This window comes from Aptenodytes patagonicus, chromosome 11, assembly GCF_965638725.1.
Source record: "Aptenodytes patagonicus chromosome 11, bAptPat1.pri.cur, whole genome shotgun sequence".
Classification (NCBI taxonomy): Eukaryota; Metazoa; Chordata; class Aves; order Sphenisciformes; family Spheniscidae; genus Aptenodytes; species Aptenodytes patagonicus.
This window is the reverse complement of record NC_134959.1, coordinates 3,679,920-3,801,815: the sequence shown is the minus strand read 5'-3', so window position 1 is coordinate 3,801,815 and position 121,896 is coordinate 3,679,920. Positions and strand designations below refer to the sequence as shown.

At 42.9% G+C, this 121,896-nt stretch overlaps 3 protein-coding genes across 5 annotated transcripts; 2 read left to right on the top strand and 1 right to left on the bottom strand.

Annotated features, from left to right (window-relative positions):
• Positions 1-596: 596 nt before the first annotated feature.
• On the top strand, positions 597-26,435 carry LOC143165522 (hepatocyte nuclear factor 4-beta-like). Of its 2 annotated transcripts, XR_012996267.1 has the most exons (11): positions 597-750; positions 7,265-7,436; positions 9,341-9,435; positions 17,096-17,202; positions 18,349-18,504; positions 19,513-19,600; positions 20,419-20,571; positions 22,336-22,572; positions 23,248-23,361; positions 24,393-24,680; positions 25,155-26,435. XR_012996267.1 is itself a non-coding variant. In XM_076349011.1 (10 exons), exons 1-10 carry the CDS (start codon positions 636-638, stop codon positions 24,527-24,529), a joined length of 1,374 nt encoding a protein of 457 aa, XP_076205126.1. In that variant the 5' UTR covers positions 597-635; the 3' UTR covers positions 24,530-26,435. The 2 variants fall into 2 exon arrangements, 1 of the variants encoding a protein (XP_076205126.1); XM_076349011.1 differs by having other exon boundaries at positions 24,393-26,435.
• Positions 26,436-28,545: 2,110 nt separating this feature from the next.
• On the bottom strand, positions 28,546-52,204 carry ZDHHC7 (zDHHC palmitoyltransferase 7). 2 transcript variants are annotated; one of them, XM_076349010.1, is made up of 9 exons: positions 52,111-52,204; positions 45,518-45,603; positions 45,310-45,335; positions 42,342-42,664; positions 39,391-39,515; positions 33,667-33,763; positions 33,115-33,196; positions 31,747-31,877; positions 28,546-30,694 (listed from the first exon to the last, which is right to left on the bottom strand). In XM_076349010.1, the coding sequence occupies exons 4-9, from the start codon at positions 42,645-42,647 to the stop codon at positions 30,518-30,520; spliced, it is 918 nt and encodes a 305-aa protein (XP_076205125.1). In that variant the 5' UTR covers positions 42,648-42,664; positions 45,310-45,335; positions 45,518-45,603; positions 52,111-52,204; the 3' UTR covers positions 28,546-30,517. The 2 variants fall into 2 exon arrangements, with proteins under 2 accessions (XP_076205125.1, XP_076205124.1); XM_076349009.1 differs by lacking the exon at positions 45,310-45,335 and having other exon boundaries at positions 52,111-52,203.
• A 5,416-nt stretch (positions 52,205-57,620) lies between these two features.
• On the top strand, positions 57,621-69,009 carry LOC143165379 (uncharacterized). Its single transcript, XM_076348787.1, has 11 exons — positions 57,621-57,679; positions 59,882-60,016; positions 61,353-61,477; positions 61,797-61,865; positions 62,378-62,491; positions 63,327-63,442; positions 64,337-64,392; positions 65,886-65,938; positions 66,591-66,718; positions 67,255-67,411; positions 68,493-69,009. The coding sequence occupies exons 2-11, from the start codon at positions 59,975-59,977 to the stop codon at positions 68,593-68,595; spliced, it is 963 nt and encodes a 320-aa protein (XP_076204902.1). The 5' UTR covers positions 57,621-57,679; positions 59,882-59,974; the 3' UTR covers positions 68,596-69,009.
• Positions 69,010-121,896: the final 52,887 nt, after the last annotated feature.

Here is a 121,896-nt window from a genome sequence, read left to right as displayed (position 1 = left end):
TGAAACCAAGCAGACGGCTGTAACGAAGCCTCATTTTCCCTTCCAGTAGTAACTCGAGGTGTGATCCGGTGTGCAGCACTGTTGGTGTCTCATGGCAATGCCTCAGGTTCTCAATGCTGACCTATCTTGAAGGTCTTCAGCCAGTGGTGACACTGACTTATTGTCTCCACCAGCTTCAAGTGACATTATTTGGTCTTTTTCCAAGGGCTGGTAGCCGAGCAAGGTGACATCGGCATGGGTGTCATTTGACGTGACCACTGCTTTGCGCTGGAAGAGCGGCATATGTGCGTGAATGCCTCTCCGCAGCTCTTTACAAAATGTTTGCACAGGAGCAGCCATAAAACGGGCTGTATTGACCCGAAGATGCAATCCAAGTCGTTTGAGTCTAGGCCTTATCTACATCATATTATCATGACCGAGAGAGCACAGATGCACCCCGGGAAGGGAGGGGACTGCATGCGCGAGAGGGAACAGCTTCGGCCCTTCTCTCCTGGCACGGGGAGGGGACTGCGGGCAGAGCTGGGTAATGATTTGTCATTTCAAGGGCTGGGGTGTCTCTCTTTGCAGAGGAAACCTTGGCCGTGATTGACAGCAGAGCTGTTTTATGCCGCTTCCCTTGCTGTTGACAAGTAATAATGAAGCTTTGTCAGTCCATCATGGACATGGATATGCCAGATTACGTCGACTCCTTGGACTCCTCTTATACCATGCTGGAATTTGACAACCTTCGGGTGCTCCCCAATAACACCGGTGAGATTTCTGTTTGCTTCTTCTTGAATAACCTCCACTACCTTTGTTATAAAGCTGAACACCTAGGAAAGGCAGGTAGGAGGTGTGGGGCAAAGGGTGGAAGGAGTAATATTTAAGCAGCTGACCTGCCAACTTCTGTTGCATTTGCAGTTATGTTTGGGCTGAAATGGGACTTCTTCACCTGCCGGTCCTTTTTTGAGTTATTCTTTTCCTTGGTGGGCTGAGTGTCATGTTCTGAAGAGCCCACAAGGTATTGCAAATGTTGGTAGAGCTCTTCGTGGCACGCCATAGGTTTGTCCACCTGTATGACTTATGAGAGGAGTTATCACCGATATTTCTTCCTTAAAATGTGTGTTTCATTCCCATATATGTCTTAGGTTCATATTTAATCCTTGGAAAAAAATGCCACCTCAAACGGCACTTGTCTATTACTCAGACAATACACCATGTGCCCAATTTAACTTGTTCCTAGGAACTCAGATTGAGAAGCAATATCCAAGTCGTTACCTGCCTTGTATTTTTTTCTGGCTCCCAAGATGGTCTAAAAGCCTTTACAACACACAAAGAACTTGGCTGTGAGGCGTGAGTGTTTGTACGCAAAGACTTCCGCTTTGTTCACAGAAGTAAAGCGTATTGCATGATATTTAGGTTTTGAGTAGTCAAAAGTACTCTGACATAAAGTGAACACTATTCTGTGAAATTAACTGTTCACCGTATGAAAAATAGAGGACATTTTAGTCATATAGCATGAAACCAATCACGTAACCAAATGAGATTCCGACGTTAGCAATGCCTTTGGAGAGTTTTGGCAACATTTCATTTAATTTGTTAAGAAGCTTAGTGAAATTAAGATGGGATTTTCAGGGTCTCATGTTTGCTCATTAGCTGTCTCATCAAAAGAAATCAGAGTTTCAGTAGGGCTATCACCTACAATATAAAATGATTAGACTTATTATTGTGGGACATGGGGGGAAGTCAGGAGACAAGTAGAGTTAAAAAGCCCAAAGAAATTTGAATTTAAAGTTGACTTCAAGAAAGGCTCTGTCTGTCCCTAAACAAAAGATTTTCAATTTTTTTTTTTTTTTTTTTGCCAGCTCCAGATACACTGTATCTTATTTCTTATTTTTGCGGAAAGGTTTCCGTCTGCCATCCTACTCCAGAAACGTTATTTAACACAGATGTTTCTCTGTCACTTGCTGCTGAGCAACAAGATACTTCTAACTTTTTAAAGTGGCACAAATTTCCTTAAAATTCAATATAGTTTTGCAAATTAACTACCAAAACCTGTTTGGGGCTCTCTGTTGTTTCATGCTGTGGAACTGACAGGTTGAGTTTTTTCTGAAGTTTATCTAGATCAGTATTGTGTTATTTGTCTAGCTGTTAATGAGTAACCGGTTCTCTCAGGAACTAGCTGTTTTGAAATTAGCTTGTTTGTCTTGGGTAAGTGTCCTCTTCTACAGTTTGTAAAAATAACTTCAAAAAAGACCTGAAATGTCCATGCATGGAAATATATTGCTGACCAGCTGAGTTCAGTTCCCATAGGTAACCCAAAATAACAGTTCGCACAGATACTCTGTAGTTTCAGAAACATTTTCAAAGTTGTTCGAATCAAGAAATAATCTCATTTTAGGTATTTTTAAATAATATACTGCATTGTTTTAAACCATATCCTTCCCACTGTGCAGGATTATTCCGTATTATTTCCCCTACTAAATCTAACGGCGGTTTTGCCCTCTATATAAACACGAACAGGAAGGGGTGCAATATTTATTTTAACAGACTCAGGACTGTTTCTTACATTCTGAAAAATTTTTAAAGTCAAAATTAGAATATTTTCAAATGCGGTCATGCTTTCTTGAAACCAACTGTTTCCTTCTTTGGAATATTATTTCATCAACATTTTGGGTTGATTAATGATGTGGGGCACTTCCGGTGCTCAGCTTTCTGTTTCAGGAAGCTGCTATCGTTTTGAGATGTGCCTGGATATACATTTTGGATTTTCCACCTTTAAGTAGCCCATAATTTGCCAGATCTTTTGAGACTAATTCAAAATAAAGAATAGAATCCATTATGGGAGTGGAGGAGGGGTATAAAAAATTGTCTGGTTTAAGTAGAAAGAATGGCAAAAGGAAATGAACAAAATCAAAGCTAATCCTGTCTTTCCTTTATTAAATATGTGTTGTAACTGCAGAAATTTTCCCATTCTGTACAAACTTGTTTCCTTTACCTTGGCTGGCATTACAAGCCATATTCTCACTTGGTTTTTATGTGCTGTTAATACCCATTTCCTCACGCTCTTGTCAGAGTTGTCATTTTGCTTAAAATATGAAGCATTATTGAAATATTGCACTAATTCTTCAGTCAAGTGTTGGCGAACACTTTCTCCCACGGTGGTGCTCGTTTTCCCATCTCAGCACTCAAACACCACGCTGGTCCTTGGGACTCTGGCACAACGTTGGTGAAACACCGTTCCCAGCCCCGCTGCAGTCTGACCCAATTCAGACCGTGAAAAAGCCGTCAAAGATGTTTTGACAGCGCCTGACCATCCCTCAAGCTGCACGCGTGCTTGCGAGGAGCTCTGGCCTTTCTGGCTGGCCTCTTCGTCATTGTTACTGTAGGATTTGGGAACACTAAATCAAAGCTACGTTTTATATCTCAAAACCTCCCCCTCTATTTGCTAAAAGCTGATGTAGAAAGCGGCTGACCTGCACATGGCCAGGGCTTCAGTGCTAGCCCCTGTCCAGCCCTACGTTTGTATGCACAGGTTTCGCAATGCTGGCTTTGGCCACCAAGTTTGACTGCGTGTGCATGCCCTAAACCCGCATTTATGATCTCTTTACAGTCTAGCCCAGCACATGTAATTCGGGGATTTGTTAGCTGCAAATTATGAGCACCAAGACTGGCTTGGATTTCTGGGTAGATAAAAGCAAAAGCCATTCTGGAAAGTATTGCAAGGTAATTCTCCTATACAATCTGCATCTAGAAGAGTTGTAGCCAGTAACATAACTGAAAGGAAAAGCAGCAAAGAGGTCTGCAGTGGTCAGGTATTGTGCAGAGCTTCAGCTCTGAATGGAAGCCAGATACCATTCCCCAGCAGCATCCTCACTGAGACCATCCTAACTGTCATTTCTTATCACTGTAAAACTTGGCATCTTCGTTTCAGCCCTGGTTAGGTAATGACTTACAAACAGAGGCAGTAGGTAACAAAAATTTGTATGCATTTTGGTTGCAAGCTTGGTTGACCCCAAAGCTGGTGAAGCCACTGGGATACTCTCATCAGCATTAAGTAGGCTGTAGTTCCCAATCTGCACGCTGCTTATATATAACTCGCAAAAGATGGTTGAAACTTCAGATTTTTCTGCCAGTGAATGTCCAGGACAGTCCTAGTGAGGAGTTTGGTTACAACCACAGGTCTTCAGCTCAGCCTGGGACCCACACAAGGTCAAGATGAATTATGGTCTCTTCTTGGAGAACATCATCAGTTGCACCTCTCCAGGAGAAATTTCAGAGGCGCTGTGACACGGCTTAGGAACTGTTCTGTTATACCACGGGGATGAGTGTCTATAACAAATACGCGTCTCTGAGCATCTCTCTCCAGGGTGGTGAGGACAGTTGTGAGCTTGTTTCAGTTGTTGTGAGCCAGCTGGACTCTGACCAGATCCATCCTAGCAGCCCTCGAGCCCATCTTAGTGTGGTGCTGAGCTCCGGGTAGCAACCCCTCTAGAGAGGCACAACGTGTTAAATGAAGCTCTGAGCAGGTTATTGCCTTGTGTCAGGCGGGGCTGAAGTAAGCGGTCTACAGTTGTCAGCTGATTTCGCAGGCAGGCGACTGTGCTGGCAGGGATCCTGGCTTTCCTCTGCCTTTCCTAGCAGTGATCAGTCCAGGGAAAACCCAGACATTCCCCAGATACTGGGTAGGTTTGAAAGCTACATCGAAACAGTCTTCTGATGCATGCGATGGCTGTGGCTTTGCTCTTCTCTGAGCTAATTCTCATTTGGAACTCATCATTAGTTGGTGACAGGATTTTGTAATTAAAATTTATCATCATAATTAACATGTGCATACTGGCTTAGGGCTTTCCTTTTCTTTCTTTTTTTTTTTTTTAAATTTCTGTTCATGTTCAACCAAGCTGAAAAGGACACGTGGCTACCTAACAGGGACTGAACTTTTAGCTATGTATCTGCCCTGACATAGAGCCACCCAGCTCAGCTGTAGCTGTAACTTCCATAGGCCGTCACATGCTCAGTGCTGATGGTCCTTCCTCCAGTAATAATTGGTTTAAGGCCAGATTATTAATTTCTTCCTTATATCAGCAAGCAGCTCCTCACATGTCCTACTCACATAAGGGAAAAAAGTCTTCTCTGGTGAGTAAATTCTTTCCAACATCAGGAATATTTTGCAATCCGGACCCAGCTGAAGGATGAAGGGTCCATTGGAGACCCAAACTGTATGACCTTGGCTTGATTCCTCTGAAGTCAGTAGAGAAACCATGAGTGGAGCAAAGAGAAAATTGGCCTTCTTATCTTTATTTTTGTTGTGCAATTTTTCAAATGGAATCCAGCACACTCGGTGCATTTGTTTATGGTCACATGTTCCTTCAAAAAAATAGATGGAGCAACAGATGCACGAATGTTTAGCAGTACAGTTACCCTTGAAGGAATATTCTAGTACAGCTCATTTAATACTGAGTTATCAAGCAAAATAAAATGAAGAATCAATGTAAAAATCTAAAAATCAGTGTAAATTACCATTAAGCACCTCTGATGCAGACAGTGTTCCCAAAGGTCCCAAGTGCCACTTATGGACAAATGTCAGAGCTGGGAGCATCTTACATGGATTTTGGGAACAAGTAAATCTCAGTTCTTGTCATTATGACCTAAGAATCAATTTGATGTTGTCATTCTTTCTTGTCATGTTGCTCCCATCTTGCTACAACCTACTTCTTTATTCATCCATATGTTAGAAGGTGAAATATAGATCAAAAGGTTTTTCTGAGGGGGTGAAAGGAAGTCTGACCTTTGCATTTGTGAAGTCTTAGCTGAAAATGTCTTAGTCTTAGCCTTAGCTAAAAAACTTTCCAGTTTTTGAAAAACTAAAGCTTTATTGGCTTTTTTTTTTTTTTTGGCTTTTGATTACAATTCTCATTGCATAGCAAATATTTTCACTATAAATTTTTGATGTGTATTCAAATACAAAAATAACCATCTCTCTCTCTCTCTGTATATATACATGTTGTGTGTGGATTACCGAAAGCTATTTTTATGCATTATGCATTAGAAAACTTTCTCTAGACTGTCCAGATCAGATGCCAATTCCTCCCCTTTGAGTAATTTTCTCTAAGATTTGTCATTGCTTTGCTCATCACCGCTCGTCTCTTCTGCAAGGCAGGATGCGTCTTGTCCCAGAGACTTTGCCGAGGTCACTGTAGCACGAGATTGGCCCCCCTGGAGCAATGAACATGCTCCCAGAGGTGCAATAAATTCATAAAACTGTCCTGCAGTGAGTGCCCAGGTCAGGACAGACTCCACAAACATTCCTCCTCTCGGCGAGATGTAAACACTGTCATCTGCGTCTTCTCAAGTGTCTCTCTTTTTTTTTTTTTTTTTTTTCCTTTTTTTTTCTTCCCCAAGCTGTGCCTCAAATTAGGAGGATTAAGAGGGCAGCGAGTCTGGTGGTTAAGGCCAAGGGAGAAGTTTAAAGGGGAGTTTTCAGCAGTGTATACACAAGCCAGGCAGGGGCAGAGCTATTCCTGCCCCAAATGAGTGGGTGCAAACAGAGGACATGACAGAGGGCATTCATATGACCTAATTTTAGGTCCCTAATTTAGAAGGTCGATCTTCCTGCACCCCCCTATTGCTTTCCAGTCGAAAGCAATGAGCCTCTTCAGAGGGCAATTCAGAGCAGAAACCAGACTTAAGAGAACTAAAGTGACCCCTGTGGGAGCTGCTGTCTCTGTCTTCCAGCTGCACAGGAGCTCTCAAGAGCAGCCTTTTATCTCCAACACCTCTGTCATGTGCATGAAGTAGTTCATCCTTCCTGCCTCCGCTGTCTCTTCTCTGCTTTCTGCTTATTCAAGTTAATGGTGTTCTTTCCACTGTCTTCTGTGGGCACCAGCTTTGAACCATGTTCTCCAGGTGTCTAACTGGGGAGGTGGCTCCCCATCCCTCAGAAGCATATCTCTCACATCCAGGTAAGGTTTCTCTGCATCTGTCAAGAAAAATTGGTAATTGTTAAATTCTCATGAGCAAGTTGGGTTATGCAGCTTGAAATCTCTCTGTTCACCGAAGCAAAGGAAAACACCAATATCAGAAGCAAAGCAACTGAGTTATTCTCAGTTGAGGTTGAGAAGAGCACGACCACCAATCTGGAGGCTTTACTAGCAGCACGTACTGCATGTGCACACGTGTGTGGGGCTGGGTCAGTGCATGCTTTGCTTAAAAAAAGCAACTTGCTATCAGCTGATTCTGGTTTCCATCACAGAGGGGTCTGATGGTCCCTATTCTCTGCCCGCAGAGGCCATCGCAGCCGAATCGGCAAACACCAACCTGCTCACCAATGGCATCAGCTCCCTCTGCTCCATCTGCGGGGACCGGGCGACCGGCAAACACTATGGGGCATCCAGCTGTGATGGCTGCAAAGGCTTCTTCAGGAGGAGCGTCCGGAAGAACCATGTCTATTCCTGCAGGTACCTGCCCCTTCCGCAATAAATAAATACTATTTATTGATGCTGTTAATAATTCGGGGTGGAGGTCAGGTTGTACAACGGGGCCCCTATCCCAAATGCCGAATTACCATGCTGTGAATGCTAACAGTAATACTGCAGTTTAGTTTCTGGCTGGAAGACAGGGAGCTAAGGAGTAAGCTAAGACCTATCTCATCTTGGACCCTGAAACCTTTTGTGACACTGAGCAATCCATTTCACGAGTTCACCGCCACTACTTTCCCCACAGTGTAAATCAAAGGAAACTCATAGACCTGAGGTTTGACTGATGTCTATAATATGTAAGTACAGATTCTGGGTGTGGAGTGACACCATGACCTCGTCACAGCCCAGCAAGGGAAAGCCAAGGTGGCAAAGGACCAAAGCTCCAGAGATTTCATCTCAAATGCAGTCTTTCTTGATTTTCCCGGTAAAAAGCAACAAGCATCCAAGAACTTGTCAGCTCCAAAGCCTCCACCTCCCCCACAGCTTCTCCATTTTTGTTTTGAAATACATTAAACTATGTATGCTGACGTATCACTAATGATTTTACAATAATTCTGAGAACGTAGCGTGGACCAGCGATGATTCACATCCACTTTGGCACACAGGTATACATCTGAGAGAATTTTTTTACCAGGAGGAGGCTATAAATTATATAGCAGCTATCTTGGTTGACCTTAGAAAAATGGTATTTATTTTAGCACAGGAGGAAGGGGAAAAAAAGCCCGAATACACTCAAGCCCTTCATCTCTAGTTAAAACCTGGAAGTTTTCTTTCTGTTCCAGAGTTCTTCGTCCTTTAAGGGCGTTCTAAATTTTTCCAACGTGAGTCACCCTGTTTGTTCAAAATGCTTCTGGGGTCCTTATCACTCCAGGACACACCAGCCATGAAAGACACCTGGGGTGACGACAGTGTCCACCCGCACGGTGCCCATCCCAGGAACCATGGGATCCCTGCAGAAGGAGGGACAGCTACTACTGATTTCTTTGAAATTTCAGCTATTAGTCTCCTTGAGGCGGAGTTGTTGCCCCTCCCCAGGAATCCATGAATCTCTGTGATATTTGGCAGTTCAGGGAAGATCCACAGCATCGAAGCCAAGCGAATAGCAAATGCTCACTTGTCTGCAAATCCTTATTTGGTGAGCAGCGCTGTATTTAGCCCAGCTCGGAGCTCTGTTGTTTATCGCAGACTTGAATTCCTTGGAAAGTCTTTGGGTCTTTGTACCTTTGGCTTTTTACCAGTCTGGGAAAGTGCCTCAGCTTTCACAACCTGATGATGGTCCCAGAGCAACCCACGCCGCCTCCTTTCTGTGTGGCAGATTCCTCTTCCATCGCTTCACCCACGGTTGCAAGAGCTGCTGAGTCTACGTGGGCCACGCCTTGAACAGCACATAGGTTCCTAAATCCCCCATTGAAATGAATAAGAATTAGGAGGCCACATGCCTCAAAACTAGGCTAAGACACAAAAGAGCTTGTGGTCCACAGTGTAATTATTCTACGCAAAGCAGGACAGTGTTAACAGACGGGATCAAATGAGTCCCGACGCTGAACGCCCAATAACTGTCTGAAAGTGGGAGATGGAGTTCCTACACTGCCAGGCACCAGCACAACTTGAGTCACAGTCACGCTTTCACAGCCAAAACCATCACAGTCCTCGCAGGGTGGGTGGTCTGAAATAGCTGTGCTCCCAGCTGGCAGGAACGGCGGTGGGGAAGATGAGGAACTGGGCCAAGACAACGTTGATTCAATCCCTTTCTTGCAAACCTTTGGCTGTTCTCTGGGTTCAGGCCTCAGTGAGGTCTGGGACTGTATTTGGGGTTGCTCAAGGTGAGTGGGGTGCAGATGCCAGGCTGGTTGCTCCATGTCTTATTTCCCATCTCCTCCCAGGTTCAGCCGACAGTGTGTGATAGACAAAGACAAGAGGAACCAGTGCAGGTACTGCAGGCTGAAGAAGTGCTTCAGAGCTGGCATGAAGAAAGAAGGTAGGTGCAAAGAGACATTTCAAAACTGCCTGCTGCTGCCTCTGGCCCTACTCCCACTGCAGAGCATGGTGGAGTGCAGCGGCAGTCCTGGCCTAGAGAGATATGGTACTCACGTGTCGCAGTGAGAGATTTCTTGTTGTTGAAGCTGAAAGCCCCATTTCCTACCTTACCAGATGGGAATTTCAATTAGAGCCTTGTGACAGTATTCACCCATCCTGGGAGGCTGGTCTCTTTAGGCTATTTTTATGCTGGGAAAGAGATGGGCTTCTTCGGGGTTTATTTAGCCTCTAATGGTTTCACAACAGAAATTCCCTTGCTACGTACCTGCTAGTGTGACTCCTAATCCTAGCTGTGACAACCTCAGCGAGGACCTGCCGTCCTCAATCTCATAAATGCCAACAACCGACTACTGCAGAGTAGCATTTGGTGGTTGACTTGGCTGATGTTCATGTAGCTTGGTGCAACCCTTAGGGCAAAGTACAGCCTGAACACGACACCTTATGGTGCGAGAGAGGCTCCTCCGTGGCACAGGGCACACAGGCAGCACTCCCAGAGGCGGATGGCTCCTGTGTCCCCTGAGTTGGGACCTGAGTCAGCGTCAAACCCTTCGGTAGCGCTGTCCTCGTGGTGGGTGTAGCACGACTATAGAGCCACTGTTAGCACTAGTACTGAAGGGCCGATGCAATATTGGCTGATACCTTTTGTTGCACTTCACATTGGCTGTATTAAGAGGGAGGTGAAGCACTGGAGATCGTTTGGGTACCAGTGACCATCAGGAAGTGCCCTTCCAAAGCACTAAAGGAAATGCTAAGTGTTAGAGTGCCTAATGCTAAGCAAGAGAAAAACCACTTCTGTTAACCTATGCCTTAATTCCCTACAGCCAGCTTCCCTGGGAAAGTCTGGGACCCATCATAGCATTTCTGATCTCTGATCATTCACTTTGCATAGTGGGAGAGCACGGATGAGACTGTTTTACTCACTCCAAGCTTTCTGGGCAGAGACTGTCTTTGCACGCTGAGTGCTTCGCAAAGTGGGGGCCCAACCCACAACATCCCCCTGATGTGCGGGTAGTTGGGTGATGGTTTCGGCACTCTTCACCCTTCATTTGTGCTGTTTTCCAACCCAACGACAGCTAAAGGGTGAGGGAGCTAGAAAGGAACTTGGGAGTTTCTTTCCATGCCACCGAGTTAAACACCCCTTATCCAAGGGGTGAAATCATGGTCCCACTGAAACCAAGGGGAAATTTGTCACTGATTTCTGGTAATTCACAAGATTTCACTGATGATGAAAAAATCTTTCCAACCTTCTGACCATATGTTTTCCTGAGAACAAGGGAGTCTTGCAATTTGGCATAGGTCATGGATGTAGCAAAAATGCCTGCTGGTTTAATTTAGGAGAAACGGAGTAAATACAACAGATGGAAAAAAGATAGCCCTTAAAGTAATAAAGACCAAACTGAAGCATATCTGGTCAGCTCTAGATGGGGATGGAGCCAATTGCCGATGCAGCAAGCTCCACAGCTTGAAAAGGCTGAAATCTGGTTATCAGCTCCATTCTTTGAGCTGAAGCATGATTTTTATTGGTTTTATGGTAAAAGTTATAAAACCTTGGCTTGTGCCTTCATTATTGATTGCAGCCTGATGGAAGATGACTCATTTCAAGTTCCACATAGTCACATTCTTTGAAACTTTTTTATGAGTGCACAGTCAGGTTGTGTGCTCACAAACTGCTCATGGTTGTGGTAAGAAAGATTTTAAAGCACCTTAGGCAACTGCTTTGCAGAAATTAGCTTAGCTGACTGGAGCTATATCCAAAGCATGTGTGCAGGACTGTGAAAGAAATTTTCTTGCACAATTGTGTGCACAAAAAGAACACAGTTATTTGCTTTAGGGTGGTTCTAGATTAATATTAAACAGTATAGCGAGGCATTAGGGAAAAAGAGAACCCACGTCTTGGGACAGAGCAGTATGAGGATGATACAAATGCTTGTGCATAATTTTTTGGTGGCGTGCACCGATTCCTGTTGGGAGACCACAACTGTGACATCCACACTCGATGTGTCCCCTTGTCCCAGCACTGGCATGCAAGAGTTTGACACTCTCTTTCTCTGGCACACCACTTTTCAGCCAGCCCATATAATAGCCGTCAGACTTTCCAGGGTGTGGTAATAGGGTTGTTTATTCACAGTAGAGGGGAAGAAGCTGGAAACGATCCTTTTCCCAGTCTGTCTGTGACAATACACCTGGGGTGGGGTTAGCAGGGTTGTGTCACCCTCGCACGCTCCCCACTGCCGGCACCCCACTGACCCATGCTTGACGGGTGTGTGTGTGATAGCAGAGAACTTGCTGTTCCCCAGCAAAACTAACTGATAAACTGGAATTTTGGATCCAGAGTGATTTTTTTTCCAATCTTCCTGTGTTGTAAGACATGACATGACACATTTGGATCTTTCTCTCTTTTTTACCCTGCTGGAAACAACTCTAGTGCATGAGAGAGAGAGAGAGGGGTTATATTATCTGGCCTGGTAGAAGGGAAATTTCTACCTAAAAAAAAAGCTGTATGATGCAAATACCCGAGCTAGCTTTAAGCTGGCTGTCTATAGGGGCAGCAGTGCAGGTGCGGGGCTGAGGGCCTCAGCACGGGCTGGTCCTGGGAGCACGGTGCAGTCGGGCTACAGGTTCCCTATGGGTTTGGGGCAGCTGGGCAGAGGTTGTTGAGAAAAGCATCAGTGGGGTCCTTTAGATTGTCTTGTTTGTACACTCTGAATTTGATCCTGCTTTCGGAAAGGACCAGGACTGTCCCACACGAGCCCTATGCCTCCAGGCTTGTGCATTGAGATGGGATCCAGGTTCCATCGGCGCCAGCGAGAGCAAGAAAGGGCCAAAACTTGAGTCTTGTGGAAAGTCCAGTCCCCAGATTTCCTAGAAATTAGCTCATTCAGAAACACTCCTATCCCAATTACATATTTGGTATCAATAATTCACTTTAATAACTACAAGTAAACAATCGTTAAAGTTGGGACGAGGGGAGAGGAAAAGGCTTGCTTGAACGCAAGGCCCTTCTTGTCTCCCGAAACGCCGCTATGATCAGGATTTAAGATTTTTACAGGAGATTCACTCCTTCATTCTTGTTTTGTGGTTAAGGCTGGGACTGTACCGCAGGGTGGTCTGGGTGTTTCGGGGATTTTCTGGCTGTTCTTTCTGATTTTCTCTCTTTGCACAGGAGAAGGTTCGATTTCTATTGTTTTGCACAATGCTACCGGACAGGTTTTTGGTCACTACAGCATCAGTGAATGAGTGTACCAGATAGATACTTAAACATCCAAAGAAAACATCAGGATACTATTTTTAGCATCTTACTGAGATCATGTTTAACCTTGAATAAATTAGCAGGGTGTGATTTTTCAAGTGAGCCAGGTCACCTACTCACATGGAGTTGAGCGTCTGAAAACTTGGAAGCCTTTTGAAATGCCAGCACTGCACTGTCAGGATTCAGTTTGCTGGTGAAAAAAAGAGGGGTTAATATTTAACCTCTTATCCCCTTTAAAGTAATTTATGAATGCACATGAACTCCTTTAGTTTTACTCAGAACTAAAAAGAATTATTGTATCACTTACGGCCACAACACAGCGCGAGGATTTGAGGCTATTTTTTATTTATTTTTGTTAAACTGGACAGGTTTATAGGACAGTTTTATTAGTGTTTCACAGGACCTCTACCTTGTTTCATACCTTTTGTTTGCACATCTCTTCTGCCAGCTTTTAGAAGGCTGACACTGCAGCTTATTGCAAAGATGGATGGAAAAGTTAAAGGATCTTCCCCACTTTGTGATAGTCATGAATCAGGCCAGAAGCCCGTGAAATGATTAAATGTGCATGCACCATTGGGATTTATCTGCAAATAAAATATACCACACCTACAAAATCAGAGGTAGCTTGGGGAAAAAAAATTATTTGTGCATATAAATTAATCAGATAGCAGAAGGGGTAAATCTATTGGTGGAGACAGAAACACTGTGAGCGCTGGTGAATGCCAGCACTGTGCTGGGGCACTCGCACCTCCCTCCTCCTGCTCTCTCTTTATGCCATTTATTAACACATTTCCAACTCCATCGGCATTAAACGAGGATGTTTTTAATGGAATAATAATGGAAACGGTAAATCCCATGTAGGCAGGGCTTTAACCTCTGCAGTTGCTGTGGAAAGTTACTGGTTTGCTGCTGTCCCCTTCCAATCAATGCCTGTGCCCATATTTATTGGACTCCCCGGAGGTTCCTCATCACAGGCTCTGTACTTATGTGGCAAGGCAGCAAGGACAAAATGTTTGGGAAACACGGGTTTGTTGCAATCCCACAAACACACCGCTGTTTGCTCAAGAGCCACCGTGCGTGCTCCGCTGCCTGCCTGGCCGCCGGCATCCTTGGTGCACTCACGGCAAAAGGGCCCAGGCTTGCTCTGAATAACAAAACCCCTCCGACGGCTCCTCTACGTCAGATGGAGAATATGTTTGTTTTCCCCTCTGCTTCCCACAGTCAGGACATGCCGTAGCCGTGGACAATTCCCCAGAGGGAGATGCAGGCACCATCTTGCCCTCTCTCCCCCTTCCCCAGGGGAAAGCCCGGGTTGGGGCCACGCTGTCCCGGGCCGGCAGCATCATGGGGGTTCGCTCCCGCTGACGTCTCCTCGTGCGGGGCTGCAGTGGCCCTTCCCAGTGTTTGTTGGCTTTGGGAACTGGAGCGCTGTGCAGAGGACAGGATTAGAGGAAAAAAAAAAAGGGTGAGCAAAGCTTTTGCCAGGCATATACTAGAAATAGTAGTCCCTGGGAGACAGTGGGATCCAGCACTGGGATTTTAGTCCTTCCTGCAAGTTTGCTGAGTTTTATTGACTGCAAAGCCAAGATCACGTCTGAGCCCGAGCACCCTCAGCACCAGCACACCCCTCGAGCACTCCCGATGCCTCACCACGAGTGACCTATCCCTTCCCTTTTACAAGCACAATAAATACAGCAGTATAATTACCACACAGTAATAGATTGATTTTGTGGCAGGTAAAACATTAATCCCCTTTTGTACCTAATTCCATCACATCTTGGGTACTTTCAGCGATAACACCCAAATCACCTTGAGGAAGTCGGTCTGTACCATCCACTTACACTTGAAGATAGAGCTTATCAGAGCATGAGGGAAGCGCTGAAATATGTGCCATAAAAGGACCTGGGAGAAAAACAGGCTGAGGCTTCTTAATCGGAGACTAGGACCAGGTCTGCCTGGGTTTGTAGGACTTAAGTGAAATAAGATGTGTAGCTCGGTTGGAAAGGCAAAATTTGTACCTTTTCTTGTAAGTGGGCAAAAAGAGCCCCATCACCCCCAGCGAGCTACGTGGGGGAGCATCTGATGTGAAACCAGGCCTAGAAGGTTGGGTGAGGACTTTCCAAGGACATCAGCGATGACATGGATTCGGGTGGGCTTGTTTCTACTCAATGCCGGGCGCTGCTGCTCGTCTTTCTGGTGTACCAAAAAAAGCCGTGAAGGGTTAAACTGTTCTGAAGATTAATCATAGATTATGGTCCCTATAACCACCTTCACCTTCAGACTGGTGGGGATCCCCAGCTGAACAGCCTTTTCCATCACCCCCCCATGCATAGGGTAATGTGTGCCGCTGTCTAAGGTAGGTCAGCGGAGCCTCCGAAGGGCTGTAGTTGTTTTTCTCTAAATTGATGTCTAATTGCCTCTACATAGTATCCATAGCCTGAAAAGGCTCCAGTAATATGTGTGTGTGCTGCATCTTTTACAAATCGATGTACCCGTCCAGCCCCTTGCAGCCGTTCAGGCAAGGTTGGCTCCGAGGTGCAAAATGGCTTTGGTGGCTGGACCTCAGCAGACGCCCCCCAAGCACACCCAGCTCAGCAGCGAGCGGGTCCTGACTGACAGCAAGGCTGAGCCCCAAATCCTGGAAAATAAATACTACGCTCCTGCCGATAACGGGAGATATTGATTTTTGTCACTGTTGCTTGTTTTCTGCCCTCTCACTTTGTTGGCCTCTCATCAGAGGCTGGTTAGGAAAACAGATCAGTGGTTGGACCTGAGCTGACAAAAAACCCCCCCCCACCTTCCCACCCTGTGTGCAAAACGGTGCCCACGTCTCCTCCTTTGCATGAATTCAGAGAAATATGCCCCGTGCAGAGAGTGATGCTTGCTCTAAAGCAAGGCCCAGCAGCGAGCCCAAGTCTCGTAAGAGTGATGGCGAAATGATTTTGCTGACTCTACAAAAAAAATCGTTGCTGGAAAAATCTTCTCCAGTGGCCACTTTTGAGACAAAACCGCGCTATTTCACATCCAAGGGGTTAAAGCACAGAGTGAGTGGTGCTTTGACAGCTATTTCTGAGTCATTCCCCGTAAATAAAACCAAAAGGAGCCTGGAATTGCTGTATGAAGGAGGAAGGATGTGCTGCATCATCATCACATGCTAAATCTTCTCGCTCCCTGCTTTAAGGACCTGACAATTGCCTTTCTGAGCTTTACATAGCCAAGACATATGAGCTGTCGGGAAAATGCTGAGTCTGCATTCAGGCTCCTTGCTCCAGCCCCATGTGGGCTTGTTTGCTGTTGGACGGAGGCAATAAGGCTCAGGGGAGAAACTAACACTGAAAACAAGGGTGCTCTAAGTCTAAATTCTACTTTTTCCTCTGCTGCTGTTTTACTTGATGGCTGCAGTGGAGGCGAGTCAGTTCTTGGAGCCTGCGTTGCAAAAATAAGCTGCTGAAATGCAATAAATCCCTTATATTCAACATGCAGGGCTGACAGAGCGTGGGGCTAGATGTGGCTTGTGCTTCAGGAAAAAGGATGGTTTAAAGGGTGGAATGGACCTCAAAAAAATCAGCATTATTTTTCTAATTCCCCATGGCATGGCTGTACCTTTCTGTTCGCAAAAAGCCCAGGGCTGTTCTTCACTCTGCAGTGGTCACTCTAGCTTGTCCAAGGAGCGTCGTATCACTGCTATTAACAGTTCAGGACACTCTGAGGTGATTTGCAGCGGTGAGTTGCACAGGGTGCCAGCAGAGCTGGAGACAAACCCCGGCTTGGTTTGTTCCCTCAGCTGTGTGCCGGCATCGCCGTCGGGGTTACGGGCCCATTGAAATCAGCAGCGTGATGGGCAAGGCTGAGGGAACGGTTTTAAGGTGGGATCAGCGAATTTAAGCTTGCTTTCTTTGGAGCTTCCTTAACGAGGTGGCTCTTCCTGCTCCCCGTGAGTGGTGACGTCCCCTGGGGACCACCACCTGCGATGCCTCAGGGGCAGGGGACACTTCAAGGCTGCTTTGAGGTGGGATCAGGGGATGGTTTTTCCAGTGCTGCTGTAAGACAAGATGCGACCTCAAGGGCCATACCAGGAGCTCAGTGGGACCAGCTGATGTCCCACAGGGGTTGCTCTGACTGCCAAAAACGGCCTTATCGCTCTCTGTTGCTGCTGTGCTTGGTCTTCTCCCACACTGGTGGTCTTCTCCTGTCCCCGGTGCCTGTTTAATCTTATTCCAGCATCCAACAGGGGTGGAGGGTCTTGCAGGCACTAAAGCCCCATCCACTCCTGTTTGGGAACCACAAGTAACAGCAGCCATTGGTTGTGTGGGAAGTTTCTTGCTAACACCACTGCTCGCTCTCATTTCAGCCGTGCAGAACGAGCGTGACAGGATCAGCATTCGCAGGAGCAGCTATGAGGACAACGGCTCTCTCTCCATCAACGTGCTCACTCAGGCCGAGGCCATGGCGCAGCAGGTATGAAATGCGGGGACAGCCCTCCAAACGAGTACGTGGCCTTCAGCTATTCCATATGGGGTTATGAACTCACTAAACCAACCAGGGCTGGGTCTTTTTCTGCCCTTGGATGGGGGGGGGGCAGAATGGGGAGGGGGCAGATGGATGCCCTGGATCTTGCACAAAGTCACAGGGAGGAAAATGCGTTAGAGATAGCCAAAAGCAGACAGTAAAAATCCTTGGTGCATTATCAAGACAACATGTCCTGCGAAGAGCAGATGCAGCCTTTGGCGTGTGAGATGCAAAGCTGAAATTCCAAGGGCTGAGGGATGTTGCAGACCCCAGGTCCCCTCTGCCCCGAGCCTAAATCGTTGCTGCACCCCTAAAAACTCATTGCATTTCATGCAGAAGTTTACCTCTCCTTGCTGCACGCTCTGTCCTGCCCAGAACATAATGTTCCCGTCATGGTTGATTATATCTTTTCTGGTAACTTCTTTACCAGGGCAACAATTTTAGGGGAGAAAAATAAAGCTAATAAAATCACTCAGCTTCAACTAACGCCGATTGCTTTCTTATTTCATGTTCCACAATGAATGTCACCCTGCGCGTCCTTTAAATTCTTACGCAGATATCCTTTCTCCACGGAAACATACGGTCCAGATGTTGCATATTACATGCAGTGATGCGTCCACTTCCTTTTCAAACGTTATTATGTTTTAACCCTCTCCCCCCACGCCGAGATCCAAATGGGTGTTTCGTGTCCCAGACAGCTACTTGGGGGAGGAAGGCTGGATGCATTTCATGCATTTGCCTGGCTTAAGGGATTGGTGGGAAGCTGAGACCCAGTGCTGCTGGCTACTGCTAGGAACGGGAATATTAATCAGGTTTTGTCCCGAGCCAGCCTGGAGAGTGAGGAAGGAGGCGGAGGAGGGAGGGGTGTCTGTTGGGACCGAGCACCACCTCGTGGAGGCTTCGCCATGGGCTGTACATTGGACAGTATACACTGCTGAGCAAATACGTGTGCAACCGCAACGGCAAACGTCTTGTCAACGACCTGATGAGGTTAATGTCTGTGAAGGCTCCCATGTTATCAATGAACTGTTGCTATCGAGGATGGCAAAACAGCACAGATCTGGTCCCAATGCAACCGGGTTGTTTCTCTTCCAGTATTCATTGCTGAGTCCGGTGCACAGCCCAGACATTGCTATGAAGAAGGTTGCAACCATCAATGATGTGTGTGAATCCATGAAACAGCAGCTTCTGGTGCTGGTTGAATGGGCAAAATACATCCCAGCATTTTGTGAGCTCCCACTTGACGACCAGGTAAAATGCAAATGCCTCTTCCCTACAAACCCACCACCTTCAGTAGGAATTCCCAGCCATACTTTTCAACAGGAGAATGTGATGATGATGGTGATGATAATAATAATAATAATAATAATAATAATAATAATAATAATAATAATAATAATAATAATATTAAAGAGTATACAAAGCAAGTGATGCACAGTACAATTGCTCACCGCCCGCTGACCGATGCCCAGCCAGTCCCCGAGCAGTGGCCCCCCCCGGCCAGCTTTCCCCCAGTTTCTGTACTGAGCATGACGTCCCATGGTAGGGAATGTCCCTTTGGCCAGTTGGGGTCAGCTGTCCTGGCTGTGCCCCCTCCCAGCTCCTTGTGCACCTCCAGCCTTCTCAGTCGGCAGAGCATGGGAAGTTGCAAAGTCCTTGACTAGTGTAAGCACTGCTTAGCAACAACTAAAACATCGGTGTGTTATCAACATTATTCTCATCCTAAATCCAAACCACAGCACTGTACCAGCTACTAGGAAGAAAATTAACTCTATCCCAGCCAAAACCAGGACACATTAGCATATAGATCACCCTATGCAGAGCAATAAACTAGCAGGAGAGAAAGAATAATAAAGGACAAGTGATCTATTAAAAATAAGTCGAGTAGTCAAAGACCCCAAAATATAATAGAGTTGGTCACTCCAGCCTGCACAAGGACCTAGTCAAAAAAGACTGGTTTTCCCTTTATTGGTACCTGATAGTTGAATATAAAAGCCATTTATTTCCTAAGAACTCAAATTACTCAAGCCCCTTTGCTCTTTCAGTTGAAAACAACTTTTTATTTAGTTTGCCATGAATGAAGCACTTCTGAAAAGTGAAGATATACTAATAGTTTCTAGCTCTTAATAATACTTTATCTGTAGCTCTGACAGACCTAAACAAACACCAAATTCAGCTTAATCTAAACAGCAACAGCTCACCGTTCTGTTCTCTGCTTTTCAAACGTAATATAATTTCTTTCTTCTGTGCCACCTCCAGGTTGCCTTGCTCAGAGCCCACGCAGGGGAACACCTGCTCCTCGGGGTAGCCAAGCGGTCCATACCGTACACCGATTTTCTGTTATTAGGTAAAGTAGGGAAATTCACTCCTGCTTTTATAATTCGCGCACCCGAGTCATTGCCAAGTACCCTGCCTGCCTGAAATTCCCTCTGGACTCCCGGGCATGGTCTGCAAATCTGGCTCGAGACTAAGTGCTTGAGAAGGTCTCTGGAGAAGTGTGAAAAGGAGCAAGCAAATTGACTGGGACTTTTACAACTGTTCCTTTACTGCGTTGAAATTGTGGATGAGAAAACCCCCAATATTTAAATGGCATCTCAAACTGCGTTGCCTTGTTTTTGTAACTGAAATTGCCAGGACACAGGCAATGAGGTATTTGGGTATCGGTGCTTAAAAACTTAGTAGAAAGGTCTATCAAAAATTATAGTGCAAACAGGTATTTCCTTTTCATGTAGCTCTCTGCCACCAAAAACACAGGCAGGATTATTCTTGGTAAAATGAGAATACTGACCTTGAAAGCCACATATTAAAGAAAAGAGGGAGGGAGAACTTTGTTTAAAAAAAAACCACACCAAAAATAAAGATGCAACACCACTTGCAAACAGATGCTAGCTATAACAGAGGGTAATCCAGAGCAGAACGTGGAGCAGGCTTTGTGTACAGTGTGGGTGCACCGACATGTGCGAATGAGATAATTAAGGACCAAAGAATGAAATCCATGGCTTGCTTCTCAATTGTGAATCTGAGTATCAAGCTGCACACTGGAAATCTGTTGCACATGGGCACTGGGACTGCCTGGCAACATGCCTTGGGGTAACTTCTGGATGAGACCTTGTCCGCAGAGCCAAAGCAAAAAAATCTGATGCTGAATTTCTCTTGTCTCCCCAGGGAATGACTTCATCATCCCAATGCACTGTCCAGAACTGGAAATCGCTCGTGTGGCCACCAGAATCTTGGACGAGTTGGTGAAGCCCTTGCGGGACATCCAGATTGATGACAATGAGTACGCTTGCCTTAAAGCCATCATCTTCTTTGACCCAGGTAAGCTTCCTTCCTGATTGCCAAGCACGGGGCTTGAAAAGGAGTTGCGGGCTCTCCACTAACCAGGAAAACCCCTTGGCAGCAGCTCTGCATTTCACCCTGCCTCTGCAGTAATAAGTAATACTTAGTAGAGCAGCAAGGACACGTTAGGAGTGACCTATTCCTGAACACTTTACTATTTAGCAAGTATTAACTCCAGCCAGATCGATGTGCAAGACTCTGCAGACCCTAGAGGAGTTTTGCTGCTTCTGTAGCTTGGCTTCAGGAAAGCCCATCAGTCTGAAATGAAGGAGATGACTATTAAGGACATATATGCCTATAGTGAATTATGCATAAGGGAAGTGAGTCAACTGAGCAGCAGCGTAGAGCATCCATCAGAGTTCAGAAAGCAGCATTAAAAACCACAGAGAGCTGGACCGTTCAGAGTACCCAGAAATATCAAGGATGTCTGTTAATGGATCTTGCTGGCAGCCAGTGCCGACCGAGGGCAGGGCTGATCCGTGCAGGATGGAGAACAGGGAAACACACAGAGGCAAACAAAAGCTTGTTTTGAACCTTTTGCTGTATTCTCATTCCACAAACATGGGGGTTTCTGTCTCAGCCCAGGTTCCCCCCAAACACTCCTGTTTCTACGTGCCTACAGCACACGCACAGCCCCCCCTCGGTACCACACTGGAGTCCCTTTAGTGTGTATTGCCTTGCAGCTTGGAGAAGAGATGGGGGAACAATGCCCTTTTGCCTTTGGCATCTATTAGCATAGAGAAATCAGAGCATTTTCCATTAGTTATTTCTTGCTGCGCTCGCTGATTTGAAATCAAGATACAGGAGTTTTACAAACATCACGAACTTTGGCTCGCTAAAGAGCCTGCTGCAAATCTGAATAAGGATCGCGTTATTAAATTGAGTTTGACAAATTACCTTCTCGGCTGATCAGTATCTCAGTGCAGCTTTAGATCGTTGCAACAGTGAGGCGCTGTGATTTCATCTAAAATGAAAAAGTGTGAAGCTCTACAGCAGTGAAATTCATTCATGCTAACAAGCAGGCGTGTCCATGGAGTTACACACTAACATACAATAATTTGTTAACCACTTTAATCTCTTGGCATGATGGTCTCTAAAATGTGGTGCGTGTCCATTCTTTGTAGACAGTGAAGGAAATGGTCCAGTGAGCCAGAAATCTCGGTTTTAGATAGCAGGAGAGGCAGGAGTGGAAAGCTGTAAATCCCGGCACTTCACCCTACCCAGAGTGCACATTTACTTGATGATTAAGCGAAACTGGACCAGTGGTCCATGAAAAACGGATCGACCACAGGTCAAAGACAGGAAATCAAGACAAGAATCTGATGCTGCAGCAGATGTATTTGCAACAGATAGGCACTAAACCGGCACAGACTTAGTGGCAGTAGTCAGGACTCAAAGTTTTCAGGGGGACATTCCAGGCCGTTTCCTTGGAAGGACAAATACAGTTCAACTTCTAAACGCTTCCTCTTCACTAATGGCAGTAGCGAAACATATCCATCTGAAGCAAGCTCTTATTTTCTTACTATTTTCCCTCAGATTCCCCCTACTGTTTCCCTATTCCATACGAGATACGAAATAGAGGCAGCCCAATGCTAATCTGTCAGATAAACTTGGAGACTGTGGGAGATAATTGTCAGAGGATCACCGGCATCTCATCCTTTTCCCTCTACAGAACCCGACTGACAGGGTAACACTTTCTGGTTGCACAGGCCAGCAATTAACCTCATTTTTTTCCCCTCCCAGACTGCAAAGGCCTGAGCGAGCCCGGGAAGGTGAAGAACATGCGCTTCCAGGTCCAAGTCAACCTGGAGGACTACATCAACGATCGCCAGTATGACTCCCGAGGCCGGTTCAGCGACATCCTCCTCCTGCTGCCCCCGCTGCAGAGCATCACCTGGCAGATGATAGAGCAAGTCCAGTTCGTGAAGCTCTTTGGCGTGGCCAGGATCGACAGCTTGCTGCAGGAGATGCTGCTGGGAGGTACGGGCCCCGCTGAGAACAGACAGTAAAGTTCTTTTACTTCAAAGCCATTACAGGGCTTCATGTCTGGGTTTGTGTCCTTCTCTGGAGGACGTATGGTAGAGAGAACTTGGTCTTGGGAGGAGGGAGGTGAAGACTCAGGTTGACTTGCAGCTTGAACAGGGGTCCTTCTCACTCCAGTCCAATCCCCAAGACATTTCTTTCCAGCCTATCTCTGAAAATCTGACCCAGGGACAGTTTTATAGAAATGGGTACACTCCGTGGTGCTTCACACCAGCGGGGCACTCGAATTTTATGCATCCTACCAAACTGACGCAGTTTGCAAGAAGACGACACATTTTTTTTTGTTAGCAATATGCGAAAGTTATAACTATATGGGAAACCCTGCTAAGAGCAGTAATTGGGACACACACACACACACACACAGAGGCAGATGAACAGTGCAGTCGGTTGTTAGCTGAAACCCCAGCCACCCTGGGAGGTTGTCCCTAGACAGTGAGAAGGCTGAGAGCAAAGAGGACAGCGGAGCAGGAAGGAAGCAAAGACGAGCCAGGACATTAACCCCCACCCACAGAGGTCTCCCACATTCTCTGCAAAAAAAAGAGACTTGGCCCAGAGCATCTGGCTTCTCGGTAACTATGCGAAGAATGATGTCTTTTCCCACTTCCACTGCAGGAACCACCATTGATCTCCAGTACCAGTCAGGACCTCCCAACCTCAACCTGGAACCGCTGCCAGGACATGTCCTCCCAAGCAACATGAGCTCTGTGATTCACACCGCTCCAAACCGTACGTGTCCATTTTTATGCTATTAGTGTCAGCATAATGAAGGGACTGAATAGGAGAAGCAGTTAAGAAAAAGACTTTTAGGTTTATTTATGTGTTTAAGCATTACACTTGAATCAGAGTTCACAGCCCCCCTTGCTGAATTCTTTACTACGAAGTCTAGGAACGTGCTTCCAAAAGAGAAGCTGAGATTTTCACATAATAGCATGATCGAGAGGGATTTTGAGATGCTACTTAACATCACAAGGTTAAAAAAAAGAAATCAAGATTGGTGACTGTGTTTCTATGAAAGTAGGCGGCGCTGGGAAATACCACAAAGCAGCACACAGTTATTAGTGGCAGGAGTTTCCCTATGTAAAGCATCTTGCTTGCTGTCAACCAGAACACAATATGACCTGAATATTAGACTGCCTTCAACCACCCTGGGCACTGCTGGCAGGCAATGACTATTTGTTGAGGCATTTATCCACTGTAGTAGCAAACGGACCATGCTACTAAAAACAAAAGTAGAACACAAGTTGCAATTTAACAACCGCTGCCATGTAATCACAATGTCTTGCACACACAGCCTCCTTCTGCCAGTTATGATCATCTACCTCTTGTAGCATATTTTGCTATTTCTCAGCCATATAAATGTTGGCATCGTGTATTTTAGCTGGCTTTTTTTTTTTTTTTTTTTTAAGCCACCTTGCAGTAAGGGAGATTAGAGAGATGCTGTGTTCTGTAAATGAAGTATAGAGGCCAGCAGGTTGAGGTCTCCTCTGACGAGGAAAGGAAGGATTAAAAAGCAGTTGGGGGCACTTCCCAAGTGCAAAACACTGAGAGGAGTTGGTCCGTGCCTATCAGCCCACCCTGCGCCTCATCACAAACCAGGAAGGCAGAAGAACATGCCTGAATTTGGGATGGATCCCCCTGCCCCATCCCCCAAGCTCCTGCTCCTCGGTTCATAGGATGGTTTGCTGGTTTTATTTGGGCACTGCTTTATTGAACAGCATCCAGGTCCATGTTAATTCTGTTTCTTTTCTCTCCTACAGCATCTCCTGAAACATCCCTTCCATCTCCTTCTACAAGCACAGGCAGTGAAGACTATAAACTAGGCTCTAGCGCAGGACCCAACGCCATAGCGCAGCTCTTGCCTCAGACAGTGATACCCAAGCAGGAGATTTTATAGGGAGAGGTGGAAGGAGAAGCTGGGAGCAATGTGGAAACCGTGCTGAAAGTGAAACAGGCCCTTTCTCTTTGCAGAGGCAAAGCACGGCAACCCCCTGCCTGTAGCCGGATCTGTCGGTCACACTCTTTCCCGTCCGTGAGTCCAGCACCAGGTACCAGACTGCAGCAGGAGCCTCCCCACTGCTCTCCCCACTGCTCATTTCACAAGTGATGGGGGTTAATGCTCTTTTCAGTAGGACCGAGACTGTAAGCTCTTTGGAGCAGGGCTTCCGATTGCATTCGTTATCACCTAGCTCAGTGTGATCACGACCCTTTTAAAGCCTTCAGCCGCTATCTTCATAAAATCAAATGCCTTACACAGCTCCTGGTAATCATTAATGAGTACAGCGTGTCTTGAATTGTCAGTATGAAAAGGTCTATTCCCATTAAAAATTTAATTACACTCCCATTTCTCCTGCTGCATGTTAAGTTTTAGGAAGAATATCTTCATAACCCTTAGCACCCCAATGCTTTCTTATTCCACACAGATGTGTCTTGTTCCACGTAGACCAGCTAACGTTTAATGTTGGTCAGCTATTATTTGTGATCAGGAATGCCAACATTTGGTTATTTTCCATAATTTCCAGTATGTCTAGAGTCCAGTTGTGAGTCGTTTGATGCATCCTCTACTTTGTGTGCCCATCTAACGCAGCTCCAAGACGGCAGCAAGGATCTCTGCGTCAGACTGTGGCTGCTGGGTCTGGTAAAACCCACAAGTGGCAGGAAGCTCAAGAAGCTGTTGACTTACCAAATCACTGCTTTGTATCTTCTGCAAACGTATTTGGAAGAAGCAACAGTCCTAACAAAAATGCCAAAAAAACCTTTTCCTGGTACACAGATACAATTTTGCTGTAGTTTTATCTATCTTTGTAATGTCTGCAACCTAAACTTCAAAGCTCTAAATTAGCAAAAAGGAGAGGCAGGTCTCCTGTGAGGCATGTATTTTAAAAAACGTTTGTAATTAAAACATAAGGTGCTTCTACACTTAATGTAAAACTTAATAGTTGGTCACCTCCTGCCTATGAACCATGTTACAACTATTTAAAATCATCCCAATAGATGACTATACAACCTCGAACTTTCCGAAAGCGCAGTCGCTGGGGTACGGTGTTTATTTTGCATAAATTGAACCTCATTAGACAGCAGACTGCCGGCTTTCTGCAAAAGCTATGCTCATCTGCATAAAGGACCGATGACCTCCATCGGACAGCTCTTGAGGGGTCACGGGCGGCCGTGCTGAAGAGTAGGACACAACGGAGAATTCTTAGTTCTGCCACATCGCACAAACCTCTCAACCCACGTGCGTCCCCGTCCATGGCAAAAATGAGACGGCGGTGCCCAGCTATGGCTTTGTGAGGCCTATTTCACGAACGCTCGTGCAGCACTTTGAGACCCTCGGGTGGAGGACCCCATGGAAATGCAATCTCATGGACTGAAAGAGAAGCTGGGAAGAGCATCTGAACCTGCCTCAAAAGGGGAAGACTTTGTACGCGGGCTACCTTTCATTTGTGGGGGAGATTTTAGAGTTGCCGTTCTACAGCACAAGAGAGTGCTGAAAACCATTGAAGACTGGCTTGAATTTCACCTAGGATCACAATGTTTTCTTTTTCCACTGTCTCTGATGAATTTGATCTGACATTATATGCTGATAACTGATTTGAAACAGCTATATCTGGAAACCAGGTTCCACTGCAAGCATTCCTGCTGCACGACAGATGCAACTGTACTTATCTAACATTGCTTCCAGTTCCTCCATCATGTAGATTACATTACTTTTCTAGAAATTAAATGTATTAAATATACTCATTAATGGCAAGAAAATAAATCTATGGGGGAAATAAATTCCATATTCTCATATTTCAAATGGACAGTTTGCCTTTTTTCTTTAATTCAAAACAAAGTTTTCAAGTTTCTCTATTGATTTCTCCAATGCAAATACCTTAGGGATTTTCACCTTAGGGATTTATTTTTCATAAAAAAGAATCTTCTATGGCTGCAAAGCCCAGCTTTCACTTGAGACTGATGCAATTAACAATCGAAGATATTATCAGATAGAAGACAATAAAATTGTCCCGGAAGAAGCAGTTATCAGACTCAGCCTCCAAGCGTTCAGGTGGTCTGGTGCAGGTTTACAGCAAGAATAATTCACTGTCTTACAAGGGGCCTGTATTAAGGGCCAGAATAGATTCACAGCAAAAATCTCTTTCTGGCTTCCCTATGTCAAACCCCCACTCTAAATTAAACCAATATTCTTATGCAAACATATCCAAGGTTTCTGCTTTATTGGAATCATGATTTTGTTAACAAAGAGGTTCAAAGCCATCATTGAAAAATATTTCAGCTGTCTGGCAAGATGCCAGCTGCTTTGTCAGAACAACATGAATGGGGCACCTCAGGCGCCTTACCTATTTCTCTGTAAGTTATCCATTTCCTCGCCAATTAGAACATTTGGCTTTATTAACACTGAATCTAGGTCTTATTTTAACTTTATCCTGCACTACAGTATTAAGAGAAACTGCAGAAATATTTCAGAGGCGCAAAGTTACACTTACGTTATCAAGGAACTAAGACTGCGATTGCTTGGATGCATGCTGGCTATTTTCCAGAGCTCTGTTTGGGTACGACAAGAGTAATGTGCATTACGGTAGCATGCACGCTACTGCAATACAGTCAGAAAATACCGCGAAACCTGAATGATAGTATTTCTCCATGAAGAAATTCAGAACACCAAAAAAAATAAAAAGAATAAGTGACACAAGCAAAGAAATTTAAACAATCAATCAAGAAGCACGAATCCATATTCGACCACAAAGTACACCGCATGAATCGAACCGTTACTTTGTTCAGAGGAATAACACTTAAAAAATATACCGAACTGTAATGCTGGTGCATTTCATTTTAGCGTTATTAACAGATTCAAGAATCATTTTACAGTCCAATTTCTGTATTTCAAAACATCTTACGCCACTTTCTTTCTCCAATAGCGTTGAATGCATTCACATATTAACACAGCGCCAACAGAAAGAAGTGAGATCATAGAAACGCAACACTTCTGCACAGGACAGGCATAAAGAAGTCCATAAATGAATTTGCGCTTGTCACTGCTGCCGTCTAAGACTTCAGAAAGGGTTCATGAAACAGCCTGACATTACTGCTAGAAACTAAACAAGAAAAAGGAGGTAAATTAGCAGGATCCATCTGCAGACACATCTGTTCCATTTGGAGAGTAAACAAGCTCTTCCCTAAAATATATGTAAAGGCAGCACAGCCTGTTGTGGCACACAAATGTAATCAAATCATTAACCTGCTTAAAAGTACAAGAAGCAGCGGCACAAAGTTTATACGAATATAAAGTTTATATACCCAGGAAAGGTACCAAAGTATTTTTTAGGATTGTTGCAAACGGGAAATAAACTGCTTCCAGTCTCTCCAGCCTTCACTGCCTTTGTAAACCTCGTTTCCTCCTCGCCCTCACCCCTGTTGGGTCAGTTGTTGACAACTACCTGAACCGCCGCTTTCTAGGCTGCATAATTGGCTGTCTTTGTACCTGAAGCTAGAGAACTAGTGGAAAAAGTCAACATCTGCGCAGAGAAACTAGGGAGTCCAAACCTGTATTTTACACAAATTCCCTGCAGGTGCAAAGCCTGAGATACCCTGTTAAGAGTTCTGAAATCGGAAGTATTCACCGCATGTTTTCACACTCGCCTTAGCCAAACAGGTACTAAGAAGATGAGCAGTTACACCAGAGGATGCAGAAAAGGAAACGCCAAAGAACAGCTCAGCAGTTAGCATAGCTTAAAACCCTTAGTAAGCAGAGTAGCATCTTCAATTTGGAGCGCTATCATCTGTTACTGGATATACATGTACATATAAATTACAAGCCAAGGGATGCAAGACCATTACCCTGACGTTGCTGTAATCTAAATATGTGCAAATACGCACGCAGAGGTGCAAAAAAAGTGACATACAGAGCAGAAGTTAATCAACTAAGACTTCAATTCATTACTTTATTTTTTTTTACATTAAAAAAATTACAACGTAACAAGGGTTTGAAAAGCCAAGTAAACCTGATTTCACACACGCACACACTTGCTAAGTCACAGGGTTCAACCGCTTGAAGTGATATTTTCTGATTTTCATCAGGATTTTATTAAACAATATACACATTAAGAGCCTCATGACAAAGCCAGACACATTTTTTTCCCAATCTTTAAGATGTGCAACTGAATACGCAGAGATTCTTGTGGAACTTCCAACTTTCCCCTCAGTTGCACGAGACACAGTTTTGTTCATTTGACTGCAATTTCCTTGGATGTGTCCACCTAGAAGTTGTCCAGTGTTACACATCACCTCCCCCAAGCAAAGTGAACGTATTACATAGTATTGCACAGTTTTGTTCGCAGGGCCATAGATAATAAATGGATCCCTTCGTAATTTCACCCACCCGATGGTATAAAACCTGATGAAGCTGGAATCCAGATGCCACAAACAGTTACAAAGAAATGGAGAAGCGGGTCACTGGAAAAAGAAAGTATAGCTTCTGGAGTACGTAAACTTTATAATGCAAGATTCTTCAGCAGGTTGAACTGCTTGAGGTGGGACAGATCATCAGTGCTAATGGCAAAGCAAAAGCAAGAACAGGACAATTTTAAGGCAAGTCCCAGAACAGGGAGCTATTTACTTTCTAGGCACGATTTCAAGCTATGCATCAAGGCTCCTGCGTTATCCTTTATATTGTCGGTAATTTATAGAACAGATTAACAATACAAAAAAATAGTCTAAATATTAAAGAATCCACTTTTAGCTGAATTTCATTACTTACAGCTTGTATTTCATCACTTGCAGATTTATAAACATTTCTTAGCACTACTGTTGTTTTTCAGGCCCACATAAAGCAGTTCTAGATCTATATTGCTCTCATTTCTTAAAAGTAGTTTTGGTTGGAAAATGGTTAAATTCAAAATAATTCCTTCTATTGCAGATCTTTCTACATTGAAGATCTGTACAATAAAAAAGGGGCAGAGCAAGACCTTACAAAGACAACTGTTTTCAGTCAGTTAACTCCAATCTGCAGTACATTCATTTTAATCTCACACAGGAGGATACAGTCACTGCTCCCACTTACCCCTGCACAGAGGACTAGATACAATCCTCCAACACCTACACTTCAGTTCCTCTAGAATCAATGCATTAAGAATTGGAGTTGCATATCTGAGGGCAGAAACTGGCCCACAGCCGTCAGTTAGAAGTGGTGTTTACTGAAGATTTAGAACTTACCTAAATGCCACATGAGATTAATACTGCCAAACACAAGACATGCTTTTGTGAGCCTGGGAAGACGTTTGGCAGGGGTGTAACAGTGCCTCTGATGTGTTATGCTGTTGTGTGCACCAGTCCTTTGAATCACTTGCATATGAGGAATGTGTGCCTGAAGTGGGACACGAGAGTACAGCTCTGTTTATTAGGACAAACTGAAATATAAATTAAAACCGAACAAACCACTATTCCCTGAAAACTGGATTTAGAAGGCTAGGTCTCACTTGAGATCAACTTTCACCATAATGCTCCTCCTTATGATTGACAACGGCACCTAAGTATATACTTTTTATAAAAACACACAGGTAATTCCCCAAACATTTATCAAATAAAAAGGGTTTAACAAAAATGGATAATTAATCTCATAAAATAAATTACAGTAGCATGACAACATTTGGCTTCTTTAGTGTGACCACGTGCTTTTCCTTTGTTATCTTGCTGTTAAGACCATTACTGATCCAGTTCGTGTCTCTGAAAGTTAATGAGATGTCTGTGACGATAAACGTATAAAACTGCTTGCTACAAGCAAATGTCTGGTATCAGTTTCACCTGGTCACAGATTATATGTAGACAGCCTTCTCTGGCCCCAAATAAATATTATATAGTATTCTTGCAAGTTCCAGCATAATTAGACTCAAACAGAAAACTCAGGTCCTCCTTTCTTTGCTCTCAGTAGAAGTCGCCTGATTCGAAATCCTGCAAAAGGATTGATCCACAGGAGTGAAGGCTGACCCCCAAAAACAGACTTCATCCCTTCCCAACGTAGTCTTCGCTCCCATGTTGGCTTTTCACTCTTCAGTCTTTCAATCTCCTGTATATAAACAGACATGCAGTGACACACTGTTAAGTCCAAAGTTTAAAGTCTAATAGCAATTATCAAAACTGATGACTATTTTGCATTCTTTTAATTTATAGCTAGTGAGCTGATTAATTTCTTACTCTTACTTATTTAGTAAGGAAGAAATAAGAATGGCTGATTTAGCCCTGTGGGTACAGGGCACAAGACTTAGAACATAAGATGTGTACAAGAAGGTTGGTCTACCTCAAACTGAAAGACAAAGTGACCAGAAAAGCTGATGTTAAAGTAGAGGATCTGCACGCAATATACCCACACTAGAAGTTGTTTACTCACTTAACAAAACCAGACAATAAGGCTTCCAAGAAGGCTCTAGTACTGCAATTACTGAAGCTAGGCTTACCCTCCCAAATGCATTATTTTGATGATCATTTTTTGTACTTCCCATTAATGAAGGCTGGATATTTACCAATTGTTTTTCACAGTTACTCTTCAGTACAGAAGTACACTTTTAAACAGCCTCACATGAGAAAATTCTGAACAGCCACAAGATTCAAATTCCTTATGTTTCCCGTCAATTATCCGTCACAAATCCTCCTCTCAAGGCTTAAGGCTGCAGATCTAAGGGCAAGGGAGCCAATCCTCCAAACTATGGTTATACTCTAATAAAAGTGTATCAAAGTAGAGGAAAGTGTGAAGGCTTGATACAAGATAGCCAGTTCAAGTGTAAACCTGAGAAAAGCAGACATCTCTCATGACACATATCAGGAGTTTGTGATAGTTGAGAAGTGCAAGTCCAGACTGAAGTCAGAAGCTGTGCAACCTTTGTAATCGAAAACCTAATTATAAAATTTATGTCAGAAAAGCAAGTAACACAAGAACTTCTGTTAGAAAGCAAACCCCAAGAAACTATTTCAATCCTTACAACTGTAGAAAATAAAAATTATGAGCTATTTCAGATTTGGGGTTTTCTCCAAAATAAGAGCCTCCCCTCAAGCAAATAAAACAACATCTAACCACATCTTCCTAGAATAATTGTTAGAGCATACAGAAGTAGAGGTCTTTACCGTTTCGTCATTGCATATTGAGTGGATTTGGGTGCCAAACATGACTGCAGTGAAAGTGAGAAACAGAAAACCCTCAAGGCACAAGAAGATCATCAGGATCACAGTTACGGGTGGGGAGAAGTCACTGCATTCTGTGAAAACGACATGTAGTTATGAAAAAAAATTAAAAAAAAATCTATAGAGCATGTTCATACTGTGACATCCCCTCTTCAACAAACAGCAATAAAAGTTAAATATCTGACACCTGAAACAACATTTCACAACTATAACAAACTTTTAATTTCTAGCACTGCAGCAGCTTTATTTGCTGCCCAAGGAAATAAAGGATTTTAAGGAAGTAACACTTTTGGCTTCCTATACAGCACATAGTACTGCATTACTGCAATCCTGCCTCAATATTTCAAGGATATCAAATAAATGTTTGCACATGAGACGATTTAAGTACTCGGAACTGCACATATATAAAGATGAGCGCAGCTTGAAGTTTCATGCATGACAAACGCTGTAAAAACCATCACCACTGACAGCTCTGACTTGCTAGTTAATCCAGATGTTCCATTTTGCTGCGACTGCTTTAGTATTTTTTTTTTTAATTCACCACACAAAGCAATCAGCTTCTGATTTACACTTACAGTCACATCTCTGGAGATCCCCTGATCAACTGATTAGCTCAATTATAGTTAAACAAAGAAGAAATGGAATAGTATACAGGAAGCAGAATGTTTCAAGTAAAAAAAGGACTAAGAATCCATCCATTTAATGGAACATCCAGCAAAAACCAGTCACGTGGATTCCCCTATTGCTTCAGGTACCAGGAAGAACATATGATCAACCATCTTCTGTCAAAAGCACAAGATCTGAATGAGCTCTGGCACACTGAACATTAAGAAATGCAAGTCAGAGCCCTAAACAAACAACTGGGACAGTTTAGGAAATTTCTTTTCTACAGGAGCCCCACAGTTGGCTCCATAACAGAATGAGGGAGAAATTTGTTTAAGTTTCAGCTGTTGTTCACAGAACTGCGGTGTGACACACAAAGCCCAGCTGGCAGCTTCAGGTAACACAGTGCTGAGGTGGTCTGAGGACCAGCTATCTGTTTCCTTCCTATTACAGAGGTGGTAATTTTTTTACTATGTGGAAAGGGAGTGAGAATGCCCTTGACAGCCACAGCTCTTACAGTGAATGACTACGGGGCGGGCGCGGGGGAAGAGAGAGATGGGTAAACAGGTATGAAACATTTTCAGGACCTCATTTTAAAAAGATCGAAGTCCTGTAATATTTCATACATGGGACTGAAATAGGTGGAACGTTACAACTTTCCCTTAACATCTGCTAGATTATGACAGTGAAAGTTAAGTATTTGCTTACCAGTCCACTGCCCTCGGACACAGGAGAAAAACTGAAACCCACACAGTATGAGCGCATGAGCTGAAATTAGGGCTATATACATCTGGAAATAAGAGAGAGTGCTTACTTTTGACTGCTGCCAGGTAGTAAACCAGACATTCCTTTCAGCCAGCCTTCACCACTGCACAGCGAATATACTTTCCTATTTCAATTTTTAATTCAATACAATGATGTAAAAACAAATTCTAATTAAGCTTGACTCTAAAAATGTGGGCAACAATGAAAGTTTAAGGTTTACCTCCCTAAATCACAGTACCATTTCACTAATTGTTACTATATAAAACACAGCAAAATTAAGATAGTTTAAAATAACAGCACTTTACAAAACAGATTAAAATATGTATGAGTAGAAGTATCTTCCTGCTTGGAGAATATCTTGCACAGAAGGGGGAAAAAAAACCCAACACAAAACATTTGTGTCCTTAAGCCATTAGCCACTAATAAGCACAACCAAAATTGTTATGATCAAGGTAGATTCATACTGAGATCAAGCTGCTGTTGATTTTCACTTACCGTAAACAGAACAAAAAATCTCTGATTTTTCTCCCCCACACAATTATTCACCCACGGGCAGTGGTGATCCATCTTTCGAATACATCGTTTGCAAATACTAAAGGAAAGGAAGAGAGACTTCTGTTGAGAAACAATACTTCTCATTTTAATGTAGAAACAAGGGTATCCAGTGGTCATAAGATGATGTGCTGCAATCTTTCTTGATGAACTGCAAACTGATTTTATTTGCATTTCTTTAAAGAAACTATTTGCTCACTTACAACTCAGCTTTTGGTTGTTACAAAACTGACTGTGTAGATAAGATCATCTTCACATAAGAAAAAGAGTATGAGAATCATTGCATATCCAAACACACAATCAAGTGAATACAGTAACTTGTTTTAGACACTCGTGGCACTGAACGAGCAATGCTTCAGTTCTTTCTAGATTCAGTATTAAAAAAAACCCCTTCCCTTCTGGATAAGCTTTTTCAGACAGAGTAATTATTTCAAATTTACAGACTTTCAAGTTGTAAATTTAGTTTGTGAATCAGGAAAAAAAAAAAAGAAATTCACATCTTCAAGAGAGAAATTGTCACTCTTGAGGTTTCAACTGGCCATATAGTTCTAAACATATGCAATCAAAATCTCAACTAAAGAACAGCTTACAGTGTCATGCCTCACCTCCTCAACATAAAACAAAAATATTAAAACTATAAGCAGCACACATTCTTTGCCTACCTGTTAATGAATACTTAAACACTACTGTTCTTTGCTAGTTCTGCAACTAATTGCTTAGTTTCTACCCAGTTTTGAGTAAAGGTTATTACCAGAAAGAAAAGTAAAATATTTCAGTAAGTCCATTTTACATCTGCTAGGCCATACAGCACCAGAGGGCTCATTTCACTGATATTCAGGTCCATCTGCAGTCAAACATGAACAGTTACACAGGAGAAACAGAACAGTTGCAACATGTGTTGAAGTTCTTCCATAAATCAATAGCTTAAGAAATGCTGATGTTACCGTTAAGTCGGCAGATGAAAAACTCTGAGACGCTATTTGGAGTTTTAGAAAGCAGGCATTCTTTAGTGCGGCGCCGGGTGCTAGGTGGTATTCCACAAATGAAGCACACCTATGCCGAGATCACCGTTACATTTATACACAAAAATTACAATGATTGGGTAGTGATTTACATATAATTATAATATCTGTTGTGTCATTCTCTTCTGTTACTACGCTTATGCAGGGGAAGGGTCTTCACCTGGGGAAGGGTCTTCTTGACCTGTGGGTGTGTTTTTTAGTATTATAATGAAGGCAGTTCACTTCAGGATACCGTAAAAGTAAGTTTTGTTGCCAAGTTGGCCAGCTAGATATCTACCTTGCCAGGTTGTCAAAACACTCATCCTATATACAATAGAACCTAGGGGCTCTGGTTATGGTCTAGAGGGTCCAGAGAATAGGGACTTGAAGCAACACAGCCTCGGATAACAAGTAACACAGCAACCCCTACGTAACGCTAACATAAAGACTAATCAAAATGTTCTTATAGTCGCTTATTCACTATCAAACACAAAATATAGAAAGATTCAATAAAAACTTATGATAATCTTCAACACTGATACTTCATTTTCCTAGCTTTGTGCTTAAGATAGCCACACACTCAAAATGTTCCAGATTTGCCTGCAGAACATCCAAAATACTAAGCATTTTCATTGCAGCAGTTACAAAGCCAAATAAGCCTAAAAAATGCAGGCACTATTATTCAAAACCCTTTGTTTTTAACGCATGCTTATTTATGTACGATATCTATGAGTGCTGCAGTGACAAGCCATGAAGTAAAGCCAGATGATTGTCGCTAGAGTGAAGAAAGGTGGGGTAGGGGTTGTGGCGGAAATCAATGCTCCAAGGCATAAAATAATTTTTAAGTCATTGCATATGCATGATTAAAAGGTAATTCAGCAAGAGGCAGAACATACTCCTGTGCAGGTTATAGGAGAGAATCCCAAATCTCTCACTGCTCCTCTGAAGCTCCCTTTGCCCTCAGCTATCATAACCCAGCCCCTACATTCCCACTGCGTCTTGTTTTATGGACATTAAAGATGATTTATCCTCTGAGGCAAACTACTTTTTAAATACTGCCAGTTACACATGAAAATCCCAACACCATAACTAAACACCGCAACCATTCTCTAGTGCAGAAGAAACAGGTATCACTCCAGAGAAGGCATTCAGAAGGCTCTCCAAGAGTTTTTCATTTCACAGCTTGCTCCAAGTTCAGCCTCTCATTAATTTCCCAAGCTCTGTGGGAAGGTGAGCTAACTCCAGTCACCCCAACCATGCAAACCTCCTAACGTAACACAGAATATATACTATCACTCTAAAAAGAATATTAATGTGAAGTACTGAGTAAAATCATATCCAGACTCAATGAAGCCAAACACTGGAGGATGTGAGGTGGGCAGGACACACTTTTGCTCATTCAGTATTTCTCACAAGCCCACGCAGAGCTCTCCAAGACATCAGATGTCTGGAACCCTGCCTTCATTTCTAATCTCACACCATGATTCAGCCAACACTTCCAGCCAACAAACTCGCAGCAATGCTGAAAACAACGGTCCTGCCTTCTTCCTACCCCCGTCACTTGTATTCTATTCCTTCTTTTGTCCAAGCACAGATGTTCACGCGGCAAGAGTTTGGGGAAGTCACTCCATTAGCTGCAACTGGGGTCATTTCACTGTGCATGAACACTCACGCCTCGCAAGAGGAAGGAGCAATATGGTAGTGAGAACAAGGAGCTGTGGACAAAGGAAGGTCTTCTCCAGCTTGGCACTGCTGCTGAATGCACTCAAGCAACTGCAGGTGCAATTACAGTTTTGAATGCCAAAGATAACATTCCGAAAGACACAGCTAATGGCTTAAGAGAAATTGGTCTGGATAACAGAAATTCACAGGAAGACTGATGCAAACATCTCAGTGACTTGATTCTGAATAACAGTTCCCCACATGCAAACGCAGGCACTCAGAACAGGCTAGAAATAATGACAGCTGTGCTCCTTTAGTGAAAATGAAATAGCATTCACTCAGGATAAGCCTCATTCTTCCTTATGCTGAAAATGTTAACTGCTTAGTAAAATCTCAGTTTAATGTATTTCACTGAGGCTAGATATTTAGCTGTAAATAAAGGGGTTTTGTTCTTTTTCCTATCACTAATGTGTATTATGAAAATATTTTTCTTCCTCAGAAGAACTTCTGCTGCAGTGTTGCACAACAATTTTCATAACTACATCATAAAAGCCTCTTCTGTTAATAATTTACTACTCAAACCATGCACTGTGGCTTTGAGTGTAACTATTTCCCAACAGGCACCAGCTTCAATTTCCATTTTCAAGTCTCTTCTATCAGCAAATTGCCACTTTGACTACTTGGGACTAGACCATCCTTTTAATGTCCTTGGAATGCATCTGTAAGCCACTAAAATGTTGGCAGTATAATCAAACCTTTTTTCTATTCAGTACACTTCTGCAGTGCTAAATCTATAGCAAAGAATCAGATTCTGGTAGCTGGTCTATGCAGTATGTATTCAACATTCAAAAAATTACAGAAAAATCCTTTGTTTTACTTAAGAAAAGTTAACAGCAACTACTAGTAGCATGTACTGTATGAGTAACGGAAAGAAAGGCAATTAAACCAGCTATCCAACTGCTGAGAAAAACATGACAGCAGGCTTACGAAAGGATAGCACATACACTTTCAGGCTCTGGCTTTCTCTTTCAGATGTTCTGTGAAGCCAGTTATGCACTGTGCAAGCATTAAAATGCATCCTTTGCCCTTATGTGGAACATCTCGCAATGTATTTTACCAAGGCATAGAAAAGTAAAACAATTCACAAGACGTGCAAAGCTAGGTCCCTGAACAAACGGGTTAGTGAAAACAAACCCTTTGAAAGTATCATAGATTTCCTTCGCTATAGACATTACCTATTCTTGCCCTGCTTTAACAATAAATGCCACTCAAATTCTTGCTGTAAACAATGTATTCGAAGTCCCTACTTAGCTTATTTTTATTCTTCTTCCACGAAGAAATAATAATTTTTCAATCAACACCACCTTATCTGGGATCACAGGCTACTGGAACATCCAAGATAACACAGTGCCTGCTGTGGATGATGGTCCAGATGTACCCACAGAGCTGCAGCAGCTCTGGGCTCTCCAATATTCCAGCTTCTTTACTCATATGTAGAGTTCAACATAAGATGTCTTCATTTAGGCCTACTTCCAAATTAGTAAATCCTATCGGGACCGAAGATGTGGGAAACACTTTACAAAGATACCTGCAAAGTCTCCGTAGGAGCCAGCCTAAATCTGAGATGAGAAAATTAGCAAGATCCAACCTACGCTCAAGCAGAGGCTCTCAGGTGTCCCTTTACCGCATCCCACGAACACAATGCCAGGACATCTGAACAGACTGCACAAAGCTGTTCTGGGATCCCCAGAGATTAACAGCTTATGTTCTGCCACAAGAAAGCAGCTGCACCACTTCCACCCCCAGGCCCGCCGAGCAATCGGTACAGCTGTGTTCTGTAACACTCTACTAGAGCTAATAAAGCCAGCCAGAACCAAACTCGTCACACATAAAGGCAGGCCTGAGTTCTGCACCCGTGCAAAAGCTAACCTACAACACAGATAAACTAACTGAAGATAATTCTATACTTGGCTATTTATACATGAAACTTTTCCCTTCACACTCCAGCTACAAAAACCCACTCACATCTGAGAGAAGAACAAGATTTCAGTGCCAAGGCAGAGTATTTATAATGGAAATAGCTTCTCAGCCCTAACTTTCACACAGATAAGTGACATACACTGAGACATTTAATTTAGAAACCACAAATTTACAGAATAATTTGAGAGTCCTGACAAGACTTCACTCTGTTCTTTTGACGGGCACTAACTCCAAGACTTAAATTTAATATGCCACACAATTCAATACACATCACTCCTCACACCTAGAGAGAGCCACCAGAAACATTTACATATTTATGTAAGTCTTAATTATGCAGGCGTATCTATTTTCAACTCTCACACAATATACATTACAAATGCATATCCACAGTGCCTGAAAACTCAAAAGATTGAGAATTAATTAAAAATGGATACATTTACTATCTCTTCCACAGCATGTTAAGTTCAAACTACCATCAATTCTGTCCTTATTAAAATGAATCTTCAATAAGCAGAAGTGCATTTAACCAATTATGCATACAACTTTGGGAAAATAATCTGCCAATTCAATATAACTTCAAATGACGCACTACAAAGACAAGACAACATAAATTAAAGTGATGGTTTAATCTGTATTTTCTTAATTTAAGATGGCAGGAGTCATTTCTTAAATCAGCTTCTATCAGAAATTTCCTTGAGATTCTTCCCTTTGCCCCTGCATTATCAACAGTACAGCACAATAATTAGAATGATGTACAGGAAAAAATATTCACAGATCAAAAAGCATTTAAGACACCACAGTATGAGTATTTTTAAAACCTCTTGAGTCTCTTGCTTCTTTCCCCTCATCCACATTCATTTTTGGCCACAGTATATCATATTTATAAAATACTCTGCAATGTATGAATTTGAAAGTTTACTGGATACCAAAAGAAATTTGTGGGAAAAAAATTAACACATAAATATCAGGAACATTATTCCAAGACTCAATATGCGTAACTGCTTTAAAGAAAATTATGGCATACCTGCAATGGTGTGCACGTTCAGGTTTGATACTACAGCACTTTGGACATTTGTAGATCACTTCTCCTGGTTTCAGTTGCAAATTATCCATGTATTCTTTAGTGGCATTTCCTTTGGGTACAGCCCCCTGAAATCATTTCAAGGAGAGAAAGCTTCTTAAATGGTATGAGAGCATTTAAAAATACATTTTATAGACTTCATACCAGTAATCTCAGGATAATTGCTGACATAAGTTCATTTACTCAAAGCTAGTCTGCCATAAGCCAGAATCATTTCCAAATGAATAAATTACCTCTGCTTGACCTCAAATTCAGTTTTATTTCAGCAAGACTCATCTATGGCCAAGTGTTAGCATAATTCTGATAGAATCTGCCATCACCAGCATACATAAAATGAAGAGGAAGACACATCTTTACATGCAGATACAAGCACTACAGGTACAATATTTGCTGAGAAGTTACTCTGAATGAGCACTACTAAAAGACATGTGCTTTCTTACAGCAGCACGTTAATTGTTGTAACGTTTGACTATCAGGCCAAGCCATCCACGAAAGTTAAATCAGCAACAACTACTTGAAAGATGTTATTTCAACTCTCTGAATCCAAGATTTAGCCACCTGCCCCACATACACAAGTTTTTGAGAACCAACAGTCATTCTCTTTTCCTTTATACTTAAGCTTTTAGCTTGGACACTGTCACCATGAACCACCACTGGCTTCCTTATTCTACATCTAGTATTGTCTGCTGCCTTTTGCTACTGTGAAAGTTTGTGTAGCTACACGGTAAACAGTTGAAGGAACTGATCCAGAAGAAAAACAACCCATCAGGAAAAGAAATGATTCTTTAGTGATTAGTTCTCTGAGCTGTTCACCACAGAGCTGCATTAGCAGCTGTTTCAACGCAATGAGGAAGATGATGAACGGACAGGAAGAGTAGGCAGGATTGCTTCTGCCAGTAACAGTATTAATCTAAAGCCTTGCGAGATGGGAATCTAACTTTGGATTAGTAAGAAGAAAATAATGGAAAGTACCATTGTCACCTTGCTTATTTATAGAGCTAAAGGCATATCTGTGACAGGAAGCAACTGTGAAATAAACCGGGATGTGAAATGAAAGTGCAATGGCCTTTCTGTACCAACTCCTCCAGGCCAGCACGTACTTCTCACAGGGATAGCCTTCTCCATGTTGGCTTAAATCATCTGCAACATTCTATAATTATTTCTCATTCAAAAAAAGCCCACTGGCAACGTCATCACTTTACATAGACACCTTAAGGAAATTTTTGGGACAGAATTAACAAACCAGCAGGCACTTCAGATTCAATTGCAAACCACCTTTCTACTTAGGCAGAAAGTTTTTCTTGCCTACTGCCTGGAATAACAATCTTGTGTTTGTATTGCCCGAGCCACAGCCCCAGTTCTGCCCCAGATGAACTCTTTAGCTAAGTGGTGCTTCAAACTTGAGCCAGCTGGCCTTTGCAGGGATACGAACCGAAAGAGTTTCTTAAACACTCACGTTGTATTGCTGAAGTGTTTTCTGCAATATGAATGTTCTCATTGAAGTTAATACTTTGGTGTAAACATGGTGAATTATCTCAGAGAGAACTCCTAAAGCACAAATTTATCTTGTTCCAGGTAAATTTATGCTTAGAAAACACATCTCACATTCACCGATTCGCCTGTCACTAAGGACGATAACTTCAGGCCACGCTTTTAGCATTCTGCTGATAAAAATATGGTCTATTTCAAAAACATCTTTCGTAGTCTCAGATAGTCACCAATTCCTTTCAATGAAAAATCTATTTTTATAGTTGTAAGAGTAAATTTAATTCACATATGTTTTAAGGCAGTTTATTCCTTTTTTCCTTCAATCTTAGTTTCTATCACCCAGTCGTGTCTTCCATTCTGGGAGTCAGCAGGAAAGGAGTGGAGAAAAAAAGGTAGTGATTCATCTCAATTTCTATCATGTTTTATCCATAAAGAACAACATAGGTCTAGAAAGACACACAGTTTTATCAGGACATATTTTTAAGCAATCTATCCTTAAACCATTAACTTTCTTAGCTGTCACAGTCTGTAGAAGTCATAACATTTCATCACTGGGTGTGGGCTCAGAAGTAAATCAAAGACCTAGAAAACCATTAACTACAACACCCTGCTGTTTTTTTGAACACTCCCATAACTTCTATATACACTGTTACTGTCTCAAATATCTGGAGAAAATAGATGTTTTTCCCCTCACCCCTCTCTCCCCAGATTTATTCCCTAAAAAGAGTAATAGATTTTAGTACAAAATAAACAACTGCATCTCTTGAACTCTTGAATTCAAGAGTAAAAGTCCTAAGAAATGAGTACTTTCGAGATCTCTTACACCTGCACTGTTCCAATGCGGGTTCAACTTAAATCTCCCTCCCCACTGACTCCAAATACCTAAACACAATAATGCACGAATCATGTAGGACAGCAGTTCTTACTTTATGTCAATATGTGACTGAGGTTTTTCAGCATGTCTACCTCTAAAAGTTCTTTCATGTGCCATAAATGGAAGGGACATTTCAAATGATACAACAGGATGAAGCTACAACATCTTATGAAGTTTTGAAAACAGATCTGATGAAAAAAAAGTAAGAAAAATTAGGACAGAAAAGACTAAAGCTTTGTTAGCTTCTTCAGAACCTGGGTTAATATTTAACAAATAAACTGTATTTCTCATGAGCCTACCTCTCCCTTATAAATTAATTTTATACTGCCTGCTCCTCAAGGCAAAAATTATTTACGGATTCATTAACAGAACAATAGGAAAAGTACAGATATCATCCCTTCAACTTGAGGGTTCTGCACCTAACACTACTCTTCCTAGCAGGAGGAGACTGATACCACTTCTCCAAATTTCTCTGCAGACGATGAGCTACAGGATAGAACAATCCAACGTCAAGGAACGATCGCATACTTACTGGATCAGTTAGCATAGTTCTCAGATGCGATGACAAAGCTAGTACTGCCAAGCAGTTAAAGAGAACACCGTTGATCACAGAGTACCAAAAGTCTTTGGAAGGCAGCAACATGACAAAAGTCACTACGAAGTCTGCATAGACAACCAGAAGCCATGTCATTATAGCACAGACCATACCACAGCCATCTCGGATGAACCAAACCCTCTCTGCCATGTCGGCCTCTGAGGAAGAGGAATCGTAGCTGTCATTTTCAGCAAGAAGCGGGTGGTGCTCAACATCACGGAACCTGTGCCCTGATGACTGCATGGTTTTCTGGCCTTGCCCTGTAGGAAGCAAAGATATCATTATTATGCGTGAGGAAACTGGAAATACAGGTGGCTCTTGCTTTTTACTTCAGTAAGATAAAACCTATCCAAGTTCAAAATAGATTACTGAGTTTTTTTATTAATCAAAACCTGAACAATTCTATGACTACATAAAGATGAAATATTTCTGTAATCAAAAGATACTAATTTACAAAGTTTCATCAACAATTTTGTAAGCCATTTACTGAGTTTTATAATCCCATAACTCTTTTTTTTGTTGTGCAACTTCAATGCTCGACAAACGGATTTTAGCATGGTTTCATTTCCATCTTGCTGTGCCTGTAAACCATTCTTCCCCTTTTGTTAAAAATGCAACCTTTTTCTTTTCTCTCAAACTAAAATGGCACAGTCTTCATTAAATTACAGCTCATGTCTCTCAGAAAACAGCCAATTACGGCACCAGACTGTTGACTTTTCATACTGCTCCAGCAATCCAGGGAAGAGCGGAAGGAAAAAACAGAATGGAAGTAAAGCTGTTGTAGTACGTTATTCACAACAAAAAACAGAGCAAGTTAGAAAGCAGCTAAATTTATTGACAAAAGTGCTATTATGTTGCAAAAAACCCAAACCTGTTATAAAGATGTATTGGATAACTTACAAAACGGTCTCAGATCAGACCAACTTAAGGGCAACAAATGGTAGGGGTTAAATTAGCATGGCAATGGATTACATGAACCAGATTTTCAAAGAACACATTAATTAATTTAATTTAATGAAAACCTCTTTTAGGGCTTTGTTGTTGTTCCAATGTGGAACAAAAACAAGACTTGAAACCTTAATAGTTTTCATAAAACCAGAATTATTTTCCAGGTATCTCTAACAAGCAAAGATACGGAACGGCAGAACTGCAGTGCTATCAACAAACAGGAGACAAATGAAAGCTTAAACATTATGCATCAAGAATAGCCCGCTACTTTAAAAGTATACTGTATTCTAAAAATCATATTGATTCATGCTATTAAAGACCATGTCTGAGATAAACTTGAAAGCATTATATTGACTGATGACAGTCACGCAGAAGTCTCCGTTTTTCCCCCTTGTTAATGGTAGCCTGTATATGACTGGTAGGAATTACGGCACTTCTGTTTACATCCCGAGACCTTGAATATAGGATCACTTTGTTAGTCTAAAATGATCAAAGTGACCCTTACCAGGTAACAAGACTCACACTGCGATAGTTTTCAGATGAAGCTATGTATTTCTAAACCCTTTAAAAAACTCTCAGTCCTATCTACCAGGAATCAGATAAACACATTCTGCCCAGCAAATTTTTCTGATTCTTAAGCCTTAATGCTAGAACTAGGCAGGAATAATCCAAGAGACTAGAAATGAAAACAAGTATATGCAAATTGCAGTGTAGAGATCCCAGAGCAACAGTTAAAATAGCTAGCCGAGATACTCGTAGGACATGGTTAAGCGTGGGCTACATTCTCTGGTTGTGAAACAGAACAAACTGAAATACAGCTCTGGTGCTTAGATTTAGTTGCTAACAATGCAATATCACAATTTCTAGTAGTTACACTGTGTTTTCTGTCCACATGTTAGGGTTTTTCGTTGTTTTGTTTTGTGGTTTTTTTATACAACAGTCCCCTCTCTTACCAGAATGCGGCTACTAAGCCATGGATGAAAGTAGTCACATACTAGAAAAATACCTTAGAAAAGAATAAACTTTACCTCCCTTAAAAGCAATTCGAGCTTAACTTAACCTAGATAATGCCCTCTTTTCAGCCACTTTAAGTGATTCTAATCTTGCCAAATGTTTACAGTTAAAATTACAACCTGTGCCAATTAATTTCAACAGCACTTTGGGACATCAACCACCTCTTGTGGTCAAGACTTGTAAAAGAAAAGTCAAGTTTCATGAAGCCTACCTAATTAGCAGCTGGAACATGAAGATAACTAGGCAAAATCAGCTATTATTTCATCAAAAATGGGCAGATAAAACTTTTAAGAAATGTTATTGCCTAACTTTTTCTCTCTCTAAAAAAAAAAGGACCCACAAAAAAGTATGTACAATAAACTCTCAGCTAAGCCTTGAAGTGTACAAAGAGCTGACAGCCAAGCAAAGTTATCACGCACACAAAATACCCAACAAATGCTCTAAGAGCCAAACTTCTTCTAAAGAGGTAAGTGGCAGCACTGCAGAAACAGTCAAATACAGCGCATTCACATGTTAGTATTTTGTAAAAATATTTCTTCACTGGCAAATTCTGTTTTTGTTAACTCAAATTTTGGGTAAATTCAACCAAATTCACAATGGCAAAAGTACTAGCTTTTTCCATCCCCCCCCCCCAATTTTATCTTTTTGTTTTAAAAAGTCAATACATAAGTAATTTGCAACATTTTTTCAAACAAAATGACTTTTTTTTGCCCCCACCAAAGAACTGTTTAGAAACCCCAATCCTTCAAGACCTCCTGCTGCGTAGATGTTTTGAAGTGTTTGAGAGAACTCAATGAATCAAAACCAACCTCTCAATTCTGAAACTGCCTACAGAACACAAATTTAGAATTCCTTCCAGCTAAGGTGCAATACCTCAGAAGAAGAAATATACAATTATTTTTCAATCAAGGCAAGTTTTCAGCTGCTCAAATCAACAAGTTACCTTAAATCAGAACAGACATCAAGATTCTGAAAAAAAAATAAAATCAGTATTTGTGTATGTCACGGCAAATGTGAATTTTAGATCAATTCTGCAAGCAGCTCCTTTAGCATACAAATGAAATGGCATAAAATTACTGTATTCATTTTGTTTAACTGTATTAAAAGACAACCAAGAAATTTTTTAGCACAACAGAAAAAACCCCACATACCTCACAAATGTTTGGTATGTTATTCTGACATCATGTCCTTCCTTTGGGCTATCCTAGGCTATTCACATAGTCATATCTGATGTAATCTGAAAAGACATCATCAACAAACTGATTAGTAAAGTGCTCTTGCTTCACCAGGAAAATAGCACCAATAATATACATAGATAGTAGTACTTTGAAATACGCTGCATGTACTTACAAGCAAACAAGCTTCTGATCAAGAGGAAAAAACATTTAGATTAAGCTATCAAAGAAGAAACACTGTTTAGAGTTTTTTAGTTTGAAGTAACATTATATGTCTTGTTCATTGTTTTTTAAGATGAGTTGGATATCCAGATTTTAGCATTACAAACAAACGTATCCAAAAACCTACTCATTTTTCCTGTTTGCCACTCCTGTATGACTAGGAGACAGAATATGCAAAAAATAATCTTTCTTGACTGTCTTCAGAGCTTACAGCAAGGTTTTTGGTAGCAGGTTATTAATAACAAGCATGCATGCCTAGCACTATTTTTACAATTGTAAGGTAAGATAGGAAAATAATTGTTTTAACTCTAATTATTAGACCAAGCTATGGCCAATTTAAAATAAAGAAGATACTAATTCCAGAATCTGTATATAAAATAAAATGGCCCACAACTATCCAAAGGGAATATGCTCTTAGAAAGTTCTCCTTGCTAGAATTCCACCATACAGGCAAATAATTACCATACGACTTATGATATACAAATCAGTATAAGGACTGAAATGCCAGCATAAGCCGTTCTAACCATGCTTAATTTTACAATACAAATGTTCCACGATCTTGAATCACATTCCTTCCTTTTCATAAGGACATAATACTCAAATCCAACACAGACTGTGCAAAGTAAGAGAGCATCAGTAGTTTTAAAAGTGTAGAAGATTTCCTTTTTCATAATGAAAGAAGAAGAGGAGGAACTTATTTTATTTAGAAAACCAGGTACTTCAAAGCTTGAAAATTTTAGCAGTTAACTTTTGGAAATCACCACGTGGCATTTGGAGCCAGACTGCAGCACAAAACCTTGAGTTAGATTTCTCTTTGGGGAAGAGAACAGAAGAGGTGTGGGCCTGAATTTCTGACTGGAAAAGTTAGTGACCACATGCATGCTGCACAGAAAGCGCTGCTGCACTGGTTTCTGGCAAATTAAGTTGGGACCCCTGTTCTGCACAACACCACTGACTGCCATTGCCGTTCTCTCACCCAGTGCTACTGCTGCAAACTATAACATCTGCCTGGCAATTAAATCCCCAATACGTGATCAAGGAAGATTTTCTTGCTTTGTTTTATATAGTACAGGATAAAATGACTAGCTTGGAGTAGGTATTTCAAATTTGTGTCTGATTAAAGTTGGCTAAAGAAGTATCTGGGTTTATTTCTTCATTTGCTTTATTTTCTAGTATTTAAAATAAGCTTTGTGACATGGAAGCTTCACTCTTCTATTTGGAAGGTTAATTTAAATTAATATATTTTGAGAGTAATGTAAGGATTCTGACATTTAACAGGTGTAGAAAATATGAAGCTGCTTACTTCTAAAGGAAAGCTTCTGAAACTAGCTTGTTACAAACAAACATTCCAAATACAACATTACTGCTGGAGTTCTTCAGTATACATTTTCCAATTTTCCCAATTCAAGGGGAATTATACCAATGCAGACTTCCCCTGAAAATGAGAAGCTTCTTGTCTTATTCAGACAAACTCATATATTCTATTGCAAGCTTAAAAGGTAATGCAAATGCTTATTATGCACATATAACTGCATGAAGCTACTGACTGCTTTCTGTTTTCCTTTATAAATAAGCTTTTATACTTTTGTTAAACAAGTTTTCACAATATTGTGAAATCCACAATCATTAAGTTGTCATTGACATGGCATTTTGTGGAAGCTAAGTAGAAACACACAAGACGACAGGTTGAGTGTATCACATTAACTTGCAATGTCACCCACCCATTCCCTGAGTCGAAGATGACAAGCAACAGAAGACATGCTAAGCCTCTGCAGGTGAAATATTAAAGTCAGAGTAATAATTTGAAATTGTTAACAGAGAATTCATTGACAAAACAGGGACATGATTTGTTCAGTCAGTTCCCTAATCCTAAATGCAATTCTGTGCAAAATTTCAGTGTTTATTGTAGCCTCATCAGTTACTGGTTTACGTGGAAGTGCCACCACAGTTCACCTTTTACGAGAATAATAGATTTAGTCACTCTCAAGCAATTTCTCCCTCCCCTTTCATCTCCCCTGCATGTTGTTCTCCTCTCCAGCTGCCTACACCATTATCCCCTGCCTTGGTCCCCTTCAAGGGGAAGAGGATCAATGTTTGAAAAGCACTTAGACTTTATGAAGAGCTAAGCATCCCCACTGAGATGCTCACAGCTTTCCTCTAGACCATTAATTTATTTGCTTCAATGCGTGTCCTAACTAAATTTACACTGAGTCTTTGTTGTATACTTAAAGCACAAACCTCCAGGACAAAGCATGACACTTTAATCTCTAATATGCCAAGCAACAGTTTTTACTTTGACTGTTTAAAAACCTTTATCTAGCATTGGAAGATAAAACTAAATTATTCAATGTTTCATGTAAAATGTCATCTGTTTGCACAGGTGATCGTATTAAACCTAATCCGATGCCATTCTACTCTTAGGCGTTATTTGAAATTCTCAGGTTGAGAATGTCTCATCTGACCTGCACCTCATTGTTAATGAAATGTAGGCCCAAAATGCAGGTACATTATTGGAATTAAAAAAAAAAAAACCAACTTTTGAAGAAGTTACATTACAAACTCATCGTCACTGGAAAGATGGTCTTGTAAAATGACTGTGCCTAAGATGTTTTTAGTTTTCTAATGGGGCTAAAGAAGATCCACTGCAACAGCAAATCTCCCTTCTCTCTAAGTTTACTGGAAGAAGGTTACCAAGGGCATTAGGAAGACGAATGATACAATACAACTATTGTATCATGAGGCCCCTGCGCTGTCAATGAAATAAAAAAAAAAAAGGGCCCTTCAGGGTTAAGCACAGTCCCAGGGTTAAGCACAGTCCTTTTCCCTGCTATTTTTTGAGGAAGAAAGGGAAAACTTTGTGGTAGGAAAAAAAAAAAAATCTAATTTTTTTTTTTTTTTTTTTTTAAACAGATATACAGATAAGAATTTATATACAGGCTGAAAATCCATCAGCTGTCAAAGCCTAAATCTTTTTTGGTCGCTTTTTCCTTCAAGCTGTACAACGGACAGTTCCTAAGATTCCTCACATTTCAGTTACAACACAGTAAAGAGAATGCTTTTATTTCAAAATTTCTGATTGCGTACTGATAAGTCAATAGCTGTAGGGACACTAGCAGATATTGCACACTAGAATAATAATCCCACAGCGCTTACATACGATGGATTTAAATCCTACCTGGAACGCATAGCATTGATGGCAAATCAAAATCACAGAACTGTAGTCTCATTAAAAGGTTACAGAGTAAACATTAACTTCAATAACTGCAAAAATTTTAAGTAAACCAAGTGGGCAAACCTACTACTGCATCCAATTCCGTGGGCAATTTGGACCATTCATTGCTGACAGATAAATATCCATCAGATAATGTCTAGAGATAATCACGCCTAATTTAGGTGAGTAACCTACTTTTTACTACAGATACATGCAATCCAAACTACAAAGCCATTTAATAAGTAAACTGTGGCTTGTTTCAACTTCGTCTCAATGACTGTTCTAGCAAACAACCTCACAGCAAACAAATAAAACTACTCCAATAACTACATCAACCAGGAACTGTCCTGAAAACCCTTTAGCTCAGCTCCAGCAACAGCCTACTTCTGTACAAGGAAAGGTACCAGGGCTTCAAGGCTGAACTTTCTCAGCCACCACATAACACGTGTAAGAACTGCTAGAGTAGCAAGTATTCAGAAGAACCAGTCCACCAACTACAATTCCAATTTAGCCCTGACAGACTCAACTTTTGCTATCTGTAATTACAAAGAGATATGCCCAATCTCAGCAATCTGGGACATACGCAACACAGTGCACACAACTCTGGAAAAGAGCAGCTATTCAGCTATTTCAGCTTGTGGTGGCAACCCATGATACAACTCCAAAGTGTCATCATTAACTTATCCCCAAATCTATCCCATACCCTCAGTGACATAGCTAAATCCTTGTTGCTTTTGCTCTAACTTAATATATTTTTTTCCACATTTATCTCATGAATTTCCTGTTTATGCCTCGTAGCCCGTCTTTGTACTGACCCATATCTGCTCTACTGCCGGCACACCGTGACACTTTACATTGGAAACACGTAACTAATGCGATGCTTTTTACATACAAACACCTGGCAACAAATTCAAGAGACAATCTTCAGTAAGTACATATTTAACACAGTCAAGTTTTAAGCTATTGTAATGATTCTCCTCACACCAGTCTCTTACTAAACAGCAAGTGCCAGGCCATAGGAAGACACTGGAATTGTTTCTTTTCAGCTCCGAAAAGGGGATATGCTTCTTCTGAATAATCTCAGAAAAAGGGTATATACAAGTAGTACTTAAGCATAAATATGGATATCTTACTGGGAAGCTGGTCATCTAATTGCTCATGTCTTTATGCTGGTAGCATCTTTATAAACATCCTCAAAAACCAAGCAATGAGAATTCAGGCTAAAAAAGTTACGCAAAATGAAGGAAAAAAAACTATGCATGTCTTCAGAACACGTATTTATAAAAAGTATTAAGGAGCTTTGCTATCAGCAATAAACCCGACATGTTTGTGATAGCAAGTCACTTTTCCATAAGCACGAAAATAACATCTGAGATGTTTAGCAAGGTATCTTTTTGATAACAGATTTTTTCCGCCCAAAGAAAATATATTTCACGAGACTTTGGTGCCCAGCAAAGATACACACTGTCTGATACACGAGGAGTTCACTGAGCTACAACAGCAAGGACAGAACGCTTCTGGATTAAAGAATAACCTTTACTTGAGAGAAGGACATGAACACAATCTACGGCTGGGCTTTGTATCTTACCTCTTTTGGAACAGGGCCACAAACTCAAATTCAGATTAGACTCCAGAAAGCTAGATGCTTAAACCAGTACCAGTATTGTTATGTAGAAACTGAGAGTTTTACTCCTTTGCCAATGGCAATTGGATGAATCGCGTTCTACTTTAGACTATAATTTTTTAACTCTAATTTTTGCATTCATCAATAAACGCTATATCCGCACACTCAATTGAAGATAGCTTGGGTATCACGTTTACTGACTGCACTGTGATATCAGGCTGGTAAGCACATTTTTCTGTCAGTTGTTATACCAATATCCACGTGTGATTCTTCCTTCCAGGTTCCAAAAAGTAATGTCATAGATCAAAGCTGAACTATTTTCACTAGCAATTTTCAATATCGATTAAAGGAGTGTTAAAGCCTTCGTTTCAATGGTTCCTCATATCAGACACATATAAAGCCTCACATTTCCTCTATGTTCTTCATCTTCAGCCTTTCAACTGCTGCAGAATTCTATCAATTTACTGTCCTTAAGAGTTCTATGTCTTCATAAAAGGCATAAAAAAGCAATCCATCAGATAGATACGATAGAAAATATACTATGTTAGAGCAAAACCAAGAAAGTTTTAGAGAGATGGGAAATATTATCAATTTATTTTAGCCACAAAGAGCTTTCAGCTATTTAACTCTAATCTAAAACTGCTAAAATTTTACATCAGTTTCATCTACTAATGAATCAGTACGACTCTACTTTATCTGTAAATTTTCAAAGTCAGAGAGCATCCACTTCAAAAGATCTAATTTAAGTCTGTTAATGTGAACAGTCACAGCGACTTCAACCTAATTATGTCTTCAGCAAAGCGAACAGTTACATCACTGTAATTCAGCGTCCTGATACCATTATACAACTGTATAAGTAGTATAGAAAATAGCCAGTGATTTCCCAATCCTTTTTTTAGGGCACGGACCACATACGTGCTGCGCCGCACGAATCTACCCTCTCATTTTGCAGAGCGTGAACTATTTGCATTCCCACTTTCTGCAAGTGCTGTTCCTCCCTGCTGGAAATAAGGGAAACTAGCACCACATAAATCAGCAGAACTCCCTAGAGCAAGTGCCGGGACAATACCGAAAAGCGCGGCGTGTCAAATGGTTGCTGTTCCCTCCCACGGCGGCAGCCGAGACTCGACAACACAAGTGTGCTGGGGCGCAGGGACACTTCCACTGCTGACCGATGACTTTTATTTTTTTTTTTTTAAATAACCCGAAAAGAGGCAGGCGCACAGCCAAGACCTAGAAACACCCCGTTAAGAACCGACACCAAACACCGGCAGGGACGGAGACCGACGGGGCCGCCCGGCCCTCAGCCCGACCTGCCCCAGGCGGGGAGGCTGATCCCCGCTAACCTTCCCCGGGGCTTCACCGGGACACCGCGGTCTTTCCCCACGGGGCCAGGGGGAGCGCAGGAAAGGCCCGCGGAGGCCGGGCCCGGGGAAGCTGCGGCGGCCGCCCCGAGGGGAACCGGCTCCGTGAGGGGAAGGTGGCCCGGGGAAGGAACGGGGGTGGATTTACCTCAGCGGCGGCGGCCCCGCTGCCCTCAGAGCTGCGGCTGGCGCCGTGCCGGCGGCGCGGTGGGGCGAGCCGGGGCCGAGCCCCCGCCGCTGGACCGCCGTCGCCGCCACCGTGCCCGTCGCCGGGCGCTCCGCGGAGCCGAGGACTCCCGGAAGCGGGAAGGGCAGCGCCGCAGGAGGCGGAAGCCGAGCGCCCCGCACTGCGCAGGCGCCGCGTCGGGAGGGACTGGCCCCTGGGCGCGCTGCGCAGGCGCCCACGAACGGGGGGGGGGGGGGGACACACACGACACGGCCGGCTGTGCGCATGCGCGCTCCGAGCGGGAGGGACGTCCTTGGCGCCGACTTGTCCTGCCGGGGGACGGTCCGCCGGCGCGCATGCGCGCGGCGCCGGCGGCGGGCGCTGCGCAGCGCCGAGCACCGCCTGGGCTGAGGGCCCGCGGCGGGAGCTGGCCTGCGTCCAGCAGCCGTACCCCCTCCGGCCGCTGCAGCTGGACGCTCTTCCCCTCAGATTTTCAAATAATCATGATTTGAGGATACCGTTGGATTCGTAGGCTTCTGAAGTGATACCGCCGTCGTAACAAGCGGTCACAGAGTGAAGACGCGTGGCCTGCTGACAGGGCGGCCTCTGCCCCCACGCTCCCCCGGCAGTGCCTGGGCCGTTAGGGTGCGGCACGGCCCGCCGCCTGCCCGAAGCCATGGTGTTGCTGCTTCCTTGGGGGAGCAGACACCCGAGGCACAGTCCGGCCTCCGTCCCTTCGAAGTCTTCACCACCAGCAGCGTTGTGATCCAGCGGCAGCACATCTACCCGCACCTGCGATAACTGAGCACAGATCCAGTGGGTTCTACTGAAGTTCTTCCAGGAAGGGTTTTTGCTTTATGTCTACACACGTTTTCGTGGTGATATTTCATTACAGTCCCTCGTTACTTCACGGAGTCTCAGGAGGATGGTTTGGCACCCAAGTCAAGAGCTTGTTCTGTGGCCGTTTACTAAATTTGGTCAACCTAGGCTTCAACATCGGTAGTTAAATTAGACAAAGTGTTCTATATGGAAATTCTACTGCATGACACTCATTCAGAACTTTCCACTGCGTATTAGGAAAAATATATACCTGGTAGCTTTAAAAATGAGAGGCAAAATAGCAAACCTTGGAGTGTGTGAGCTGATGATGCATTTAAAACACATTAAAAAGCTGAAGGGTGACAGGACAGCTCCGGCACGCTTCTCCATCCTGTTTTTTTCTTGTAGCATGAACACCATCTAGTGGGACATGGGCAGCAAGCGCGTCGGGGGTTGTGTATGCTGATAAGCACAACAAAATACAGCTGCCCACTTGTCTACGTGTGTTTCCACTTTTTTTCTTTGCATTTCCTTCTGCTTCTGTGCTGAAATATTAGCGACTTCAGAAGAACTTGCTTTTCTGCGTAGTCGTCTGTTTCCCAACAGCTGGGGTTCACACACTACAATAAATTAGTTAATCTAATGCCAGCCTCTCTGCTATTAAAATGAAAGTATGTAAACATCTACAGACACAAAATCATAGGAGCTGGTCTTCTTCCAAAACTTCCTTCTCCCTCCATGTTTTCCCTTAATATAACTTATATATCATTTATCCAGGAATAAAAACCAAATGAAGAAAAGCATTTTTTTTCTTGGGTACATACTTAACGGAGGGCAGGGTGCAGCGCTGCTTATAGTGAGCTTAGCCCTTGAGAAAACTGGAACGCATTGCCTTCCTTGTGCTTTTATCTCAGGATGGCCGATATATGACAGTTACCCAGAAGTGACAAAAAAAGGCACCGTGCTGGGTTTTTTTAACAGTTATCAACTAGACAGGACTCTGCATGTTGTCACGCCCGGGAGGTTGTGTACTTCAGCGGTTCTCACACATGCTTTATCAGTGAGAGGTTGTAATTCAGTGGAAGTTTTGCCATCGATTTCGGTGGAACCGATGTTTAATAACCTGTCACCACAGTGTAACTAGTGCTTTTGTCCACTGGATGGTGCATCACTTACTTCTGCAGCCCTGGGGCAGCCTAAATAGTGTTAGTCATACCGGCCATAGGAGGTTGGCAAACGGAGTACCTCCGGATGCAAATGCAGGGAGAAAAGGTGTATAGACAAGGCAGTTATTTGACAATTTTTTAAAGAAACGTCATGTATAATGACACGTAACTTAAATATAGGCTGAAACCAGGAAATTCTCTCCCAGATCTGAGCTTTCTCGAAGTACAGGCCTGTCTGGGTCTCATACTACAGATGTGAGTCTAGCCATTATTTCTGGATGTAGTTCTGAAAATCCAGTTACATTTGCAGCTCTCTGAGGAGGAGAGGCCACGATGCATTTTTTTTGTCTTGGCTTTGGTTTCTGCTCAAACACTGCTAGAGTGACTGGACAGCTTTGCACAGCAAATACAGTCGGTGCTCCCTGCAGTGCAAAGCTCTTGAGAACCAGTTTGGACCTCAGAGCTACACTTCATCTGATTTTGCAGGCCCTTGATTTCTGAGGGTGCCCAAGTATTTTTTTCTGATGGAGTATGGTCCTAACATACCAATTTCCTTTGCCAGGCAGCTGGATTTAAAAGAGGCAGTGCTGTTTAAAGTGTTCACTACGGAATGAGAAGTTTGATGGTCAATATTGCTGATGCTTAAGAGCAAGTTAGCAAATTCATGCTAACCAGAAATTCTTGAATTCAGCTTGCTTTGTTCTCCATATTTTTAGCCCCGTGCATCAGTTGCAGGTTCCTCATTTCCTCCCGAACTTAAAACCAAACAAATCAGTTGAATATTTTCCTCCCCATGTTTTTGCTAAGCGTGTAGAGCAGATCTTAGACTTGTTTTAATATGCACAGTGTTGGTTTTGCCACACTAAAAACATTACCAGACATGTCAGGACTTTGGTTCTTCTGCAAGTCCTGCTGGTTTGGAACCCATTTCCACAGCAAACAATATTGCCAAGATAAATTGTTTGCCAGAGATAACTTCAAGTCCTCAAACAAATTACCTAAGAAATGTTGAAACATAATGCGGCACGAAGCAAATTATTTCCATGCTTCCTGTCCTCGCAGGAAGGAACGGAGCTTATCTCTGTTATAGATTCCATAAAGACAGCCACAATACCTTAACCGATGCGTTGTTTAGACTATGGGAGTTTTTGAATACTTCCCATACCAGAGGAACATATGAAATATTCATGCCCCATTTATCCTCCCCTCAGAAATGCAAATACTGAAATTCAAATGATTTGTACAAGGACTCCAACAGTTTGCCGAAGTGCAGTAGAGCTGCTCGTGGATCGCATCAGGAAAAAAGGAAGAGTTTACAAGGATCTCTCATTTGCCCTAGGCCCTTACGTCTCAAGCAGACTAGTGCTGCTGCGGGTGTAATTACGTGCATGTTTGTGAAGTCCCAAAGGTTTGTCATTTGTGTGGATTTTTCCCCATTGAGTATTGCTTTGTGTCAATACTGTGTTTAAATTTTAACTGAGAATAAAAGCTGTTTTTCATTATCCATTCCCTTTGCAGCCTCTCTCTGTACTGAACCGTATCTGCTGTGCCGTGCTGCAGGTGCAGGGTGATAACATTGTGACACATCTCCTGTTTTTAGACCGTTTTCAGTCCCTCCACCACACAACCCGGAGCAGGAAAATAACCTTATTACCTCTCTGGCACCCTGCCTACTCTATGTGGTTAACTTTAAGACGTGGCCCTTGAATATTAACTGAAGCGATGGCGATTTACAGAAATGAATTTCTGAACCTCATTGTCTTAATCTCTGGTGCCTTCTGCTTTTTAGTTCCTGCCCTTCTACTTTTGATTTGATGTGGTCCATGGATAGCAATAAAGCAATACACAACAGTTGTGCCCGGTCTCAGAAAAGGGGAACCATGTAAAAATAAGGAAGCTTTTTAAGAAGAAGGTAAAAGGAACATCTAAGACACTAGAGGCTTTTGAAGGATAAATAGAAGCATGATCATAGAGGCAGAGTAAGTGCACATCAGTATCAGAAAAGACTAGATAAAGGGCAAAAGGAAGCAGCGGAGCCAAGCTGCATTCAAAGAAGAAAATCGAAAGAACCATAAGCACTGATCTGTTAAACACAAACCACAGCAGAGGTGGCTTTATAACCAAATTGAGGGACAATGGAGACGAGGCATAAAAATGTACAATAAGTGCTTTTTCAAGGAACAGGAAGTCCCCTGAGAAGTCTGTAGAGCTAACAGGGGGTCAACACGCTCAGAAAACCAAAGAAAGCATGGGTTCCGAGAGCCCCATCTTTCTCCAAAGCGAGATCAGCTACACCTCAACCACTCCCGAGAGGCTGGGTTTATTTTAGTGTAGGGAAATGAGACTAAATGCTTGATAATTGCAAAAGGAATAAAAAGATCTATTGCACAGCCAGCCAAAAGCCTTCAAAAATACGGCTTCTTTACCTACAAGAGACGCTGAAGACCCCTTCAGCTGTGCCTGCTGTGATTTTTTGGTTTTGGTGCCTTGGATGAAATGGGCTGCCAAGCCTTTTCCCTGCCCGTTGGCTGGAGCTGGCAGCGGGAGCAAGCGAAGGACCCGCTTACGTGAGAGCCCAATAAAACAGGGTCAGAAATCTACAATCTCTTGGACATGAGGAAAAATGTCTTTACTGAAAGAGTGGTGAAACATTGGAACAGGCTGCCCAGGGAAGTGGTTGAGTCCCCATCCCTGGAGGTATTTAAAAGACGAGTAGATGAGGCGCTTAGGGACATGGTTTAGTGGGCATGGTGGTGTTGGGTCGACGGTTGGACTCGATGATCTTAGAGGTCTTTTCCAACCTCAATGATTCTATGATTCTATAATAGGAACTGCGATCCGAATCCAAGAGCCGGGAACATCCACAACCTTCAGCCTCGGGGAGGAGCCGCTGGTATTGCCCTCACACCCCGCGATGGCCCCAGGGGGGAGACCCCAAAACCCACCTCTCCTGCACCGCACCACCTAACCCGGAGGATTTCCTAGAAACTTGGCTGTGCCCCTCCGGGGGAACTGCCTGAACTTCCCTTTCAGCGCTTCCATACAGCTGGGCGAAACGCGCGCCGAGATCACGTTTCGCGGGAGAAAAATTTAAAAACAAATTCTAAAAATAAATAAATAACTAAATAACAGGAGCAAATGCAACTTCCCAGAGTGACCTCAGCGCGCCGGCAGCCGGGACGAGCCCCTCGCGGAAACGACCGCCGCCGGCCCCGGGGACACCGCGCCGAGCGGCCCCGAGGCGGGGTTTGGCGGCGGCCGGAGCCGGCGCCGAGCACCGCGCCCCGCGCCCCGCTCCGCCAGCGCGCACCGCCCCGCTCCGCGCCCCGCTCCGCGCCCCGCTCCGCGCCGCGATGCTGGGGCTGCTGGCGCTGCTGGCGCTGCTGGCGGCGGCGCTGCTGGCGCTGCTCGGGGCGCGGCGGGCGGCCGCCCCCGGCGGCCTGGCCCCGCTGAAGCGCTGGGCCCTGGGCTGCCTCCTGCTCTTCCACGGCGCCTGCAGGCAGCGGGCGGCCGGCGCAGGTCCCGCGGAGCCGCGGCGGCCGCGACCGCTCCGCCCCGACCCCCACGTGAGTGTCCCGCCGCGGCACCCCAAATCCTGGGACCCCCCTCCCCGGCAGCGCCTTCCCCCGGACCCCCTACCGTGATACCCCCTTCCCTGGCACCCCCCGTCTCCCTGCACCCCTGGCACCCCCATGTTCCCCTGGGACCCCATCCCCAGCACCCTCACGCCCCAATCCCTGGAACCCCCTGGGACCCATGTTCCCCCATAACACCCGTTCCCCTTGGACCCATACCCCCATGGACCCATACCCGCATGGACCCACACCACCTCCATCTGCAGAGCCCACATCCCTCAGGGATCAGCACCCCTCCCTGCAACCCAGCACCTTGCATCCCCTTGGGACCTGCATCCTTCAGGAACCCCCATCCCCTGCATCCTGGTGCCTGGCACCCCCCACCGCCTGATCCCTGAAGCCTCGGGACCCACATCCTTCCCCCCCGCCTTCAACACATCCCGGGGGGGGCAGGTTGGGGATGTCACCTTGGCTGTCCCTTGCAGGGAGAAGGGTTACCTCTAATCAGGCCAGCTGGTGTCAATGGGAAAAAGCAGATACACTGTGGGATGCAGAAGCCTTTTATTTTAGCACACCTGGTGAATTGAATCTAGTTTTCCGGGTGTACTTGTCTGCTTAATAAATAATAAACCCTCTGTCTACAACCTGTACCTTGCCTGTGTTCGTGTACCATCCTGTCAAAATGCTCACTGTGCCTAACAGGGAGATCTGGGTGGGCTTTGCTGAATTATTTGGTGAGAGGGGGAAGCAGAAAGGCTGATGCGACAGGATTTCCCTCGGTTTTCCTTGCCTTATCAGGATTCGGCTTGCAGATGCCATCTGAGATTTTGGATCCTAAGTAATTTCTGTGAAAAATCAACTTCTTGCTAACATTTCCTGGAGCCTTCTGGGAATCCTTAAGTCATATTATTTAACAAATGCATTGAGGTTCCTGCTTAGCCTTTAAAAGAAAGAGCTGTTTTCTCGAGCTTTTCCTTTCTACTAATTCAGCTGCTGCTCGGGGCGTTTTGAAGTGTTTTGCCAATCTTGACTGAATTTGATAGGGCAGGAGTGACACCATCTTCCAAATCAAACTGACATCCAGGGTGGTTTGAGATAACAGCCAAGGGGTCTGTGATTTCCTCTCTGCTCCCTCAAGCAGCAGCACTGGAGCAACACTTACAAGAGAGGTCTAAAAACAGATCTGGAAAACACTTCCAGAAATGATGTCTCTCAATTTTTGCATTGGCATCCAATAGGCTCGCTCTGTATTTCCAGACTCTGTGCCCTCAAAATCCCCCCTTATCTGTACGCACAAGGGCAATAAGCGTCTGATTTCAGTATTTCTTTGCATTTTACGATGAGTAATTTTTCAGAAGCAGAACTTCATCCATGCCCAAAAATGCATACATAAATCTTAATCTCCACGTTCCAGCTTTTAATACTTCACTTTGAGTGAGTTCTGCACGAATACATGAAAATATACATCTGAATTTGAAGGTGGGGACTTCTGTGCCTAACAGTTTTTGTGATTTGAGATGTTAACTGGCCCTACACCAGCCCAGCTGCTAATTATGTTAGTAAAGTGCTGGGTTTCCTATGACTGACTTTCTTTCTCTTCCTTTTTCCTTTTCAGTTCTATATTTCCCCTAAGTGTAAGCTGTCCTACGTACAACCTGGAGCTAGGTGGGGAAACAGCACGTTTGTGGCTCAATTTCTTTCTTGCAGACACTCTTTTTGAGGACACATTTCCTAAGGATTTTGGTCAAGGGAACTTCTCGTTGCAAAATAATCATCTTAATTCAGGATAATATTTTACCTTGTCTGTGGCTCTGTGGCTAACATGCAATAATTATGTTCCCTCTCTAAAACTGCTTGTCATCTGCTTCCTCTCCGCTTTCTGTGTCTGCCCTGGTGAGGAAATGGGCAAACAAGAAAGGAAAAACGCTTTTGTGTCAATGAATGATGTGAGTGTTGCATGCCAGATTAACTGAATGTTTTCTGAGCACATGGACTGTCCTGTCTTATGAATGAGGCTTCACTGCTGCTAGCAAAACTCTCTGGCTGTTTGCCGGGGTGCCTGCTACCAAATATAAAAAGTGAAAGTAAAATTTCATTCCTGAGAAGAAACCTACGGAAAACAAAGAATTACTCACCTTCTCCCCCTCCTTTCCTGCCTCCAGCTGGAGCTGAAACCCATTTCCCTTTCCCCAGGCGCTTGATTCGGTTTACTTCGCCGGCTTTGCAGAGACCAGCAAGACCTTTGTGATCGCTCGTCTTGCCAAGCGTCCTAACGGGATCTGTGAGATGTGGCTCTTCCTGAGGGTGGATGGAGTAGGAGAGTTTGAAGTAAGTGGTGGTTGTGGGATGACATTCAAGAGCAGTGCTTAACTCCTGTCTTGAACCTGTGTCGGGATCCCAAGCAAAAATTAATGTTCTCTGCATCTTAGAGATTAATATTATTTATATTATTATTATAAAATATATAATATATAATTATTATAATATATACTATATATTAATATTAATATTAACTACATTAATATCCTAACAGTAAGACATTGGTGCTGTGACTAAAGACAGTGGTAGAACTGGCCAGATTACTGGTTATGTCTAATTTTTTGAGTAGGTGTCTGGCACTCATTCCCTTTTTCTCATAATGTGCACACAAAACAGCATTTTTTCTAAAAAATGTCTTGGTAAGTCTCCCAGGAAGAATTTGAGCATTCAGTCTTTCTGATAATGTGCAGCATGTAGTTAATAAGTTACGTTGTATGGTTATGGTTGATTTTTTTCCCCTTTTTTAATGAGTGAATGCTATAAGAACCGTTGTGGAATTGCCTCTTGCAAAGAGAAAGGAAGGCTTTTAGAGTTGTATGTACATCTGCTTCATTCTTGCTAAAAGGAAGACGGTATTAATCATATATTTTGCCTGTGGATTTCCCTTTTTGTTAATAGCTGACTACGTGGTAAAGGAGGAGGGAAGATCTGACATAAATTCCTTTGCTCTCAACTAACTATCTTTACGTTCACAAATTTGTTTTGCTAAGTAGTCATGACCAGAAAAAGCAGGAGACGTCCTCTTTGCAGAAAACCAAAGCAGAGAAGACTGATGTGCATTATTTGGTTTTCTAAGTAATATTTAGTAGAACGATACTACTTTGTGGCTTTGTCATTTAGAACTGCCAGCCAAGTTCAGGACCTTCTTAGATCCTTCCCTACAGCAACAGGCATAAGCTCTCCTTTTAGAAAGGTGGCAGCTTTAGAAAACAAGCCATATTTTTCAAAGAGCAGCTGAAGAGTTTTGGGAGCTTGCATGCACTAGAAATTTCCAAATTAGAGTTTCATCAAATTCAAGCTCAGACCAAATTACTCCCAAAGCCCTGCATCAGCTTGGCTGTAGGCTTGACAGAGTCACTAGCATAAGGAGCTGAGCTCTTACAGTGGCCTCCCTTCACACAAGTGATTCAGTTGTATTATCTGAAACAACAGCGTGTTATCTAGTAACTCAGGTGTTTTAGATGCAATTTTCCCTCTCTAATATCTAATTACCAGAAAGCAGGTAGAACTAAAAAGCCATTTCGATCAAATGTTCCTCCTGCAGAGGACCATCAGAGCAGGAATTCACCCATGTTGCATCCCCACAATTGAACTAAGCAAATGTTTTCCCGAAATGCCTTTTTAGCACCCACAACATCCAAACATGATGGTGAGTGATGAATCTGAAGAGATTTGGAGTGGAGGAGGGCTCACTATTGAATACTTAGAGCCCCAAACACGCTGGAAAATAAGCTTCGATGGATTTCTCAGGTACCGCAGCATGCTACAGTTTCATTTATCTTTATCTTAAAGACGAAGGCTTTTCAAACACTATCTGGAAATATATTTAACCGACTTGAACCAAAACCTATTTGGTAGCAATAGCACGCATTGATTTTTATGGAATGAAAATACAGCTAGCAATATCTGTGTCCGGTTTAGGGTTGTAATATAGCATTACTGTTCTGCCTTAGCACACAATAGTGTCATTCTTCTGCAGTGTCTCCTATTGCATCCACTTCCAAACGTGTCAGAAACATTTTGCTGTTTGTTTAGGAGCGATACAAAATTATAGTGCTTTGCCTTACAGAAAAGGGCCCTACCGACAGCGGTGGAGTGAAGAGGAAGGCGAACTTGTACCAGTTAAATTCTCTTTCCAGTAAGAGTGTTTCACTTTTGCTTTGGGATGTGTAGTGAGTTCGTGGTTAGAGATTTGGTTAGTTTTCAAAGGGTCATTTGCACAAGGTAACACACGAAGCCCCTGCCTCTGCTTTCTCTTTCTGTTTATGGACCCTGTTTGTCTGATAAAAAATGATTTGCTGTCAAAGTAGCACAGCATTTCTGGAGTAAGGCTGCATTTGCACCTCCAAACAGACTACGTGAGAGAAAGCAGCATGCTTTCGCTTGCAGCTCTGCCCTGCCAGCTTCCCTTCCTAGGTAATCTGTTGACTCTTGCAGGCTGTTGTCGCTCTTCTCGGTTTCCTTTTGTTTGCTTTCTTGAAAAGTAGTAACGTGCTACTTTTAGTAGTAACATAAAAATTACGAAAATCAGAATTTAGCCAATAATGATAAAATACAAAGATTGCCATTGTCAGAGTAGCAAGTGCACAACTTGGCCTACTATCACCTGGAAGTTAATAATGTCTTTTATTTTTTCCCCTCTTTTCCTAGTTGGGAAAACTTCACAGAAGTCTTTAACTTTAGTGTCGACAGTCACCCCAGCACATTTGCACGTGCTTTTGCCCAGGAACCGTGGACCATCGAGTTCTTCCAGAGGGTGAAAAAGTGAGAGGCGAGATTAATTTCTTCTGGGGTTAACAGTAATTTTTCTACAGATCCCTTCAGGGTCTGTCATGTGTTGTTTTAGAACACGATTTTAGAAGGTGGGTTTAATTTGAAGTGAGCTAATAAAGGACACGGCTCCTGTCAGGTGTCTCCTGGTTTCATTACCACACCAGACCTGGCAACCTCTAAGGAGGATCCTGCACACGGACGGGGTCTTCCTGATGTGTGGGTGGAGGGGCCTGCCCCCAGTTTTGCTCTGTAAAACCTTGAGCATTAAGAATATTTCTTATTCTGTCTTTTTTCATTGCTAACAACCTGATTTATACCTCTTCCAAAACCAATGGCGCAGGTATATCTAAGCAAAGGATCAAATATAATTGTGTGAAAGAAGGGCTAAAGTGGGCGTTTTAATTACTATACACGCTTCAGAGAGCTGAAAATACAGGAACAAAATATGAGTATCACTAGTGTGTTGTTTAATACAAGCAGAAAATACGTATATCAATAGTCTGTTGTCTTTGGTGATATCTGCTGACTTCTAAGCAGCAACTGTTAGGTAGTACAGCATTTTTTTCAAACAAAGGGCATTTTTACAGTCTGTCAGGGTGGGAATTTGCTGCTGTTTCATACTCAGGTGTCTCACAGACATTATGTAGCAATAGCTGGGAAATGTAAAAGTCGTTGCTAATGTGTAAAATCTGGCCTAGCCATGATCCAGATGCTCTGAAATCTCTCCTTCATTTTGGGATATAAGTCTGTCGGCTTGGCATTGGGGCTGCCTTGATTTTGCCTTACTGATTTTGTTTGTGTTGATTCACTCTTTTCTTTCTCCCAGACAAAGGGAAGAGCACTTCCGACATGAGCAGTGGGGCCAGTCTGTTGGAGAAATCGAAATAGAAAATCATGAGAAAACTGAACTTTCCCTCAAAGGTGTTCGGAGCCACTCTTACGGTAACAGCACCAGAAGCAATCCACTCGGCTCCCTTCACTATAGATGGTACTGGCAGGACAGTGGGACTAAAGATTATCTTTAAAAATAACCAATTCCATGACTGGGCATGAAGTTAAGACATTTCAGAGGAAATACCATTTTTATGGCTAAACTTCACATGTAACGCTCTGAATTGAGGCCTTGCAGTTACAGTTTCTAAATGAAGAAGAAACATGACAGCTTGTTCCTCAGACACCCCCAGTCCTGGGATCACTCCCTCTTGCTCTTACAGCCCCTAAAGCTGGGCGACTGTGGCAGAGGGGCTGAGGACCAAACAATTTGCCTTTCCAAGTGCTGGGAGCCTATCTGAGCAAAGAGCTCCTTTTATCCTTGTTATCCATCAAAGGATAGGTACCAGACTACCTAGACCCAAGTAGGCATGAAGTCTCCCTGAACCACAAATCCTTCCTCCCTTCACCTCATTAAAGGTTGATGCTCCTCAAGGCAGCAGTACTCCTATTTAAGGGGGAGATGGGATATAAGCTCACAGCTGGGCCAGCTGAGTGCAGAGATTCATGATGGAGAGAATTTGGTCCATTCATGTCTCGTGAGCTGCTGCAAAGGCATTGACACATTTGGAGCTGTTAAAATGTTTTGTGACGTTTTCCTGGATTTGGCCAGTACGTAGACCTGTTGTCAGTCTGGCTTGACATATCACTCTGCTCCCCTTTCCATTAGGCCTTGAACTAATGGAAAAAGAGGAACAATTCCATTATTGTTTTGGGAACATGCTTAGCCTGTTATCAATTACTGGAGAATTTCTTTACTCAAGTTAATGTCAAGTCAGGTACCGTTATTTCATGTTTTCCAGCAACAGTTAACTTTAGGTTGGGTGATTTTGTTCTTTTTTGCAGGTATCAGGAACTGGTCTGAGATTTACCGGTATGTCATGATTTTGGCACGCTTTGAGGTAGGTATTAACATGCCAATATGCTACTTAACCATGAAAATGGAGGTGTTCTGCGCACCTCATATTTAAATATCCTGAAATAAGGCATTGGGAGCATCCACGGTGTGCAATCAGAAGTGCTAACTGGTGCCATCATTAGCACATATCAATGCTGGAAGCAGCTCTCAAAAGCAGAGCCATGTGTGTAAAAACCGAGATTTTGCTACACTGGTTGAACCAAAAGTTGTTTTGGTAACTTGACACTGTTTGTTTTGGCTTTTTTAAGAAAAAAATAGATAGGCAGCTTTATAGGACAGTTTCTCGGCTGCCGCAGATACCCAGCGCTCAATGGAGTTGATGCAGTGCTGATTCACACTAATTGAGAGCCCGAGGTGTTTGAAGGCATCTTAAGCCTTCATGACAGCAGTCGGCAAATATTTCTGCTGGTGCTCAGCTCTAATCTCTGCTTTGCCCTTGTGGCTGTGCCAGAGGAGCGTCTGCGCCGTGGCTGCTGGGAGCACACAGCCTGGGGAAATGCTGAATGCTGGCGTTACAAGCTGGCATGCAACCCGAACAGATGCTCCTGAAAAGGCATTTCCTTTGCCAACACAGGCGTAAAGAAATCTAAACTCTCTGTTACAGGCAGCATTACAGGAGTTAAGGCTGAATTCAGAATAAAAATTCTTTTCCCAGATATATGTTGGCCAGCACAAAAACACACCTTGGAAAATCCCACGTATGTGCAGATCCAGTAGCTGCTGTGATTTAACGTATGCCTGTGTTCCTTTTCATAAGACTGTGCTTTTGCACCGTAATGTGCATAGTCAGGTAGTAACCTCTCCCTTTTCTTCATAGTTATTCAGGACTCAAAATAACTGTGGCTCTTCCTCTCCTAATTAAAAGCCACGTGACTGTTTGTTAAGGAGGAATTGAAAGTTTATCACTGATTGAAGTTTGGAGTCCTCATACCCTGAGTGTCTGTACATATATAACATCACAGCGTAGGCTTATATTTGCCTCAGAGCAGCCCAAGTGGAACACGAAGGGATTCAGACTCAAGGATGGAAGAGAAATTAATAAAAACATGAGATTCCAGTTCCTTCTTATTTCACATTTTTTCCGTATGCTGCTCTCAGGCATAGAATAATGTAGGTTAGAAGAGATGTCTGGTCAAAGCAGGGCCAACTTTGATAGGTTGCCCATCAGTTTTGAACATAGCTAGCTGACATCTCTGCATGTATTTTTTCCCTCCTCCTCTTATATCTGTTTGCTGTGGACTTTCTGTTGTCCTTAATGTCCTTAATTTGTCCTTAATGTGTCTGGTTTATATTCTTGGACTCTCATTTGCTGCCAGATTTTCATGGAAGACGTATTGAGAAGATTTAAAAGTATAAAGTCAGAGCACACTGCATAACCTGAGTTGTATCCAGTGTCTTCTTGGTCAAGTCAGTGTATGATCCACGCAAATGAGTCCACATAAATTAGGCTGCTTTTTCTTTATCGCTTTCTTACAGGATGGGACTGCGGCACATTTGACAGTTATTAATATGCCAGCTACCACAACTAAGTAAGTAACCAAGGAAGTTTATGCTGCTAAAAACATATGTCTTAAAGGTGGCAGAAGCTGCTCTGCAGGACGCCTATATGCACATTATTGCTTTGAACCTGTATAGCCCAATTTCCATCCACACCCTCTTGCTTTCCACTCCCTCCACCCAATTTTCCATTTGCAATTAGTCACAAGGACAGCTTTTACCTTCAGTTACTTCCTTCCCATTCAATTACTGCTTGGCTGATGCAGCTGCCTGTCTTACTGTCTAGATGATTTAGAGGTACAAACTGAGCGCTTCCAGCTATTTCAGAAGGTGTGCCTGTCTGTAATGGGGCACTACGCAGGGAGCCCTGCTTTGCTGGCTGGCGCTCTCTGCCTCCAGAAGCTTAAAGACCAGCGTTCAAAGCCCTCTGACCAAGTGGGACCAAGTGACCTGCCTGTCCCACCCGCCCACCACAATCCATCCTGCAAGCCTCATCTTTCCTGCACGCGTGGCTTCCACCGTTCAGCATTTGCAATATGCCACAATATAACCTTTTTTATTTATTCCTGCTGCTTTCCAGGGATGAAGGCCACGCTCAGCACTGAGCTCCCCTGGCAGGCCAGTGTGCTGGTCCATTTGAGTTTTAGTTGAACTTTAATTCTGCTCCATTTCTTTCCCCTTCAGCCTCACTGTAGGTTATGTCTTTTTCCCTGATGGGAGGAAGGCTGGTATTGAGTGGTCCAATGCCTCTCTGGCTGAGATGGCTGATGATGGTGTTATCAAGGATGAATATGGAGTCAGTTTTACTGCCGGTAAGCTAAATGTAGCCCGCCTATATCTGCTTTCAGCTTTTTGGCATGCAGTTAATTTAGTGTAGGAAAGTGAAATACAGTGAAATTCCATGTGACCCTTGGAGCAAATTTGAAAGCTAAATGCATCATGTTAACACCCTGAGAAATTTACTTCTGTGCTTAAGTTAAGTCATATGTGTAGTGTGTCATCAGTGAAACTGTGTGTGTGTCCGCTGCAGGATCAGGGCCACAGGCAGCTGTACCAGAGGGAGAGTTACAGTTTCTATTTGTGGTGACTGTTGCTTGTGCCAATCCGGATAAATGATGTGATTTTCACTTTTGGAGTGTCAAAACATATGTTACGAGGTGGATTCAGCTGCTCTGGGAATACAGCTTGATCAAAGATTTTACTTAATTTACAAAGCAGACAGGAAAACTATTGCTCTTTAGAAAAGCATAAGAAGAAACCATACGCAAAAATAATAGATCTTGGGACTTTTTAAGATAAAATGCTGCTGAAGGTTGGAGACATTCTTCCCTTTTTACTCTTATCAAAGGTGGCAAGTACTTTGATGTTTCTGCAGCGCTGGATAAGCAGGCTTGCCCCCTGGTGTATAACGGCCTGATTGGAAGTGGCGTTTTCCATGAGTGCATTGCAGATTTCCGACTGAACGGGTTAACGCAAGGCTGGGGCTTGGTTGAATTTTATTACAGGTAAAATAATGACAGGCAAGAAGAGGTAAAGAATTCCCATCCTCCTATATTGACCTATGTGGCTACAGCTCCATAGATATTTGAAGCATAAATGCACAGGTTTTTCATCTGATGTAAAGAAATGTTCATTTAATCTTAATGTGTTTATTAAATTGACAAACATGATATATATTATTTGAAAAAGAATGATTGTGCAAGCACTTCATACATGTAGACAAACCACGGGCACTTGTTCAGTTGTTTGTTATATAGGTTTATGTAGGATTTTGTATAGATCTCCATATAGGTTTATGAGTTGGTGGATGGTCCATTCTGGAGACTGTCTTATTTAGGCAATCTGTCACATTATAAAAATAATGAGTCCTCTACCCCAAACAGCAGGCTAACCGTATTTGTCAGACTAGAGCACAGAAGAGAGAAATGTTCAGAAAATCAATACAGGAATGCCTCTTCTAGGGAAAACGATTATATCAACAAAATATGTGCTTCTCGGTGAAGTGCTGTTTCTCCTGCCACACGATTGTCACAGTCTTTTACTGGAGCCTTTTCCCTATTGAGTCTTTTCTCTCATGAAAAAAAGGCAAGTTTGGTTGTTTACATTTAGTTTGCTTTTTAAAATAAACACTAATTCTTGGCTGTCAGAGGAAAAGCCATAGATGACTTTCAGAAGACCCAGAGCTCAGCTTCTTCTGAAAACCAGACACATTTCAAGGACATAAAATAAGCCACTAAACCCCCAAACGCCTGCTGGTTGCACTTGACAACCTTGGCCTGCAGCTCCTGCCAGGTACCTGCTCCACGCCCTTCACTGGCTGTCAAAACCTGCGTGGTGGAGGAAATGACCCAGCACGGAAAGTCTCCACTAAAACCCAAACAAGGCACCCTCTGCAAGTCCGGGCAGTCCTGGATGTTTCTAGATCCGCCCCAGGAAGGCTTAATTTGGCAACGCTGACAAAATTCCCGTAGGCTCCCATCTCGTATCTGCTTCCAAGTCAAAACCATGTTAGAAATTAAAGGGTGGGTGTCTGGTTCTTTCCCCTCGCCGCAGAATGCCAACTCAGCGTCGCTGCTCTTCTTGCAGGGACGAAGCCTCCCAGCTGGTTCCGAATTTGCAGCTTGGTCCAAAAGCTGAAGGACCCGACCTTTCCTCCTGGTGCCCTGCGACCGATGGCTCTCCCCCGTGAGCGTTCGCAAGCTTGTCCCGGCGACGTTAGCAAGCAGCAGCTTTCAAAAAAAATGTTATTCCCCGCAAAATGCAGAGTTTGGAGCGTGGAACTCGTTGTCACAGGACGCTGTGGAGGTCGAGGGTATAAAAGGATTTGGAGAGAAATGAGATACATTTTAGTCGTGCAGCTCTTAGTGGTTGCTAATCATGGTGGTCTGGAGGCAATTTAAAGGAAACCTCTGAACAGCTGATTGCAGGAAAAGTGCGCTAGGAGGGATCACTCTACGCTCTGTCTTTTGGTATTTTTCCTAAACTGCCAGCTGCTCCCCACCATGAAGCCCAGGACGCTGGGCTACGTGGATTTCTGACCCAATTTAGCAGTTCCTCTGTTCTTTCAGATTTGTTTTTGAAATAAAAGCTCTATCTTTCTGAACCCTCTCGTTGTTATAGTCATTAAAACATGGGAAAAAGCTATTACAGGAAACTACATGGGCTTGATAGTCTTGTCTATAACTGTATGAGAGCTGAACTGGAGGAAGTAGGAGAAAGCACATCTAAATGGGGTGTCCTCTAGGAATAGCATTAATGGCCAATGAAATGGGTGATACAAACACATTTTTCCCTTGTCTGAAGGAAAGCCAGGGTCTGGTAGTCCAATTTAGAAGACGTTAGGAATTTCTCATCATTCATTTGAACTTAAGATGCCTTATTAATCACAACATCCATGTTAGTCACTGATAGCTGCTGGCCCAAGGTAACCTACCGTGTATTCCCTACCTAGATGCATCTTGCCATTAAGTAGTGAAAATTAAACATACTTACGATATGTCAAGAAAAAATAGTTACGTGGAAGATCTGGACAGAAGGAATTAAGGAAAGATGCCTCACCAGGCAGCAACGCTATGCAACTGCTGGGAGCATGATAAGGTTATGTTATAATAGTACCTCCACCCCATTTAAGAAAGCAGTGAAATCTGGGTGCATATATATATATATATTTATAATCTCTGCTTAGGTTGACACTGGAGGAGACGTTAATAGACTTTAAAGACGACTTTCTCCTTTAGTAGTTCTTACACTTATTACTATAACAGTGTTATGCCAAATAGGTGCACGAATGTAAAATTATTCAGCCTATATATATCATGGCAATGACTGCATGTTCAAATTTGGGATGCATCACTGAACAAGGCTGGGATGATGCAAGCAACAGCCTGATGTGATACAACAGGCTGATTTTATCAGCAGTCTCTTCTGCAGCTGTGCAGTAGAGAGATTCCCACTCCCTAATTTATAACATTGTCCCTGTTCTGCGTTTGTGCCTGTGAGCTGTACCCCACCGAATGCACAGATTCGTGGTGCAAGTGCCGTGCCCCTCCTTGCACCCCAAACCATCAGCCGTATGTGCCAAGCAGACTTACGATTGCATTTCTTTTGGGATAGTCATTGATTCAGAGCTTTGGATTTTAGCCGGACTTCTCCTATAAATACTTCTCTAGTTACAGTGGTATTAAGAAAAACATTCTTGTGAGTCTTGCACAAATTTAAAGATGTCTTAAATCTGTCTGTGCGCTGGAAGTCTCAATGCACCGAAACAGGGAGCTTCTAAATTACTTGAGACAATGGTACTTAGACAGAAGGGAAGGCCTTATGCCTCTTTTTACACATAAGAAATCAGTTAAATAGGTAATTTTAGAAAGGTTAGAAAAATAACAACGTTCTACATCACAGTTTGTCCCTCCTAAGTATGTGGCTTGTTTTGCTGTGATCTCAGGAACATCTGTTCCTTTTTTCTGTGGAGTTTTTGTCATCTCTCTCTTTCCTTTTTGCTTTTTTTCTTGAAGACTAAAATATTAACATTTAGAAAAAGGAATATATAGGCACACAATGAGCGAGGTCTTTGGAGGTGTGCACTTCTGTTGGAGAATGTAGATAATGAGAAAGATTGTTAATTATTACTCTGGAGCGATAGTTCGAGAAATTGCTGTAAAAAAGTGCCCTGTCCAGGCCAAAAATTAAAAATCCATCCCATCAAGGAAGGCATTGGTCGGTCTGTTTCTGATTTGCAGAAACTGGGCTACAACTAAGGATACTGTGGGGCAAATGGCACGTGTCTCCTCCGAATTGTAGTCTCTGAAGGTCATGTACTGCAGTGGAGGAGACAGAGGAGGATGACGTAGCCTTCATCGCTCTCCTTTTGTCCTCTTGTTTCTTTTGGTACCAGTGGATGGAGAATTAGAGCACTCCTGAGCTCAGTTTGCAAAAGTTCAGGCAGGGTACAGAAAATGATTAATAAAGTTTTGAGCTGGCAGGTTTATTTGCCAGGTGATGAACTACTGGTACAGTATTTCAGCTTGAAGGACTGAAAAATTGACTGTCGGGGGTTTTCTCCCTGGATTTCAAATTAGTTTATAGTGAGCTTGTGTCCAGGACACATGGAATAACTTATTTAATTTAAAATAAATCTACCAAGCCCCACGCTTTGACCATATGAAGTGGTCCTTCTCTTGTGGCTCCTTTCTCGGTGGAAAAATCCGTCTTGGGAAATGCTCCTACAGCACAAAAGCATTAATTTTGAGCAAAAAAGCAGTAAATGGAGGTAAGTCCTGGCCAGAAGTGAAATGTAGCATATGATCTGCTCTCGTCCGGCATGAAGGGAGGCAGCTGGAGCCTCACTGGGATGAGCTGCTTTCCAGCATCTGCGTTTTGCACGTCTGGGAGGAACTGAACACCTGTAATTCCTGCTGCTGTCAATGGGCCAGCGCCTGACACGGCAAAATACTTGCGCAAAATACTTGCACGTCCCACTGGAGCTCACATGCATGTTGAATTTCAAGATTCAGGCACTTGTAAAGAGGTCATTTAAAGGCTGTCAGCCCCAAACTAAGCATTTCCCATCAATCTGGCCTTGGCTACTGATGTCTAGAATGGTAAATATTTTACTAGGCTTATTTATTCTCCTTCCTTTTTGCAATCTTTCATGTATTCATAGTACAGATATAAAGGCCATTTTCAGTGACATTGTATTTCACTGGCAGAAAGAAAGGAAGGAAAAAATCTTTTTTCTGTTTGGATTTATGTCCTAGCTTTACAGTTGGTGAAGCAAAGTGTAGCCCAGGGAGGTCTGTAATTTATCAAAAAAAAAGCACTATATGGCCGAATCATATCTGCAAAGCAACCAATTATTTCAAAAGTAGACTTTTCCCTCCATAAGAACAAACTCAGCAGCCAAATGACTCAAAGACATTCCAGAAAAAATGACTGACACCACCCACTCCCTTCTCCCATTTACTGGAACCCCGACTGCCTCACGCTCCCTCTTGTTTACCATAAAAAGCCACATCAGTCCTTCTCCATCCAAAATTGCTCTTCCCTAAACTGTGGTTTTTTTATTGTTGCTGCTCTCCTAACAGACTTAGGCTCAGAGCTCAGGTGTCTGAGGCAGGGCCTCCAAAGGGATCTCTTCTGGGGGGCTTTTTGGGTCCTCCCCCCCCATTTTGAGGTGTTTTCCTTGCCTGGTCGAGGCTGTAATTAGTTACAGCATTGACTTTTGCTTTTATTCAGCACAAAAAAACCTTACTAAAAGCACAGTGCAAGTGAAGTTCATTCTAATCTGGCCATAAAATTTTACGAGGGGTGTAAATCAAAGGGAGGAGTGGCAGCTAATGCTCTGGAACAGTTGAGCCCTGTTCAAGCTTTCTCAATAGAGTTAAATCCCTCCAGGAGCAATTAGCCTAACAAGCTGTTTGGTCCACTTATAAATAACGTCACTGATGGAGACGTCTGGAGGTGTCTGGTCTGTGCACAAGAGACTTTCCAAATATGCTGAGTGGTGAATGACTTTTTTTTTCTTAATCCACAGCAGAGGCGTGGAGATGCATATCTGACATGTCCCAGCAGCTTCCCTCACATATTTATCATGTTTTCCAGGAAAGATATGGAGGGGAAAGTAGGAGTGCCACGCTCTTCTGGTGTGTCCTCCTGCATTGCTTGGTAGGTGTGCATGGGACAGCGTGTCTTAAGTGCTGACATCAAATGCTTTGGTCAAAGTAACTTAGAAATGGCCCTGTGCACAATAAACCTGGGAATGGTTCATGGCTGAAGTCCTTGTCACACCCCCTGCGACATCCGAGACTGGTGAAGGCCTTCTGGTTGCTATAGGTGTTAGAAATGTGATTTGGAGAAGGAGGTCCACCAGATGCCATTAGAGCAAGAAGACGTTGACAGGAGTGAGGGTCTGGGTGCAGCCCATGGCTGTGCCAGCCCTGGAGGGCTGGGGCATGATGGAGAGGTTTTACCTCTACAGAATATCTTTTCTCCTATTATTTGTCTGGAGGGACACAACAAGGTGGAGATTTCTTTTGCATGCGACCAAGTGACTTTGGTTTCTGCATTCGGGGGCATCTTTGGCACATCTGGGCCCCATCACCTCAACTAACTCTATGGCCTCATTTTTCCCTTCTGCTTGAGAGCTGACCTTAGTTTTCCCACCCGTCCCATTGGCTTGAAGCATCTTCTTGGTTTTGGGGTTTTTTTTAAATTGTCATCAGTTTGTCTTTTCTTTTTCTAAAATACGTTGTAAATTTCTAGCCTTTGTGGTCTTATGATTATGGAGGAACCTTCTGCAGCATGTAGAGAGCTCACCCCATAAAACTGGCTTTGTAAAATCTGAATTAGATGTTTTCAATTGCAAGGATAAATAACTGTCCATACCCCTTTAAAGTTCGACTTTTCAAAACAGGGCTGAAAGGGACTCTTAGCTAATTTCTGCCAAAGCATGAACTCCACCATTGGTGAAAAAACCTCCCACACAAGGAGAAAACAGCACTGAATAATTACAGTAGCCTTAAGGTGGTGCCTTTAACCATCAAAAATGGAGACTTTCATAAGCAAATAAACCTCAGCACGGATGCTGCCTTGGTTTCAACCCTCAGATGACTCCGTCGTTTGAGTTTGTTCACCGAACCCAGCAAATTTCCATGTGTCAGGAGGCATGAATGCTTTTGGATGAGAGGATGAAAAGGATGGGAAAAGGATGAAAGGCCTTTGGTCTCGTCCTGTTTGCACCTTGAAGGGACAGACCTGCATTCTGCGTATTGCATCCAGTGCAGAAAAAGTGCTGTTGTGGGCGACTAAATATGCCGATATCTGGGTGCGAGTGAAAATGGTCATTATGTCTTTCAGAAGGACCACCATAAAATCTAAATTGATTGAGGCCAGGTTTGGTCAGGTCCGATGGCTAAGGGGATAGAATACAACACATCCAGACAGGACTATGCAGCTCAACACCAGTGGGATAAAAATTGGCCTGCCCAGAAAGCCCGGTGAGCGGAGGTGCCAGGGCAGGGCCAAGAGCAATGTCATCGTTGAAGACATGGTGCCAAGCACACATCTGTGGTGACATCAGCCAGTATTGTGTATGTATCTACAAACAGAGAAAAAGTGACCACGAGGACATCTGGGAGCTGACTTACACAGTTGTGCGGGTCAAAAATGTTATTCATATTTTTTCTCTACTCTTAAGGCCAGGAAAGTAGCAACCATTCAGGCAAGGAGACAACAATGGTTTTTACTCCCATCACCCCTTTTCCTTGGAAATTGCAATTTTTTCCTTTGGCAAAATGACCCAAATTATGCACACTTGATACATTTTGATTAACTTTTTAAACCTTCCTTTTGGATGAAGCATGGGAAATTCCACTGTTTGTTGCTTTTGTTGTCAATCCTAAACGCCCTTTGAGTAAGGGCTGGCTAATCAGTTGATAAGGGATTAAAAAAATTAATTACAGGCCCCCAAAGTTTAAGAATATTTAATAGCCTTTTGCAGAAATGAGGAGTGGGAAAAGCTCTAGGGTTACACAATGTGCTGTGCTGCTGGTTGTCTTTACTAAAGCATCCAGATCTCAATGTTTCCTTTCCCAGTCTTGTTTCTGCTGTTATTCTAAGGCACTGCTAAGGCTAAGGCTTATTCTAAGTTATTCTAAGGCTTCTACCACATGTTTATAAGCTGATAAAACCATAATGCCAGGAATGTTTTCCTTCCTCTATTAGATTAACAAAATAAGTGAGTTTTCAGATACAGCCCTGTTTACCATACTCTCCACACCAAAACAAAGTTGTGAATAGATGTCGTTAACTCACAGAGAGGTGAGAAAATAAGAGTCTCTTGGCGTAAATGCCGATGTAAGATGTAGCTGTGCATCTCAGTGCTGAGGAGGAATGTTCTGCTCTCCTGATACGCTCTCCTCGCGGGAGCCGTGGTATCACACCACTGCTTTGCTGGGCTGGCAACCCTCAGCTGTGACAGGAGGGGTGACATAATTTTTAGTCCAAATATCTAAGAATAAGTCCCATTAGACACAACTGAGTTCTTCTGCAGCTGCTGTTGAGCAATTCATAATTGTACATGTCACGCAGCTTTCTGATGACATGGGGTTTGACTCCCATTAAGACAAAACAGCCACACAAAACACTTTTCATAACGAAGAAGGAGTATTTTAAATTATCTGTAATGAGCTTTTCCCAAAGCCATAAATACGCTTCTCTTGATCTGTCGTGTACTTAGTACAGCCATGTGCTGTGTGAGGCTTTCAGAACAAACACCGACATAGAGAAGTTTTGGGGATAGGGAAGAGCCTTAAGCCATCAGAGCCAATTATGCTAAACTCCCAAAATACATAAAGTATTTCATCAAGGGAGATCAAAGTGCCTTTCATGAGAAGGAAGAGCTATGGTCTGTCTTCTACCCATGGGAAAACTCTGGGGAAGAAATTGGCCAATTCTATAGCAGCATTCTTTAAATGTTAACCCAAGAGTTTACTTTACATTCATCGCAGCTTCCCATACGCCCTCGCAGCCTCTTGTGAGCTCTGCCCAGACCTACAGCAGCCTTTATGCATTTTGGGGTGGGACATGGAGCCGGCAAGACGAAGAAGGGGAGAAAGTCTGCAAAAAACCCAAAACACAGTCAAACCCATGAACGAAACAAGGTAGCGCCCGCTGTAGATACCTGGTATGTGTTGCACCACGTAAATGCTGTGCAATCACCCCCAGTAAAATAGTTAAAACTGCGACTGCAAAGAATGACGAAATGCTTTTGCAGAAGTTGTGTTGCATGTTATCGTTTGGAAATCGTTGCTTTGGATTGTGAAGACCCCAATGGCTACGAAGAATCCTCAGTTTTAATATGCATTATGAATATACCATGATGATAATACCAAGGTTTTGCCTTCAAATCACTGGTAGTCTTTGGGTTTCATAGTGATGACTGGATCAGCGCAAGCAGCACCGTTAGTATTATCTGGATATTTAGTGGAGCACCTTGTTCCTGGATAATCTGGTGTTCTGGAAATGATGGAAAAGCACTGAAATGAGTAATGATTAGCTTAGTTATCCCTCACCTTAATGAACTGTGGATAAAATGTTCCTTAAACATTATTTCCACGTTGTCACGTTTGTCTCAGAGAGAAAAGGACATAGTGGCAAAGCAAGCAAAAGAAGTCCAGCTCTCCATACAAACAAACAGGCATGGAGAGATGCTCACAAGAAGACTCGGGATCTGCATCCACACTTATGATCTCCAAAACACGGTCGTTTCCCATGGACAAACCAGCCCTGATATTACCAGAACACTAAAAGTTTCTGCTGTGATAGGGCAAATGAATGCTAATTAGGTTGATGGACTTCATCAGACTAAAGCGTCTGGTTCTTCCATTGTTCCACTTTTTGTTGAGTTTCCTCCACCAGGACCAGTCTGGGCTGAACTCTTAGGACACTCATTTTGCTCTAATAAATACACAGGAGTTACCAATAGGCACTTAGTGCAGTCCAGCTCTTTGCTGTGTCCAGTCTCTGCTGACTGAGAGGACTGGAAGTGGGAAGTGGTTATGGACTTCGGTTTCAGCTCTTGGGTCCTGACTTTGACCAGCGCTGAGCCCTTCAAAGGCTCATGTAACTTTTGGGAAGTGCTGGAGCACAGAGAAGCTCTGCTGGTGTTTGAGGCTCTGATGTAACTGGTATAAGCTGGATGATGAAGACCCATTTCTAACCATCTCTTTCTCCCTCAGGCTTTCTCAACTTCATTGATGAGCTGTGGTTCTGCACCCTCTTTTACATGGACTTAACTGACTCTGTCTCAGGGAAGAAATATCAAGTCATTACATGGAGATTCTTTTCTGCATTTATTTTATTTAAATCCTTCCTCACTCACACCAGATTTAAATGCTATTTGTTGGCATTATTTAGCAATATTTCATAGAAAACGATATAGTTCATGGCACTTTACTAGTTCACGCTGACTGAGGAGCAAAGACCCTGGGCAATTTTGTGTAAGTACATGGACAAACTTGTACCGGGAGCAGGAAAGCACCTAGATGTGTTTGTTGCCTTCCACGTTAGCTGGAGCTGCGTTGGCACAGCGCAGTCACTCCCGGTGGAAAGTTCCTCTGCATCTATCGGCGATGCAGTCCCAGAGGAAAGCATCACCCTGGCTGCCTCTTCGCTCGCTTCACGTTGCAGCTTTCTCCTTTCATGAGTTTGGGATGGTTTTGCTGTCTCCACTCCTTCAGTCTGCTGGGACTTGCGCTTCCAATTTGTCTTCTCGAAAGACTCCGGAGGGTGTTTCCGGGAGGACCTTGCCTCTTGAATTTGTTTCTCCTGTCTGATTCACAGAGCCTGAGCTTGTTTGATCTCCCAGGGCCAGCTTTTCCAGCAGCTCCCTGGGGCTCCATGAAAGGGGAGTAAGGAAGAAGAGTTCACATATGCTATGCAGAAATCTCCATATTTTAAAGGGTATCCTGTATCCCCGCTGGAACATTTTTAATGGTCCACAAATCAGAAAAAAAAAAAAAAAAAAGTTGAAAACCACACTTAAAGCATTCATTGTTCAAAGCCCAGATCTTCTGGGGGCCGCTGTCTTCATGAAAGCTCCATGGGGCCGTGATCCGAGGAAGTCTGCGCTGAGATGCAACTCGGAGACCCCGCTCGCCCAGGGCTGGGTGGGGGTGCTGCCCTCAGGCACACAGTGTTTATCTTTCAGGGATATGTTTCCATTTTTGGTAAAGGAAGCAAGCCAAAAGATTTCCAAGGAAGAATATGCAAAAGTATTAGCTATGGAGATTTATGCCCTGCTTATGACAGCCAACAGGGATTTGGTGAAATGTGTGTTAGAAGAGGTAAAGACTTATTTTATTCCTCTTTAAAACTCCTAGAGTAGAATTCTCCTCTCCTTGTGATATCCTTTGATGAGACTTAACAGTTACCAAGGCTGGCCAAGCCAAAAATGGTTGCTGGGATTTTCAAAAGCGCTTGGCAAAACCAGCATTAATTCAGCATGTTGCAGCTTCTGTCTTCCCTTCGTGTTCTCCATTCATACCCTCTGCAAATCCCCGTCACTGTGACTAGCTCAGAAAAATGAAGAGCTCCAAAAATAAAGTCTGCTGTCTCTAAGTGAGCTGTTCAATATGTGTATTCTGCTTTAGTCTTTGGTCACAGGGTGGTAAGAGGAGTCGCCGGGTCCTGAGAATGCTCCAGCTCTTCAGCAAGGAGATATATTTTGTGGGAACGATATATATAGACTGGGTTTTGTTCTTACCTGTACTCAGAAGAGCAGTTACTGAGACCGAAGAAACAATATCCCACAGGAAGTAAACGACGGGACTGGCCAACAATTTGCAACTTATCGTTTAGACCAACAGAAAGAAACGTAATCTTTTCTTGTGAAATTGTGAGAATAGATTCTCCAAATGTGTCCACTATCATCTATAAATACTTTCAGAATATGTTTGTTCTACAAAGTCTTCTTGGAATGGGATTCACATATAAAAGTGTGTGCGCTGTAAACATTTGGTAATTCTTCTGCTTCCTGGTCAGGAACTGACCAAGGCAGAAATAGTTGGTAATTAAACAACCAAACCATCATTTCATTTGATTTCTGAATGTTCCGAATCAAGATGTACTTGCCATAACTATTCTGCAAGACTAGGACAAATATTTATAAGGAGGTCAAAATTGATATTAATGTTTCGATAGTAAAGTTGTGCAAACTCTTAAAAATGTTGGTAATCTAGAAAGGTCAACAGCTTGTAGGGAATTCCCATTGTTTCAGCAGAGAAATTGCTAAAGTTACTGCTCATTTGCTAAGATAGCATCTTTTGCAAATATCCTCCAGCATATTAGAGGTCTCCGGTTAAAACTACTAGAAAAGGACTTGACACTTTTCCCATACTCCCCCCCCCCAGCTTGCAGTGCCAGCAGTGCCACCATTGACTGACCAGTTGTTTGGTACTAGATAAGATGTTTTCACAAGGAAGAATACCTTTTTCCCTGTTTATCTACGGGATAAGCAAGCAATACTTGCTCTTTTCCTTAGCTGCTCTCATAAGCCATGGGCCAATGTATATTTTTTTCTGCCCGGGGAGAGCATGGATGCAGCCCCTTGCTGCCACAAATGATTTCTTTCTCTCCTTCGAAGCCATTTGCCCACCCATGCTGCAGATGCCCTGTCCATCCTCCTCCTCCTCCTCCTCCTCCTGGCTGAGGAAGGCCAAAATGTGCCGGCTGCAGAGGGGGCACACATAGGGGTCCCCGTGAGCTGGTGAGGGGACGTGAGCATCCAAACATCCGTCTCATTTCAAAGCAGGAGAAGAGGAATACGTGGAGATATCCTGTGATTATACAGGGCTCTAGAGACCTCTCGTGGACAAACACATTTGTTTCCTTCACGTTACGTGTTTGCATTAGAGAGAGGTTGCATTTGTTTCCCCAGACTTAACCCAGTTTGGTATTATTAGCGGTCCACGGCGATGCAAAGGCTGATTCTGGTCCTATGGTGATGATCAAGCAAATGACATTTTGACTATTTCTTATCAACTTTCTCACTTTGCCTTGTTCTGCAATTTATTTTTGTTATGACCTTTGTATTCTGAAGTGGTATACGGCAGTGAAAGTCATTCGAATTCACGTAGCTGCCTTATTGCTCTTCACCAAAATGGGTTTGTTTTGTTCTTAATATTTTTACTTGTTAGACAATATAGATGCTATAGGAGGAAGAATTAAACTAGCAACACTAAATTTTATTCCTGTGTACTTGTTGTTGACCAGACATTATTTGGAATGTGCTATTTTTTCTCATCCTAAAAACCTATCAAGATTTATCAATTTTCTTGACTCTTTCCCCCCATTTTTTACTGACAATTTTTTCCTCTGTCACAAAGCAGAAAATTTCCATCAGCCAGAGGGAAATCTGGGGGTTACCGAGCATTTCTCAGGCTGGCAGGAGGTGTTCAATGGTTGAAAGCCACCACTCTTAAAAAATAAATAAATCAGTGATTGAATTTTTATTTACTAATGAAAATTCTTCAAAATTTTTCCTTGAGAAATGTGTTAACCTAGCTGGGTCCAGGGCCTGGAAGGTGCCTCCTGTGAGACAAGTGTTATACCAAAATCCACATGTCTACACCCCTCTGCCAGTGCAGGGATAAGCTGCTTTTTCTCCAGAGATTATTCGATTTTTTCCACGATCCGCCTCATTTTCCAGTTCCATCCTTTCCTCACTTAGGTGAATTATTGGTGACCCTTGATGGTTTTCACTTAACGAAAAGCATAAGGAGAAATGGCTGTTTTCTTCACTGCCCTGGCTTTGCATGAAAGTGCCATGAAATTAAAGGCAGCCAAAAAGTTTTATATTAAGGAGATGTAATTAAAGAGCGCACTCAGTTCTCAGTGCTTATCTCCTGTGAGCCTCTGTGGGCAGCCCACTGTGTGGAAGTCAAAGGCAAGGTAATTTTTCTTTTTAATATTGCAATAACTCTAAGCTATTTTAAGAGAAAATCTGCTGGCAGTTTTGGACAGAAAGCTACATTTCAAAAATAAATTAAAAACTTGGCAGGAAGCGCCTGATTTCGCAGGAAAAAAATTGATGTATCGGAGAGCTGAAAACCAAACTAGCGGGACATATTTCAGCAGAATATGCTTTGGTTTTTGCCAGGGGAAAAACACAGATTGGGTGCTTCCGTTTTAATTCTTTTCTGCCATTTTTCTGCAGGGGAAAGGACCCGGCAATATTTTTTCATCGTCCTGCCTGGCTTTGGTTGTAGGTGCAAAGCTCTAATGGGGGAATTGGGAAGAAGAGGATAAAGCTGTTGAGGTTCAGAGCTAGCTCTCCTTTTCCCGAACCATGCTAGGAATGCTTTAAATACTGTGCTCTAAGCAGATTTTAAGTGGATTTTTAAGTGGATTTTAGAGGAAATTTCTCTCTTCAGCACGTTGTTCTACTCAGCTCCTACACCTGTGTCATTTTAACACCACTTTTTAATTTATTCTTGTCCCTGTGCTGACTGTAAACCAGCGTATTCTCGCAATAAAATTCTGGGTATTTTTCAGACATCAAGGAAAGACTGGAGCAATGTGGTAGTGGGTTTTTTTAATTTTTTTTTTTTTTTTCTGGTTTCTCTCCCTTTTATTGCAATCCTGGATATCAGCTGTATCCAGGCCAAACATGGATCTGGAATCCCAAGTTCTTGCCCCATTTTGCTCTCTATGTTTGCCTAAAGCTTTCTCATTTCAGTTTGACAAACCACCAAGAAGTTTGAGCCTGGATATTATTTTTTGTGGTACATCTTATCGGCCAATTAGTGTTTTAATTTAAATGTACAAGTGCCTATCTCTGCGTTCACAGTTATTCTGCCTGATATAAAACAATTGTTTGGTTACAGACTTCATGAATCAATGTTATCACGACTCGTGAAGTATCTTATTTGCTTTGTGATATGAATGCTTAGCATATTTTTAAATTCTATTTTCTTGGGTTTTACTTTTATGTGCCATGCAAACCAGAGTGATCTCAGCAGGCTATTTTCCTGTTGTTAAGCCCTGAACCCTAATCTGAAGGAAACAAACCCAGCTCCTCTTATTTTCAAACAGATAAGATTTGCGAGGTTATTAATCACAGGTTCAAATGGCTACACTGGGAATTGAAAATGATATACAGTTTTATATAAAACTTGTCAACATTTATTACAGAGACGGACCATCCGTCCAGTGGGAGCCTTAGAAAGTCATTATGTGTCTGGTTTATGATAAAGAGCGATTTAACTGCATAAACAGCCATGACATCATGCTGAACTTACATGTTCTTTCATCTGCCCCTAAACGATACCGTTTCTTTTTGGCTATTGCCCTGAGCTTTGATTTTGGATGGGGGAGTTCTTTCTTCTCCCATGTATCATTTAATCTATTTATCCTTTTTTTTTTTTTTTTTTTTAAATAGAGCAAATAGCCATTGTTGGTTTTATTTTTCTCAAAGATCTGAAAAAGCTTTCTGGCTGGATCCAGAGGATTAGCTCCTGGGCAGGTGTAAATCAACAGTATCCCACAGAAGTTGGCTTCCGTCAGACAAGGGTTTAGCTCGTGGTGTTTAATCTTGGTGAATTTGTATGCTGGAAAACATGAAATTATATCCTCCCCCACATAAACAGATCCCGGTAGGTGCTGAACACATTGAAAGAAGATAATTTTCAGATCGCTTTATTTCCTTTCTCAGCATCGCTCCTCAGACATTAAACCTATTTCAACCCCACTGGCTATGCCAACAATTAATGACACAGATAACTTAAAAAGGAGATTAATTTCTTTTTGCTGTAGCTGCCATAAGCATTACGAGTGCTGAACAGTCTTTAGCTGGAAGGGCTTTCAGCATGATGTGTAACATCACCATTACTATGACAAAATGGGTTAAAGCCCTCATAAATATCCCATCAAAATCTTCCAGTGACGATTTGGTGCTGAAATAAACTGCCAACATTGCTTAAAAAGGATGGTGTGTGTGTATATATATATATATATATAGGTGCAGAGGTACTTTGCAGAAGCTCGTGGTGGGAAGGGTCCCCTTGCATGGATGCCACGGTGCAATCACAGCCCCGCGGGACGCCCCGGACGCCTTCCCCATTTACTGCCAAGGACTGTGCTGGAGTAGCTGGTGATAAGATCACAGTATGCAATAAACCTCCCAAGTCCCTTCCAAGGGATAAAAGATGGGATGCGAAGTGTTTTAAGTGCAGCCAGATTGCTGTCCTAGGCTGGGGAGAAAAAAGAAAAAGCAATGAAACTGGAATTTGGAAAAGTGGTCTCTGAACCATGTAAAATTGTGTTTGGCATTGAGAAATTAAGTTATGTGGAGACTAATAAATACAGCTTTTTGCAACCGGTGGTGCTGCAGCCTTGAACTGGCATCCCTGGGGCTGCGGATGCTGAAGGGCAAAGATGTGTCAGAAGTGAAGTGGAGAAACTGAGATAAGAATCGTGCAGAATGACGAAGACTTCTCCTGTTCCTTTCTGTGATTCCGCACTCCAAGAGGACAAAGTGCAGGAAGACTGCTAGAGAATTGATGGATTTTCCCTCATGCGTACGAAAAGGTTGTTGTTAGAGCAGAGAGGAAGAGCAATGTGTCTTACAACAAAGATGTCAGGGTGTTTTTTTGCAAATTCACAAAGGAAGAATAGTAACAGATTTATTTTTTTTTTAAATCCCCTATTTAAAAAAATAGTCTCCTCTGACCACCGGCCGTTCTTCCCTTGTGTGCGTGCTTATTAAACACTGTTTAAATCGCTGCTTGGAGCTCCTGTACTCCACTGCCATCCCTAATAGGGCTTGTGTCACTTCTAAGTAGAAACTGCTTCAGAAATCATCCTGTATCATCCTTCAGAGCAAAGGATAGTCTCCATTTTCCATTTTTTCTGGAGAAAACAAAATGTTTTCCGTTGCCCTCTGAGCCTGATGAGCATCTAGTCCCTCTCCCCTGCACACCTGCTGCAATGGCAGGATGCTCTTATAAGGTTGACTGTAATCTGGCAGAAAATATCCCCAGTCTTCAAAAATCTCAAAATATCAGTAAAAACAATGCAAGGAGAAGAAAGAAGATCTTATTGAAAATGGGATTTCCACAGGGCATTTCTCTGTCTTCCAAGAGGTGGATGCTCAAGTCCTCTGAGATCACGGTCACAGAAGAAGTCCTTGGGATGTGCCCGTGGTGTAGTGAGCCGTAACTGTGTCAGCTTTGAACTGCTCACTAGCTAAACTCCAGAATACGTACCCCACATCCCAGAGGAGTTTTAAAGCCTGCCCTGAGCTTCACATTGCCATAGCTAAGTATAGCTGAACTCCAGGTGTGAAACACTAGTGCAAAACACTGACAGCAGAGTAGCTCTTCCCTGCAGCGTGGATATTCAGCGTAGATAATCCTCCCTGCAGCCATCAACTGAGTTTTTCCCGTTACCGCTGTTGTTAAAGTATTATACTTGCTGCTACTTGGAAGAAGACATTTTCATGAGCTGGCTGCTTATGAAGTCCCTGGTGGTCATAAGTAGCTGAGATGGCTGTATCTGAGGACAACATTTTTTGGGAATAGGAGGGATTTGTGTGAGTGAAGCACCTCCAAATGGGTTTTATCACAGTCCACACGCTGCGTTTAAAGGGAAAAGCATGTATGTGGAAAGAGATACTTTGTTAAGGATTTCTGTTACTGTTTTAGTCTTACTGTAGGTATTTTCTGCTGAAATGTGCATATATTTTTGAATTTCAAGATTTTTGTAATGCAAAATACAACTTGATTATTGGCTAAAGCTGATGCTGTAAAATGTTCTGGTCTTTGGTAGAAAAAGGTTCACTGTTTATGCAGTTCTAAATTCCTCCTTTTAAAATAAAATTTACAGCCTCCTGAAATGGCTTGCACAGACCTCCCAGGCTTTGATTTCTCACAGAGTTTTTGAAATGCATATTAACCCCGAGACTGGTAACAGACTGAAATAATTACACTCAATGGTAGGTGTTAATGCCTTTGACATTGCCTGCCAGTTGTCTTCATGCTTGTGAGAAATTTATGTACCAACCGCCCAGCATTTTACTGCCAAACTGTATTCTTTCCATTCCTCTTAGGGATTACCCTCCATGCCATGAATCTACTTGTTCATTTATCATAGCGATTCTTCAAGTCAGATTTATGTGAAAGAAGAAAACAAGGCACGGGCTACAAATTGCTCAAATTGTGGTGAGGTTTTCGGAGAAGGTTAATGTACAGCGCCGGGCACCCTGCACGGGCACGACATTGCCTCATGCATTTGCTGTGCATTGATTGCAGGACAGAGGAAAAGCTGGTGAAGATAGCTGGGGTGTGCTGTAACTTCAGGCAACGTGCTGAAAAGCAGCCACCAGATCTGCTGAGACATGGATTTGGGAGGACATCTAACAGCAACAGCTTGGTAAACCTCCACCTCTCAGTCTTTGTCTTGGCTAGGGAAGAGGGTGCCATGGGTTTTCCAATCCCCTGGGTTAAACATTAGCTGTCCCACTGCAAAACCATAATGCAGATGAGAAAATTCAGGGTTTCTGTGGAGTAAACTTAGCTATGGTGGCACTCGGTCCATCTCCCAGATGGAGCTCACAGTCAGCACACCTGGAGCCTCACCTCTCCTCGTTGGGTCTTATGAAATCCATTTCTTCTCTCCACAAACCCTACCTCCTCCACCTCCATTTCAGACTTTACAGCGTGATAATGCATGTGTTATCTCAGTGTTTAAAAACAAAACAGACCAAGAGGAGGCTTAAGTCCCTGTGCCAACACACGATGGTCTAGATGTGTCTCTGCCTTGTGGGATCCTCTGCCCCCAGACCCCCACAGTAAGAATTGTGGGGAATGTGCAGCTGAAGACAACTCAGAAATTGTCTTTTGCCAGCTTTTCAAATGCTGGAGCCTAAACCTGCCTCTTGGAGGTCTTCTGTGGCCTTTGGAGAGGGGACGGGGAAGGTCAGCCTGGGGGGAGGCAGGAGGGGGACAGGTAACAGAGGATTGAAACCTCCACCCCAACCAGGCTGTGCATTCATGGACAGCGTTGACTTCCTCTCCTCTCAGCTCGGTGCCAGGTCTGTGGTAGCTTTGTAAAGACAAAACGATGAGGATGTACTCGCTAAGGTGCAGGTCGTGCCCATTGCCTGTGCTTTATTGGGTTTTCATCCAGGCTTTAGGTAAGAGGCGGATCTAAGGTGCCACTGCTGTGTGTCCTCTGCCCACCGCTCCCAGCAATGCACCATGGCAGGGTGTGACATCAATCACAGCACCTCCCAGGCACAGATGCTGCTGTGGTTTTATAGCAGGGTGGGACCACACATCCTCTCTGATGTCTAGGAGTGCTGAGCCAAAAAGTCATGACATGAAGCTGTATGATTTCACCGCCCTTTTGATTCCCGGCACACGAGTGTGTGCGCCATGGTGCAAAAGCATGTTTAACCTGCACACGTTGGGTGATTTGATTCTCTTCTTGGTGCTCTCACAGTGGCTTTGCTTCCAAAAGGCAAATAAGCAACTGCACTGGAGTAATTTCCAGTTTGATCATCTAAATAGGGGCAGGGAAGCGATGCTTCCAATAAATGACTTTGAAGGGCGGGTTGTTCATGCAGGACCTTCAACATAGACAAGTCAACTCACTTGGAGAAGTCAGAGCTTGATGAGGTTTTGCATTGCGTCCTGATTCCAGAAGAGTTGAAAAAGCTGCTTTTTAGTCCATGAAAACCAGCATTGAGGTGTGGCAGCATCTGCCATCCCGTGCGCCAGAGTTGCAGAGGGCAGCATGAGGCACTAATACCTTTGCAGGAAATGCTGATTTGTGCTGGGCAGATTGGATCTGGGCTTTATTTTTCCAGGTGGTTGTGGAAGAGGCTGGTTCTGTACGTCGTGGTGATGAATGCAGCAATTTTCCTATTAGGTTCTGACATGTTAAACTCTTCTGGGTGATGCTGAGGAGTCTATGGGAGGGTTTAAACACCTAAACAATTATAATTATCTGCCGCCAACACACTGGTCCGTTGATACTGATGCTCAAAGCCAAGGCATTGAGTGTGGAACGAGTGACAAGTAGCAAAAAAGAGAGGCATGGAGAAGGAGGAGCAACATCTCCACGCTTTCTGTACTTATCAGAAGGGATTTATTGGGCATATGCGAGTGTCCCATAAAGCAGCATCTGCAGCCCAGGTTTATTGCTCTGGCGTGTTTGAGGACGTGCTCTCCAGGAGCCTGCCTGGCCTCAGGACGGCTGTGTGCAGTGTACACAAACTAGCTGCAGGGCTGGAAGATAAATACAGCACGATGGAGCATTTGTCACCTTCCACAAGTGTTTCACCAACTGCCTTACGCCTTGGTGACATCTTGTTTTGACCATTAGCTTAAAGAAACCTGATGCCTTGTGAGCGCCTCGAAGGGCATGCTCTGCTCTCCAGGGGTACACTGCTTCTCTTTTCTCTTTTTTTCCTGTATAGGGACTTTTTTAGTCACCCCGGTATTTAGTTATTTCAGTGTCTGCTGTTCATGTACCATAGGTAACCCAAACAATCTTTTTGGGTTATTTCCAGAACTTTAGATTCATTCTGAAGTCCAAAAAATTTGATAATAAGTATTTCATAGCTCTTGCTTTTAAATTCATCAGAAGTGAGGAAAGGGAAGATTGGTGGAAAGCTATTTTCCTCTTGGTCCGGGGAACTTTGAAGAGTTTTGCTAAAACAGTAGAGTACTTTAATAATGTTTTCAGCTACACTCCATCAAATAGTGAGGCTAAACAGGGAAATGGCCAGACCTTTGAACTATTTTTGTGGCTCCTCATCACTCACTTCTGTGCAGAACTCTCTCATAACAATGATCCCAAATAGAAAGGCAGGAGACATACTTAATACATGAGCAGTGTTTCCTGCCAGGCCTCAGCTGATCTCAAAGAAACTGTAAATGATCCTACATCTAGGCAGAACCACGGGTTGCATTACAGTCATTTTATTTTAATTAATACCTTAGTTGGGTGTAAACCCTGAGGAGGTCCTTTGGCTTAGACCTCTGCAGAGGATGCAATACAGATGAAACCTCCCTATGGGTTGAAAGAGACCCTGTGAACCAAAAGCTATGGGTTTTACGTTAAAAAAATGAGAACTATCCTCAGACTCATTTATCTCCCCGTGCAGTGAAAGTGCCACAGGGATTCAGTTCCTTTGAAGTCTGAGTTAAGAGAGGAGTGGGGAGGTCGATATCCAGGGGAAGGCATTGCTCCAAAGACCGGTCGCTCCTGGGTTAAGAACAAAACAGCAATGGTGAGCTGGTAAGAAGCAGCTCTTTTTGGACATGGGGCCCACAGGCTGGTCACGCAGAGCTGAGAGGTCTCCAGACCTTCCATCTTACTGTGCAGGAAGCTCATGTAGAAAACGGTGGTGTCCCAGTGTCCACCTTCCGCCTCCCCTGCCAACTTAGCAACAAACTACCTGTACGTCCTTCCTGGACGAAGGAGACCCAAAACATTAGTGAGCCTTTAGCTGAGTTCACAATCCTCGTCCTGAGGTTGGGAGATGCGAGTCCCCTTTTGGGCACGTGGGAGCTGGAGGGTAGGTGCAGCCACGCTGATGGCAGACCGAGCACAGCCCCGGCTGTGGCTGGGTGTTTCAGGTCCGGTCGTTGGCCAGGGGTGGGAGACTGCATCTCTCTGTTTAATACGAGATAATCAGCTCTTGTGGGACGCAGGCTAGCAGGTCTGAGCCGAGAGCAGCACTCGGCACCGCTGTGGCATATTTCCTCTTGCAGATTAGAAGCCCTTTCTATAACCTCAGCAACACCCGCTGCCAAAAGCATTGTTTTAGAGAGTGCTGTAGATGCTGCCCATTAAATAGCAATTAGTCTGTGCTGGATGCATAGCCCGCTCTCTCTCCCAGATGGCTAGTTATTAAGATATTTATGGTTAATATGAATTTCCCCTGCCATAAATCACCGGCCTTTATACCTGCAGGGAAGTCACGGCAATCAGTGACCCCGCTCAGTCGGCCTGGCCAGTGAGCGCTGTCTTGTAAAATAAAGATTGTAACAACTTATCGTCATCGTAAAAACAACAGGAGAGGGAAAAATCCCAGTGCTGGTATCTGATAACGTGCTGTAATCAAGTGCTTGCATATCCTCTTCGAGGAGGCTGGTAAATGGAAAGTTACACAGATTCATTTGTCACTCGGGGACTTCTGGACAAGGAGCCAAAGCCTGTTGCCATTAGATGGGTGGGAGGATGGAGGAGCAGTAATGTGGACAGCTTGCAGGAGGACCGCGTGCAGGCAGGCATGGGGCGTACCTCACCCAGCACGGGGAGATGCGGGAAACGTCGGATTTAAGGAACTCTGCTGGGAACTGGGACACCACCCTCTGGGACGTGCTACCGTAGGTGCTGCAGGCTAAAGTTATTCCCAAATCAAGGTTGTCCTGAGATGTGTACACGTTTTCTATGCAGTTTATATGCTTTGAAAACCCGGGTTATATTTACGTCTCAAAATAAACCCTCCTCAGCAGTATGAGGTATGCATGTGGCACATTGTTTCGCTCTTGTGTTTGGCATTTGGGTGTAGAGTGGTTATGAGCAACGTGAAAGTATGCAGAATTTTTCTACCTTTGGGGCTGTTCTCATTTTTACCCTGTGACTTTGGTGTTATCAGAAACTAACATATCAACGCTGGCCGGTTCTAACCGCAGATCTCCAAACCAGGAAAATCACGCTCCCTTCCCCCCCCCTTGTTTTTAACCTATCTGGGAAACGTTAACTCTGCGAAGTAACTTTCTCTAAAGTGCCTTAACTGACAGCGGGTGGCAGGAGATGACACATCCTCCTCCCCAGGTGTGCAGCTCCCAAGCATGCTTTTTTTTCCCATATATAAGACACCGGTGGCCCCGCTCATGTTACTGCCGCAAGCCACATCGCTTTGTCTCTGGTCCTTCCTTTCAGGTGTTTCCTCTTGTCTTAAATAACGTGACAAGGGATTTCATGTGCGCCTCACACAACAACATGCCTGTTGAGCACTGCTGAAGACAACTAACCATCCTTGCATTCCCCATTACACCTTCCTGCGTTTTGCAGAGGGAAATCCAGACCTGCACAATATCTTTGCCTTTTCATTAGGGGCTCTGGATTGACACCAGTAGGTTTAATCCCTTGCAACGGCCCTGCTAGCACTAGTATATTTTCTTCCAGTATCAGTTTATGGCTGCTTTAGTACCATCTGAGTAGCATGCCCCGGTTAGGGAGTTAATACAATGATGAAGGGATAGAAAAATCAGCTTTCAGGGTCTCGTGCTGAGTACACACGAGTCAGTTCAACCATCTGGGGAGAGTATTAAAATGCAATGTCAGTAGATGGCACTATTTTATACTTTATGAGGACACAGTACAGGTAGGCAGGGAGCGGTAAAGCTCAGATGTTGTAAACACAGATTTCCTCTTTCTGACTCAATACAAAACTGCTCCACCAAGATCAGTGCAAAAGAGGTGAGGGGTTTGCTCCGCGTGATTTCCTCTCTTCCCTTTGCTTGTACTAAGCCTTTTGCAAAGGTTAAGGTTTCAGGACGATCCCTGTCATTTATGGTTCTTGGGATGATAGGCTCCCATTGCCACGTGAAGGCAGAGATGCGTTCGCGTGCTTATTAAACGTCTCTAGCTAACCCTGCTCAGAAAATATTTGGATCACTGCAAACCGCTGTGGATGGCCTCATTTGCTCCCAGAAACTTGCTAAAAGTGGGCTAAAAGGGGTGACATTTTTATTCCTCTGAGGCCCAGAGTTGCTTACGGAGTGATTGAGAACAGCTTTTTTTCAGCTGGGTGGGATTTAAAGGTCTCACTAATGTAAAATGGCTCTGGGTGTTTTATACCTTGGCATAAATTATTCTGTGATTAATACTGTGTTGTAACCTCACGCGGGCAAACTGGAAGAGGGAGAAAAGATGCAAACTGGGGCAAAATGTGACTTTTCTGGTATCCATTGTAAAGCAGGGATACTAACAGTCTGTCTCCCCAGCCTAATTCTTTCACCCGCTGCCGTAATGCTGGGATAATCCTGGAAAAATCCACCGGGTGACTCCGGTCGGAGGCTGGGGCGCAGGAGCAGAGTTTGGCTGCTGTCTGTCTGTCTGTCTGTCTGTAGGAGCCGCTGCCACCGTGGTGGCACTGGACGCAGCCAAACGATGCCACGGGTGTGCGGCCAAAGCCACCCGAGGGACCGACTTTGCTGTTTGTTGCCATTTCTTCGGAGTCGGCTGGGGTTTATTTTGGAGGCTTTAAAGGTCAGAGAGTTCAAAGTTCAAAAATGCTCATCAGAGTTAACATGTATTTTGCCTTTAAGTTAAAAAAAAAAGGAATCTGTCCTTCACTGCTAAATCCCTTATATTAGGAATCCCTGTCATCCTCTGACAGTGACATTTTTATTCCCTTTAGTAATTGATTTTTTTTCCTTTCCCCAGAGCCTCCCTTGTTTTGATTCTTGCCATTTATTACTTTTCTTTTTACGTGGCATCTCAGAGAACTGTCGCCATTCCACTAGTGTGCTACTCTGTCCCTTCGTACATGTGTTGTCTCTTTTGCTGTACTGAAAACAAATAAAAGACATGCCTGAAGAGCAGTAAAACCTCCTGGTCTTTGCTAATGCTGGTCGGCAGAAAGACTAAACTGTGCCCATTTATACCCAAGCCATTTCCCCCTCTCTGCCCTCCCGCCTGGTCCCTTTCCGTTGCTGATGCAATGCTAGATTTGTAAAAAATCCTGACTACTATACTGTTTTTATCTTGAGGAACATCTAAATCACTTAGAAGTCTGTTGGCTGAACTCAATAAATAAATAGCAGAAAGCTCACTAGTAGCAGTGAGTTATGGCTTTTCTGTCACTGCTACGCGGGGTTGTATACAGCAGCTGCACTAACAGCAACCCCTCTATTAGCATATGTTTCTTTTAATCCAGTTCAGAAGAATTAAAGCAGTGTTCCCCGCATTGGGGAGCGTGGCGTTTTATAAACTATCCAGATTAAGGTCTGCCCAGGCGGCGTTTTGCTGCCTGTAAATAGCCAGAAGGGTTTGTCCACGGTCCCCTCTCACTGCGTGCAGAGGAGATGCTCGGACCTAATCACACGTGCAGCCCCACTTTGCTTTGATGGAGAAAATCATCTCTTACCGTGAAAATCTCCAAGGAGTTGGCAAAGCCCAAACCGAACCAGAAAGTAAGCAATGCCCTCTCCTGCCAGGGAAACGAGCCCAGGAGAGTCGAGTCATGCCTGATGCTCGGACTTTCTTTCCATGTCTCTGTACGTGTGTGTATAGCCATACAGATGAAAACGTCGGCACAGATGTCATTAGGTCTGTGGCGTGAACACAACTTACATTTATTCCCACTATGACGGTACCCACAATTAAATTATATAAAAATAGGCATGATCTCTATCCTAGCACATCCACTACATGTATTAACTGTATCGTTCCTTTACAAGCCATTCTGTACATGTCTATATATGACAGAGTTCTAGTGTAACATATGTTTGTATTATATATTGTGTCAAAAGTACACACGACATCTGTGATTTAAGGAAAGAAAGAACTCATTATTCACTTGTCTTCTCTATACTGGTTACAAAAAACTACTTTTTAGTTATCTACATTTTGAATATGTTTTCTGTGCCACTGAATAATAATGGCTTGGTTTTTTTAAATATTCTGAATTTTTGCTACGCAAAAAGCATACTAAGATATAAAATATTCATTTTTTTATCCAGGATAGCAGCATGACTTGATCCTGTTCTCCACTTTTGACAAAGCTTACAGTTTTAGGTTCATTTACAGCATTTTTTTATTACAACCTCATAAAAGTATTTACAATATTTCTTTATATTTTAAACCAAAAGCACGGAGAGAAAATGCTTTAAATAAAAATGCCTACAATTTTCTGGTTCCCTTGTTACTGTCTGAAAACCTTATCAGAGTTCCTCATTACTTTAATGGTATAGGATTAAGGGTAACGAAGAAACATTTAGGGTTCTGCAGATCACTTTGATTTCATTGTATAATGTAACAGCACTTCTCTTTGATTTACTGCTCAGTTGTTTGAAATAGCCTATGGTATTTGTCAGTCCTGGAGGAAACTCTGTTGCCTTGAACAATTAACTACTCAGACTAAAGTTGCGTAACTCTTATTTTTTTTCTTTCTTTTTCGGAGCATTTGTGGATGAGAAATAACGAACCCTCCACTGGATCCTACCTCGATGTTTAGTGGAGTAGAGATGAGTATTTTTATTGCAAATTTTCTTGCAAACATTTTGATTGTCTAGACATTTTTCCCCTTTTTGAAGGTTAAAGTAAAGGTCACTGATCATGATTAAATTGGGTTTACTGCTACACTTTTGGTAATTTTCATTTGCTCATTTTGATTCTCATTTTTCATTTGGTTTTCAGTTCAGATCTGTTTTCCTCGTTGCCCGCATGGATTTCTCAGTTTCCTCACTGAGGGGGACGTTTCTCAAGTTAAAAAAAAATGTTTTGAAATAAACCACTCACATTCAAACAGAACAATCACATTTCTGACTATTACAATGCTCACAAAATAAAATAAAAAAGCCAGAGAACTCCAAAATCACCCATATAAAAAACCTTTTAAAAATGTGCAATCTTCATGGCAATTAATTCTGATCTTTCAGCTTTTCCTATTTATTAGCTACTGAAGAAAGAGTCCTTTCTCCATCAAATTTACCATCTTCCTCAGGAAGATGCCCTGCCTCGAGGTGAGTATGGTGGTACAAAACCAAAAAGAGGTGGCTTCTTGGCTTATATTTCTGTTGGCTCAACCCCTGGCGCACGGTTTCGGAGCTGTGCCTGCTCCTGCGCTCTCTGCAATGCGATTTCTTCCGCTTGGGATTCAGACTCCTCTGTGGTCTGAACGGATGCTGCTGCATGACCTGGGTATTAGGAACGCTGAAGCCACCCTGAGTTCATGGGTAGTTCAGTGCATGCGGCGGCACGCAGGGCTTCAAACAAATTGCTGGCATCGTGTCTAAAATGTTTCAGAGTTCCCCAGTGCAGTAAACTCCTTTAAGCAATTTAATGAGGATTAAAATAATGTATCTGTGGTTTTGCTTTCACTAGGATGAGATGAATGCGTAGCTGGACCCTTAATTCCCTTTGATGAATTTTTCCCATGGTATGCACTAGCCAGGTAAAATTCATTGTCAGTTTGGAAAGCCTTTATGTAAGCACAGACTCAATTGAGGTTCAGCTCTTCCCAGCAGGATGATCAGGAATTGGCCCTGACATAACTGTGGTTGCAGAAAATGAACACTATGGGATATCCCCACCCATGAAGTGTTGATCAACGCAACATCTCTGGAGCTGGAGCTAGCCAAGTGGGGCAGGTGGGGAAAGAGTACCAAGAGGTCTAGGAATGCCTCTGAAGCCTGGAAAGTGGTGAATATTGTTAATAAGGCAGGTGTGTCCTAACAGGCACAAGAAACTTGGTATGGAGGAGAGGGTGCTGGAGACGACTCTCTTCCCGGGCCATTTTCTTAGGGCACGAGCTCATGTTGTAATTCCTCCACTTCCAAATTGTGTGGGGAAGGCATCCATCATGCGGTTGTGCTTTGAGTCCTGTAAACTACTGGATAGTGAAACAACTTGAAATGCCAGTGTGATTAAAACACAGCTGATAATACTGATTCGATAGTCTGTCACCTGGCAAAGATACCGTAAGAAACAGCCATCCACAGCTTTCAAAGCAGGTACCTACAACAGGCATTGTGGGCATCTCATGAAATCTTTTTTCCCTTGAAAAATATGGAGTATAGAACATAATCTTAAATCCAGCAAGGTCACTGTCAAAAGCTTATAAACAATGTAAGAGCTTACAACGTACACCGAGTCTAGCTTTGTAAGACTTGGAAAAGTTTAATCCCATGTCTGTTGTTTGGAAGTCTCTTCACCGAGTTCACTGAGCTCAGATTAGTGTCTGTTAGTTTCTAGCTACTTGCTTTACAAATTTTCAACGGTTTCTTTTTAATATCCCTGGTCTGGTAAGCAGACAAGTAGCATAGGAACCATAATATATCATGTGCTATATTATACCAGCAGTATAATCCTATATTGCTATTGGGAGATAGCAATATACTTAAGAACTTAAGGAATCACAGAACAATTTTATCAGTGCTACCAAAACCCCTCTCCCAACATTTTTTTTTTTTTGGGGGGGGGGGGGGGGGCAGGAGGAGGGAGAGATTTCAAGCTAATTCTTTCCATCTGGGCTTCATTTACGGATTATGTGGGAAAAGGCGAGATTAATACATTGGAGGAATGAGCACGCATTAATTTGCCATCTGTGGAAGTAAACAGGAAGCCCAACGCGTTGTGCCTTAATGCGTGCTTATTGGTTTAGCGAGGAAAGATGAGTTGACGCCATGGGTCTTATGCTGAAAATATTTTAGTAAATTCTAATAAGATATTATAAACAAATGTCAGTCCAAAGCTTTTCCAAAAAGGGGAAAAGAACATTGTCCTTGGATACAAGAACAGCTGATAGGAGGGAAAAAATCCTTTGAATGAATTTAGCAAGAAAATCTCACTTGTTTGAGATTATTTTTCTTGAAGTTTGATTTTTTTTTTTATTTTCTTTGAATTGAGCATGTAAATGAACCCCCATGTTCAACTTTTGAGCTTCTGTGGCTCCTTTTAAAATTTAATAATTGGCCTCAAGGACTGACAATCCTTTTAAAGCATAAGTTTAAGAATAATCCTTTTGTACTGTGATGGCTGAGTGAAAGAGGGATGATTTTCTCCCCTGGCCTTTTCTTTTCATTTCCTGTGTATTCATTAAGACTGGCCCAGACCACCTACGTGAGGTGTAACCCGGAGGTCTCCCTGCTTTGCTCCCAGGTGACGGGATCCCATCTCTTTCCACGGTTTCACTCCCTGAAATACATATCCCTATCTTTCCTGAGCACATTTCTCTGGAGAGGTGGAAGCTGAGTAGTTAAACAGAGATGACACCGATTCTTCTTTCCCAAGACCCGTAGCTTAACTCCCACCTTCCTCTCCCGCGGCAGGGGGTGGCCGCTCCAGCCCCGCTGCCCCGTAACCGCAACCGAAACGCCGCGATGTGGTTTCCCATCATCTGCACGTGCAGGACCCCGTGGCAAGGCAGGAATGGAGGCTCGGCAAGATCCCACCGCAGCATCACACGCATGCAAAATTGTGGAGGGGTCCCATCAGGTTGGCAGTGTTTCATTTCCCTTAGGCTAAAAAACCCTGCATCAGGCTGCGTTTGCTCCCAGATTATCCAAAGGATGACTTTTGTCTGTCCGGGAAGCGGCTATCACACTGGGTTTCATAAATACTTCCAGGGAGAAATACTCAGGTCTCTGCAGACAATTGATTCTTTCAAGCCAGGAGTGTTTATTTGCTGTCCCTGATTCGAGACGGTGATCAGGGCTGAGGACAATAAATGTCAAGCCTTGGCATTCATAGCTTTATACAAAGTTCATTTGAGAAATTAGGAGTGGTTGCTTTTATGGCTGACTACAGAAATGGCACAGTCCCTCCTTGTTGTAATCCATCTGTCCAGCTCTCGGGATCCACTGTGGATGTGGGCATTCCCATTCAGCAAGGTTTGCAGGGTAGGTTGCTCCTTGCACTTAAATAGGATGCCCTTCTTTCATCCCCATGCACCCCACATCGCTCCTTGGCCAGGAATCTGCTGCAGGGATGTGCTTAGTGGTGGCACAGCGTGAATATCATTTTTAGGGAGTGCGTGAGGCTCCTCAAGACTGCTAGAATCCCACAAACCTAGAAGATAACTCATTTAAAGCTCAAAGCAGTCTCCTTTCCTGTCCATATCCCATAATCATCCTCTATATTAATATTTGTTCAAGTACATATGTGTATGTGTGTGTGTATGTACTCATCTACCGTTAATTGTGGGGTTTTATAAATTTCCATTCCTGTCTAATGACTTTTTAGAGGCAACGTAATTACCAGTTCTTTTTATTGCTATTATAATGATTCAAACATGCACACAAAAAAGGGTAGTCTAGCTAAAGAAATGGCTGCTGTAAAATTATATATATATTTTCTCCACATAGCTTTAAATTAATCCATTTTTATTAGGGTGCTTGGCAAAAAAATTAATCGGAAACTGAGTCCAAACAGATTAGGATTTATTGCAGCTTTATAACTCTGAAGAGCGACTTGATGGATTTAAACAATTTTTACAATTAAAAGAAAAAATAAAGCAAACAAATTATCCTGGCGTAAAAGCTGGAAAACCATTCTCCCTTCTTGTGCTCTGCAATTTGAACCAGCTGAGACGATAAACTCCAACTTTGAGTCTTTCAGCGAGAAAGACTGATGAACTTGGACCAAACGGCATTTGGGAACTCGGCTCTCAGCAGCCGCAGGGACTCCCGATTTCCCCGCAGACGCTGCCCGGTGTCACAGCGCGGCTCCCTCCGGACCTGGGGTGGAGAAGTCGGGGGGCAGAGCTGGACGCTCCGTGGGCAGCACCTCAATCCAGGAGGAGATTAATTGATTTCAATTGTCGAAGGCAGTTGTTAATCAAATATGCAGCAGGGTATCGAAGTTTAGCAATAAGCACTCTAAGCCTCAAGGATGCTAAACTATTCCTTCCTCATCTCTTTAAATATGACATAATTTTGTGCCCCTTTGTTTTCTTTTGAGTTCTTTGTGCAGAAAAGCAAAGCCAATTAAAGCAAGGAGATGCCATTATGTCTGTGATGCCCTGTAAGATCCACTGCCTGTCTGTACCCCGTCTTGATGAAAGCTAATCCTGGTGGCAAGTCCGTGGGTGCTGAGGGCTCCTAGCACCGCCTGTGGTCGCAATGGGCTGGGCAAGTGTTAATTAATCCTCCGCTCCTTTGGAGGAATGTTTTCCAAGACTCATTTTACATGCTTTAAATCAAAGCACAGAGAGTTTCCTTTGTATGCTTTGATAAATGTTTTTTTTTTTTATTATTTATATTACTGTGGTGTTCAGAGGCCTTAGAAGAGATTGGGGTCCTGTTGCAATAGGTGCTGTACAAAACCTCTCTGAAGAGCTGACAATTTAAACAGCTAAGGCAAAAATCGGAGGTATGAAAATACAGGGAGGTGATTTGCCAAAAATACAAGGAGGCTGGGAGCAGCTCTCCTTCCCCATTGCTTTGGTCACCCAATGGTCCAGCTAAAGACAAGACCCAGCTGCCACAGGTGTAGCTGTGGCCAAAATCAGTCCTCTTTCTTAGATGTTGACTTTAATACTGCCTTGGGATCCCCTTTGGAGGAAACAAGGTCTTGCAATGTTGTTCAGCGTGAGCTGAAATTCAGGAGCTGCAGGGACAGAGCATGGTGGGATATAACAGAAGGAGAAATGATTTACAGCAAACTGGGAGCCACCCTGCTCGTCACATTCCTCTGAATATCTCATTTCGGAAAATGAACTTCAAGATTTCATCACTTTTCATCCATTTTATGGATTTTTCAAGCTTCGAAGAACTAGGAAACATTTTCTATACACCCTGAGCTGTCCTTCACCCAATAAACAGTCACTAAGCCTTTTCTTGCCCAAAGGCAGCTGCCTGTCCTTTGTCTGTAGCAGCGTGCCTTGGACCGCCACACGCTGTAGTTGCTTTCTCTCACACAAACGAGTGAATCAAGTCACTCAGCCCTCACTGGGGACTTGGTCTTCATAAAGGAGCACAAGGTCATTTATAATAACTAGCAGGGGCTGACCCACATGCAATATGTGAAATCCCAGTGCAAATGTACATCTGGCCATCCTGGTTTTTAAATGATGTATTTTCTTCCTTTCCCCCCAACGTTGCGTGTTATCCTGACCAGTGCGGACAAGACAAATAGCACCACACACCAATGTGTCTCTGTCAGAGGACGGAAGCGGTAACGAAGGCTGCAAATGCCTTCTCAGAAGTCACTGTTGACCTTACTACTAACACAGACGTTTCTGATTCAAGAGGCAGCTCCCCCTGTGCTCCTATGCGTTCCCAATTCCTGTATTTGCTTGGTTATTTTTCTTTATCTCACTGCTTTTTTCTGTTAACTTCTTCCACCGGCAATGGCCGTCTCTCACTGGGTCACCCCAAGTTGTCCTGAATTGGAGCATTGGCAGCGCTTCACTTATTAGTCAGCCAACTCATGGGATCCTGGCAACCTTTTTCTCTCTATAAGGATAGGGTCCAAGCTGCTCTTTGATGTTGTCAAACCATGACTTCCACTGGTCTCCCCGCTGATTTCTTTGCTCTTTCTCCCTGGGAGTAGAAAGCCACAGGGAAGCATTTAGTGTTGTGTCAGGCACCACGCCAATATGGTTTCAGTCTTTGTTACTGTGTGGAGCAGACAGCCTGTCCGGTCCTGGATCTATACGAGGGATGCTTTCATCTTATAAGAATGCTGTGCATTTCTGTTCTTCAGGTTGTTCCACCTATAGAGCCCGTCCAGGCAACCTCTGTAATAGTCAGCCTTCCTGAAATCCGAAGGAATAACAAAAATCTAAGTCAAACACAGAGATCAAAGTTTGCCTAGAATTTATGTTTTATGGATTCAGAAACATAGAGGACAAGGTGAAATCTGCATTTCTGATGGGATATTGATTTATTTCTATTCCATTTGCCTCCTAAGGCTTGAAATGTGTGGACAAAAAGGAGTCATTCACCATATCTGAGGCAAGGCGGGTGAAATGCTGGCCCCCGTTAAAGTCAATGGCAAAACTCCCATTGGCTACAGTGGGGCCAGCATTTCACCCCATGATTTCTCATCTTGCTCTATTTTATTGACCTTTCTCTTGAATACTAGTGAAATGCAAATATTTTTTTCCAGCACAAGTCTTTGTACTCTATGAACTCTGCTGGATCCAAAGTACTTCATATGTATATAAGAAAAACAGTTAAAAACGAAAGAGAGAGCAGCTAACTGCACAAATAATGATCTCCACAATCTATAAAAAATGGCCATGTTCAAAAAGAGATAGTGGTTTAAATGGTCAGAATAAATACAACAGTCTTAAGGCTAACTTTTGCACCACAAAGAGCATTCTTAAGCCTGCATGGTACAGACCACACATCTCGGGAATGCAGATTGCCCCCGAGGCCACCTCAGCATGGCTCTGTGGTGGCCATGGAATCACAGACACTCTAATATCATTTTAACATCATGCTGGTGTACAAAGCCTAAAGAATCCAACAGTTCTGATGTGAGAGGAATGGGGGATGCTCCCATTCTTTTGGCATTATTCTGGCTAACTGTTCACAGCGGAAAAAATGGATGTTTCTTTCTGTGTGGGTTCAGTCTCAACATGGAATGAATAAAAATAGCTGATTGCAGAGACAAAGAATTGCCCTCTTTGCTTTCTCTCAAAGCCTTGTCTCATCCTTAAAAAACTTTAGGATAATCTCCTCCGTGCTGCGATTGTGAATCCAGGTAGCGTCACAATTAATGAAATTATTGTTTTGTCTGTTTGTGGAAAAATGCAAATTGTCAAAGCTGTTTTTCACAATAATCTCACTTTTCATAGTACCCATCCCTTGCCCACTAAATCCAGAGTTTCATCACAAACCTTTCAGCCAGCATCGTTCCTAATATTAAAGGGCTGTGATGGACCGGAGATTCAGGCAGCACGATTGGAAGAGACCTTCCAACAGCATCTCAGGCATTTGCAGATGGTTTGCCTGGTCTAGACAGTCCTCAAAACAGTAGAAAGATGTGACCCTCACTAAAACGATCCTGATTTTACTACAAGCAAATGGAGGCACAAGAAGTCATGTAGAGTGACAAGCCAAGCAAAAGCAGATGTGGTGGGAAGAAAGCAGAACTCTTGACTCCCAAAACGGACATAGTATTATAATCAACACCTTGATATGACACAGAAATGAGAAATTATACGACCCAATCATTTGGAAAGCTTGCTATCACTCCCAGTGCCCCAGTGCAGAAGGAGAGCAGAAGACTTCTCTCATTCTAGTCTTCATCTTCATCTGCTGCCTCAGTGCTTTTCAGCATCCTTAAATCCATGGACAACCTCACTTTTGCAGGATGTAAAATCCAAGGGCCATCTTGTGTGGTGCTGCTGTGAGGGCTTTCCTTTACAACCAAATAAAAATGAGGTTAAGTTTTAAGTGCTTTGGGCTTACATTTTCTCCCCTTTTACTTATTTTTGTTTCAGAATGTGCCTTTTTATTACAAAAAAACACAACAAAGAAATTTCTGTTGTTTCTTGGGCCGTGTTCTGATGCCTCATGGACCACCAGTGGTTTGCAGACCACAGGGTGAGTAATGGTGCATGAGAGCACATTGCATGTTAAGTCCTCTGCTCTGACTCCTTCTGCCAAAGTAACTCTGTTCACACTAGCGTGTTCGCCCATGCTTTGTCAGACCCAATTCTGCATGATTTGAGTTATGAAGCTTCCATCACGTCTTTGGGGAAAATTATTTCACTGTCTACCAGGTCTCTCAGGCCAGAATGTGGATTCGTGAAGCCTGCGGTGTGTATTTAGTAGAAGAGCGCTTTGAAATTAATAAGGTTGAGGAAATGGGGCCAAAATTCTGTCCTCAGCCTCACCGGTGTGGTGCTTGTTAGAGCGCAGAGGAGTCAGCTGAATGACAAGGGGCGGAGGGTGGGGGGCTTCTACGGGGGCTGGTGCATCACAGAATTTTGTGACCTTTGGGAAATGCTTTGATTTTAATCACCCCAGCTGGGAAACCGAATAAACCATCAAACCCTTGCTAAAAAGCCAGCTTCTGCACTTAAATCAGTGTAACCACTTACATAAATAACAAACAAATCATACGGTTTGGGCTCTATTTCCTGGCTGGAAGGAGCGTGAAGACTGATCACTCACATAAAGCAAATTTTATACCAGTTTTGCTTTATAACAAGTGCTGCATTGCACTTGTGAACATGGGTTAACAATATTGTTCTTTCTGAAAATGTTACCGCTCACTGAAATGTTTCAGACAAACATCCTATGAAGACTTAGTGGCCTCAGCTTGTTTGACTTGGAATCAGACTTGATTTCTAATTAGCCAATCTTCAGCAGTCTGTCAGAAAATGCAATGAGCTGCCAATTTTCACACCTTAGCCCAAAAAAAGATCCCAATAAAAGTCTTAAGAAAAATGGCCTATCGCTTCTACTGCTAGGAAATTCCCAATATGTTCAAGGTTCTTCTCCATTCACACACACACACACATGCATGCATGCATACATGCATATATATATATATATGTATGTGCCTACACACTCATACATGATCACCACCCAAATCTTAATATATGTAAGTTTAGAGAGTAAGAACATTTTCTTAATTTCCTACAATTTTCCATAGAAAAGGAAAGTTCCATGTATTTAAACAAGCCTCAACCATTTAAAATAACCAATGTTAACCAGCATTTTAGCTGTTTAAATCAAAACACATGCACTGATGTTTTTATAACAAAAATCTATGGGGAAATGAAAAAAAAAAAGAGAGTGGATAAAACATGCTGAAATATAAGCTATCAAACAGCTGTTTAGGTCAAGCATAGAAGTGGTATAAGTAGCATAGCTCAATGGAGTTGAAACTGCGCCCATCATTATTTTAAACGTCTTTAAAAAATTCCATCGCAAGTCCCAAATGTATCCGTAGCATTTTCCTTCCAAATTTCATTCATTTGGATTCATTTCTGACCATTTTCCATGGCCCCCAAATCTCAGATGTGAGTGGCTTCCAGGGGGACACCAAATTACAACCGCTTCCAGTGAGAAAAGAAGAAAAGCTTGCTAATTTTCCTTCAATCTTTTCTCCGGGTTTTGTCAAGATTTCTCTTTGGTAGACATTTCATGATTAGTTTTCTTCACTTTTGAATTACTATTTATCTTCATGCTTTGATTTTAGAGCCTTCATTTACAACCGTGTAACAGTCTTCAGCGCCTTGCTTAGAGAAATGGCTGAGAGTTTGGCTCTGTCATAAATGTATATAATCTTGACTCAGGTCCAGCTCAGAGGGAATCCTTGAAAGGACTGAGTATATCACAGACCTCACGTGCTGTCCTCTTCTACAGATGTGCCCAAGAAGCAGCAATCTGTACTCCGTCTGCAGATAAGCTACCTTTGGTACCCAAAGGATCATGGGCATAGCTTAGTTCCCCTGTACGCTCTGACCCTTCTTTGAAGGCGTTGTTTGGGGAAGTCACTTTTTCATCACGGAGATTAAAAATCTGAAAGCCCATTAAAAAAAACCCCAAAGCAAGTATTACTGTCCTTGCTCCTCAGGCGGTTAATTTTCATGGAGGTTATTTCTCTACCTTCACCCCTGAATAAGTGAACATGTTGTTTTATGGAAAATGGTAGAAATGGAGACAAAACAGCAAAATATGTGCTCTTAACGGTGTTGGCAGACCCAGAGATGTCTCCATCTAAATTTTTGCTTGTGCTTCACATTTTCAAGTATGGTTCCGTCTTCTTTTCTCTCTCTAATAGTGTTCAGATGTGAGGGAAAATATTGTTCGCTGTCAGCCGCAGTGGTTGTACAGCTTCAAGCCCATATACTTTGCCTATAAACTGCCTTGGGGGGACGACTTGACAATCAGAGCATCTGATGCAACAAAGGGCAGTGGGTTTTAGTCCTGAAGACCTTTTTCAGCTGTTAGGGAGCCCCTAACTCAGGCAAATTCCAACTGACTTCAAGAGAAATTTTGGCCAGTTAAAGTCTAGGTGAGAACTCCCAGATTTGGCCAATACTAATAAAATTAGAGAAATGTGACTCACTTCCTCAGCTAATAGTTTCCTTAAAGGCACCACCACATGCCGCCACAGTTCTCTAATCTCTCTCGGCAGCCCAAACCCAGTTCCCCTTGTTGCAGTGCCTGCTCCCATAGATGTCAATGGCAGTCATGTCTGCTAGGGATTATTTGCATTCCTTAAGCAAGCATTCAGCCCATAAATTACAACAAGAAAGGCTCTTCTTTGAGCCCTCGTCTTTAAATTCCTCTTTAGGAAGGTTTTCACTCATATCACGATCCATTAACTAAGCCATATGTAGGATCCTCCATCCAGAACCATTCCACTCCCAAAAACACAACTGCTAAGGAGAAATGAATATTTGGATCCATTCTTGTTTTCCTTTCTGGCTGTTTGTTTAACACCGGAAAGATTATTGAAGATGTTATCTCCGAGAGAGTTCACTGGGGCATTTTTCTGTGACGGTATTATTGCAAGCGCAGTCGGCTGGCTCTTATCTTCAGTTAATAAAGGTGCATTAAGCAGGCAAAACTGATCAAATGTGCATTGACCGTAATTTCATTTGAGCTTTTTCTGTAAAGTCAATATTCTATTTCTTACATCTTTTGTTCAGTTTTAAATGGTTCTGCTTTGCTTTCCCTACCCAAAAACAGTCTCGAGGCTCCTGCAGAAAATGGTCTTTCTGCACCTCCAATCTCCCCGGAGACTCCTGCCTGTTTGAGGAGAGGGAAAATGTATTTCCAGTTGCAGATCTGGCCATTCGAAGTCACTCAAATCTGCCAGGTCTGCCACGGATTTGTAGGTGTTTTTGGCACCCCGCAGAGCTCCATCACAGCCCGGTCCAGCTGTTCTGACGCTTCAGCAAGGGATTAATCCATGCAGTAAGGAAACATGGGATTATTCCTATTAGTACCGCATAAATAATATGCAACAAGTATCAAGCAGACTTTAAGAAAGGCCTCAACATCACCTTTTGGGCAGATGACATTTAACTGTACTCTTTTTTTCTGCATTTCCAGCATTTTTAACAGACCGAGGCTGAATTTCACGGTCTGTTGGTAATTTGTATGCATTGTTACCATTCAATGATCGTATTCTTTCTGGTGACCCCACTTGAACTTGCTTTCCTCGAGTCCATGGCAAGTCCAGGAGGCAAGGGCTTGGTTTACTGCAACGAGCCCTCAGTGGGACTACACCTTTGGACCACCCAGGAACGGCAGCGAGCCGTAGCGCGGCTCGTATCTGGAGCACACCTGCGCTCTTTGACCCGCGTTGGCTTCCCCTGCATTTCTGGTCTCATTCAGACCCACCGTGCCCCGAACTGTTTAGCTCACAGTTACCTCAGAGACCTCATCTCTTTCTCCCTCCTTCTCTCTCTTTGCAGAATTGACTGCAGCGGCGGAGTTGACTTTATTTGACTTAACTGAGAGCAACTGAGTGCAGCTGGTGTGAACGCGGCAGGCTTTGCTGGAAGCCATGGGAACTCCCATGCCAATTTGCATCCTCTAAGAGGCTGGCCCAGGATGTTTTCTATTTTAATTTTTATGTCTGCACCAGCGTTCCAGTTGGATGTATTTTAAAGTAAATACAGTTGATAAATAAAAACTTGTGCATTTCCCAGCCATCTCAGACTACTTCTGTCCCTCCCTCCTTGCCTCCCCCCCTCCTAGTCTTTTACTGCTTGCACAGATACAACACTTAAATATTCAGCTGGCATGCCAGTTTCCTCTTGCTCAGTTGATTCATCCTGAAACCTGGTTTTTGAATGGACTTCTTCTAAGAGAAGTAGTGCCAGAGTGGAGAATTTAGGTTCTTGGGTAGAAAACTCCTTATGCAGGACTTTTCACCCCAAATTAGTCATCAATCATCAGCAACCAAGTACATTTTACTCTGACCCTGGGCTTTGCCGGAGCCAGAATGCAGAGGCTTAACGAGAGGGATGGGAACAGAAACACCCAGCCGACCAGCAGCCGGCAAATAGCCCCGTGATTTCTTCTAGATCTAGGTGGTGGAAACAACAGGGTAGCGTGCCCACGTTCCAGGTGAAGGTGAAGGGGTGGGTGGGAATGGGTCTGTCTTCCCTGTCAGCTCTCGTGACGCTCACCTTCCCTGGCCTTCTGCACCACCAGCTCCGCACTGTGTGTTTAGGCGCTTTTCCAAATCTGTGACTTCAAGAGAATTTGCCTTAGTTTGAAGCACCAGACTTTGATCCCAGTAACCAAGGCCTTTATTTGTTTAAGATGGTAATTAACTGAAATTAGTAATGGAAAGATTTTTTAACTTAATGGGCCCTTAAGTGTTTGAAAAGAACTGTTGGATTTTTTTTTTTTTTTAAATATAAATCCCACCCTTTTCCCACTTTGTGAAACTGCTTTCTGTTCATCCTTCTCATTAAAGACCTCAGAGCTAAATGCTGGGGCCTGTGACTTGGGAAGCATATGGATTTTACAGTCCATGCAAACCGAAAGACAAGGCATTCATCCGCACAGACCGTTCCTGTTTGTTTATTGTCCCAGCAATGGGACTTCTTGGCTCGGCAGCCGCCGGAGCACAGGTTCCAGACACTTGGCTTTTCAGGCTCTTGCTGTGTGTCCCAGCTGCATTAAGACCCTGGCAGGTCTAATTCTTCTCCAACGGCCACCTTCCTTCACTTAAAACAAGCCTGGGGATCATCAGGCCTTGGTTCATTTCCAAAGTCTATTAATTGAACCTGCAGGGCTTAGTTCTCCTAACACACAAGGAGCCCAACGCTGCAAGCTCCATGCAGCTGCTCCGACTATTGCAAATGCAGAGCACATGCCAGCCTTACATCTCCCCATGGGAAATAAGGGACTATTCCCAGCCCAGAGGGACTAAAAAAAAATTACAGTAAGACAATTTTTTTAAAAGAAGGTCTCATTGAGAGTATGTTTCCTGGCTATGAAGGAATTATTCCTACACAAAAATTGTGTTTGTGTCCAAACAGAGCTGTGGAAAGGGTGGGGTGAGAAAGACGCTTGCCTCAAAGGCCCGCTGAATAAAGGGAGACTTTCTCACACCCTGACATCTGCTGCCCAGCATCCATCCATCCCTGCCCACAGCCAGAGAGCGTGCTTGGTGATGGGAGCATCTAGGGGAGGGACAGGAACTAATTGCCTAAAGTGGCCCTTTTGATGCAACATGTCACAGCTCAAATACGAGACATCCCGAAGCCAGCAGAGAACCTCCGGAGGCTTCTGAGCTGCTTTGCCAACTCCTCCAGAGCTTGTCACAGCTGTGGTTCAATTTTTTTCAGACACATGGGAAAACAGAAGAAGGAACTCGGGCTTTGCATTGTGTCTTCTCCAAAGCAAAGGGCTCATTCTGAGGCAGTGCAGAAGAGCTGCAGGTTTCTGCTGAATGATGGCTGACCAAAACAGTCTCCTACCGGGGTCCTCACGCCTCTGAGGAGTCTTCATCTTTGCTGATGAAAGCAAACACCTCCTGCTTCTGTGCCTCATTTTTATTTTCCTCTTTCGAGCAGTGGACACATCTCTTTTTTGTTTATCTTCTTCAGCTGGGGATTTTCTGAGTCTCCACACTTCTAGCCAGTCTTTGGACGGGAGGTGATTAAATGGCTCAAGTTATCAACCCACATGTAGCTGTTTAATGTTATTTGGGATCCCCTTGGGGGTCTCTCTGGCCCCAACAGTTACTCCCAAAGGATATGGGTCCTGTATCATATCTGGCAGCCCCTTGTAGGTGCCTCAGATATTTCAGGATGTCTCAAGGCAAAATATTCAAGCCCCAAAAGTCTATGGCTGGATCAAGGTCAATCCTTCATTGTCCTACTTGGACGTAACTACTCAGTGTCCATGACCCCTTGCAAGCCTTGCTTCACCTGCTTGGCCCCAAAATAATGGAGGTTCCCATCACAAGCAATAGTTCACTGAACGAAAAGGGGGTGGGAGGCAGGCACAGCCTTATCCCACCACTGGTGAAGGCAGGCGAGCTGTCGCCGTCAGCTTTTGCCCAGGTAGAACCAGATCCCACAAATGACTGGGGAAGGCAGAGAGCAGAGGGGAGCGAATACACAGAAAGCCATTTGTTTGAAAACTGGGACACACATTGACTGAAAATATTTTGCAGCATTCACTCAGCCCTAATAGGAACTCACACATTCCTTGAAATGGGCTATTCATTATACAGCAGCTAGTAAAAAAGAAGGGATTTTTTCCCCCAGCCCTTAAACATAGGATTTTTAGCTCCAACAAGGACTTTATGAAGTTCACGTGGAGAAACTTCACCAAGGGCAGTGCGTACCGCCGCCGGCCGTGTGCGGGGCTGGGGCACTTGCTCGGGGCTCGGCAGGCCTGGTGCAAACCGGTGTTCATGGGCCCCTTGTGCCTGGGAAGCCGTGCCAAAGTCATGAGCTTTTATTAGCACTAACTTTCCATTTAGTCGGGAGGGACCTTTCCATTTGCTTCCCCGGCAGTATAGCACTGGCTCCACCTCAACATTTGCACCTTATAAAGTGTTGTCATGACCCGACTAGAGCAGTTTATACAAGGCCCTTCAAGATCCCCAGTAATGAAGAGTAAATAACCGAGGAAAGCTTTCTCTCACTTTGCAGCTTTCTTTCAGTCTCAAAAGAAATAAAACAACTTACTTAACAGCATTCTTTAATCTTTTGCACCAGTGGCCTCCTTTATAGGGTGTTATACAGAGCCAGTGTAAATCCAACCTCTGTAATGGGGTCAGTGTTTCTCAACAGGTGTTGGGTGGATACAGTGTAAGATCTATTTTTTCAATAAATGTCAAGCCAGAAAGCTTGCTGTTCATACACAGGCAATGTTAACATGTGGTTCTCTCACGTGCTTGCCCTCCCCTCCCCGGTACCCCTTTCCCAATCTTTTTTTTTCCAGCAGCCCACCAAGGTCTTCAATTTAATAAAGAAAAGCAGAGAATGCCCATTGCCCAGTCGTAGGAGCAAGAGCACAAGAGCCGCTGAGCTGCCGTGCTTTGGGTATGACAGACCCCAAAAAGATCAGAGAAATCCTTCATTTTCTGGAAAGAAATCCTTCCTCCTGCTCTCCTTCCACGAAGGGGCTGCAAAACACCCTGATGGTGCAGGGGAAGTACAGCAGACAAAGTCATTCGAAAAGACTTGCTGCATTGTTTAGGAGCAGCCCCGGGGCCTGATCCTGAAGCTCTTAATTATTCTTTTACTACAGCAAAACACCCTCTGGAGTCAGCAGAAAGCTCACCTGAATAAGGGTGACACCAGTGAGCCTGTGGCCATCAAATTACAGCCTGAACCGAGTTTGTTGACCAACAGATTTGTTTCAGCAAGGGCACGATTTTACATCTGCTGTGCAATGGTCTAGAAAACTATATCATAGCAGCATTAGGAAATACGATAATTAGCTATACAATTAGCTCCCAGAGAAGCAAGTTATCTAAATAATGCAAATTAAGCTCATGCATATGACCATTATTTTAAATGGGTCTTCTTAAATATTTTCATTTTAATATAAACGGAAATCTTTGCATGTGTCGTCTTTGGATCAAGCTAACGTTCCTCAACTGGTAACTGCCAGGTAATTAGTAATTAGGCAGCTCCCCTGGGGCTGCTGCTCCTCCCTGGTGCCAAAACCTGCTGGACTCCCCCTTCCCCAAACGGTCTGCCTGTGAGAAGGATGGGTCCAGAGCATGAAACCTTCTTTGCAGTATTTACTTGTGGCTACAGTAGCCTGCGCTGCCTCCCTGCTTGCTTGTCCAAATACCGTATGGGAAATTAATGCAAAATATTTCTGTGAGTATTCATTTGAATTTAGGGGGGAAAAAAAATCACACTTTGCAATCATTAGGGCTTATTCAGCAAAGTATTTGCTTATGTACTTAATTTTAAGCATGTTCTTAAGTCCATCTCCTGTTCATCAGCACATTTCGGCATCTAAATAAATCCTTAAGCACTTTGCTTTATAAGGGACTATAAGAATTGAGGTATACTGGGAAAATATTTGTGGAAAGCAATTTGCAAGGTATTATAGAAACCAGACCTTAAATTTGCCGGTTCAAATATCCTTGCTATACTCTTTCAGTGAAAAATACTATGCGGTCTGTCAAAACTGAGCAACAAAGTTCGAATTCCAACATTTCTGAACAAACTTAGGGTCTGATGAAATAAAATATCCGTACAGATTGTCATCAAACAAAGCAGGAGAACAAATGGATTCAACGGCATTGCAAACTGCTCACAGATATTCCATGAGCCAGTACAAAAACACATTTCAAGACATATTATATATTTGTTGTTAATTTTTATCTGGTGGTGGGCCAGTGGTATATTTATTATCTTTATTATAATAAATATATTTATTACCAGTGGTATATAGCAAATAAAAAATCTTTGTTTATATCAGATTTGATTATAATGGTATTTTGTGGCCACCAATCCAGTTTTGTCTGGCTGGATGTTAGTCAGTTAAAAAAGAAGAGGTTTCTTTCTGCTCTGTTTTTATCTGGTAAACCAGAAACCAACTTACTCATTATACATTCTGAAAGCAGTTTTAATAATCTGAGTAAAGTGCTGCAAACATTTATATGTTTGGGGAGGAAAAATGAAACTGGTGAGGTGTAGGATCATGTGGGCTGGCTGAAAATGACATTTTCTTTTTTGTTTTCTTTTCTAATCCAGTTTGAATAGTCAAACTACCAAGTGAGTTGGTCTCTACCATTGTTTTTGCATGGATGTTGCTCAGTTCCAGTGGGTTTGGATCATTTCTCTTCGGTTTAGTTGACAGAGTTGCAATAGAGTAGAATGTAGTCCAAGGATCAATACACTTTCAAACTAGTTAGGAAAAAAAAACCATGGCTAGAAGTACTTTTAAAACACAAATAAACAAGAAAAATTGTTCTATGCTTCAGAAGTGTTTCACTCAAAAAGTCTCAAAAAGTCGAAATTTACTTTAAAGGATTCCCTCCCCCCAATGAAAAAAAGGCATTTCCCCCCAGACAACATTCTAGTTGTGTCTTGGTGAATTTTATACTTCTTGAATACTCATGATTTACACAGAAAAGCAAGACACCGATGCCATAGGTGCCCCCAACTTTAACTCTTTCTCAAAGCCAACTTAAGGAGCACTTTTTAATAAAGACGAGACTTTTCCACAATCATAACAAATTCCACCACGTACTGTTTAGATCAGACCAACTGAGGCTGAAAGTGAAGTGTGACGGTAACATGACTGTCCCAGTTGGACAACGAGAAATTCATCCCAGAACAGCTATTAGGGAAAGTAAAATTAGTGAAGGCATGACATAAATAACAGCTGTGGGATCAAGATTGGTAACTTTCAAGAATGTTTGGATGATATCAAAATCAGGAAGGGCCTCCATCTAAACACTTCCATGGTTGAGTAATGATGAAAGCGATTTATTTCTAATGAAGATACAGTAACAGATACTAGAAGTCACGTGGGTTTCTGAGGCTGTTTGGTGTGCTATTGTGAATACTTTTTTTTCTGATAAAATTATGTTTGATTGAAGAATCCAGTCTTGATCTGAAGACTTCAGAGTTTCAAGAGGCATGAGAAAATACAAACGCTTCTGAAGATGCAGAAGGATGCAGTTAATTCTAGTTTTAAATTAAATATGGATCATTTGTAGTAGTAGTAGTAATAATAATAATAATAATAATAATAATAATAATAATAATAATGTTCTATTAGTAGCAGACAGTTACTAGTTAGAGAAAAGAGGTTAAAGACAAGGACAAGAACAGAATGATCCTTTCCCTGGTTTGCCCTTCCAGCTCCAGCAGCTTAGGAACTAAGTAAACCAGACATGGCATCCAGACTCCCGTGTTTAGTAGCCATGAGTGAACTTATCCACCATTAATTTGTCTAATCCCTTCCTGAATGCATTCTTTTGGCCCCCATGACATTCTGTGGCAGACATGCTGAATAAATATGATCTCTGGATATTTGTTTGGATTTTGCAAGCATAAAACAAATAGTAACGTAGGATTAAGTCATGATTGTGCAACCTCAGCCCTCCTGGATCTCAATGGGAGTTTCAGCTGTTCAGTTTCATTTGCAGTTTGGCGCTTCTGTAGGACAGGAGCTGCATGTTCCTCTAAGTTTTGTTCAACACTCTGTGAGCCGCGAAAGAAAAACGGAGCTCGTTTCAATACAGAATCTGGACAAGGGCACATTATTATCCCAAGGACACGTTTGTAAAAAAAAAAAAAAAAAAAAAAAAAAGTTTGTTTTCCTAAAAATTACTCTAATTGCGTTTACAAACCTTTGCCACGAAAGCAAAATGCTACTATAAGTGCAAAAATTGAAAAATGACTAAGAAAGCCCACATCTTTCAGTTTTCATTGGAAATACTGCAGAAACCTTGCAAGCTTCTAATTAAAAATGAAGGCAACCAAAGCAGACACCTTTTGGAAGAACTCACTGAATTAAAGCCTTTAATTTTTGGTTAAATGATGGTTCGGAAGAATATTTTCAGGCAACGCAAATAATGAGTAACTTTCATTTCTTTACTTCCTTATAGGAATCAAACCCTTAGACAATATCAGAGAAGTTTCTTTCAAGCAAGGAAGTTGTTCCTGCTTTCAGGCAGTGGGACAGCCTTTCATTCAAGTGCGATAGCACTTCTGAAGTCAATACTTACACATCTTGCTCTTGCTATATATGTGTGCAGGAGAGATTTGGAGAGTAATTTTGTTTATTCTCTAAACATCGGGATTCAAGTTACCGTGGATGTAAACAGCCATATCAAATGAAGGATCTTCCCGGGTTCAATGCTGGTATTGTTAGATTTTGTTGGTGAGCTCCTGAGTCAGAGCCCGCTTTATTTTACTGATTTTATAACACCTCAGTTCATGCCCTTGTAGTACCTTGGTCCGTTGTTTAAGGTATACCATGTTATCCGTCATCATGACAGTAGTGTCAAGCTCAAAGTAGTGCCGTATCTTTTAATTTTCAGAAAATCATTCACATTTCAGGGTTTGAATAAAGATCTGAAATGTTACTAGAAAATGTAATACCACAAGGAATTGTTTCAACGCGGGAGACCATAACTGCCAGATACAGATGGGAGGACAAACACTACTAGTAATGGCAAGACCTGGTTACCCTGAGATGTGATTACCAGCAGATACCTTTAGCAGAAAAGCACAAAAGTAAACACATTTTAAGCCTTTTTTTCCTGGCACTTAGAGACGATCTTCAGGAAGAGGAGTTTGAGAATCAGAATAAAACTTTAGCCACTGTGAGCTGACCCAAAGAAGGAGAGGGAATAAAAATCCCAAAGTTTGCAGATATCAGGTCTGTTTGCTTGATTCATTTTATTTGAAAGAGTGATCTCTGACTATTGAAGGCTCCAATTAGGGCAATCGGCTCCAGCTAAGCTTTTGCTGACTTGTACTTGCAGGGTGTTTGAAAATTCTGTGCGCCAGAAGTGGAAAACTGATGTGGGACTCACATCGCGAATAAGAGAGGAAAAACTTGAAGGGTCCAGAGCTAACTGGCTCACTTCATAGGGTCTGTTATGGATAGGAATGGAAAAAGAGATGAATCTGCAAAGGAAGCTGCATTTTAGAGGTCAGCAAGCGTAGGGGTAAAGTGAGAATTGCCAAAAGTCAAGCTGAGTTAGACCTTGCAAAGGATATTAAAATAAACAACAGAAGTTCTTTAACCAGAAGAATAAAAAGAGAACCAGAAAAGAAGACGTGGGTTTGCTGTGCAGTAAGGATGGCATTGAGATTAAAAGAAGCTGAACGTAATTCCCGAAATGAAATGAATGCATTGCGTGTGTTTTCAGTAAGGAAGCATGTATAGAATATGGGGTAACGGCTGGAAGGCTCATGAGTGGCTGGGAATGGAAGTTACCACATCTGAGCTGGGAAGAAAACTCAGAGGACTCAATATGCTGAAATCAGTGTACAGAGGGAAAAAATAATCCAGAATAGTGGAAAAACTGGCACAGTCCCTTAGCCAGGATAGAAATAAATGTATCCAACTGGGGTGACCTGAACAACTACAGATGCCTGCAGCTGTCCTCAGTAATCTGAAAAGCTTCAGGAAAAAAAGGAGAGAAGAAGAGTGATCACAGACATCAAGGTAAAGGAAGGAAACAAAGTGTGATGTGAGTTTACCTGAGATAATTCTAACATAAAGTCTTTCCCTGATCTTTTCCCGTTCTCTAAGCAGAGCTAAAAAAGCTCGTAGTGCTTCAGAGGAAGTCCTTGGTTAAAGTGAAGAAAATGGGAGCTTGTACCAAATTGTAACCCAGTAAGAAACCTGCTAAACGGGAGCCAGTTGTGCTGTCTGGAATGGCTGGATGGTGGGGAGGTTACAGGCAATTCCCAAAGATCCATCTTGAGAACAATTGTAAGTGGTCTCCAGAACCATAGTACCACCGTTCAGACAAGATTAGTCAAAGAAGCAAAATTAAGCCTGGAGACCTAATCATTACAAAAGAGACTCAGCACAGCACCTAGAAAGTAGAAGGTTGAAGTGATATAAAAGGCATTAGATTTAAGACTGCAAGATATGAAGTTGAGGGAATAAGAGTGAGAATTTCTGCAAGTCAGAATCTGTTCTATTCTATTCTATTCTTATTGGTGGGAAAAGATAGGGGGAAAGGCAGACCTGATGTATATACTCATTCTCAATAAGACTACCAGCTGCTAGTGTGACTTGCTTTTGAAAGAGGCAGGTGAAACACTAATGAATGCATTGAGAAGAGGAAAATGGGAATGTGATGGTGAAATACACTGGTCCTCACCTGGAATACCACGTGCCTTCACTTATCTGATCTGAACCTGAATGGATGCAGTGGGAAGGTATAAGGATGTTTGGCGGAATAGGGACCTTGCTCTCTTTAGCTTAGCAAAGCAGAGATGGAGCAGAGATGGGGACACACTGTCCCCTGAGATTGCACCCAGGGAAACATGCTGGCGAGGAGGGAGAACTCTCTGGATAAAGAACAATATTGGCATACACAGCACATGCTGGCCTGAAAGGCATTTATGGGTTTAGAGGGAAAATAAATGATCCGAAAATGTCTAGTTCACTGAATTTGGTGGTCTCTTCAGACCAAGTAATTTCCATTGGCAGCAAGAGGCTCTGGAACAAACTTCCTGCAGAAGTAGCACAGTAAGGAGCAAAGTAATTAAAAAGAGGAAACAGACCCCAGAAGTTCTTTGCAGTTCCTTACTTCTGGACCAGTAATTTGAGGCTTTGTCCAGAGCTTATTAAATTGTGCAGAATTCTCTGTCAAGGCCAGCATTTAATACCTGTCCATGTAACCGCCATCAGGGATCAGGAAGTACTAAATATAGATATTAAGTATTCTAGTGCTCCCTTACACTGGGTTTCCATTCCACTTGAAACTTCTGAAGTCCCCTCCTTCCCTCCCTACCCTGCTTTTCAAACAGACACTTTTAACAGAGAATCAGGACTGAGCCATAAAATAATTTTCATGACTTCTAGGCCAGTTGGCATAAATCATTGCCACCAAGCTGCTGACCAAAAGAAGCATGTATTTAACAGATAATCTTTGTGAAACGCAGCGATAGTTAGAGTTTTACAGAGCCACATAATTTTAGCCTCTAACAAATATTACAAGGAAGGCTTTATCCTGTTCAACCTTGAGTCACTATCTAGAGCTTATTTTTAATGTGTTTTTCTCTGTTTACTCCCCTTCCTAATGTCATCACTGACATTCAAAAAAGTTTGTAGAGCATTGACATGTGGAATAATAAAGAGAAGATCAGTTTTTAAACACAGGAAAAAATCTCTTTCCATTCATATGAAATATTTTCACATTAAATAAAACAGTTTGCTCTTACCAAGTTTGCTTTTGGTTTTTCCCAATTTACATTTTATGAGCAGCCCCTTTCAATATTTTAAAACTCATCTTCTGGGTAATTTTTAATTGAGATACAATCTTTTAAAATCAAGGGAATTATGAATAAAGTCTGAGGAACACAGGTTTAACTGATCTTTCTTTGTAAGCTCTGTGCAAGTCAGGATACTGGATAGACACTTCCAGACTTAAAAAAGCAATGAAACATTGTCCCAACATATATAGACTTAAATGTTCACATATAATGAATTGCAGCCCAATATTAAATCTGTGCAATTTCCCAAGCTCCAGATATGCTGACCCAATCACATGACCAATAAATAAAAAAGAAAAAACCCAACGAGGATTTCTCAAGAGAAAGCATCTAAGTGCTATTTTAACTGTGCAGACAGGGTACAAGGTGACTCTTCATGATTAAAAGCTGTAATTCATTCGCTCAGGCTAGACGCTGACTGACACAATATGCCAGATTCCATCCAGGGCCTAAATTCATAAAATTTAAGACCAAGAGGGACCATTAGATCATCTAGCAAACAACACAGACATGTGTTGCATTTCACCCCTTACTCCAGTATTGAGCCCTAAAGTAAGTGCTTAGTTAAATCATATCTGTGCTCAAGGTATCCCATCCCTGACATAAGACCATGGAGCTCATTAGTTCAGGAGATAAAACCGCCCTTTGGACTTGAAGCTCTTGGGCTGATAGCTTTCTGGTTTATGGGATGACAGCCTTAAAAAGCAAAACCCACCATCAGCTCCAGGGCAACTGATGGGAGATGGCAGCAGACTGCCTGCACAAGCCCACGAATGCCACCCCCCTGAGCCAAAGATTTCTCTATATGGCCAGTGTTGCTGGAAAGAGTTACAGGTCAACCCATAGCTGTGGGACCCCAAGAGCGTCCTGATCTTTATCTCTGCCTGGGAAGGAAAAGCGCCTAATGCAACGCATGAAAATGAGGTCTCCACACAAGAGGACGAAGGCTGCTTGTTCGATGACCGCGATTTGGGGAACATGCCTTGCATTCTGCAGGGCAGGGACATCATTAACCTTCCTTTTTTTTTTTTTTTTTTAAATCTGTAATTAAGAATATCACTCAACTTTCTGTTTTAAAACAGTGTGTTCTCATGAGAGCTCCACAGGTTGTTTGAAATCTGGGCCTCTTCCCAGTATTTTTCAGCCAGTTTCCTGAGCTTGCTGACAGAGCTGTCTGGACGGCCACTGGCTCACATTCCTCGCAGTCTCTGCTCCAAGCCAGCTTCTTTGGGCCCAATTTCAACAAATACAGACGGACCACCACAATCCAGAGCTCAACGTGGGACTGGCACCACATGCCTTCGAGATATTAAACATAAATCAGCTGTGGCAAGCAGAGACAGATGTGGGCGTTAAGAGAACTGCCAGCTCTATATGCTAAATATGGAGTTTTGCATAGGGAATGCCAAAGATCGCAGGTCTTTCTTTAATGCAAGTTCGGCTGGAGGAGCAAGAACAGCAGCCAATTAAGCAGCTTTCGATAGAAAGCAGGCACTTTCTATTGAATTTGCAGCTGGGAGGCCTGGGTTCAAGTCAAGAGAGGGGACAATATTGCAACGTCGAGTTGCTTTGCTTGAGACCCAGGAGAAAGAAGTCAATTTTGTGTTACAACAGCTCACGCTGGGAGAGCATTGTTGCTGGGGACCCTGGTAGCCCTCAAAGGGTTTCCGTGCCTCTGTCCTCTGAATTGGGAGAGCAGTTACTCCTCTGAGCCCTCGGAGGAGGCACAAAAGCAAACCTGTTTCTGGAAACCTGCCTGAAAGGACATGGCTTCATCAAGTACGACATGAGACTAACAGGGAGGTGGAGCACAGCATCGACTTGATCCTTTCTGGAGGTTTCATGGGATTTGTTACTGGGAAGCAACCCTGATTCCCAGGGGAAGCCACAGGGTATCACACTGTGGGCAGCTGAGGCTTTTGAGCACACGCTGTTGACTATCTATCCTCATCACAAAAGCCTTCAAGAGTCAGATGCAAATATAGCCTTGTGGTTTAGGGCAACCTGGTATTCCTGACGCACCGTTGACTTCATTTCCAAATCACTGCTGAATTTGTGGTCTTTATTTTCAGGGGTGTCTTGCTCACATCTCACCCTTTCACGCCTGTGAACACCAAGAGGTCAGGCTGGGCTATGCCATCAAATATACCACTCTATTAAACAGCTAGTGTGTGTCCCAATAAAATGACACAAAAGTGCCGTAATAAATTGTGCCTAAATATAGTGCAGAACCAATATATATTTTTAATGCTGCTTAATTATTAATTCATTTATTGACAGTGACAACAATACTAAAAACATCATCTGCAAACACACTGAGGGTCTCATTTGTAAGTATTTATGCATGTGAATAAGTTTTCCTATATGCCTCAGTCCCACTGCGGCTGACAGCTTTCTGGCATTAGAGAAACCTAAACCAAAGCTTATGGGTATGTATCAACAAGACTCGGTCTGAGATGCTGCTGATGTCGATAAGGCTGTGAGATGCATTTTGGTTCCAAGATACTCCAGCTGTGCTGGCTGGTCTCTATTTGATATCTCACCTGCCAGCTCCATCCCGTTTTAAAAATTGTTAGATGACAAAAGAAGATTAGAAACTGCTTTCATTTCCAGAGACATAGCTAAAGCAGGGCAACGTTATGCTTAGACAGAAAACGACGCACTGAGTGTTTTATTCAGGAATCAGGACATTCCACCAGATTTTGTATAGGAAGTTTACATTGATTACAGACCAGAAACATCTTGTTAAAACTCCTGAACCAAAAAGGAATAGAGCAGCCAGCAGCTGGCAGATTACGGAGGTGGACTCTCATGTTAGCATCTTATTACCATTACATCAGGTGGCTTATAAACGCTGACACACTCTCCTGAGTGCCATTGCAGGCTGACAGCGCTGCACAATCAGATCTTATTTGCTGGATTTCCCCTTGAAGGAAAGTATTATTACTGCAAAAGAAGTTGCAGCGAGTTGGAAGTTGACACAGTTTTAGAAGAAATCTCTCTGCGTTTGTAGGATGGAGAGCAGTTTCGCCTCGTGGCAAACATTTCTGGTGTCTGGTGTCAAATTTATTGAAAAAGTATCACCACCAGTGTCAGCTCAAATCTTTGTCAATGCAAAAGTTGTCATCGGCACCAGTTCCTGCCAGAGATGGAAAGCTGAGACCTGAAGGAGTCAACAGGGGTCTGAATGTAGATCCACCTTTTAATAAGATGGCAAGGTCAGGGGAAGGCGGCCCTGTCCTTTGTGCTTCTGAAACCTCGCTTACCCCCGTGGGCACCTTGGCTGGAAGCAAGCGAGTCCCCTTCAGGCTCAGTTACTGAGCATCAAAACTCACCTGTGAAAACTGTCCATCTTCATTACAGAATTTCCGAATTCTCCATCATATTTCTACATCACAGCATAGAACACAATAAGAAAGGAGAACTCATGTGAAATGCATTTTCCCCCATAGACAGAAACGTTAAAATGCTTCGGGCATGAAGATGTTGTCCTAATTTCTAAAAAGGATTCTACCACTTCCTCACCCCCTTTTCCCTTACCTCCAGAATAATGTATCTGAAAATATTTGATATGAAGAATAGGAAGCACTCCACAGAGTATTAAAAAGGAGGTGCATTTGGAACCCCCTGTCTGTAATTATTCAAACACTTGCATAGTTCTGCGGTTTAGATCTGTGACTCCCCCCTCAGCAGTAATAAGGTTTCTTGAATTCCCAACAAGTGAGAAAAAAACCCCACACGTTAGAGGCTTGACTTTAATATCTCTTAGCAAAATATTTTTTCCTTTTCAAAGACGACAGCAACAAAGATATCTGTCCTCAGGAGAGCAAACTCGGTGTATAGGATACACTCTGCTGTCTGGGAGGGTATTACTATAGATTAGGGTGTTTCTGAGCTGGCAAGCAGAATAAATGCCATGATCATAAAGCATGCCAATATTTTCCTTTTTGATATCGGGCTCATTTTAGATATACAAGTTTGGAGGGTTTTTATGATGTAAAATTAAGACAATGGACAAAACCCATTTTCCAGTATCACTGCAAGCTTCATACACGTCCATTCAATAGAAGCCAAATTTTGTAGCCAAGGACTAAAAAAAATAAGAGACTAGGATGTTGCTAGGGTTCATTACAAAAGGTGAGCCTGTATTTCTGAGGAAGTAAATGTTTTCACTAATTTTATTTGCTGAGAGGCATCGCTTTGCACTCTTGGTAAGTTCAGAAGAGGGAGCAAATTTCTTTTTAACTGGAAAAGATGAAAGAGTGGAAGTGGCAGCTCCTTCTTTCCTTTTCACATGAGGAGAGCAGTAACTTGAAGTTATCCCTGCTGCAGCCTTGGGCTTGTACCTCTCTGCAGCCAGACTCTTACTAGCAGAGCATCTCATCTCCGTCCCCTGAGCACAGTTATCCTCCTATAACTTTTAGCATGTTCCTTGAACTGAAAGTTCCCTCCAATAACATACATGTGAGACACAGGGAATAAGATAAGAATTGTAATATATCTGTCTAATTTCTTTCCTTCCAGTGAAGATAAAGAGATACAGCTGAATTCTTTCCTCACTCCCCTAGCAGCAAAAAGAAAATCTTGAAAAAGAAGAGGTTATTGGTTGTTAGAGTATTGCTGCAGCTTGGTTGAAGCCGGAAAGACAGACAAAATACCTCCATAAAAATAAAATCAGAAAAATAAAGTTCCTGAAGTTTTAGGTTTCCCCACTAGGATCATAAAAATAAAGCTACTTCCTTGGAGACAGAAAATACAAGCGATTTCCTTTGTCAGAAAGAAAGAAAAGGAGAGTAGATCTGTTACCTGCTTCCTGAGAGCTACTTATCAGCTAAGCCTGAAGAAGGTACCTGGCACTAACTTAAGGGCAGCCTCAGACGAAAAACCTCAGCATTAGCCAAGGTAACCCTGCAACAGCACAACTTCACCACAGCTCTTTTGGACAGAGGCTGCAAAGAGAGACTTGAGCAAATTTACAAAGACCTCGTTAACATCTAAGCAGCTGGGAATTATGGCAAAAACTCAGAAAGCTAATGCCCTGGTCTCTTTTTTTTCCCTGTCCCCATTAATGCAGCTATGTGCAAGGGGCAATTATTTTGCAGACCTGCCCCACCTGCTCTTTCGGTAACGCATACTGGTGCCAAGCTCTCGCTGTTTGATGAAATAAATTAGTATCAGTGGTGGTTTGCGCTGGCGTGTCACGGAAGCACCTTTGTTGTTAACAGGGTTGGACCTACTGGTGGGGCGTGCACTGGTGATGGACAGTCCTCCCCTTCCTCCCACCTAAGGCATTTCCAGGTGTGAGTCTGACACAGGGGAGCTCTTCCACAAATAAAAGGCTCTGCCCATGCCTCTGGTTAAAAATAAAGTTCTTGTGCTGGAGAATGACCAAATTGTTACTGTTTTGCCATGGTAGAAATAAAAAAAGAAAGGAAAAAAAAAGATAGCTAAACCTATAAAGTTACGCTAATTAGTTAAATAAGGGTGCCTGATGAGCATATCCACTGCCTCACCATTCTGGTATTTGGGGTAAGCTTTAAGGAGTGTTACAATTAGGGAGGTGTTAGCAATAGATTTTGATAAATTGATAACTCCTCCTTGCTAGATTTCTGTTCATAGCAGGTAAATTTCAAACGTTATGATCATTTTTAAAGCAGTTCAGGAATCAAATACAAGATATTAGAGGAGTTTGACCATATGATGGACCTTAGAAGGTAAGTAAGCCTCCCATGGAACTTATCCTGTATTTTGGGAAAACCTTTCCTGCCACAGAGCTACCTACAGGCTCAGAGATCCCAAATGTAGCACCTTTCTCTGTCAGTAAAAGCTGAACCATGTCCCATCTTGCTCTCTGTTATAGTGCAGTTCTGGTTTTGAATACGTTTGCTTCTCACCGTTGCTGAATTTGTATCTATTAGCAACAAAGCTATGGAAAAGAGGTGAAGAATACTGTCCCCTTCTCAAATTTTGGGTTTCTTTCTCTGCTTTGTACCATTACAACACCACTGGATAGTTTAGACAACTGCATTATTTCAAATCAAGTCATAAAGCATTTCCGATTAAAAAGGCTAAGGAGTGATTTATATTAGCACCATTTAGAAGCATTAGGGTGTGCCAAGAGATTATGATATGCCAAAAAGTTACAAACATTCAGTACAAAAACAAAATCTGTGGTGATGCCGCTGAAAGTCAGGTTAAATATAGAAACCAGGTTTGCTAGGAAAAAGCATTCAGCCAGAAAAATGAATGCAATTTTTTGACTGGTCCGTATAGAGACACAGGTGTTACGAGGAGAATTGTTATGCCAGATCAAAATAGAAGCCAGTCTTTGGAGGTTAATAAGGTCTCATAGGTTGAAAACCCCATCAGGGATTTAACCATTGCATTTTGGTTCAATATTGAGCCAGTGTGACTGAATTACTACTAACAACTGCTAATGAAAAACTTAGCGAATCTCACGGATAATTTGTAAGGTCTGAATCTTGGATCAGTACTAATTCCCAGCCATTTTGTTATTGCCAGTTCTGGAGGCCAAACCTCTCATTTTTTTCTTTTGGTTGAAGTTGTAGCAAATTAATTATCTCCTTTAATCCTGTAAAAATCAACAACAGAAAAAAGGCTCTTCCTTTACCCGTGCTCGACGGGTCTCTCAGCTTGTAAATCAATGCTCCTTGAGCTCTCAGTTTTACCCTTTCCAGATTTTAACCCTCTTGCATTTATAAAGGATGTTCTTCTCGAATGAGATTCCTTGATTTCTGGAGTTTACTTTTCCCTCTCCAGTGTTTTCAGCTGCTGCTGGTTTTACTGGTGGGTATAATGGATGGTAAATTTACCATGAGCACGATATTTCCAGTTTGAGCTGCC

What these genes read in the sequence shown, in the direction of transcription:
- LOC143165522 (XM_076349011.1), top strand. Translation starts at nt 636, where the DNA reads ATGAAGCTTTGTCAGTCCATCATGGACATGGATATGCCAGATTACGTC. An exon ending in GGTGCTCCCCAATAACACCG is followed by an intron (nt 751 to 7,264) that starts GTGAGATTTCTG and finishes CTCTGCCCGCAG; the next exon opens with AGGCCATCGCAGCCGAATCG. An exon ending in GATTCACACCGCTCCAAACC is followed by an intron (nt 23,362 to 24,392) that starts GTACGTGTCCAT and finishes TCTCTCCTACAG; the next exon opens with CATCTCCTGAAACATCCCTT.
- ZDHHC7 (XM_076349010.1), bottom strand. Translation starts at nt 42,647, where the DNA reads ATGCAGTCATCAGGGCACAGGTTCCGTGATGTTGAGCACCACCCGCTT. An exon ending in GAACTATGCTAACTGATCCA is followed by an intron (nt 39,516 to 42,341) that starts GTAAGTATGCGA and finishes AAATGATTTCAG; the next exon opens with GGGGCTGTACCCAAAGGAAA. An exon ending in GATTTTTTGTTCTGTTTACG is followed by an intron (nt 33,197 to 33,666) that starts GTAAGTGAAAAT and finishes TCTTATTTCCAG; the next exon opens with ATGTATATAGCCCTAATTTC.
- LOC143165379 (XM_076348787.1), top strand. Translation starts at nt 59,975, where the DNA reads ATGTGGCTCTTCCTGAGGGTGGATGGAGTAGGAGAGTTTGAA. An exon ending in AGCTTCGATGGATTTCTCAG is followed by an intron (nt 61,478 to 61,796) that starts GTACCGCAGCAT and finishes TTTGCCTTACAG; the next exon opens with AAAAGGGCCCTACCGACAGC. An exon ending in CCAGTTAAATTCTCTTTCCA is followed by an intron (nt 61,866 to 62,377) that starts GTAAGAGTGTTT and finishes CTCTTTTCCTAG; the next exon opens with TTGGGAAAACTTCACAGAAG.